The sequence below is a fragment of the Pituophis catenifer genome, unplaced genomic scaffold, assembly GCF_029215685.1.
Source record: "Pituophis catenifer annectens isolate HBS135680 unplaced genomic scaffold, rPitCat1.0.hap2 SCAF_2, whole genome shotgun sequence".
In the NCBI taxonomy this organism is placed as follows: domain Eukaryota; kingdom Metazoa; phylum Chordata; class Lepidosauria; order Squamata; family Colubridae; genus Pituophis; species Pituophis catenifer.
The window spans coordinates 156,692,360-156,827,351 of record NW_027256882.1 but is presented as its reverse complement, the minus strand read 5'-3'; the positions used below and the strand labels follow the sequence as shown (position 1 = coordinate 156,827,351).

The 134,992-nt window shown below is 42.1% G+C and overlaps 2 protein-coding genes and 1 long non-coding RNA gene across 10 annotated transcripts; all 3 read right to left on the bottom strand.

Annotated features, from left to right (window-relative positions):
* Positions 1-31,554: 31,554 nt before the first annotated feature.
* Positions 31,555-87,371, bottom strand: STAT2 (signal transducer and activator of transcription 2). 7 transcript variants are annotated; one of them, XM_070937836.1, is made up of 26 exons: positions 87,324-87,371; positions 85,765-85,875; positions 67,018-67,177; positions 64,967-65,126; positions 64,003-64,101; positions 62,062-62,154; positions 54,754-54,832; positions 52,741-52,829; positions 50,223-50,371; positions 49,094-49,252; positions 48,897-48,989; positions 46,339-46,398; positions 45,574-45,594; positions 44,556-44,649; positions 42,296-42,352; positions 41,174-41,257; positions 40,303-40,401; positions 39,369-39,504; positions 38,953-39,002; positions 38,741-38,847; positions 37,457-37,596; positions 35,204-35,392; positions 34,320-34,374; positions 33,228-33,463; positions 32,530-32,705; positions 31,555-31,838 (listed from the first exon to the last, which is right to left on the bottom strand). In XM_070937836.1, the coding sequence occupies exons 2-26, from the start codon at positions 85,868-85,870 to the stop codon at positions 31,833-31,835; spliced, it is 2,697 nt and encodes an 898-aa protein (XP_070793937.1). In that variant the 5' UTR covers positions 85,871-85,875; positions 87,324-87,371; the 3' UTR covers positions 31,555-31,832. The 7 variants fall into 7 exon arrangements, with proteins under 7 accessions (XP_070793937.1, XP_070793938.1, XP_070793933.1 ...); XM_070937837.1 differs by having other exon boundaries at positions 32,536-32,705; XM_070937832.1 differs by lacking the exon at positions 31,555-31,838 and adding an exon at positions 31,845-32,324.
* Positions 87,372-102,304: 14,933 nt separating this feature from the next.
* Positions 102,305-109,894, bottom strand: LOC139310670 (uncharacterized). Of its 2 annotated transcripts, XR_011599898.1 has the most exons (4): positions 109,836-109,894; positions 105,052-105,402; positions 104,037-104,102; positions 102,305-102,620 (listed from the first exon to the last, which is right to left on the bottom strand). It is a non-coding gene; the product is annotated as an uncharacterized lncRNA (long non-coding RNA). The 2 variants fall into 2 exon arrangements; XR_011599897.1 differs by lacking the exon at positions 102,305-102,620 and having other exon boundaries at positions 104,000-104,102.
* Positions 109,895-122,512: 12,618 nt separating this feature from the next.
* Positions 122,513-126,585, bottom strand: LOC139310669 (apolipoprotein F-like). The gene is made up of 2 exons (XM_070934871.1): positions 126,548-126,585; positions 122,513-123,954 (listed from the first exon to the last, which is right to left on the bottom strand). The coding sequence occupies exon 2, from the start codon at positions 123,932-123,934 to the stop codon at positions 122,852-122,854; it is 1,083 nt and encodes a 360-aa protein (XP_070790972.1). The 5' UTR covers positions 123,935-123,954; positions 126,548-126,585; the 3' UTR covers positions 122,513-122,851.
* Between the last annotated feature and the right edge of the window lie 8,407 nt (positions 126,586-134,992).

Genomic DNA, 134,992 nt, shown 5'->3' with positions numbered 1-134,992 from the left:
GCGGCAAATATAATGGGAAATTCCTGCCTAAACTATTCTAAATTGCAGCCTGGGAAAAGAGTGTAGATTTCCTTATTTTGGGCTGTTTATGAACCATAAATATCATGATAAGTTGTCAGATATATGAAAAGAAGGGCTAATATTTTTGATGTTGAATCATAGCACCTAGTGTTGCTCCCTGGTTTTATATTCATTGGTAAAAAATAATATTTGGTAACTATTGTCAAAATACAGACTGTACAACTTTGTATTATAGATCAATGGCTATAGCAGAGGTAGGATTGAGATAACACTGCGCTATTTGATTCTTCGTGCTATACAGTTATTCATTCAATTATTCTATTTTTTCATATTGTTCTTTCCTCAGTTATGTGATTTATGTTTATGTGTTCATTTTCTGGGAATCTACACTTTAGACATATAATAAAACCAGGAGTGAAATTCACTTATCTTCCCTACTGGTTCACAAAAGGACGTGTGTCAGGCTCATGCTTGCTTCGCTCGCACGCACCATCGTCCATGCATGCGAAAAAGCCTCTGCATGCGCAAAACCTTCTGCGCATGCACAGAGGCTTAAAAAAAGCGACATCATGACGTCCGTGCGGGTGGGCGGAGCCTCCCGCAGCCACCGCTACCGGTTTGCCCGAGCCGGATAGAACCGGCTGAATTTCACCCCTGAATAAAACCCATACAAAAAGAAAGGTTACATTTTCCCACTTGGAATACTTCTCACAGAATATAAGAATCCAAGTTATCTCCAACAGTAGTCATGACATTTCCTAAACTGTATAGATATACTGGAGTAACTTCCAGGTATACAGTTAAAGTGAGTGCCACAAATTTACATGATTAATCTTACTTCAAGTATTTGGAAACCAGTTTTAAAATTTCTCAGGATATTAAAAAGAAAAGCATTTACTGACTAATGTTGTAAGTTCGTAAGTTAGTTTTCCACTTAGTAAATGATCACAATCTTTTGTGCAAGACAGGCAGAATGATGGAGTGGAAAAATGATGCAACAAAGGGAAATTAAAATGTTTATCATAGATAACCTTTGGGCAGCATAAACCCAAAATAGAAAGTTTTAAATATTATTTCAAGGATGGAAACTGAACTGAAGCTAGTCCAGAAATCAGTGATACTCTTTATTGAATCCATAACACTATTGTTGCAGTTGTTACCTGTTGGATTCTACGTGCAATTCAAGGTGCTGGTTGTCAGCTTTCAATCTTTTATGATACAGGGTTGGGATATCTGCAGGACTGGAACTCTTACGGTAACATCTACAGCTCATAAGAATAAACATGCTTCCCTCTGCATTCCCATTACCAGGACCATGGGAACATGTTTTCTCTATCCTCCACATTGTGATAAGAGCCATGGTGGCACAGTGATTAGAATGCAGTATTGCAGGCTAATTCTGCCAACTGCCAGCAGTTCGATCCTGACCTGCTCACGGTTGACTCAGCCTTCCATCCTTCCAAGGTGGGTAAAATGAGGACCCAGATTGGTGGGGGCAATAGGCTGACTCTGTAAACCACTTAGAGAGGGCTGTAAAAGCACTGTGAAGCAGTATACAGTATAAGTGCTATTGATAAGTGCTATTTCCTCTGGACATTTGAATGGCATTTTGGAATTTTCTTAAGACCTACCTATTTAAACATTTCTGTGGTCTGGATTTTGGAAGATTTGTTTTTCTTTCTAGCAACTGAAAGTTGTTAAAATGCTTTGCTAGCTGTGGTTTGTTCTCAGTTTCTTATGTAGGTAATTTCTTTTGTTATTTTGCATGGGACACACACACACACACACACACACACACACACACACACACACACACATTCTACAATCCATGATAAAAAAGTACAAGCATAATAAACAATACTGTGATTCACAATTTAAAGAACTATTTGTAGAAGGAGGGTTTTCAATAGGATTATTCCTTACCAACTATCTTTATTAGCTTCTTCCTTGCTTATCTACTACATTGAAACATTGATAAAATATATAGCTGTGCTGTGAACCAGGTTGAAAATGGACACATTATTTCAGTACCAATTGCTCTTATTTGAACAATTGCAAAAGAAAAAAAAAACATGTTACAAAAGCAAAAGGGGGCTGGATGGTATTGTATTTTAATGCTCCCATCAGACAAATAAAAACGGAGCGCCAATTTGGTCTAGTGGTTAAGGCAATAGGCTAGAAACAGGGAGACTCTGAGTTCTAGTCCCACCTTAGCCATGAAAGCCAGCTGGGTGACTTGGGGCCAGTTACTGTCTTTTAGCCCAACCTACCTCACAGGGTTGTTGCTGGAAGGAAAATAGGAGGAGGAAGGTTTGTTGGATAGGTTCGCCACCTTGAGTCATTTGTAGAAATAATAAAGGCAAATAAAAACAAAACAAAACAAACAAGCAAACAAACAAATGAGAAAGTTAATACAAAGAGTCAAAAGAGCTACTGTGGAAATGACAATGGGAACTGTATACCAGAGAGCTGATGAAAATGGAATCCAGGGAAACTGCAGAAATAGAAACCAAATTATTGAGGGAAGGGGGGGGGGGAAAGCGGGGACAAATCAACTTTTAAGTATCGTTCTTCAGAACTAAGGAAAACAGAAGACCTCACTTCCTGATTGATCTAAGATAGTTGATGACATGCAAAGGGAACGTGCTACTCTCAGATCTTGCAGTTTATAGATAGATAACAGCTTTAAAAATGCTGCAAAAAACCTCCATGATCGAGGGCTTGAGGAGTCTTCAATATTGTGTCATTCAGATAGATCCAGCCCAATGATAATGAAATGGAACTGGGGCTTCTTGAAGTTGGATTGCTAAACTGTACTTTTTTATTAAAAGGCCCTACCAATTCAATGAACCTCTGCTTTCCCCAGCTTGTCAACAGCAATTCTAAGCTTAGAAATGAGAAATACAAATCACTCAGTGGTCCTGTTTGCATGATGTATACTTGAGGAGGATAGGCACAGATTATTTGGGATTATGGAAATTCTAAAATCAGATAATTGACTCAGCCAATTATAAGGTGTTATTTTAGCCCCTCCAAAATCCCAAAGTGCTTTAGGATTAAACTAACTTCCCCACTGCACTCAACTATTCTGCCATGTCATGTGACTTCCTGTGGGTCAAGTGTCCCATCTTCTGTCCATCACTGAGAGGACACCACAACTGGATCTCTCTAGGTAGCGTCTGTGGTTGTTTTGATGTTCACATCTCTCACCCTTCACCACCATAGTCATAGGAGAAGGGGCAGAAAACAGGATAGATAGCTGTGTCTTTGGCTCTGCCCACAGTGGCTACAAACCATGATTACAGTGCAATTTTCCTTCCTGCTCCTGAGGACTGAAAAAAATGGTTGTTCTTCAGCTGAATGGAATCATCCATGATGATGTGCCTTGCTTGGAAGTCAACTGGATCACTGGATCAGCTTCATTCTGTGTTCAGAACCAGAACAAAGGTTATCAACTAGCTATTTTTTAAGAAGGTTGAGGCTGTTTCAGGAGATCTGCCTATCTCAAACAATTGTGAGTGAGTCTCCAATTTCACCAGCAATAGATAATGTGCATCATCAATACATGACTGCTCTGCAATATATGGTATTCTTGCCTTTCTCAGGGGAATAAAACATTTTCTACATAGGACTATAGTACCAGGGGTGAAATGCTACTGGTTTGCTCTGGTTCGGGCAAACCAGTAGTGATAAAATCTACCGGTTTGGGCGAACTGGTAGTTAAAAAAGGCTACCGGTTCATCCAAACCGGTATTTCCGATGATCAGCTGTGCAGGGGGGGGGTTTAACTTTGCTAGAAAGCAGGAAATCCTACTTTCTAGCAAAGCTAAATCGCGTGCCACAGCTGATCCCCCCTCGCCGTTCTATTTACCTTCCCAATCCTTCTTTTGGCGTGTACTGTGCATGTGCGCGTGTGCACCACGTGCCAAAAGGAGGTTTGGGAAGGTAAGTAGAACAGTGGGTGAGGATCAGCTGTGCAGCGCAGTTTAGCTTTGCTAGAAAGCAGAAAATCCTGCTTTCTAGCGAAGCTAAATCGCACGCCACAGCTGATCCCCCCCTTGCTACTACTTACCTTCCCAAGTCTCCTTTTGGCACTTACTGCGCATGCGTGTGTGTGTGCAGAGCGCTCTGCACATGCACACGCAGCACGCATTGCGCGCATGCGCCACCAGTGAACCGGTAGCAAACCGGTTTGGATTTCACCACTGTTTTCCAATTTCTGAATTAGAAAACCCTGGACAACTATTAGAGAGGAAATGTAGAAAACCATGAGCCGTGGTGGTACAGTACTTAGAATGCAGTACTGCAGGCTACTTCTGCTGACTGCCAGCTGACTGCAATTTGGCAGTTCGAATCCCTCCGGCTCAAGGTTGACTCAGCCTTCCATCCTTCTGAGGTCGGTAAAATGGCCTTATCTTAGGCCAAGGAGTCAGGCTAATGTCAATAAAACAATAAGCAAAACTAAACTCACTTCTTCCTAACAGAATTCACCTGAAACTCAGGACAAAACGGAGATCACTCATTATGTGCAGCACTTAAAGAATGTTTTTCCAGACTTTAAAAAAAACAGGCTTAACATTTATTTCATGTTTCATATTTCATTTCCATGCTTTATTATCTAGCCATTGATAAAATAAATCCCGTATCAAGTAATATTGTTTGTCTTCCTGTTCTCTAATTTCAAAATAATTTTGATATGGGATTTATTTTATCAATGGCTAGATAATAAAGCATGGAAATGAAATATGAAACATTAAATAAATGTAATAATAAAATATATGAAGTGGTTTTTTACGGGAGATAAGCCACTGTTAAATAATTGGTAAATGAGAATAATAATATAAAGGGATATAATAAATTGTCAAATCAGAGAATTTTGGATATGGGATTTTTTTTTTTAATTTGATTTATATGCCTCCCTTCTCTGGAGACTCAGGGCGGCTTACAATGTGCTCAGCAATAGCCTTCATCCTTTTGTATATTTATACAAAGTCAGCTTATTGCCCCCACAACTGGGTCCTCAATTTTACCTACCTTAGAAGGATGGAAGGCTGAGTCAACCTTGAGCCTTGGCGAGATTCGAACCTGCAGTAATTACAGGCAGCTGGTCTTAATAACCAGCTTAATAACAGGGTGCCTTAGACCACTGTACTACCAAGGTTCTTAATGTGCTTGGATTAAGCACAAAAGATTTGTAACCGATTGACACACTTTCTGTAATTGTAATGGATGCTGGTTGTTTTATGTTTTGTTTAAAAATAAAAAACAAATTTCAAAAAAAAAAACCCCAAAACAGGCTTAACCATTCATCCCATTAAATGCAATCTAGGTTATTCTGAACTGCTTTATTTGGGTTTCGTTATTGATTAACAAGAAGTTAAGCCAGAAGAGAAGATTTAAGCTACTCAACACAGGAAACTATCAGGAAGATCAAAGCAAATCCCAGGAATTGTATGGTACCATAGAGAGTTTATATTTCATCTTTTCTCCAAAAGCAAGAGCTCTTACAGACTTAACAAGAAAGAATTAATGTACCAAGGTTTGATTGGATTCCTGCATGCCAAAAAGCCTTTCAAGAATCAACAACTGCTTTCTGTAGCCACTCTGCATTAAAAGGACTAGATAACAGTCTTCCATTTGTTTTACATGTTGATAGATCTGATTTGAGATTGGGAATAATCCTAACCCAACAATCTGAGGATGGGGAACATCCAATTCTTTGTCTTCAGAAAAGTTACTATCTAAAAAAGGGTATGCACTATCATACAAAGTAAGATATTCTCTGGGGAAAAAATGGAAAATTTCAAGGTTATCCATGTAATTCTGAATTCACTATAGTCAAAAGCCACAAACTACTAGTTTGTTTGAAAAAGAAACAAAGACTAATAGGAGACTCAGCTGTTGATGTCTGACAGCATACAAGTTTGTATAGTAGTTTATGGCTACTCAGAGAAACATAATCAAGTGGCTGGTTTTCCCTCTAGTTTTGGAACTGACCCAGAGATTGCTATCTGCAAAACTGATCTCAGTGAGTCCAGCGGAAATCTTGAGGAACATCCCCCGTTCACTAAAATGGGAGGGAAGGGATATGACAGAATGGAGAAGGTAGACCTGGCCTGCCATCCTGTCATGTGACTTCCCAGACATGTAAACCACTTGCAATTGATAATCTGTGTCTGGGAAAAAAGCTGAGAGAATCATCAGATATCTTTTTTCACACTCGCCTAGAATCTCTTACCAGGGGGAGGAGGAATTGAAATGAACTAAGGCCTCCTAAGTCATTTGAGACACCAAAAATGAATGTGGTGTGGTGTGGGAAATCTACCTGGTGCAGATTTCTAGAGGGAGTGTAGAAAGTCAGCACCCATGCACCATCCTAGAGAATGAAAGCGCGTGCACAAAGAGAACCAGTAGTAAAGCCGGTTAGAACCCACCACTGCCCCCAAGGTCCCTTCCAGTTCTATTCTGATCGATTGATCTAATGGGATGGATAGAAGTGATAAGGCAGAACTGAATTCAGAAGTAACCTAGTCCCATGCCACAAATGGCTTTATAGATGGCCATTGGCCCTTTGAGTTGTGCCAGAAACATACTGGTGATCAATATGTCAGCGTTCCAAACTATGATTTCTCCAGCGCTGACATGAATGAGTGGGAAAGAGCGTGTCAGAAATAGTAGCTTGACTTTTCACCCAATTCTTCCCCCCCCCCCGGCAGATAACGTCACCTAGGTGATGAGAGGAGGGGGAATTCCTGTGACTTGGAGTAACTGAAATGAAAGATGGACTTGGAAGATGGCCAATGAGACACTGAGATTTGAGGAATGGAAAGGGAAGGGTTTGGGATCGGAGGATCAATTTCGGCTGCAAATGAGTTCAGGACTGGATCGTTATTCTTCAATAAATAAGAGATTTCATCAAAGACTTTGTGTTTAAGAATGAAATTTATTTGAGATAACATCGGAACCTGACACAATAGCTATTATAGCTTGTAATGACTTAATATTGATATTAAAGCCACTAGGAGAGGTTATCTAAAGATTGTGTGGATACTATGCTGGTTTATACTGCATTTTTCTAAGATAGTAATGAAGTTAAGGATGTGCTGGTTCAGGACTCAAAGATATGGTAGTAATGGACTGGATGGAAGTAACAATAAAGACCATTTTTAATCTGGCTGAGTAAAAGTTTAAACAGTTTGTGGGAAGCCATGCTTTCTCTTGCAAAATATCAGCTTTTCAATTGGAAATGCTGGTTGATCCAGTATTGGTCACAGATAATTTCTAGGATTTGCTGTCCCTTTGATTAGTAATACTCCAGCTAGGATTTTACTTGAATGTAAGTGTAGAGGTATATCTGGAAATGGTCTTGAAAAAGGAATGCAACCACCATTGTAATAATACCAGCATAGTCCAGAAAAACAGCAGGAGTTGAGGAAAAAAGTCAAGATTGCCCCACCTTGTTTCTCATTGGTATATGAGGGAGGGAGAAAGAAATTCCACCAGGCTTTCAAGATTCCATTATTATAACAACAAAGCCGAGTTATAGTAGTTCTTGTAGTGTCATTTCAGTGGTGAAATCCAAATTTTTTTACTACCGGTTCTGTGGGTGTGGCTTGATGGGCGGGGCTTGGTGGGCGGGGGAGGGGAAGGATACTGCAAAATCTCCATTCCCACCCCACTCCAGGGGAAGGATACTGCAAAATTCCCATTCCCATTCCACTCTGGGGCCAGCCAGAGGTAGTATTTGCAGGTTCTCCAAACTGCTCAATATTTCTGCTACCGGTTCTCCAGAACCTGTCAGAACCTGCTGGATTTCACCCCTGGTCTGTTTCCTGACCTGGCTTTTTTCAAAGGGTTGACAAGAATTAAGCGATCTTGTCTTCCATTGCTCAGATTTTGGAGTCTCTGATTTAGACTGTTGCAATGCATTGTTCTGTCTCTGTCTCTCTTTTCCTCCCTCCCTCCTCCCTTCCCCCCTCTCTCCCTCCTTTCCTCCTCCCTCTCTCCCTCCCTCTCTCTTTCTCTTTTTTCAGAAAACTTCCCTGATGGGTTTTTTGTCTTTATTGAACCGAGTTCAACCAAAGTTGAAAACTTTTAAACATTTTTAAAACTTTTAAAATTTTTAAATTTTAAATTTGTCTTATGAATTTGGGGTGTTTTAAATTTCATTTTCTGGGCCAATTATTTAATTGTATTTAATGGTTTTTTAATATTTGTATTATATGTATTTTATTTGGCTGTTCACTGCCCTGAGTCCTTCGGGAGTAGGGCGGTATACAAATTCAATAAATAATAATAATAATAATAATAATAATAATAATAATAATAATAATAATAATAATAATAATAAAAAGTAGTCAGTGGGACTTCCTGGATAAAAAATAGGGTTAAGTGTCTAAGTAGATCCTTGGCCAAATCATTCATTTCTTTCATTATTATCTGATCTTTCATTCAGAATCTCAAGGTGGCATAGACAGAGTTCACTCCTATTTTATTCCAAAGCAACAATCTTGTGAGGCAGATAGCAGAATGACTGGCCAAAGTCACCGAGGAGCTTCTGTGGCTGAAGATGAACTAGAATCTGAATCTCCCTGCTTTTATCCAACACCTTCACTACTATATACCACAGTTGTGTAATTCATCTCATACATGCCTCAGACACATTTTTTAAGACGTTGGGCAGGTTTTAATCTCTTCTCTGCAAAATAGCATGGATTCTGGTTGATCCTCTCTCACCCTCCCAGTTTATCAGGGGTGCTAGCTTTTAAAAGGAAAAATAAGACTCTTGACTTTGATTTCCTCTACCCGCTGGGCTTGATAGATAATCAGAACCTCCTTTCTTCCCCAGGCTTTCTTTTTTATATTTAGTTTTTTCTTCACCAACACAATGAGGTGAAGCTCACATGGAGCCAAATCTGGAAAGTGAAGAAGGCATATAGATCTATGGAGCTTCCCTTCACAGGTGCTTCCCTCCTGCCCTGCCATATGTTTGAAGAAGGAAGCAGAAAGCAAAGGATAATAAATGCTAATATTATTTTAAGATCTGTTGCACTGCAGCTTTCCAGACACATTATGTGCCAACATTTTAATGATTGTCCTAGAACAACACTTTCCTAACTCTTACCCTTGAAGTCTTTACTGAAGAATCATTGATGACATTCTCATCCTCCAGTCCCATGGAAATGAGTGTATCATCAAATTCATTCATAACTTCAACAAATTCCATCCCACCATAAACCTCAGCTTGAACCTATCTACAGAACAGGTCTTATTTCCTTGATGTCACTGTAAACTTACAGAATGGAAATTATTCTTGTTGTTATTGGTTATACACTCAGCCAGAAGTTTATTGTTATATAAAATGTGAAATTACAGCTACCAGTTTTTTGATTGGTATAAGGCTTCATACGCATCAAGTTCTTCCCAAGAATCTAGGATGTTATAAGGTATCAGCATCATTTTATTTATTCATTTATTCTCACTTCAAGGTGACTATATATGCGGATCCAAGCAGTGTGGCCTTTTGCAATTGACTGATAGAAATTTTGTCAATATTGTCAATGTGCAGATTTTCTAAATGCTGTCCAAGATTTTTGGGCATGGCACTCAGTGGGGCCACCATCATTGGTTTATGTTATAATCTTTCAACTTTGATTTTCAGATCTTCTCCAATTCTTTGTCTTCTGTGTATGAACAGGTTACATTTTGAGAAGCTGTTGGTAAGTCTGTTTTATTTGCGAGTCTACACTAGTGTAAAAAACATGTGCAGTAGACTTCTGACCTTACATAAGTGGCAGCAGTGCCACAATACCTGACAGCAATGGCATTGGTTAATCCTCTGGAGTTGATATGGCACATTTCTCCACCTTCCTGAAGAAGCAGTACAATAGTGGCCAAAATTGTGGAAACATTTTGGGAAAAGTGTATTTTTGAGGTTTGATGGCTAATAACACTACTTTTTTTTTTTTTTTGGAGTTTCAAGATAATCATATTCTACTGCTGAAATAGCCCAGATCTTAACCCAATTGAAAATCTATGGAGCTGACTAAAGAAACCTGTTAGTCAGAACTCAGAAGGGACCCAGCAATAAAACCCAGTTAATAGAAGCAAACATTCAATCTTGGTTTCCCATTATAACAGCTGTAGAACTAAAAGACTTGGTTCACTCCACGGGAAGATGTTGTAAGGCCATAATTCATGCTAAAGGTTACCCAACTAAGTATTAATTGATATGATAATTTTTGTATATCTCATTTTTTCTATGGTGATAATTTTTGTATATCTCATTTTTTTTACGTGTTTCACTTTTCTTCTTTATACTGTAACTGCTATTCTAATAGCAAATCCTTCATAAAAGTTATTGCATTACATTCTTGATTAAATTATCTTTCCATTGATATATAATTTAATGGTACTTCTCAAAAAAAAGTGGTGTTATTAGCTAGTTTTAGAAAATACACTTTTCCTAAAAGATTTCCACAATTTTGGCCACTACTGTACATTGAACTTTGGGTGATAGCCCTTCCTCTTATCTATGACAAAAATGGATTGCATCATGGACAGTTGCAGACACTTTGGGGAGGTCCTCTGTCATGAACATTGACAATGCTTTCTCAGTCAAGCTGAACCCCTACAGACATATCTAAACCCATTCAAGTTCACAGGGATAACCAGGTTGTATTGATGCAAAGACAGCCTTGTAGATGTTGTAGGACTTCCATAAATAGCACAAGGTCATCTGTGAGTCTGCTTCAGTTGCCAGAACTAAATGTATGATAAGGATAATATTTTTTCAAGATTGCTATTGCCCCATGGTCCGTAGGATGCAGGAGGGAGGTGGCGTTTGGAGACAGATATATGACCGTCACATTTGGATTGAAATTGTTCTGGCAAGGTGGGTGACCCAGGACATTATCCAAAACTGGCAAAATCTTGAACTTGATATTTTTGTCCCAGGAATACCTCTCCACTTCTGGGATGAAATGATGGAAGAATCTTTCTTCAACATTGAGAAGGACAACCAAAGCATTCTTATTAGCTTTCCACACAACATGAAGTGAGCTCTTTGAGACATTCTTAAGAGCTCACAAGTCTTGGAGTGGTAGACTAGTAACTCTTTTAGGTCAAATCACCAGAAGGGTTGCCACCTAGTATACTTCACAGCTTTGAAGCTTATCATCATCTTCTCTTCCTTGTTTATGTAGGTAGTCTCTGGGATTTTCTTCCAGTAAAGACCCTTGTCATCCACACTGAATATTTGCTGGGGTGAATAACCATCTTTCTCAAAAAAATCTCCTTGAGGGTTTCCAGAAACTCCTCGGCTGCATCCTTCTGTTCACCACTCTTCTGTTACAAATGATAAAATAAGCTCCTGGATCAACATTAAGCTAAACGGCACATATCGCTGATGCTGAATAGCATCTCAATTTTTTTTCCACATCCTCTTGCTTATTTTCAGGGATTGCATAGGCATTGAACTTTTCACCCGTTCCATGATTGTGTCTTTGTTCTTAATTATTGTTCCAATTGTGGAATGATTTATGCCAAAGGAATGTACTACTTTCATCTTCTCTCTCTCTCCCTCCCTCCAATATAGTCACTTTTGTCTACTCAGGGGTGGGGAACTATTGCTCTTTTATGATCTGCGGACTTCAACTGCCAGAATTCTTGAGCCAGCATGGTTGGCTCAGGAATTCTGGGAGCTGAAGTCCACAAGTTATAAAGGGGCCATAGTTCCCCACTTCTGCTCTAGATCATGATGGATTGACACTTCTTTGTGCTGCCTTCTCCTCATTATCATTCTGGTACTTCATTGCAGACATTTAAGGAGAAGACAAGAGAAGGCAGCAGAAGATGGGAAACATTTACTGGTAATTTCTGGTGTGCTGCTTATGTATGTAGCATTCCAGAAACTAAACCTTTCCCACTTTTTCCTGACTTCCAGGACCTTCTAGGAAGGACTTGTGGACCAGTTATTTATATGGGTGAAAGTTTGCAACTCAAAGTTTTGTAAGTAGAGTAATATCTGTATTCTACTATCTCTTGGTATTGCCACATCAATTATACACACTTTCTCTTTTTCAACCACTTTCTTGTTATGTGTTTAGACTTTATATTAGTATTTGGAAATCCCACAATATTTTAACCTGCTCATTTTTTACTACTTTTTCAACTGTCATATATTCCCAGCAATTTTTCAGTATTGGCACATGAAATTTTTTACAGATGTTCCAGTGAATCATTTTGGGAACTGTGTTATGTCATTTTTTAATAATCAGTTTATATGATCTTGCGTGAGCTTGAGTACTGTATATGATCTATTGTTCCTTCTACTTCTTTGCAAAATCTGTACTTTGAATCATTTAATGATTTTTCAATTTTGGCCGTGATTGTATTAATTCAAATAGCTTGCTCTTGAGCAACCAAAAATAGGCCTTTAGTTCCCTTTTTATTGTCCCAGTTGTAGGCCATTGGTATGCTTGATCTTTACCTGGTTTCCTCTCAGTCTTTTGCAGAAATTGACCATGACATGCTTTTCCTTGCCAGCATTCTATTATTGCTTTTATTACATCATTTGATATTCATGTTTTGTTTTCTGTAAATTCAGTAAGTTCCAGTTTTTAACTTGCATCGGTGCTTGTTTTGGGTTATCTTTTACATAATCAGCCAATGCATGGTTTTCTTCTTCAACAATTTGTTTGACTTGAACTAAATCTCTGCCTGCATTTCTGCAGGGGAGGTATAATCTATCACTATCGTTACAGGAATGGAATGCATAGATAGATATGAAGTGTATGTGAGTGAATGTAAATATGAATATGAGTAAATGTGTATTTAGCTGGGCACCCTCTTACTCAGGAGAGACTTGTGAATGGAGAGAAGTGAGTTGGGCCATAGCTTGTCGGCTAGTGAGAGGAGCTGGTTAAGGTGATGCTGTTGGATGGGGTGGCATTAGTGGCTAAGCACCATGGGGGCTCATCACTATCTCTGCCCTGAGTAGGGAGGTGACTGAGGCTCTGAAGAAGATCATGCCTATCACGTCCAATATTCCTCATGACTGACAGAGGAGTTGAGGGAGTTGAAAAGGGTCAAAAGATGTCTAGAGCACCGCTGGAGGAAGAGGAAGGATGAATCCAATCAACCATGAATTAAAGCCACTATTAAGATACTAACTTGTGGTAATATTTCTCCGCTTTTGTTACATCTGCAGAGAACCACCTGGCAGCCCTGCTGTTTAGAATTACCTACATCTACTGGATAAGAGGAACTCAGAGGTTTACCTTCAGAGGAATTTTTGGTGCACCTGGTGGATAAAATTGCTTGGATCTGTTCTCAGTTGGAGACCAAACATGGTGCAGATCCTTTGTAGATGCCCAGGGAACTCACTTACCTAGTTATTTGGGAACATTTTGATCCCCTTGGAGCTGAGGAACTGGACAGGGTCCTTGGGACTGTAAGTATAGCCATCTGTAAATTAGACCCATCCCCTCCTGGTTGGTCAACATTACTCAGAAGGTGACATGTGGATGGGTCCTAGCAATGGTTAATTTAGCCTTGAGGGAGGGAATGTTCCTGGTAGCATGTAAAGCAGTGGTGGGTTTCAAATTTTTTTACTACTGGTTCTGTGGGCGTGGCATGGTGGGTGTGGCAGCGGAAGGATACTGTAAAATCTCCATTCCCTCCCCACTCCAGGGGAAGGTTACGGCAAAATCCCCATTTCCTCCTGATCATCTGGGACTCGGGAGGCAGAGAATAGATGGGGGCAGGGCCAGTCAGAATTTTTACTACCGGTACTCCAGAACTGGTCAGAACCTGCTGAAACCCACCTCTGATGTAAAGAGGCATTGGTATATCTTCTTCCCAAGATGTTGTCACTGGACTTTATTGCTCTGGAGAATTTAGCACTTTTTAAAAATTTTATACTGTGATATTTTACTTGATTCTGCTTTTTATGGTTATTTATTGCTGTAGTGTATGACCTAAAGAAACAAAAAAAACATAAGTAGTATACAAAAGGACAGCATAAACGACAGACAGAGAATAAGGCAGATAGTACAGTCAATTAAAATGGGTATCTATTGAGTACACGTGGGATCAAGTCAATTTTTATTCTGATTATTTCCATCCTGCTTTGAATGTTCTCCAGCAATCTCATCAATACAAACAGCAAAGACAGGAACTAAAATAGATTTTTCAGGGAAAAGAAGGAGGCGGTTAAGCCACAACAGGATAATTTAAAAATAATTAGCCTGCTGTGTTATGCAACTGACATGCAATCATCACACATTAGTTCCTTTGTTCTTTTGAAATCGGGAGTGAAGCAATAGGAACAGAAGCCAAGTCCCAAATGTGCCTCAGGTTACTCATTACATGCTTTTTTCCCCCTTCCTACCTTACCCTCCCAAACACACGTTTTCAAGCAAAGAGGTATGGAAAAGAAGGATGTTGTAATGAGTTCAGGAAGGTCAAATGTGTCATGTGAATTTCATAGCTGCATGCAGTATCTTTCTATGCAATTCTGGATCATTAGGAAAACAGGAAGGGGATATTTCCTAATGGGTTTAGGTTTCACTTGACAACATTTGGAATCTCCATCAAACTAGCCATGTGCTTTCCTAGCCAGAACTTGCCGTGACATCCACTGACAGGATGGCTGGATTCAGCCCTGGGTCAGGAGGGGAATCCAAGAACATGAAAGATTCTTCCTGGCTGTAATGGAAAGAGAAACAGGAGGCAGAGCTGCAACCAAGCCAATGGCCAGATAAAAGAAATCTGAGTCCGGGCCAGAACTGTACTTTGAAAAAGTGCCTCATATGGGACCCTCCCTAATTTTCATAAAGATAAAGGGAGGGAGCGAGGATAAGCACATCAGACTTGCAAGCTTCTGTTACAGCACGTGCGTCAAAGTCATGGCGTCACATTGCCGTCATGTGATGTTTTGGGACGCTTTCCCCTGCGGTGGGCATGGCCTGCGCGTGATACATCCAGCCCGCGGACCACCAGTTTGACAACCCTGTGTTACAATAACCTTATTTTAAAATTAGTATACTTTTGTGTGTCTTTGGTTTCCAAGTTTGGTTTGGAAAGTCTTGGACAACTGGTAGTGGCTAATTTCACATAGTCTTGGAGGACTGATAGTGGCTAATTCTACATAGGCAATTTGCCATGAATCAAAATAAATATGAAAATGACACCCCCATTTTCCCATTTGTGTGAATTACAGGTTTGCTTTCCTGGGCTGCTCCCTCTCCCTTCCTTCCTTCCTTCCTTCCTTTCCTTCCTTCCTTCCTTCCTTCCTCCCTCCCTCCCTCCCTCCCTCCCTCCCTCTCCTTCCTTCCTTCCTTCCTTCCTTCCTTCCTTCCTTCCTTCCTTCCTTCCTTCCTCCCTCCCTCCCTCCCTTCCTTCCTTCCTTTCCTGCACAATTTGCTTGCTTATTTTAAAATTCCATCCTGCTTTTCTTCTGCTTGGTTAAGACAACTGGGCATGACCATTCAGTGCTGATATAATGGGGCAGCATCAAGCTGACCTTAAATGACCTTAGAAAAAAGCTAAGCAAGGTTGGAGCTGCTGAGTTCTTGGACAGCATCCGGAACAGCTGTGCATTCAAACAGCCCTGCCTGCTAGTTTCCCCTTTAAAAAAATAAAGAAAGAAAGAAAAATATAAATGCATTGTATTTATACTTTTTTATGCACTTTAAACTGACTTTACAAATAAATGTTTGTAGAAATGAAAATTTCTCCTAATGTCATTGTATATCAGAATTTATGGATGTGAATCATAGCAGTTGTTCAGTTAGTAACACGGATTTATGTGATTACAGTTGTCCCAAAACCTTTAGTGCAAAATAGCCTTCCTTCCCTCCCTCCCTCCCTCCCTCCTTCTGTTATGAATAAGCTCACAATTATAAGCATAAGGTGTTCTTTCTTCATATCACTGTTATGCCAAGTTGGAGCATGTGAATTCTATAGGAATATAATGTTGGGAAACTGCCCTAGAAATTTGCCCTCCTCTGGCTATTTATTAAAGTTTGCTACAATGGCATGGCAGATTTTAAAACTGAAAAATTTGAAGGAAGAATAAGCAAAATGATGCCCAGTGGCATTTCCCCTGGTGCCACTTGGATTGCCTACCCCACTTGACTTAATTTTTTTTAAGATTCTTTAAATGAATCTAAATAAATGGGAAGCTGTATTGTAGTTGTGCTACAAAATCAAACACCAGCATTCCATATTCTATTTTTGTAGAAGAATGCATCTCTATCACACATGGTGGTCCTGAAAGTTTTCTTTCCCATGTTATTGTTTGAACTTCCCCAGAAAAATCTTCTCCCAAGTGATCATTCTGACTTTAACAGGAGGAGCCTGAAAGTAGTTGACAACTTGCATGGTTCCATTAGGTCCACTGCAGAATTGTCCTGTCCTATCCGAGCACAGAGCTTTGTGCTGCGGTGGCCATGTCTACTGCAGTTGCTGGAGGCAAAATAACTTCCCGTCAGCTCACATTTTGTGTGTGTGTGAGCTGTGAAGAGATCCTAAGTGGTTAGAAGGCCAATGGAAAATAACTTGACTACTGGTCCCTCCAGTTTCTCAATCAGGATTTTATTAATATCAGAATAGAATAGAATAGAATAGAATAGAATAGAATAGAATAGAATAGAATAGAATAGAATAGAATAGAATAGAATAGAAAGTATTTGTCACGTTAAATGTACACTAATCAGCATGCATTAAAATGAAATTTCATTGCATTCAGCTCTCAAAAGATAACTGTTATGCATATACCCACATACACACACATATATGACACAGAGAAACATCACAGTCTAATTCGAATGTATAGATATACATGGCGAAAAAAAAGAATCCTGTGAATTTACAAGATGGCATAAAGAGCAAAGCTGTTACAGAATCTAGTAGTCCTGTTATAAATACTTCAAAACCACCTCCCAGAGGGGAGAAACAGAAACGGACCGTGAAGTGGGGTGTGTGAGGGTCTCTAACAATACTTCGAGCTCTAATCACATGGCGCTTATAAATAGTATCGTGAATAACGGGAAGCGAGCTTCCTATAATCTTCTCAGCTGTCCTTACCACTCTCTGTATGGACCTTCTATCTGAGGCACTGCTACCACCAAACCTAACACTGATGCAGTTTGTTAAAACGCTCTCAGTTGGGTCTCTGTAAAAAGTCACCAGGAAAGAAGGAGAAAGATGTGGTCTCATCATCTGATGCAGGAAATACAAACACTAGTTTGCACGCTACCCTTAAGATAATGTATAAAGAGACCAAGTCACATTGTTAGTTACCTGCAGCCCCAGAAACGAAATACTGTTGACCACTCCAGTAGGAGGGCTGATGTTAAGCCCACTCTTGACATCAATTGAGTGACATACAAAATGTTCTCAGACTGCAAAGATAGTAAAACACTGTTTATGTGAGGGTCTATCATTTGAGTTGTCCAAAGTTCAGGAAAGAAAATAAATTAAAGCCAACTGAGAAGTGAGGGAAATATACTTAACAAACATCATCATATCAGGGGTGAAATGCTCCCGGTTCGGACCGGATCGCCCGATCCGGTAGCAATGGCGGTGGGTGGTTCAGAGAACCAGTAGCAAAAATCCCTGCACTGCCCCCTCCCATGCCCAGCTGAGCCAGACAATCATCAGAGGCTTTTTTTTTTTTTTTACTTTTAAAAGCATTTTTTCTACAACCTCTTCTGCAGAAAAAATGATTTTAAAAGTAAAAAAAAAAGCCTCTGATAATCGCACGGCTCAGCTGGGATCGTCAGAGGCTTTTAAAAGCATTTTTTTACAACCTCTTCAGCAGAAGAGGTTGTAGAAAAAATGGTTTTAAAAGTTTAAAATAAAAAAAAGTGGCCACGGCCACCCAGTCACATTACCCCCCACCAAGCCACGCCCACAGAACCAGTAGTAACAAATTTTACATTTCACCACTGCATCATATATTCCATAAAATTAGAGTTGAACACAGTTCTATCAAGTGGTGAGAATGTTTGTTTGTTTCTTGCTGCTTTTTTTTCCTCCAGTATAGTCAAGTTTTCTTTTAAAGCACAATCCAGGTCTATCTGGCCAACAATCTTCTATCTAATATTTTCTATTGATATTTCCATGCATTTCAAGGAGATATATAAAGGCACTTAATTATAGGAGAATATAAAAGTAATTAATTTTGTGCTTTTATAATTGATTAGTATCATAGTACTTAGCGAACAAAGACTGAACATGAAAAAGCTAAGTAGGGTTGAACCTGGTTAATACTTGGATGGGAGATCACCAGGCAATTCCAGAGCCATAGGTAAAAAAAAAATTCTAAAGAAGGCAATGGGGATCTATTTCCATATTGTTGTTGTCAAAAATATGTCCACGAAGTAACAAAGAGTTGAGGTTCCTCCTTAATATAGATATAACATGTGATCCTTTTGATGGCAGTCCCTACTGATGCAATTTCATGAAACAGTTTAATTGTTTGTTTTTTTTCAATTATACTAATACTGTTATGTTAGCAAATCATAGGTCACCTGTGTTTTGCCCTTGGATTTCCCAGAATTTGTATTCTGAGATCTGAAAAAACTGTAACACAAAAGTGGTAATCAGTAAGGGTTGTGATTAAATTGAGGCTCCCCCCCCCTCCTGAGGAAATTAATCAGTGTGATTAGTATTTGTGGGATTTGGCAGCCTCAAAGTAGAAAAATAAGGTATACATGTACATATAAATATACATGTATACATACATACAATATACATATACAGGTGTGGGGGGGAGAATGTGGGGGGGAGAGAGAGGCAAACATGTTTCTCAACCTTGGCAACTTTAAGATACCCATGTTTTCCCGAAAATAAAACTGGGTCTTATTTTCTTTTGGGCCCCAAAATAAGCACTATGGCTTATTTTCGGGAGGTATCTAATTTTTTCCCCATGTACGGGAGACCCACTTCTTCTGCTTTCTCACGATGAGACAGGAGGCCTTGCGGCATGGCAGTGCCACCACTGCGAAGTGGGGGCGGGGCGGAGCTGCAGCCTGCACTGCCTTACCTCAGAGCCCCCACAGCCAGGCCATACATGTCCCAACACCTGCCTCACCTCATGGCGGCGGCTCCAGCAGCCCCATCCAGCAGGACCTTATGTGGCCACTGGCCCACTTCTTCTGTTTGCTTGCTGCTGCAATGGAGCAGGAGGCTGAGCGATGCACCGGTGCTGCGGCCATTAGGTGAGGTTGGGGGGTGGAGCTGCCCCACGTGCCCTGCACCAGCTTACCTCAGGGCGACTGCAGCCAGGCCTCCTGCTCCATTGTGCCCGCGAGCAAGCAGAAGAAGTGGGCCAGTGGCCACGTGGGCTCCTGCTGCACATGGCTGTTGGTGCTGCTGCCACAAGGCAGGGGTTGGGGCGTGGATGGCCTGGCTGCGGGTGCCCTCAGGTAAGCTGGTGCGGGGTGCATTGGGCAACTCCACCCCTGCCTCACCTTGTTGCTGCAGCACCATGAGTAACCAGATGGAATGAGCAGCCAGCCGGCTGCACAGGCTCTTAAGTAGGGCTTATATTAGGCACATGCATAAAAACATGCTAGGGCTTATTTTTTGGGATAGGTCTTATTTTCAGGGAAACAGGGTATATAGACTTCAACTCCCAGAATTCCCCAACTAGGTTGAGAATCACTAAGAGAGAGGAGGTGAGTGGGTTTGGGAAGCAACACAAAACACTGAATATGCAAGACTGACAATCAAAGTGCCTGGATTCCCTCTCTTGTGTGGAGTTTTAAACCAGTTATTCCCAAACTGGCAAAATACACCGGTGCATTGCAAAACATTGGCCACTCTGCCGTGATAATAATTAAATGTTGCATACTGTGAAAGTGAAGCATCTGTTGACGGTACCATTGCCTGCTGTTTCTCTGCATGATGTCTTTTTCTATCCTTGCCTTCTTCCAACCAGCTGTGTGGTAGTAAAGAATTCTCTGCCTTGAGTTAGACTGCCTTGCTGCACAGATCAGGAGAGGAAGCTGCTGTTTTTCTGCAGGCCTTACAATACACTGGCCTTGTTGTGAATACATTAGGAAGTTCAAAACAAGGACTCACGCAGAGTCACAGGGAGCTGGACTCATAATAAGGGGGTCAAGTCATACTATGCCATTTGTTAGGCCTTCGTTGTATCAGAAGTTTTAAATCGGACAACTCAGCGCTTTGATCTTTCTTGTCTGCCGCCATTCTAATCATGCTCTATCTCTATGGTCTGCTGCCTTCCTCCAGCAAAGCAGATAAAACAAAACGAAAAGAAACGAAAACCTCAGAGAAATCCAGCAATAATCATATAATGGGGGCACAAAATAAGAAGAATGCCATTCATCAGCTAGTCAGAAAAAAAAAAAACCCCAGAGGTTGGACAGGAACTGACAGTGGGCCATCAAAGGTCACCCCAGTATGGTTTTTGTGGTGACTCAATGGGAAAGATCCTACGACGGGGAAAAGTGGAATAAATGAATGGTTTGGAGGCCGAAGAAGTTTGGTCCTCACAAGACTCCATTCTCAGAAGAGGTTTCCTTTAGGACAGGGGTGGGCAACTGTGGCCCTTTTACAACCTGTTGACTTCAACTCCCAGAATTCCTGAGACAGCTTGGGAGTTGAAGTCCACAGGTTGTAAAAGGGCCACAGTTGCCCACCCCTGCTTTAGGAGACTTTAGGAGGCTTAGATGAGGCTAATCCAAGTACAACCAAATACCAGTACAGGTAGTCCTCAATTTACAACAGTTCATTTAGTAACTGTTCAAAGTTACAGCCGTACTGAAAAAAGTGACTCATGACCCTTTTTCATATTTACGACTGTTGCAGCATCCCCATGGTCACATGATCAAAATTCAGACATTTGGCCATTGGTTCATATTTATGACGGCGGCAGTGTCCCGGGACCATGGGATCATTGTTTGTGACCTTCTGACAAGCAAAGTCAATGGGGAAGCCAAATTCATTTAACCATCCTGTTCAGTAGTGGGTTTCAATTTTTTTTACTACCAGTTCTGTGGGCGTGGCTTGGTGGGCATGGCATGGCTTGGTGGGCGTGGCAGGGGAAGGATACTGTAAAATCTCCATTCCCACCCCACTCCAGGGGAAGGTTAGTGCAAAATCCCTATTTCCTCCTGATCAGCTGAGACTTGGGAGGCAGAGAATAGATGGGGACGGGGCCAGTCAGAATTTTTACTACCGGTTCTCCGAACTATTCAAAACTTCCACTACCGGTTCTCCAGAACTGGTCAGAACCTGCTGAAACCCACCTCTGATCCTGTTACTAATGCTAATTAGTAACAACTGCAATGATTCACTTAACAATTGTGGCAAGAAAGGTCGTAAAATGGGACAAAACTCACTTAACAACTGTCTCACTCGGCAACAGAATTTTTGGGCTCGACTGTGGCCGTATGTTGACAACTACTTGTACACTAGACAACAAAGAAGAGCTACCATCCACTGAGAGAAACTAGATCTTTATTTTTCTAAAAAAAATCTTTAATAAAAAGTATATAGATGAGAGAAATTTGAATTTTGATGAGGAAAATTTGATTTTCCTTCTGTTTTCCTTTCACAATTTTGTACTTCCAATTAGGCTGCCTTGGAGGTCTCATTTCATCAGCTACTTTTTCTGAACCAATCCTAGCTTTATTTATGCCCAGCTAAGAAGAGTTCTGCTGGCTAGATCCCATAGACATTGTAAGCAGGACAAAGGAAAGAGCTCTCTTCTAGCCACCTCAGTAGATTTAAAGGCCACTTTGGCCACTGCTGTCCTGTCAATACTGAGCCAATACTGGCATGACATTTATTGACCCCTATCCTGCCTCTTGTGCCTCAGTTTCCTTTTTGTCTCTGGCACCAGCTACCTGATTTCCCCTCCCAAAGGAATGGGGTACAAAGCCTAAGGGATTTTATATATCTTCAGAGAGGCTTCACATCATGCCAGAATAAGGATAGAGGCTGGATGCAGGAATGTTTCTGACATTTGCCTGCAGCCCATGCCTCATGAATTCTTCACATAGGCTGACCAGATTCACAGATCTCCTTAATATCTCTTGTTTGCTTTTGTCTTAATGTGATGTATAAATCCAACTTTTCTGATTTACAAGTGATAGTTTTTTATGGACAAGATATGAACAAGGCTACTATGGTTTATTTAATCTCTAGATGTGATGGGTGGCACATAAATCTAATAAACAAACAAACACACAATGTTAACATTGTTTAAAGAGCCAGAGATTAAGCCATCGGGCTAAAAACCAAGAGACTGTGAGTTCTAGTCTCACCTTAGTCTGAAAACCAACTGGGTAACTTTGGGTCAGTCACTCTCTCTCAGCCCAGCCCACCTCACAGGGTTGTTATGAGGAAAACAGAAGGAGCATTAGGTATGTTTGCTGCTTTGAGTTCTTTATAAAAATAACAAAGGCAGGATGAAAATAAATATTCTAAACAGGGATCTTTTCAAGCGCCTTCTCTTTTTGAGACAGGATTCTTTAAAAATAGTGACTATAATTTTTGGAAATAATTATGAAATTTTCCTGGAAAAGAGATAGCAGATTCATTCTAATAACCTCTTTAAAAAAAGAGATGAAACAAACAAATAAACAACAAAAAAAAGGTGACCATTGTGCCTTTTTTGCTTGGCTATATTTATGAACTATCATATATTTATGAGTTATAAGATGGATCCTGATTTTTTGGACGCTGTGAATTTATTTTTGAGAAGAACTGTTAGATTCTTCTCTGTCTAGTGTTCTGGATACTCTAGAAATTCTCTGCAGACACTCACTATATGTTTATATATTTTCTTAACTCAGATTGCTAAATTTTATTCTGTTTTTGAACAGAGCAAATGCATAAACATTAATAATGTAACTTAGGGTGGGTAGAAAATCATTTGATTCCCCAAGGAGAAGCAAAAGATCTTCTGAGTTAATGTCAGTCGGAGGACAGCAGATTAGATTCTTGTTTTCCTCTCCCACAATCATTTTCTAATTCTGATAAAGATATTAGCTGGGATCACAAAAATACTATGGGGTTTTTCTCTGTGTTTATGTTTACAGGTAGGGAGAGAAATGGGGATTTATGATTTGCCCAAAGGCATCATTAGGCAAATGAGCTGATCTCTGAGGTTACTGATCTTTGGAGAGCCCAAAAACGGGTATCACTTCTGCTTTTCTGGTGGACTCAGTTCTGTCACCCTAATTGTTGGCCATATCAGGTCACACTGATCCCTGACATCAGTGCACTTGCAATACCACCCCCACCTGTCTCCCCAGGAGTGGAATTCCCCGCTATATGCCTGAGTCACCTATAGCAGCAAGATAAATATGATCCTGGTTCCTCTGACTCCCAGTATCAAAAAAGGTCCTCCAGCATCACTTCAAGTTCAGTCTTAAAATCTTCAGAGATGATGCTCAACACAGGGCATCCCTTGCAGAGCAGCCTTCTTTATCTCCTCCTCCTATTTGCTGCTTCCAGAGGAATGAGGCTGCCCCGGGAAACTGATATAGATTGGCAGGGTTGCAAAACTGCCTCGCAAGAGATCCTCAAGCACCTGCAGAAGCTGAAAGTGACTAAAGTGGTGAGTAGGAGAACGCTTTGACTTCTTCACAGAATGCAGTGGGACCAAATTCCAGATAGGAAATCTGGGCAGAGAAAAAGGATACAGTGGTAGGGAGAACCTCATCATGACTATAATTATGTAGGTTGTTCTTATACCTTTTGGCAAATTGAAATGTTTGTTTGGGTTTAGGTAGTTGGAAATGACCGAGCTTTCCTCCCCATTGAGTGATCTGTATGGGACTACAGTTTGGGTGGGGGGCGGGGGGGGGGCAGCATCACGGTTGAGAGCTTCCAAATCAAGGTGAGACACTAAACTGAAAATCTCGGATGCATCCCTGTAGTTTTTGCAAGCTGTGGTTTATGATTTACCATGCTGTGCCAAGCCAGTTAGTTGTATTTTTTTGAATAAACTCTGGTTGAGCAAAGAAATGACTTCGAGAACTGCAAAAAGATGGCCATAACAGTTATAAGAATGGGGTTGGGATTTGGATGAGGAAAATTCTGATCCAAATGCCAATCCCATTCATATTGCATCCGAATATTTTCCACTGGGAATTTTCTTTCCTGCAATGCAAATAGTAGTCATATGAAAACAGGTGCCTGATTTTATTTAAGAGCTTGAAAGGTGTGTGTGAAGGTTAAATATATCTTTTCCTGATCTGAAGATCGTGCTTGGCCTCATTTTCTGGAAGAGTTTTCCTTAGCCTAAGGCTGGGGTGTGTGGCATCTTCCTGATCAGGAGACATACAAGAGTAAAAGCCTCCAAATTGAATTTTTTCCCCCTTGGGTGAAGTCAGGTCAGAAGCAACATGTTATTTGATTTAATGTACTTGTACATTCCTAGCACCAAATATAGCTAACATGATTAATTTGGATTTCCTGTTTAATAATGTTAAGAGTTGTCAATTATTGGAAAGTTCAGCTGCCTGTGAGCCTGGGCTATTTGTGCATCCCTTCACTAAGGAAAGGAGCAAGATAAAGGGAAGGCAACTTCCAATTGAGTTATTGATAGAAGAGAATATTTGTAGCTCATGGCTGAATTGTGGGGTTCTTGGTGCTCTCTGAGCTTGGTACTTTTCGTGCAGACAAGGACCCCACAACTGAATTTTTTTCTTTTTGTTTAAGGACAAGGATTTAGCTGAAGTAGGAGGTTTGTTTTCAGGGTTTTAACAGAAGAAAGTATTGAAAAAGGGGCATTTCATGGGAAAACTGACAAGATTTGAGAGCAGACTTCATCCTAGTATGAAGAAAATCAGGCAAGAATTGGGAATGTCTTAAAATCACATTTGCCATGAATTGGCTCCAGATAAGGGCTACTCCTCATAGCCTCCGAACCCCAACATAAAGATGCCCTTCTAGTTGTTAAAAGATTCCTTATGCCCTCTTTATATACTGTAGTCAGTGTTAAAATACCATTGTTATGTTTCTCCCAGCATGTGTCCTTCCATAGAAAATAATTACACAATGAAGCTGAGGATGGGATTGGCAGCCCTATTGGCAATTTTAGGCTGCTAGGCAGACATTTTTCTTCATTGTCTCTCTCTCTCTTGCTCCCTCTTCCTCTCTCTCATTCATCCATCCATCCATCCATCCATCCATCCATCCATCCATCCATCCATTCATTCATTCATTTTCCCTGGTTATTTTAACTTGGACTGCAGGAAAGAAAACCTAATTCCCATACAACTAACTTTCAAATATCCACACAAGCCCCTCTGTCACCTAAGCTAGAATAAGTTGGGGGTGCTACTATGAAAATATGATTCTGGTTGTCTTCCAGGAACTGAAAAGACACATGGTTAAGAATAGGAGCCCCCCTCCACTCTTCTGCTAGCCCCCTCAAATGGTTGATAGTCATGGAGTAATAGTATATTCCCTTTCTTTCTGTCTGTCTCTTCCTTTCCTGATCTACTGTCCTTCCAATCTGGTAACTCAGTAACAGGTTTTGACAGATACAGGCAGTCTTTGGGACCAGAATTTCTGTTGCTAAGCGAGGTAGTTGTTAAGTGAGACGCACTCAATTTTAAGACCATTTTTGCCAAAATTGTTAACTCAATCACTGAAGTCGTTATAAATGAATCATCTGGTCGTTAAGCAAATCCGACTTCCCCCATTGTTTATGGTTGTCAGAAGATGGCTGGGAAGGTCGCAAATGGCGATCACATGACCCTGGGATGCTGCAAATGCCTTAAATACATGAACAACCGCTAAATGCCCAAATTTTGATCACATGACCACGGGGCAGTTGCAATAGTCGTAAGTGTGAGGACTAGTTCTAAGTTACTTTTTCACTGGTGTTGTCGTTTTGAATGGTCCCTAAAAAAATGGTCCTAAATTTAGAACTACCTGTTATCCTTCAGGAAGATAGTTGATGCAGGTGATGTTAGGGGAATCTACCAAACACTTCCCTTAATTTTTCCCACATTAAATGGGAAAGGTCATCATCACACAACCATCTTACCTAATACCCATGAACCAATGTAACCAAGAGTGAATACAGACTAGAATTCCCAATATTGTACATCCATCAGCACATCTGATGAAGAAAGTGAAACAAAATCCAAAATCTGACAGCAAATGTTGAAAAAAGCCGTTCTGAAATATTTTCACGTAAAACGGTTTACTGAAAATCTCAACCACTTTTGCTCTTATCTGGAACATTCTCATCCCCTATAAAACAAATCTGATTCTGATATTTTTAAGATAACTCTCCCCACCTGTAACTTAATATATTTTTTAAAAGTTTCATATTCGATCTTATTGCTTTTCATTTTGAAACCACATGCTCTGATGCAACTGCTGCTTTTTCCCTACTTGTTACTCTAGTATTGCGGCATGGTTAGCCCCTGTGTTCACATGACTAAAGGGGAAAAACATCCTTTTCCCAATGCTTAGCCACACTGATGTAGCATAACTGTAAATATTTAGGCCCCATGAATCTGAGATAAAATGATTTTTAGGTGCCCGAGGTTCATCTGTAGCTAAGGCTCTGCTAAATGAGTTCCAGCTAATTAACCTAAATCAAGAATGCTTCATGTGTACGACATCTTGCTGGATATTATTTCTTTTTCTGGTGGATAATTATGGTTGGTTGCACAGTCAGCCAGATGTTTACACTGGATTTGGCATTTTTGCCATTTTTAGTCCTTCCTAAGGGATAGGGATGGATTCCCCAGCCAGCTCTGCTTCTGGGAGTTGAAGTCCACACATCGTCCAGCGGCCAAGGTTGAGAAACACTGGGTGAGGCAGATGCTGTTGTTTGGTATTATTATTTATCATTAATTATTTCATTAATATAGTTGAATTAAAATTACAGGTTTAAAAGATTAATTTAATTAATTATACATATAATTAAATATTAATTTGTCAATTACAAAAGAGCACAGTGTTTGGATCTACATCTATACCATGGCTGTCAAAGTCCCGGCCCGTGGGCCAGATGCATCACACACTGGCCACACCCATGCCTGGTTTAGCGAAGGGGAAAAAAGTCCTGATACATCATGTGATGCCACCATGATGCCACGAGTTTGACACCCCTGGTGTATACTATACCAATACATTATGAGATCCTAGGTTCTTGGGAAGGGCTTGAAGTGAATGAGGGTTAACATCAGCTAAAGAACTGGTAGCTGTGATTTCATATTGCTGTGTATATCATCATCATCACCGTCTGCCTATCTAGGTCTATAAGCAGATAAAAACGCCAACTCCAATCTAAACATGTGTCTGACTTTGCAACAAACCATAATATATTAAACTTCTATGCCAGCGACTCTTAACGACTCTCAGTGGCTCATAACAAACCAAGAAATTACAATAAAGCATAAAAAAATGAAGAAAAACATAGAAGTATGATATAATCAAGGTCTTCTCCCTTACCGAAGGTCTCGGTGAAGAGCAAATATTAACATACTATTAAGCTACTTGCCCTACTCATTTCCAAGACCAATTTGGATTCATCTTTGAGTTGTCATCTGAGACCCATTTTTTATTTTTTTTATCACTTGTATTCATACATCCACCTCTCTGTCTGTTAATTTGTCACTTGTGACTAGATTCAGAGGCAGATTAGGCTCCTATGAAAGACCACATTTTGCAGTTCAGTTTTTCTTAAACTGTCACAACCCACAGATGTGACAAGGCCCATTTCTTAGAACTGCTGAAATTAAAATATCTTGTTCACGTTTTCCATTTGATCTTTCTCAGTCTTATCATTTATTAAATTTTAGTCTGCCTTTTTTTCTTGAGAACTCAAGGAAGCTGTAATTTGAGGAAGGGTCTCTCCTCATTTTATGACCGTCACATTTGTGAAGTGGATTGGTCTGAAAGTGTGTTTGGCCCAAAGTTCTAGGATCATATGAGCTTCTGTCTCCCTTGTCCTACTTAAAAATTAAGATTAGAAATGTAGAACTTGGAAGGGATCATTTAATTTTGCACGTATCCAAATCCAAATGCTTGAAAAATGGCTGCAGTCTTTACTTGAATACAGAGAAGCAGGTGGAGGGGGATAGACAGACATTTTCTACTCAATATAATTTCAGAACAGAAAAAAAAAACCCAGGTGAACAAGATTAGAGATAAGATGTATGTGGTAGGGATGGATATATTCCAACATTTATTTTTGTTTGTATTTTGTTTCAAGTAAGCTCAATGTACATCTTTATATTTAGTGCCTCTTTTTTTTCCCCCCTAGGAAAAACCGTTAAATATTTCATTACCTCGGCGGATTGAATGCAACGATCACTGTGATCCAGATTCCTTGGGCAAGAATAGCACGGTAATTATGTCTATCCAAACCAAGCCATAAAATGAAAATACTTCATTTTACGGAACTGTGATTTCTGTAATCTTGGTGGTTTTTAACTAATCCAAGAACAGTTGCAAATCAATTAAGGGTATAACTGTTTATTTTTTTAAATACATTTAGATCATTTCTCCACTAGTGATGTAGAGTTTCTAAAATCATCCAGTTGTAACTGTACAAAAATAATAGTTATGCAGACTGGCTTTATATTTACTTAAGTAATGGCTGAATGGTACTATGAAGACATTGTAAATTATTATGGATTTAATTGTACAAAACAGAACAGTGCTTAAATTGTGTTCTAAGGAAAAATTATGATTATGATTGTTGCTTACATGTACACTGAGAGCTTATACACCAGAGACAAATTCCTTTTGTCCAATTACACTTGGCCAAGAAAGAATTCTGATCTGTTGTTCCGTTCATTCCATTCCATTCCATTCCATTCCATTCCATTCCATTCCATGTTATTAAATATATATGATGCCCCTCTCACTGATAAGGTGACTCTGGAGATTTCTTGCATAAAAATATATTAATGGGTATGCCAAATTTCCCTAAAAGGTGACTTGCCTAATACAGAAATACAAAGAGTCTTCCTGAGATGGCCTGAGAAATCTGGCTAAAACTAAATCCTTTGTGGCATACCTGCAGAATTGTCCTTTGAGCTGATGAATGTAAAGGCCGCTTTTATGGGAAGGGACAATGTTTATAGCTGGCAATCAAAGAAGAAAGGGGGCCAAGATGGAAGAGGTTTCCAACTTTGCATGAGAAGAGAAAAATTAGTACATATCTGATCTCATTTTCTTCAAAAAGCAGCCCCATTCAGACTTCATCATTCATATTTAGTGGAGGTCTCCAAACTTGACAACTTTTAAGACTTGTGGACTTCAGCTCCCAGAATTCTGGAAGTTGAAGTCCATGAACCTTAAACATTGCCACATTTGGAGACCCCCCCCCCCGATAGTTAGGAAAGCAGAACACCCATTCTAAAGGATATGTTTTAAAAGCAGCTTTGAGGCTGGTATTTTAAAAGTGGGGGGGGGTGTAGAGGAGGGAAACAATCACACAAGATCTGTTCTTACCAGAGTGTGAGAGCAGAATGGCTGTCCAGAAGACTGCCAGCATCTGTGCTGCTTTTGTCCTGTCTCTTTAAGCCCCCTCCTCACCTTAGCAAGGCAAGGTTGCCTATAAAAGCTGAGTGTGGGGAGGGGGAGGAGGAGGAGGAAGAGGGAGGGGTTTGGGGCAGCCCAAATAACTTGAATGGGATGTTTTTCTCTAGCAGTACTCACAAGGAGTACTAGTAGGAAAAGTAGCTGTGGAGAAGTGTTTAATGTTTAATAGTATTGAAGTGCTTCCGTGCGTTATCTAGAGACCTGTGTTGTTGGCTCTTTTGGGTCTTGAACCCACCGAATTGAGTAGAGTTAAAAGAACCCATGACACAGAGTTCCCCAACCAAGTAGGGAGGGCCATACAAGGAAGCCTGTAGCTTTGAACAAGTTTCCTCTATTGAAGGATCTCTATGTCTGGTTTGTGAATCGAATTAAAATGACCCCCAGCTTTTGTTCTCTGTCTTAGTTGTGTCTGATGAAGATTCGTTGGGGCCTTCACCGTTATCAGGAACTTCTGACACAGTATGCAAAGTCAGATACTACAACTGGGCTCCGAACTGCCATGACTAATTTGTTGCAGCTCCTTCGGAAAGTAAGTATGTTTATGAGGCAAAAGGAAGATTACAGGGACACTGCAACAATGCAAATGCAAAGACTGGTTGTCACTACTCAACTATTTCTCACAAAGGCATTAATAATGTTAGGAAAGGCTCTTATTTTTACAAGGAGTAAGGTTGCATCCCTTACACCCATACTGTTCTCATAGCCACTTTCACACTGTGAACACGAGGAAGTCAGGCAATTTCTCAAGAGGACCTATGGCTCCAAATGTCCCCCTTCAGCCCTGTTTAGTCACCGGCCCAATCCTGCCAAATGATTTTCTCTAACTCGAGCATCCAAATGCGTTGCTGGGATGAGCATTCACAAGGACTGATGCTTCGATAATTGGGTAAAATGCAGATCTGACTTATGTTCTTCTCTAACTACAGGATGAAAGCAGCAGCCCAGCCAAACCAATTCAAGAATGGGAGAAATCGCATGTAGTAGATGTCATCTTACAGCGCCTGCAGTTGTTTGCAATTTTGATGGCACGTGTCTTTTCCCACTGTGCCGCATTGAATAGGATGTAACTATCTGAGCTAGAACAATGCCGGGGCGGGAGAGAGAATATTCCATTATAAACCTTCACACACTTAACATACATGCAGATCCAGAATCCAGAAAATACAATTCATTCCCTGGGAATGCAAAAATCAACGAGACAGAGAAGTTGAGGGAGGGTATGTCCATTATTTGCTCTTATTTATTTAATATACTTATTTAATGTATTTATTTTTATTTATATGGCTCAATTCATGTCGTGCACCGCAGTGCTAGTGACCAAGAATGTATAGAAAAACTAAGTGCCAACTATTAATATCAAAAGTGGGGGGATGACTCAAGAATCTCACACTTTCATTTACAATGTAAAATGTATGTTCATCCTTTTTTGAGGGATAATGAGAAGTTTTTTTGCATGATTGACTGAAATAAAAAGCTATATTTGTGTAGTTGAAATGAATTCAGCAGTTTCATAAATGGAAAAAAAGAACATAGAGGTGAGAGCCTCTTCCCTCCCCTCCAGTATCCTACAGGGGCAGAGCAGAATGCTGCCTGAAATCATCCAGTGCTGCACTATGCAAAGTTAATGTAACTGAACTGCTTTCGCTGACATCTTTAATACAGTGCTGGGATGATTGGAACTATGGGGGCATATTTATCAAAAGCCTGGACTCCCACGACCCTTTCCTGGAACCTTCCCTTTTCCCAGTGGTGTCCCACATTAACACTTCTAGTTCAATGTTTTATAATAAATCAGAATTTGCCAAACTTTTAAAAAGTTTAAAAAATTGGAAGACATAATGTTGTGACAGGTGCGCTGCTCAAGTAGGCCAATGTCATCACCCCTACAATTTATTATCACAGACCTCTACATCTGTATCGACAGACCATGCCTCATGCTTGACAGGACAGAAACACCAAAACCAGGAATTTGACAATGATCTGAATGTTTTTTTATTATTAAAATAAAAGGAGTGAAAGATCCCAGAATTGCAGAGGATAGTAAAAAATTACACACATGTATTTGAGGAAAGCATTGGTGTGGATGCAGCTCGTATTTGCTCAATTTTACCAAAGTACAGTTTGATCTGGTTGGTCCTTGCCACTTCTCCATATGATAAGAAATTCCAGAACAGCTCGACTGGATCAGCTTCCCATAAAGAATGCAGACTGAAGGTTTATTTTGTAGCATCTGTTTATTTACAAATTTACAGCTGAGAGGCAAGGCAAACAGAAATGAAAGCTCAGTATTAGTCATTGATTACTGTCATGGTAACTCTAATTCTAGCAAGCAGCAACTGTGATATTTTTTTTTTAAACAAACACACCTGCTAATAAATTAGATGGTTGCTGAGCCATTAATTCAAAAAGTCTCTATCTTACCCAAATAATTGAATGAGCACATCATTTTTATATTTCTGGGGTGTCTTTTTTCTCACACTACTTTTCTAGATTCTAGTAAATTATATTCCCTTTTCCCAAACTTGCTTTTTGCAAACCCTGTAACTCAAAATGAAGAGCTATTTGACTTTTTCTTAACTTGATCCCAAGTATAATCAAGAGTCAGTCAACATGCAAGCCTTTTGGAAGTCAACAAATTTCAGCTTTCATGAATTCTATAAGGGTGTGCATGTGCATAGGAGGGAGTCCAACCCTTCATCCGTAGTTTTGCCCCAATCCAGGCATGATAGAAGAAATAGCTGTTAAGAAAGAACTTAAATGGTTAAATAGTGGCAATTTATGGGAGAAACTTTTGTCCAAAGATTTGTGGAGAGAAGCTAAGAGAAACCAGAATATATTTTCCTATATGTCAATGGCCTTGATTGTATATTATAGGCAAGAAAGAATGGGGGGAATAAAGGACATGTAGAGAATTGTGTGTGTGTCCTACACACATGAACCTACTTCTACCTTAGCATAAAGGTTCATTAAATCCTCAATTTCAATTCCAGGAGTATCATTGCTTATATTCTCAACGATGAGCAGGTTTTGGAAATCTGGGTCATCCACATGCAAGTGTGGCATATCAAATAGGATGGAAGGTTCCTGTTGCTCTTCGTTTGACTGGAAAAGAAAAGGATCTAAAAAAAAAGAGGAAGGGAGAGCAAATCAGCCAAACTAAACGCAGAAAGACAAATGAGAGAAATCCAAAAGAAAAGAGAAAATGGAAACAAACTAACAATTCTGCAACCATAGTCTCCAAACGTCTATGGAGATTCTCAGTCATCCAGGTCATGATTGTCCCAAAGGTGCTTTTTTCAAGAGGCAATTGGACTTACTTGGTTTTTCTTTGAAGACGTTTCGCTTCTCATCCAAGAAGCTTCTTCAGCTCTGACTGGATCGTGGGGAATGGAAGGATTTATACTCCTAGATGACAGCTGGTCATTTGCATTCTTTTAGACAGTCGTTAATGACCAGCTGTCTGCAGGGAATACAAATCCTTCCATTCCACACCATCCAGTCAGAGCTGAAGAAGTCTTCAAAGAAAAACAAGAAAGTCCAGTTGCCTCTGGAAAAAACAGCTCCTTTGGGGCATAGTCTCAAAAGGATTACTTCTGGGACAACAATTGCCCAATTTAAGAGGGCCCAGATACATTATTTACCTTCCTTGTCAAGCAGACAGTTCTCCACTTTATACTCAGGATTCTGCACTTCATCAGCTGCCAACTCATTGCTTATAGGGAGTAGTTCTTTTACATCTGGCGTCTGAGTCTCTCCTGGTTGCCCAAGCAGACAGTTCTCCACTTTATACTCAGGATTCTGCACTTCATCAGCTGCCAACTCATTGCTTATAGGGAGTAGTTCTTTTACATCTGGCATCTGAGTCTCTCCTGGTTGCCTAGATGGAGATGAATTAGAGGAAAAAGGAAAAAAAGAAGCATTCTACCACCTTCAGTAGCATCCATAATTGATATTGGGGGACGGACGGAATGTACAACAGCAGCATCTTCTCTTCTCTGCCATGACACCAAAGTTGTCATGGCAGAATTCTCTTGCTACAGAAGTTCAGTTGAAACTTCTTAAAATCTCTTTTAAGACTTAGACAATCAGCTTAGACTTTATTTCTCCCATTTTTTTAAACCTGTGTTCAGTGTCCCCCCCTGCCCCTGGTCAACTAATTTGCAGAAAAAGACTCTGAGACAGCACCTCCCTGAATGGAAGGCACAAGTGGCAATGGCCTGATGGGGAGCTACCTTTTCTATTCCAAAGGTGCCCAGCTAGCCGGCCTCTGGATTAAGGAGAGAGGGATTAAATCAGGTAAGAACACAACCTAAAGGCTGTGCAGGACACATAACCTCAGCAAGGAATTCCATAAACAAGATCACCTATTGGCTCTCTCAACTTCCCTTTCCTGGTCATTCTTTCCTCTAGTCAAATCTGTCTCAAAAGCTCGGGGGTGGGGGTATTAGAAGGGGGGCAAAGAAGAAAGGAGGCAACTCGATGAAAAGCACTGTCTGCTTGCTCTGGATCCAAGTCAAGGCCTTTGTAGAAGGCTTTTCATCCAGTGAGATGAAACAGGATTCCCACTTTAGCTCATCCTCTCATGTCTCTCATGAGGTACAGAGGACATAGGAGGTGGGATTGCAGTAGAATGTTGGATTCAGGTGAACTAAAGACAGTTTGGGAGTGATGCATGCAACATTTATAACCAACTACTTGAAGAAGCAAAGAAAGGAGAAGATGGCATTGCTCACGTAGAGACTCTGATCAGGCGACGGTTCAAGTATTTTCTTTTTTCCATCGTGCTTACTGGGAAAAAAAAGAAGAGGATGTGAAGGATGGAGAAGCAGCAACACTATCAATATTTTACAACCCTTGCACCAGATTTAACAGAGTTCCCTTCATAGTTTCCTTGGTAGAGAGCCAGTTTGGTGTAGTGGTTAAGGCATCAAGCTAAAAATAAGGAGACTGAAAGTTCAAGTCCTGCCTTAGCTATGAAAGCCAGCTGGGTGACTTTGGGTCAGTCAGTCTCTGTCTCAGCCCAATCCAATTCACAAGGTTGTTGTTGTGGGGGAAATAGGAGTGCTGGGTATGTTTGCTGCCTTGAGTTTTTTGTAAAAAAAATAAATAAAGGCAGGATACAAAGAAACAAACAAATAAATATTCTTACTATTGAGACAAATATTTGCACTATCATTTTATTCAGAATAGCATGAATATTTAAGAAGAACTCTGGTGGAAATGTCACATGGAAAGGGGAAGCCCTAATCTTTTGGCTCAATTGTTGAAATTTGGATGACAAAGAAAGGTCCAATGTTTACTCATTGAAGATTTCTTTCCCATGCCAAGAGCACCACTTGTATACCTGAGGCATCATCTGTCTTTGCCTCCTTTAAACTGTAAAAAGGAACAATTCAGGTTTGTATCATCATCATCATCCCTCTGATAAAATGTACTTTAAACCTTTCCTACCCAAACAACTACATTTGCTAGATGTCAACTTCCATAAACAGCAATTCTGGAAATATCAGAATACATATAAACTCGTCCATGGGAAAATGCAGTTCCGCTGAATCGCAGGGTATAAATAAGAGTCCCAGTGGAGAATGCCCAAGGAAAAACTGGCAGCCGCTAATACCTTCCCGGCGTTCTTTGTAGTAAGAACCAAAAGCGTCATCCCTTGGAGTGTCAGGATACAGGTAAAGGAGTGGATTCTCTGGAACGACTTCTTTAGCCAGGAGTTGGTAATCTCGGATGATATCAGGCAGTGAAAGGAACTCCAGCTCTTTCTTGGTGTAGGGCTCAACTGAATGGAATTCTGGAGTACCTGCACAAATAGGGTTCTCGGTGATTTAGAGAAATTTCTGCATCATCCTGAAATTTGAATCTGGGAGGGCAATGTGCTTGATGAGAAGAGGGGGGATTCAGAAGACAGAATAATAGAGTTGGAAGGGACTTTGAAGGTCTCCTAGTCCAACCTTCTGCTGAAGTAGAGATCCTACACCAGTGATGGCTAATCTTTTTGCCGTCGCGTGCCAAAAGTGGGGGGACCGCAGGGAGGTTGTGTGTGCGTGTGCTCACACCCATAATTCAATGCGCCACGCCCCCTGTGATGGCACGGTGGGCCCAGTAGGCCTGTTTTTCACTCTCTTGAGCCTCCCGAGGCTTTCTAGGAACCAGAGGAAGGTGAAAACGGTCTTCCCCACCCCTCTGGAGGCCCTCCGGAGGCCGGAAATGGCCCATTTCCCGACTTCTGGTGGGATCGGAAGGCCCTTTTTTTTTGCCCTCCCCAGCCTCCAGAGCCTTTCTAGAAACCTGAGGAGGGCGAAAACGGCCTTCCCCACCCACTGGAGGCCCTCTGGAGACTGGAAATATCCCATTTCCCAACTTCCGGTGGATCTGGAAGGCCTGAAAATCAGCTGGCCAGCGCACGCATGCTTGCTGGAGTTGAGCTAGAGCAATGCTTGCATGTCCAGATATGGCTCCGCGTGCCACCTGTGGCACACGTGCCATAGGTTCGCCATCACGGTCCTACACCATTCCCGACAAATAGCTGTCCAATCTCTTCTTAAAAACCTCCAGTGATGGGGAACCCACAACTTCTGAAAGCAAGCCGTTCCACTGATTAATTGTTCTCACCTTCAGGAAGTTTCTCCTTAGGTCTAAGTTGGACCTCTCTTTGATAAGTTTCCATCTGTTATTTCTTGTCCTGCCTTAAGGTTTGCTGCCCCCATCTAGTCTATTCCAGTACAAGGTCCTCTGTACTGATTTTTAAATGAGGCGTAGAATAGAAACCTCTCTTACATCTTCTTCTCAGCAGCTTAGTCTGACAGGGTATTTGCTAGGAGTTAAAGATGTCCCAGAGTGAGTGTGAATGATAAAGGAGTATGGAGTATTTAGAACAATGTTTCTCAACCTTGGCAACATTAAGATGCACGTACTTCAACTCCCAGAATTCCCCAGTCAGCAGAGAATTCTGGGAGTTGAAGTCCACATATCTTAAAGTTGCTGAAACTGAGAAACACTGATCTAGAGACTCCCTTATGAAAGTGTGGGTCTCAATCCACCACATCTCCAAGTGTGTTTACAAGCTTGCAAGAGCTTGGAGTCAAATATTATAGAAATTATCTAAACATAGATCTGAAAGTATTCTTTTAATGGTGGAGGATTTAAATATATTTTTCAGCATTTAATCAGAATGGGCATTTTATATTGAACTTGTTAACATTAATAATATACTTGTTATTTGTTGTACGCACACTTTTTATCATTGTTTTTTTGTTTGGTCTGCAGTTGATGCCTTCTTTTTCCTTTTTATTATGTATTTTAACTTCGGAGATCATTTTAAAATGATCTCTGAAGCCTGAGTGGCGCAGCAGACTAATGCTACTGTTAAAAGGTAGTATTTAGCTTCCAGCTGCCTGCAATTACTGCGAGTTCAATCCTCACCAGGCTCAAGGTTGACTCAGCCTTCCATCCTTTCTAAGGAAGGTAAAATGAAGACCCGGTTTGTGAGGGCAATAAGCTGACTTTGTATAAAATATACAAAAGTATGAAGGCTATTGCTTAACGCCTTGTAAGCCGCCCTGAGTCTCCGGAGAAGGGCGGCATATAAATCAAAATAAAATAAATAAAAATAAAATAAATAAAATAAAAAGAGACAAACTTCTAATGATAGAAAATTGGCTGCTTCTGAGTGAATTTAAAAAAAAAAAAAATTCCCTCAGTGTCTTACAGAACCCCATCAAGTTTTAAGAAACCCCACGGTTCTGAGTGCAGTTTGAAAAATCCTGGTCCATTATCATGCCAAAGCTTAATAAGATGAGATAAGCCATTTTCTAAGGCATCACTCAGGATGATTAAAAAGTAAGATAGGAATCCAAAAACTCACCATCATTGTTAAAGTCTACCCAGGTAAAGGTGATGCCACCATTGGAGGTACTCTCACTGAAACGTATCAGGAAGGTGCCAGCCATTTTCCTTTTCAGCAAACGCTTTTCATATTTGCGGCTCACAAATCCCATGATGAGACTAGTCAAATTTGGGAATGGGAAAGATATAGATCAGGAAAAGCTGCTCATTTTCCTTTGCTTTCCAACAGCTTTGGTTTCACCTCTTCCTCACTGTATCTTTTCAAACCCTGGTTCCTACATGCAGAGTCACGGGTTAGTAAACTGCTGTCCCAGGCAAAAACAAAAACAACAACAACAACAAAAAAAAAAAACCCTAAACTCTGTGCTCTTTTCCTGGCTTCTGCAATCTCAGTTAAGGCCTAGCACACTTATTACCTGATACCACTATCCTGCCGGAGCTGAAGAAGCTTCTTGGATGAGAAGTGAACCGTCTTCAAAAGAAAAAAGAAAAAACAAGAAAGTCCAGCTGTCTCCTGAAAAAGCACCTTTGGGACAACCATGACCTGGATGACTGAGAATCTCTACAGACTTTAAGGTCTAGGACAGGGTTTTTTAAATAAAAAATACTTGTCAACTTTAAAGTATGTGGACTTCAACTCCCACAAGTCTCAAGCCAGCATACTGCCTGGGGAATCTGGGAAATGGAATTCCCATGTCTTAAAGTTACCAAGATTGGAAAAAAAACAAACAAACCGTGGTGAAGGACAACATGGTGCTGAACGTATGAAAAAACGCTGCATCCCCAGCCTTCCAAGATAAGGTTATGAAATTCTCCCCAATCCGGGAAAGATGTTGCTGCTACCCCAATATTTGGGACTGTCTCCCTAACAAGAAATACAGGTAGTCCTCAACTGACAACCACAATTGAGCCCAACATTTCTGTTGCTGAGTGGAACAGTTATGTTTCATCCCATTTTAGGACCTTTTTTGCCACAGTTGTTAAGTGAATCTGGCTTCCCCATTGACTTTGCTTGTCAGAAGGTCTCAAAAGGGGATCACTTGGCCCTGGGACACTGCAACCATCATAAATATGAGTCACTTGCCAAGCATTTGAATTTTGATCCTGTGACCAAGGCGATAGCTGTAAGCGTGAAAAATGGTCACAAGTCACTTTTTTCAGTGCTGCTGTAACCTGGGACGGTCACTAAGCAAACTGTTGTAAATTGAAGACTACCTGTGCATGATCTGACACTTCCCCCAAAGGCTAGCAATAATCAAAAAGTCCTCATTTTTATCACTTTTCATTTCTCCCCAATCTTTACTTTTTCTTCCAGAGCTGCAGCAGATGCTCTTGAATCAGGAGTAGGATCCCATCAATCCAGGTCCAGAAGCTGAAATTATTGTCCCCTGGGGTGCTTGCAGTCGCTTCCTGGAGGAAGAAAAAAAAAACACACACCAGAGGACAGCTAAATGAGGATGCTGGCAGGTGGACAACAGAAACCTCGGAAGAGCTGTTTCGAGGACAGTTCCTTACCTTTGAAAACTGATCCCATGTGATGGTACTCTGTAAGTTCACGCCTGGCCCTTTGATGGGAAGAAAAAAGTAAGGAGAAACACCACATAACTGCCTTGATAAGGATATGTGAACCCAAGCAGAACCCTTATTTCTTTCAACAGGGCTATTCTTGTCTCACAAGGAGAGTGAGTGGAAAACTGCTGGGAAGCAGAATTGAAGAAATGAATCCCTCCAATGAATCAAATGCAGCTATTATCAATTCTGATTCTACATTCCTAGCTCCTAAAATCATTTATAAATGCCCAATTTTGCCTAAACGTCTCTGCTAAAGGGACAGGAGACAGAACATGCCTGGGCAGGACTTTAAATCCAGACCTGTCCATATCAATGGAATCCCTGCTTCATCTCCATAGGGACAAAACCTCCCATTTTACCACAGAGTTTTTCTCCCAGCATCTTGAGCTGATGGTTATCCAGGCCTCGTTCAGTAGCTGCTAAGAATTGACAGGACAATACACTGGAAAGCTGGGCCCAGGTGGCCTCTGGTGGTTGGGAGAAAAACAGTTGGTTCTAGGAAGGAGGAGGGAAAAAAAGGATTAATCAGGTACTTGATTTTATTTTAAATATGCCCCCCTCTCACGCAAAGGGAATATCTATGGGGAACAGTTTTAGAGACATAATTCATCCCCTTGGGCTGCCCAAGGAAAGAGGGACGACAGACTAGCTTGCTGCAACCTTTTCTTAAGAGTTTCCACTAGAAAGTTCTCTGTCCTCAGCCATGATGGGACCTTTCTCTTACATGCCTGGGGGAACATCATATTAGGGAGGGTTGCTTTAAATTCGAACTTTGGAGAGGTTAAATGTATCATTTATTGTGGGATAAGAGTAGATGTTACTTTCCATCCCCATAGTGATGGCATCCTGCCTTATATGTCTGGCAAAGTAGTTGGCTGCTAGAGGACAAGTGAATACCAACGAAGAACGTAACTTGCACTCAAGAACATCCTTCTTCTATTAGGCTGCCTACTGTCGTTTATATGATTCTAGAAACAGAGTTCCAGAGGTGAGGCGCTACTCAAAGAAAGTTTTCAGAAATGGAAGTTTAAGCAGAACTTTTTCAGACAATTTCAGTGTTGTTGGATTGCGTACAAGAGGGAGGCATGAGAGAAACGATTCCTTCAGAGAACTTAAGACTAGTGATCTATGGAAGCAGAATGAGAGGCCTTCCCCATCCAAAATAGAGGAAAGTTGGTTCCAGTGCAAGTGATAAGAAAACGATAATGGCCAATCTGGGTAGAAGAAATTTGGTCTACAGTAGAAAGATCATGCCCACTTCTGAGAAGCAGCTGTAAGAAAACAGGTTCTTACCTTAGTATCTCTGCTGAGCATAATAAACCATAAAATGGAAGCCCAAGCGCTGGAGAGCTGGTTGGCATTGGAAACAATCACCACTGGCAAGGTGGATGTCTGGTGATGAAAAAAGGTTACAAAAGGGGGAATTCAATACAAACACACCACAAAGGTATTCCAGGGCACTGTACGCTACAAAAGACTTATTGCTGTATTAGCAGGTTCATTCAGTGGCATGAAAACAAGATGTGCAGAGACAATTCCAACCGCAATGGTTTATAGCCATTCTAGATTCTCAGGTAGTTCTTGGGGAGGGAAAAGTGCAGCGGTGAAATGCACTTACCTTCGCTACCGGATCAGAAATGTAAGCGCGCATGCCCCTATTCTGCGCATGCGCAGAGGGTCAAAAACAGGACGTAATGACGTCCCGGCAGGTATGCGGAGCCTCCTGCTGCCAGCCCTACCAGCTCGCACAAGCCCGATAGATCCGGCTGGATTTCACTGCTGGAACAGTGTAGTGGCAATGCAGATGATAGTTATTTCGAGAGTTAGTAACATATTTTGATTTCTTCATATTAAGAAATGTCTAGAAATTTAGACTCGTATAGAAAATAGGTGATAATGTTTGTTTATACATCAATTCTATATAGCTGCCCATCTCATAAGAAGCAACAAATGTTGAGTCTTTTGGTTTTATAACCACCGAGAGAAGGGATGCTTCTTATGCCACCATTGACCAGAAACAGTTGAGAGGAGACTCTGGTTAACCAAGATCTCCCCAAATTCAGTCTAAGTTCCCCCCGTGCCATAATAATGCCCACATGAATAATAATAATAATACAGCTGCCTTCCCCTCCTAAATTTAATGGAATCAGGAAGATTCTCTTACCTGTAGCTGGCACTTGATACCTCGATAGCAGTAATCCAGGGTGAAAGTGATAATGTGCAATTCTTCGGTGACAGACAACGATCCCTATCGCCCAAAGAGAAAATGAACAGAGGCTGATCAGAGCTCCTGAGACTATTGTGTGCCATGCTTTCACTGCAGCACTAGCTTACGTACAAGAGCCCCCTCTGTAAGAAATATATTCTCTTTAGCAGGTGACACGTTGGTTTTCTTCAGACATTCGAAGAAAGAAAGAAATCGGTTCAGGGGATTCCTCACCTTACAATGGCAATCCCTGCAATTCTGGTCCCAGCAATCCTGGTTGCTGTCCTATTGTTAAGTAAGGCAGTTCCTTGCTGGTTTCCCACAACCAAAGTACCGTAAGTGGGGAAGTTAGTTAAGAAGTTCTGTGTCCCAGGCCTGCAGGCCGGTAAAATGGCTGCTGCCGGATGTGGGGAGGAAGTGAGGCAGCGTGCAAGAGATGCTGCATGGGTCCGGGAGGAATGGGTTGGCTGCCCAAGGAGATGTGTGAGGAGCAAATGGCTGACCAAATGGCCATGCTGTAAGTCTACCTATATACACAAATGTACACATCACCTAACTCCAGAACCCCTACAGTTATAGTAAATAAAATCTCCTGCAGCAAATCAGAGCCCCATAAAAACAACGAAAGAAGCTGGGATAGACTTGGTTTATATCTGGATAAGGGTCTTCCAGGGCTTAGGATACACTGGGAAGTTGACAATCAACCTGGAAGAAGGCAATGCCTCTTCTGAGAAAACTGCATGAACATATCCATGAGGACACCAGGAGTAGAGCCTGACTTGAAGGAAACTTTACTTTAGTGAAAAATTATACACACGTGAAAGTAAGTAAACAGATGTGTAAGCAACGGGGACCAAAGATCAGGGAAGCACTGTTACTCCTCATTTTTAATTTGAGACATATTTCCCAATTTTTAAACATGTTCTACCACCCTAAGAAGCACATTCTTAACATTTGCTGGGAATGAGATAATACAGCCTCCAGGTATTGATTATTAAGTCCAAACCTGTGGTCAGGCCCACAAGTAATATAGGGCATCTTTACACTAAACAATCACCTCTTATTTAACTGAAATCTCACCTCACTAATCCCTTTGTTGCCTTTCCCTGCACCCGAGATTTTCTGCTCTTTCAGTGACTTCATCAGAGAGAAGAGAAGAGAAAAATTTTATTAATCAGGCCAAAAGGGAACAAAGATCAGTTCAGATCAAACCAAATCATTGTATTGTTGAAAGTTTTCTCCAACCTATTGCCTTCCAAATACATCACTTCAGCAGATTATCTTTTCAAAGAAATACTTATCATCCTATTCAGTTGTACAAACAAAAGAGCCTATAATAAAAAAAAAACCTTGTTTTTATGACTGTGACCCCTTAGAAAATAGTTCTGAAAAATTATTGCATATGTTTTGCAAGCACAGCGCCTCTCTGTTGTTCATTAAAGCATGTTCATCTTTTTAGTCTTCCAAGAAAGCTTGAAAAAAACCATGCAGCTGCTTTAAAATAAACAGATCATTGATGCTGGACATTTTTAATGCAACTTTTAAAGAAATGGGGTCTTTCTTACAGACCAACATAAATGTCTGGAAAAAGAGGCCTGTACTTTAATGAATAGCAGAAAGCTGATGTGAGATCAGAAGCATGTCTTCCAAATCTTTTTTTTTTCACCAATTTCAGCTTCTCCTCAACTTCTTCTCTTGCATATTGAATGTTCAAGTTGGTTTTAAAAAATTATTTAAATAAAAGGCTGAAGCATAGCGCCACTAATTTATGCAATTGAGAAAACAAATATTTTATGCTCCTGACTCACAACAATTGTATCATAACATTCATTATCTTAAGATCTTTAAGAAGAGGGGATTATTATGCAGATTATTTGGGGCTTTGATGTACAATGCCACTTAGCTGCGACAGTACCAAATATTGGAACAATGTACTTCCTGAAATACGTTAAAACACTAGATTTTTAATGACTAAAAAATAGGTCAAAATTTTAGCCACCTGAACTCCCTAATACATTTTGTGTGTCTGGCAAGGGGGCCGAAGCAGTGGATGCAAGACAGGTGGTTGCCTTGGGGCTTGGAGGGACAGGTCACAAAGGATTCCTCCTCACCCAATACTTTTTTTCCTTTAAAAATAAACAAACCTGGATGGGAGCCTGACAGGACCTGAATTAGAAAATCAGCACAAGAGGGAGGGAATAGCTACTGTGTTACCACCTCCTCCCAAACTGCAGCTCCCAAGTCAGCCATTGACTCAGTCCCTTTGTTATGACCTAGTTCAGTGGTTCTCAACCTGTGAGCTGCGGATCCCTCGGGACCATGATGTCATCACAGGGAGTCCACGAAGGCTTGAAGAAATGTTATGATTTAAATCTTGACTTAAGCCTTGGGACTCTCTGGCAATGGTCCGTGGCTACAAAAGATACAAGTAGTCCTCGGCTTACAACAGTTCATTTAGTGACCACTTGAAGTTACAATGGCATTGAAAAAAGTGACTTGTGACCATTGCAGATTCCCTATGATCATGTGATCAAAATTCAGATGCTTGGCAACCGGCATATATTTATGACAATTGCAATGTCCAGGGGTCATGTGATCACCTTTTGCAATGTTCTGATAAACAAAGTCAATGGGGAAACCAGACTCACTTAACAACCGGGTTACTCACTTAGCAGCAGAAATGTTGGGGTCAATTGTGGTTGTAAGTCAAAAGGACTACCTGTATTTAAGGGGGATCTAAAAAGATTCAGAACCACTGACCTACACGGTTAAAAGTGACCCTCATGGGTCTGAGATCAACTGCGGCAGGAGCCAATTCCTCCTTTGTTTCCGCTCAGCTTCAATTGCTACAGCCTTAGCACCTGAGCTCCCACTGCCCTTTTCACCCAATAAAGCTGTCACAGAAGGCATTAAAAAAAGTACAAGTAAACAGAATCTAATTTTCACCACACTTTTGTCTCCCCCCCAACTTCCCTGATTAAAACGCAACTATGAAAAAATTAAAAACTGCATGAGTAACATGGAAGGGAAAGAATAAAAAGGAGAAATATGGTGATATTTTAGGAATGTGAAATAAAAAAAAAAGCATCCCAAATAGAGAACCACTGAATATAGAGTACAAGAAATATAGACCAAATTTCTTATCTGTTGTCAAAATTTAGTAGAATAGGATGGCAAAAAAATAAATAAATTGGTTTCTATGTTGGCAATGGCTAGGTTTCCCCTTTGTGGGGGAATGTTGTACCCCCATTCTACCATTTAAATGGAACATCTTGCTCCAACTATCCTATCTCCTTCTCATATATCTAAAGGTTCAAATCATCAGCCAATATTTCCATACAATGTACTTAAAATCACAAACGAGTCCTTTCTTTTGGGGATCATCCATCATCAAGGTTTTGGTGCTGGATGTCAAAATATTGAACTTCCGGAACCTTCAGAATAGAAAACAGATTAAAATACAAGGATCAGTCACAACATGTGCCATTTTCTGGTGGCCGGAGATAGATATATTTATATTTATATAAAACATGATCATGGTATCTCCCCTGCCAGGCAAGTATGTATTTAAATATGCCGTAACACATTCATAAACTTTTTGAACAGTTGGCAAATTTGGAATTATGAAAGTAGGTTGTGAATGCTCTCTCAAAGTGGCTGTAATGACCATTCACAAAACAGCTGCCATGATGTGACTATGTCACAAATACTAATTTTCCAGGAGTCAAACTGGGGAAGCTCCTTACCATTCCAAGGAACCTTTCTTCCTTGTTGACTGGGCACACTCTCAAACAAAACGCTGAACTGTAGATACGCATCTTTTTATGTGCAAAAACTGCCCATAGAGTTTATGAAGGATCTAGGGACATTCTTGGGCATCACAATTGCCCCGGAGACAGGCTGTTTGATTTATAACATCTCATTTAGTACTGTGCAATTTTTAAAATATACAAAACAGAAATCAGACTGGGAACTTGATGGGAACCAAGATGAGTTTCTAGATAACAGCTTATCTACTTCTGGTTTACTCAAATTATAGGGCAGGCATACTACTGCCTTCTCCCCTCCCTCCTCTGTATCCACCACAGTTTTCCAATCTCAGTTTCTTTTCAATTCTGCTAGGTGGGTGATTTTGGAGATGGGCCTGAGGGCTGAAGGAAATTCTTCAAATCTCACATCTATCAATAACTCATTTATCTCTTTCTAAGAAGGTAATTGAAGGGCCCCACTATGAACTTCTCCTCCACTAACCAGATAAGTAAAGCTTTACAATCTCCAGATTAAGAATCATGGTCCACTACCTTCCCAGATAGGAAAGGCTCATTATTCCCCATTGCTTTTATTCAGTGAATACTTACCCGGTCAAATTAGTAGCATCCCTGAAAAAGGTAAGAACAAGGAAAATCAATCAATGGTGATTCCCCCATGTCTAGTCTGCTTCCATCACAACGCTACAAGCTCCATTAGTAAAAGTAAGATCTATAAAGCCTAGAACATGGGTGTCCAACCCAGCTTGCATGGGCCACATATAAGTCACAAAATAATGATAGAAGTTTACAATCTTGTGGGGCCGCATTACATAATGGTCCAGGGCCATATGAGGCCCATGGGCCACAGCTTGGACACACATGGCCTATAGAGGTTTATTTTTTTAAAAAAACTTGTTATTAAAGAGTTTTAATAATAAGGGAAACAGAAATTAGGAAAAAAAGAAAAGAATAGAAAGAAAAGATATACAAAATGTAAAAGAAAAAAGAAGAGCAAAAACAAAAACCCCAAATAGAAAAAAGAATATTTAAAGAAGCAACACCAAATCTTCCTTGCAACAAGTACAAGCAAATTAATATTTTCCCACTTCTATGATATTTATTTATTAAATTTATATGCCACCGAGTTCTCCAAGAAGGCAACTCTGGGCAGCTTATATTACACATATAGCTCATTTTTTCCCATAACCTCACCCTACCCTTGGATCTTTTCACAAATCCAAAAATTGTTGTCATTTCTGACCAAGTATGGCAAAAAGTTCATTTAGGGTTTCTAGAATTTTATAAAAAATATTTCTCATTTTAACCCTGACTAAACAAGTCATTTTTATAAAAGGCTACAGTAGAATAACATACCGGTCAATGTCAATCGACACCACCAATGAGTTGTTTTCATCCCGAAGTTTTACCAGTAGTCTGAATCATGGAAATAGCAACCAATTAAAATCCATGCGGTAAAAAAAAAAAAGGGGGGGGGCAAGTATTTATAGTTTCAAAATGAATTGCTTTCCTACTAGTCAAAAGTATTTCTGCAACATCCTGTTTATTAATACTGTCTTGAGATGTTTTTGCATTATTTTCCCCAAATAATCAAATAATAAAGCAGTCTTAGCTCAAGTGGAAAAACTACTCTTTTCCTTGATCTTGGCACTAAGGTTTATGGAGCAGAGCAAATTCATTTTGTTTTACTGTCTAAATCTGCAATTAGATTGTCTCAATCAAAAAATTGTGATCGTAAGGGCATTTGAGAGCTGGAATCCCTGCCCCCCCCATTCCCCAGCTGAGCCGTGCGATCATCAGAGGCTTTTTTTTTACTTTTAAAAGCATTTTTTCAGCCAAAGAGGTTGTAGAAAAAAATGCTTTTAAAAATTAAAAAAAAGCCTCTGATGATTGCGCGGCTCAGCTGGGGAATGGGGGGGGCAGGGATTTTTGCTATGAACCACCCGCCTCCATCGCTACTGGATCGGGCAATCAGGTCCGAACCGGGAGCATTTCACCCCTGATTCATTCCAAGGTTGACTCAGCCTTCCATCCTTCCGTGGGGGGTAAAATGAGGACCCAAATTGTTGGGGGCAATATGCTGACTCTATAAACTGCTTAAGAGAGGGCTGTAAAGCACTGTAAAGCAATATAGAAGTCTAAGTGCTATTGCTATTCCCACCTCAGATATTTGGAAGCTTCAACTGGTTCAAAATCCAGCACACAGGCAGTTAGTTATGCATACCACATAATTTGAACATGTTACATATTTTGTCCATGAGCTGCAAAGGCTGCCAGTTTGATTTCCGGTTCAATTCAAGGTGCTAGTAATGACCTATAAAGCCTACATGACATGGAACTAGCTTATTTGAGACTACCTCTCCCAAGCTACATCTACACATCCCATCAGATCCAGCAGGAGACACATGTTGTGAGTCTTGTCCATTAAGGAGTGCCACCTGATGAAGCCTTGGAAAACATACTTTCCTGTCATGGGGTCTGCCCCTTAGAACATCCTGTACCTGGAGACTAGAATGGACCTGAGCCTGCTGGCCTTTCCAAAGACCTTGAAAACATGGATTTGCCAATGGGCATGAGGACCAGGAAACATGGCAGAGTTGGCACAATGTTGCATTGGTGCGATCATTAGATACAATTACCTCAGCTATACATTTTAGGAATTTACTATGAGGGGATGTTTTATGTGCTTTTATATATATATATTTTAAGTTGTTATACTCACTATACCAGTGATAGCTAACCTTCTTGCCATCGCGTGCCAAAAGCAGGGGTTGCGCAGGGGGAGGGGTGTCGCGCACATGCCCACACCCATAATTCAATGCAACATCCCCCCATGTGCGCGCAACCCACTCCCCCCCGCGGTCCCCCTGCTTTTAGTACACAATGGGCCAGTGGGCCCGGTAGGCCCATCTTTTGCCCTCCCCAGGCTCCAGAGGCTTTCTAGGACCCTGTGGAGGGCGAAAATGGCCTTCCCCACCCCCTCTGGATGCTCTCCAGAGGCCTGGAAACAGCCCGTTTCCCGACTTCTAGTGGGCCCCGAAGGCCTGAAAAGCACTTGGGCAGTGCGCATGTGTGTGCTGGAGCTGAACTAGGGCAACGCTTACGTGCCCAAAGATATGGCTCTGCGTGCCACCTGTGGCACCCGTGCCATAGGTTCGCCATCATAGCACTATACTATATTCTACTCTACTCTACTCTACTCTACTCTACTCTACTCTACTCTACTCTATACTCTACTCTACTCTACTCTACTCTACTCTACTCTACTCTACACTACACTACACTACACTACACTACACTACACTACACTATACTATGGTGCTGGAGAAGACTCCTGCGAGTCTCTTGGACTGCAAGGCAATCAAACCAGTCAGTCCTAGAGGAGATCAACCCTGACTGCTCTTTAGAAGGCCAGATCCTGAAGATGAAACTCAAAATACTTTGGCCATCTAATGAGAAGGAAGGACTCACTGGAGAAGAGCCGAATGCTGGGAACGATTGAGGGCAAAAGAAGAATGGGACGACAGAGAACGAGGTGGCTGGATGGAATCACTGAAGCAGCAGGCATGATCTTAAATGTACTCCAGATGATGGTAGAAGAGAGGAAGGCCTGGAGGAACGTTGTCCATGGGATCGCGATGACTCACCTTTTTGAGACTGGTGGTTATATAAACCTGAATCATAAATACGTACTAAATAACCTAGCTCTGTTCTGAGAAAAAGCTACTTTTTCTGAGCACAGATGAACTGGCTCCCGTGTGCAGTAATTCCCTAAGATGATAATAACACTAACAACACCTATACTATAAATATATGGGACCCACGTCCTTTGATCTGGCCCCTTCTAAAATGTTCAGTTTCCTGCCCAAAACAGTCTCCAGGAATGGCCACTGTTAGAATAAAGATTTCCTCACCTGGCCCGGACGGAGAACTTGTGGTTGGTTCTTAGCACCAATGGACGTTGATTGGGAACTTGCATCTTAGGCTGTACCTCCACCACAAAAGCACTGGCAAGAACAGAGCAACGTTAAGTCTTCTACAACCCATCCATTCTTGCCCACCTCCCTGTAACATTTCCTTACTGGCAGAATCCTTCCCCTCCCTTGTTCACCTTTTCAAGAGGCAGATTATTTGCTCCTGAAGCCGCCTGACCAGAAGGGGCAACTGGCTCTTGAGGGGATCTGTCTGGTAAGTCACCTTGTCGTACATCCCAGTCAGCATCTTTAATAGGTGCAGCAAGTGGAAGAGGATCTCAGCCTTCTTAGTAAACCTGCAATTCAGGAGGAAGATCAGTGGATAACAGGACTCTCCATGAACAAGCTGTGAACAGGGGCACAGAGATCTACAAGTCAAAACAAACAAATAAAAAACCTAACTCGAAGTCCTGAACAGGGAAGCCTGAAATTAAATAGACTGCAATTCCTTTCAACGGCTTCGATAGGGAATTCAGGGAAGAAAGTGAGTTGTAGCCCATTTTGTGACGTGTTGCTAAGCGAATCACTCGCAGTTGTTAAGCGATCTTGGCTTCCCCCCCAATGATGTTACTTGTCAGAAGCCAACTGGGAAAGTTACAAACGGTGATGATTACCTGACCCCAAGACAGTGCAATGTCATAAATACATGCCTGTTGTTGAGTACCCGAATATTGTTCATGTGACCATGGGGATGTTACAACAGAGGTAAATGGGAAAACCAGTCACAAGTCACTTTTTTCAATGCTCTTGTAACTTTAGACAGTCGCCGAACGAATGGTAGTATGCCGAGGATTTACCATAATGCAGGGGTGTCAAACTCGATTTCATTAGGGTTGTGTTTGACCTCAAGGGGGTAAGGGGAGGGCATAGCCAGGATGGGGAGGGCCAGCTTGACATCACTTGTGTCGGGGGCGCCTGTGGCGGCCTGAGTGCGCTGCCAGTGAAAACAGGACTCCCGAACTTCGTTTTCAGCTGCAATGGCCTCCTGCAACCCTCTGCCAATGAAAACGGAGCTCGGGAGGGCTGCACACGGCCCTCCCGAGCTCTGTTTTCGCTGGCAGAGGCACCGTGGACCGGATCTAAGACTGTTTCTAAGGGCAGCCCTGTGGGCCAGATCTAAGCACTCTGTGGGCCGGATCAGGCCCCCGGGCCTCAAGTTTGACACCCCTGCTGTAATCCATTTCTTCAAAGGGATCGTTGTATAGAAATGTCTCATTAAAAACAAGTAACTGGCCCGTATGGATCATTGCCATCATTACCACTTACCATTCTTCCAGATGCCATAAGCTGGTATCACATTTCTCTCCAATGCAAGCTAACCGCTGACGATTTTGCCATGCTGATACCTCCTCCAGAAGTAAATCTCTTAAAGTATCAGAGCGTCCGAGAAGTTCATGGATTTGGCTCAGTATCTCCTGATTTTAAAAACAACAACAAGCTGAATGTGTTAATTAATTTTATTTTATTTATCAATTTTTAAAACAGCTTACCTCCCTCACAGAGCAACTCTGGGCAGTGTACAGATATAATACGAAAACGTGAAAACAGTATATAAAAATGAAAAAAAAAAAAGGCAATGATGAATTAATATGTTATCATAAATAATTTTGTTATCAATAGTTAACAGGTAATCGGCAATTTACAACTGTAATTAAGCCTCTCACAGGTTCTGTTACATGTGCCCAGGTCAGTGGGCTCCAAAACCCCCAAGAATCAACCCAAACACACCTGGCATCTAGGCAACACGCACTCAAGCACTCAAAGGCTAATAATACTCACTCAAGCACTACCACTTCCCCAATTCTACTACAACTCCTGTTCCTCCACTACTTCTCTTTGTGAGTTCTACTTCTGGAGAACTATAACTGTAACTATTTCCTTTGGGCTTCTTCAGACTGTTTTATTTTCCCAAACATACACAAGCCATCTTCTCTCTCGCTCCTATATCAACACTACAACATCCGGCTGCCTCTCTGCTCAGCTTTTATACCACATATTACAAGTAGGCCTCGACTTACAACAGTTCCTTTAGTGACCGTACAAGGTTACAACAGCACTGAAAAAAGTGACTTATGACATGCTTTCACAGGTATGACCTTTGAAGCATTCCCATGATCATGTGATCATTCACACCCTTGGCAAATGATTCATATTTATGATGGCGGCAGTATCACGGGATCCCCTTTTGCAACCTTCTGACAAGCAAAGTCAATGGGGAAGCCAGATTCACTTAACAATCAGGTTACTAACTTCTAAACTACAGTGATTCCCATAAGGACTTGTGGCCAGATAGGTCAAAAAAATGAGGCAAAACTCACTTAATAAATGCCTCACTTAGAAACAGAAATTTTGGGCTCAATTGTGGTCAAGTTGAGGTCTACCTGTACTGGGATGGCTAGGGAGAAATCTTAAAAGGGACAAAGATACCAGCAGCTCAGGTTCTGGCTATGTTGCAGGCAACCTGTCCTCTCACACCTGGCAAATACAGTTGTAAGTTGTGACAGTCATTGTTCTGCCCCAACTACGGACACCAAAGAACGCAGCACACACAAAGTCTGTACAACCTTAGTTTACTAAATTAAATCAGTCTTTTTCAAATAAAGGCTGTTAATTAACTTTCTTAACAGCCTACAAGAATCCAAAGAATAAATCATCGTAATCTTACTATGGTTGGCAGAAAGCCCAGAAGCAATTTGCAGGAAACTGATAAGAGAACTAAGATCAGGATGCGAAGGAGAGTGAAAGAAGTTGTTCCCTGCAAATTGCCTCAGTCGTCGTCCTCCCTTAAATAGGCTAAGGGAGTGGCCAATTAGCCCCAAGCCTTACTCTCGAGGAGACCTCCTCCTGAGGAACCACTCCTGCCTTTTGGCAGCTCTGTGCGCCCGTGCATCGAGAAAAGGCTCCTCCTCTTCTTCCTCTTCACTTATGGGAGCTTCTGGAGGTTCTGAAGGCCCTGGCTGAATCCCCGCCTCTGGCACCACATCTTCTCCAGCCTACTCATTGTCTGACTCAAGTGCCAGCTGCACCACACCAGCCTCCTCACTGTCAGAATCAGCTACTAGCTGCACAGGCTGCTGACAGGCCACAACAGTCATAAAGCGGGTGACAGGACCAGACTTGATTTATGACCATTTTTTGCAGTGGTTGTTAAGTCCTTAAGCAAAGCTATTGTTAGTTATGGGGCAGTTTTTGCCAGAAACCAGAACTAAATGACAGTTTCTAGCAAAACTGTAATAAATCACAGTCATGTGTCCTCCGGGCACTGCAAACTGAGCTGGTTGGTTGTTGAGCACCCAGGTCATGTGACTGTATGGGACAGGCGAGGGTGACATTGGGACTTCAAAACCAAGTCGTAAGTAGCTTTTGGGGGGGGACGGCACCTGTCATAACTTTGAATAATAGTTAAGTCATAATGAAGGACTACCTGTGCATTTCCATGTATGGTTTTGATTTAAAAAAATGTAATTGCATCTTTTAAGACAGAGGTCTTCAAACTTGGCAGCTTTAAGACTTGTGGACTCCAACTCCTAGAATTCTCCAGCCAGCTATGCTATGCCAGCTATTAGGGAGAATTCTGGGAGTTGAAATCCACAAGTCTTAAAGCTGCCAAGTTTGGGGACCCCTGTTTTAAGACATGCAGTATGTTTTTGCATTAGTAAGTTCAAATCCCCTGCTTTTGCAGCATTTGAAATTTACTGAAATTATAACTTCATTAAAAAAAAAAAAAAGCTATGAAAGAAGAGGGAAAAATCATGCTACTGTACCGGCCAGCACTCATACTCACCTGGCGGAAGTGGTTCAACTTATTTAACATGCTTTGTAACTTCTCAATCATTTTGGCCCGAATAGGTTCACTAGCGGGAGTGGTGCTTTCTGCAAGAAAAGAGGGTGCTTTAGAGAAGGACGGACGCTGAACCTGTTCTCCTATTGATTGCCAAGAGTGCTGGATCTCCAAAGCTGTCAATGGTTTTGAGGGAGCCATTGAGTCCCTCTGAACTTTCTAACTGAAAAGAACGGACAGGAAGCAGGATTCATCTTTAATAAGGAGCTGTTTAGGATGGGTGACTCCCTAAGCCGACTGCAGTACAACAGGATCTGCAGTAGGGCCCAAGGATGACATCCTCTAGCAAATTTCAAACATCTGGATTGGGGTGAAGCGGCATCTTTCTCTACCACCAAGTTTATGTACCCTGTTTCCCCGAAAATAAGACCTATCCTGAAAATAAACCCTAGCATGGTTTTTTTTTTAAAAAATGTGCCTAATATAAGCCCTACGCCCAAAATAAGCCCTACTTATGAGCCTGCCGGCCATCCATTCCGTCTGGTTGCTCATAGTGCCATAGCCACAAAGTGAGGCTGGGGTGGAGCTGCCCCACGTGTCCTGCACCAGCCTACCTTAGAGCCCCTGCAGCCAGGCCATCCATGTCCCGACACCTGCCTTGCGGCGGTAGCAGCACTCGCAGCCATGTGCCAACAGGAGCCCACATGGCTGCCGGCCCATTTTTGCTTGCGGCCGTAACGGAACAGGAGGCCGAGGGGCATGCTGATGCCATGGCTGCGAGACAGGTGTCGGGGTGTTGATTGCCTGGCTGTGGAGGTGTTGAGGTAAGTTGGTGCGGGGCGCATGGGGCAGCTACACCCCCCCCTCCACCTCGTGGCTGCGGAACCAGTACATCACTCAGCCTCCTGCTCCTTTGTGGCCGTGAGCAAACAGAACTAGTGGGCCTCCCCTACATGGAATAAGACACCCCCAAAAAATAAACTCATTTTGGGGCCCAAAAGAAAATAAAACCTGGTCTTATTTTTGGGCAAACACGGGTAAATAATCCAAATATCTGTAATCTGATTCATTTCAAAATTACTCAATATTCCAATTCATATATTGGCACCGTGCTGGCCATGAACTCCCTCTAAGCCCATAGATCAGAGCAGTGAGTGTGTAGTATTGTTTAACACCAGTTCTGCAAAGTTTAATGTTGGCAAGCAAGCCTCCTCCTCAATCCAAAAGAGTTGCCCCATTTGTCCCTTTCCAAACACCAACATGGGTCTGGTACAAATATTTATTGAAAGAAACCATTAAGATGGTTGGACTCTCATTAGTTACACACCGCAGAACTAATGGTAAAGCATAATGGGAACTAATGTCCAATAGATCAATAATTTTTCCACTTGTAAAACAAAAGTTTGGGTGTCCTTGATAAGTGTCTGATCAAAAAAAATGAGCTACCCATTCTTCCTAAATCAGGTCTGGATAATAGATATAAGCATATTGTCCAGCCAGCTTGGAGTCGTGGCTGCGCTGCAGGACCTGAAGTCTCAAACTGGCTGACACATACATAAATGGAGGGAGGAGTGAAGGTTCATTCTCCAAGCTTGTGGATTGGTTTCCAAACATTTCCTTACCAGGCTAGATAATCCCCTAAACTCTGCTGAAGATGTTACCTAGCCTGCTAACAAAATGTTCTGAAACCAACCCGCATGCTCGAAGAACAAACTTTCACCCTTATCCTACAACCGAGCTACAGATATTCACCACTATTGCAAATACATAAATAGCTTTAGCTATTTTCAGGTGATTTTCAAGGGAGAAGTGTACCATTAAAAAGCTGTATCCTTGGATGACATTATTCAATATTTTGCAGAGCTCTTTAAGTGACTTGTCTGGACAATGAGTCCCTCAAGACTCTTGAGCAATTTCTTTGGAAAGACTTGATCATCCATCATCAACGAACAAAAAACCCTGTCCTTTTCCCATCATGGTTTCCAAATAAAGGAGCTTCTCGTTAAGTTTCCTCACCTAAATGTTTATGTGTCCGAAAAGAAAAATCAAAATTATCCTGTAGATCGTCGTGTTGCTCAATTGAACATTTCAGACCCTGTGGAATACAGACAGATGTCAAAGTACAGACTAAGCAAGGATTTTTGAACAAGTATAACAATTAGTAGGACACACTGAAAAGACAAGACCTCAGGATGAATCTCCATTCTGTGATGCACAGCTAGAACCAACAGCAGGGATACAATCAGTACGAACGGACGTTGCTTACCTGAATGTCCCTTCTAGGCGTGCTGCTGGAGAATCCAAAGCGTGGGATTATTCTCAGAGCATTATTCAGAGACTGAGTGTATGTTCCTTTAAATTTTGTCTTCGTTCCGCTTCCTCTGCTCGGCTGATGTCAGTTTTGTTCATGAAGAGAGAATGAGGAGCCCAAACGGTAAACCAGCAATCGGAGCCAACCGGACCTGAAGGACAGACTGAACAGGGTGGGTTGGATTCTCCAGCAGCGCGTCTAGAAGGGACATTCAGGTAAGCAACGTCCTTACTCCAGCGCGCTGTTTGGAGAATCCAAAGCGTGGGATATACCCAAGCAAGTTTCATTAGGGGGGGGGACAACAGAAAGGTCCGGGGCAGTTTCCGAAGCAGTAACGGATTGCAACACCCTGTGACCAAAGGAAGCTTCAGCCGAAGCAAAGGAGTCAATTTTATAGTGTCTGATGAATGGAGATAAGGTCGTCCATGTGGCTGCTCTGCAGATTTCAGAAACGGAGGCTTGAGTCACCCATGCTGCGGTTGTAGATGCACTTCTCGTAGAGTGCGGTAGGATCTTTCCCGGGAGGGGTTTGCCTTTCAGGGTGTAAGCCTTACAAATGCAGGCCTTCAGCCATCTCCCTATGGTAGTAGAGGAAACTTTCTTGCCCAGTGACGCCGGAAGGAACGAGACAAATAGGGCTTCGGAACGGCGAAATGGCGCAGTTCGTTTGATGTACCGATGGAGGGCCCTCCTAACGTCCAAGGTATGCAACTGGTCTTCTAACGGATGTCTCGGGTTGGGGCAGAAATCCGGGAGGACCAGTTCTTGCACACGATGGAATAGCGAGTTGACCTTGGGCAGAAAGGAGGGGCCCATCCGGAGAACGACCCTATTAGAATGGAAGACACACAGATCATCTCTCACTGACAGGGCCGCTAACTCCGAAATCCAGCACGCAGACATTATCGCAACCAGGAAGACAACTTTGAGCATTAGGAGACGGAGCCTGATGGATCCCAATGGTTCGAAGGGAAAGGAGGTAAGGGTCTGGAGCACAAGCGGAAGATCCCAGGTAGGGTAACGGTGAACCACGGGAGGGCGAAGGTTGGAAGCACCGCTCAGGAAGGACCGAATCCGCGGGTTGCGAGAAAGGGAGCTCTCATAGCCGTTGGAGAGTACTATGTCCAGGGCTGCCACATGTCTGCGGAGCGTGCTTGGTGCAAGGCCCTTATCGAAGCAGCATGCAGGAACTCCAACACATCAGAGACAGAGGCAGTAGTTGGATCAGTGTGCTTGGTTGCGCACCAGGAACAGAAGGAACGCCAGGTAGCGTTGTATATCCTTGTCGTAGAAGGCCGCCTGGAGGCTTGGATGATAGAGATCACGCTCCCTGAAAGGTTGTCCTTAGTCCGGAGGATCCTCTCAAGTCCCAGATGGTCAACTGCAGCCATTGGGGCTCTGGATACAGTATGACCCCCTGGCTGAGAGAAATCCTGTCTTCTGGAATCCGCCAGGGAGGGGCGACCGAGAGGCTCACCAGGTCCGCAAACCATGACCTGCGCGGCCAGTGCGGAGCGGCAAGGACGTCCGCCTTTTCCAGAAGGATCTTTCGAATCACCCTCGGCAGGAGCGGGAAGGGAGGGAAGGCATAAAGCAGGCCCTGAGGCCAGGGACAGCGAAAGGCGTCGACGTCTTCTGCCGTGGGACACTGGAACCGGGAGAAAAACCTCGGCAGTTGTGCGTTGTTTGGATGCGCAAATAGGTCGAGGACTGGGCGACCGAAACTGTTCGACAGCTCGCGGAAGAGGGACGGGTGGAGGCACCATTCCGCGTGATCGATCTGCTGCCTGTTGAGCCAGTCCGCCTGAAGACTGTCGGTCCCGGAGATATGCTCCTCTGTCAACGACAGCGTGTGCTGTTCCGCCCAGGCGAGTAGTCTGGTTGCCTCTTGCATCAGGGGCACGGACTGCGTTCCTCCCTCATGACTGACATGCGCCTTCGCCGTCACATTGTCCATGAGTATCCGGACATGTTGACCCTCCACGAGGGGTTGGAAACGAAGGAGGGCGAGCCTGGCCACACGGAGCTTGAGCCAATTTATGTCATTGGCTAGCTCCACAGGGGACCAGCGGCCCTGTGCAATGTGGGACTGAAGATGGGCGCCCCCCCCCAGCAAGCATCTGTGGTGATTGTCACTCGAGGCGGGCCCCGGAACAGGCATCCATTGAGCATGGTCGGGGAGGTCCACCAATGAAGGGAATGACGCACTTTTGACGGCAACCGAACTCGTGATCTGGAGTTGCTGCAGCGTGTTTTCTGAAAGGGCAGGAGGTACCATTGCAGTAGCCGGGAATGGAATCTGATCCACGGGATGATAGATATACATGATATCATTTTTCCCAGCAGTGTTGACAGAAGAATGATGGCACCCTCAGGAGCGGTAATACCCGAGACACCAAGGCGCGAATGTTGAGCCGACGGTCCTCGGATAGGCAAACCATGCCCCGCTGTGAGTCCACAACCACCCCCAGGTGTAATATGCGAGTGGTCAGGTGAAGATGACTCTTGTCGAGGTTCAGTGCGAAGCCATGTAACTGCAGGGAGGTGGTCACTGCTTCTAGATCCCGCACTGCCTGGCTGGGTGATGACTAAAGAATGAGGATGTCGTCCAGGTAACAGTAGAGTCATATGGGGATCTGCCGGAGGGAGGCAGCCACGGTGGCTAGCATCTTCGTCAATGTCCGGGGTGCCGATGAAAGGCTGAATGGCATTGCCCGGTACTGGAAATGCCGGTTGGCATAGGTGAATCGAAGGAAGCGCCGGTGTGCTGCATGGATGGGAATGTGCAGGTAGGCCTCCTTCAGGTCTATGGAAGTCATTAGATCTCCCGGTCAAATGCAATCCAATATTAACTGTAGAGTTTGCATCTTGAACTGATGGTAATTTATAAACTTGTTGAGCTCCTTTAGATTCAGGATCCCCCTCCAACCCCTGGAACTCTTGGTTACCAGGAAAAAGACAGAATAGCAGCCGGTCCCTTGGTGTTCTATAGGAACCGGCTCTATGGCTTGAATGTCCAGGAGGTGCTGGATTTCCACCTCCATCAATTTCCTCTTTTCTGGGTTAATTGAAACGGGGCACTGGATGAACCTGGGCGGAGGGTTCGAGCAGAATTCCAAGGTAAGTCCAAGATGTACGGTCTGCAGGACCCAGGCATGCGTAGTAGTTAACTCCCATTGGTCCCTGAAAAGATAAAGTCAACCGCCAATGGGAGCCAAGGGGGGATAGTCACTTTCCTCTCCGGAAGGGACGGTTGCCCGTTCCTCAGAAAGGCTTCTTCTAAGAAGGTTGTCTGCGGCCTCTGTCCCAAAAGTTGGATCTGTCAGACGGTCTGTAGTACTCCTGGTTGGAAGAACGGTACTGATAGGACCCGCTGGGTCCAGAATCAGTCTGAAAGGGCAGTCGCTGAAGATACGGGGAATAACGTCGGTCTGCCCGCCTATATGAAGATGGCATCACCTTGCACTTATCCTTATCCTCAACTAGGATGGGAGTAAGCGCATCACCAAACAGATTAGTTCCTTTGAACGGGACCGAAGCCAGCTGCCACTTTGACTTGGTGTCCGCCCTCCACTGACATAGCCACAAAAGGCGGCGGGAAGCGACGGTGGCAGTGAGGGACCTGGAGGCGAACTTGGCCACGTCCAAGGACTCATTGGCTGAATATTCCGCGGCCGCCACCAATTTGTTAATGTCTTGGTGCAGCCGTTTATCGTCCGGAGGTAGGCGGTCCTGCAACTGGCGAAACCAGATGAGGGAGGCACGGTTGAAAAATGATGCCGAGGTGGCCGCCCTGATTGCCCACGCGGCTGCTTGGTGAGTCTTGTGCAAGAGGAGTTCCGTCTTCCTGTCCTCAGTTCGCAGACCGTCAGCAACGTCGTTAGTGAAAACCGACGACGATGTCAATTGGGCTACGGGGGCATCTACAGAAGGCAACTGTAACATGTCCTGAAGATTAGGAGCTGAGCAGTACAGCCTCTTGTCCAGACTACTTGGAGCGGCCAAGGAACCTGGAAGGCCCCAAGGCCTCTGTATGACTTCCGAGAACAGTTGAGGACAAGGTATAAAGTCTTGTGTTGCTGTTTGAACATTGAATAGACCCTCAGAAGTGAGGGAAGAAGTAGAGGCGGCCTGTTAGTCAGGAGGAACTGTCAAATTAGTTGAGACCTTGGCTTTATGCAGAAGAGATTTAAAGAGGGACGGACGGAAAATCCTGATAAGTGTTGGCTGGTCCGGCAAGAGACCCTCGTCCTCAGAGAAGTCTGACTCTCTATGATCTTTGTTGTCCCAATTGGAATCCTCACTGTGGATTGAGTGCTGATAACAGTCATAGTCTTGGTAGTGGCCAAAAGGGGCTGTGACCTGAGGCTGAGGTGAAGGTTGCAACACCAGAGCAGAAGGGGCTGCTACTTGGGGCTGAGGTGGAGGTTGCGACCCCAGAGCAGAGGCAGGAGGTAGGGAGCCTGCCGCAAAGAGGCTGGATATCGTTGATGCCACAATCGATTGGACATTGAGGGTCAGATCAGAATGTAAATTCCCCACTTGACGGAGACCTGTGGCAGTGGGGGTAAAGGTCGCCTCAGGAGCGGATTGGACAGCAGACTGTGATGGAAACCCTGTCTGAGGCTGAGGGGGCAATGCCGCTGAAACAACCTGATTTCTCTTGGGCAAATCAAGTCAGGTAACCCTCGCACCAGTGTCAGGATGATGATCCGCCTCCAAGACCTTCTTCTGAGCCAGGCCAAATTGGCGTTCCAACGCCCGATGCCTGCGTTGTTCGTCCCAAGTTTTTGATGAACAGCGTTTGGCGGGGCAGGAGGCAGATGATGGCGGAGCTGAAGCTGCCCGCATAGTTCAGGGGGGTGGGGTCGGATCCGAAAGTTCCAACAGGGAGCCTTAACATTCCGGATCAATTGCGCTAGCAAGGCACTAAGGCTTCAAGCTTAACGGTATTTACAATATGACAGAGTATGCTCCAGCCAGTAGCAGGGACTCTGAGGCCGCCAATCAGGTCAGCAATGAAATGTAGAAATGATGGTGGTGGCGGTTGTACCGGCAAGCCGGGGAACCGACTCACTCACCAGTGGCAGAAACAAACAGAGATGGCCCAGCCGGGACAGAGCTCCGAACAGGTGCCTGACCTGTCAATTAGGGTCTTGGAAAGTCAGACCCGAGGGCCCTGGGTTGACTCACCGCCCTTAACACGATCAAACAGTCCAGAATCTCTTAGTAGAAAGAAATCAGTCCAAAAAAAAAAGTCCAAATCCAAAGCGTTGGGAAGCAATAATTCTATTCTCCAAAGCAAGCCACAAAACCAGTCTCTTCAGCTCGACTGAGTGAATAAAACTGACATCAGCCGAGCAGAGGAGGCAGAACCAAGACAAAATTTAAAGGAACATACACTCAGTCTCTGACTAATTCTCTGAGAATAATCCCACGCTTTGGATTCTCCAAGCAGCGCGCTGGAGAAGGAGGCCAATCAGGAACAGCATTGCACTCCATTTGGAGCATCCAAAAACAAGTTTGTGCCAATAAAATTAAGTTTTTTGGGTTTGTTTGTTTTTTGCTTCCTATTCAAAATGAAATGTCTGTTTCCATTTCCACTCTTCGTAACCCCCAAAGAAACTCTGAACTAATTTTGACCCTCTTCCTGGTATATGTTTCAAGATGCAAATGAGAGATATCTGGGAGACAAATTCCTCCTGTCTTTACCCTTAAGCCCCTCATTCCTCAAGGGTTTGATTAGTAATGAACACAAACTAAACAATAGGAATATCCTTCTAATACAGCCATCCTCAATCTTAGTGGCCTGACGGCCTAGCTTGGAGTGGGGGGGAAGCCGTTCCAGGCTGTTCGAGCAGCGGTCTTGTGCACATGTGCAAGCACACCAGCTTGACTACAAGGTTGTAGCCTATTTGGGCTGTGAAAGAGGCAGGCCGGCACACGTACACATGCAACTCCACTTGTGTGTGCGCCAACCCGCTGCTCGTACGAGTGGAGCTGCCTGCATGCATGTGCATCGGCCTGCCTCTTGCCTGGCCCGGTAGTGGGCTGCGGACCAAGGGTTGGGGACACTAATATATAATTTGAATAGGTGCAAAATTAATTTCACCTTCCTGTATCTGTTATATAAATGAAGTACGAATACAGGAATAGAATCATAATAAAATAAAAATGAATGTTGTTTGGTTTAAACAGCACACACATTTCCATGTTTTGTTTTAATCACGCTTAGTTGAAAAGCCAGTGGTCTAATGCATATTACGCTAAGTTATAACATTTGCAGATTACTATGGTTGTGAATCCAGCTCGTGTAGTTTGCAAACCTTGATTTAGGGTTTAGAATTGCATTAACTCAGCCAGTGTTAGCTCAAGCACAATTCAAGCAGACCATGGCTTAGTACCAGTGTTTCCCCGAAAAGAAGACCCTGTCTTATATTTTTTTGCCATCAAAAAAAGGCACCAAGTTTTATTTTCAGGGGGGATGTTGTTCGTGGACTCAGCTCACTGGCACATGTCACTCCCAGCCTCTTTTCGCTGTCAGAGGCCTTCAGGAACTTCTGTGGTTGGCAAGGCTTTCCTGAAGGCCTCTGCAGCCAATAACAGAGCTCTGGATTGATCCAGAGCTCTGTTATTGGCTACAGAGGCCTTCAGGAAAGCCTTGCTGGATGCAGAAGAAATGGGCCAGCAAGGCAGGTGTTGGGGTGTATGAGGCCTGGCTGCAACTGTCCGAAGGTAAGTAGTAGGGCCACTCCACCCCACCATCCCCTCTCTAGCTTAATTTTACCCGTGCACCCTGGAGTGGGCGGGGTCTTAATTAGGGCTTATTTGGGGGGTAGGGCTTATATTGGGCACACGTGTAAAAAATCAAGCTAGGACTTACTTTTGGGGTAGGTTGCATTTTCGGAAAAACACGGTATAAAGTGGCTTGCCTCAACCTGAAATTATGTATCTAGCAACCTTGAATTTTGCAGGAAAGAGTTAAAAAGCACTGCCAGGCCTCCCATTCTCACGTGAATTGTCTTTTGCATCTCCATTAGCCGCTCCTCAATCTTATGCTGATGGCTGGCAAGCACAGGGGAATCAGATGGAGGATCCACACTTGCCTGAAGAGAGAGGAAGAGAAAACACACAAACATTGCTAGCTCATTTGTATGGATCATCACTGAAGGGGCTTCCCCCCACCCCAGTTCCTGTTGTTAAGAGACACCCTGTATCTTGCTCAAATCCTCAGATCTTTCCCCCTACCTTTACAGCACTGCTATTTTATATCAATCTTTTATTCCTATTTTTCCCTATCACAGTACAACAACAACAACATTTTCTCCTGTCTCTGGATTTCCCTTTCCAATTCAGTGTTGAATTGCCCAGTGAAAATGTTCATCCAAAACAAATGTAAAATTAAAAGCTTGGGATGCATTTTGCTTTGGTGCAGATCTCGGGAGAGGAGAATGTACTAAAATTATTGCTGGAAGTATGATGCTGGTGGATTAGAAAATATAGCATTAGTGTTTGCAAATTACTCCTATCCTAAGTCCACCTTCCCAGGAAAAGCAAACTCTTTCCACAATCACAGAAACATTTGGCCATAATAAATACGGATTAAAACACTAGAAGTCAGAGCACCCAGCAAAATAACACATCAGTTCCAAGAAGATAGCCCTTGATTAATTCAAAAAGCTATTGTCTTTGTAATGCTAAGTCTCATGACCTCATCATTCCATCCTCACTGAACACATGACCAGTCAAATACACTGCTGTAAGCGATCTAATTTTATTGAATTCATCGTATGTATATCTTAATTTGCATAAGTCTGCATACAGAGGGGGATGCCTAACCATTTCCAGGTTTAGCAACAGCTGCCTTCACCACAATAATAATTCATACTTCAGGAGAATTATAGGTTGGTTACTGATTTAAAACAAACTCTTGGGGAAATTATCACCTTGCGTCATCTTGGAGGAGAGATGAGTGGCATAGAAATGTAATAAATAAATTGGGAGATTTTTTCCCTGATGGGATGGGCATTTATTCCAGGTAGTCCTCGACTTACAAACAAAATTGAACAAAATTTCTGTTGCTAAGTGAGACATTTGTTCAGTGAGTTTTGTCCCGATTTATGACCTTTCTTGTCACAGTTGTTAAGTGAATCACTGCAGTTGATTAGTTAGTAACCCGGTTGTTACGTGAATCTGGCTTCCTCATTGACTTTGCTTGTCAGAAGGCTGCAAAAGGGGAACCCGTGACCTTGAGACACAGCAATGGTCAAAAGTACGAACCAGTTGCCAAGCGCCTGAATTTCGTGATCACGTGACCATGGGGATGCTGCAAAGTTCGTAACGATGAAAGACGGTTTTTCAGTGCCGTAGTAACTTTGAACAGTCACTAAATGAACTGTTGTAAGTCGAGGACTAAATTTTATAAACCAATTCATACTGCAGTTGGCTATGGGTTGGTTATTGGTTTAAAACAAACTCTTGGGGAAATTGTCACCTTCTGACAATTTGTCATCAAGAACCAACCCTGTAGGGGAGAATGAGCAGCACGGAAATTTAATAAATAAAATAAAATAAAATAAAATAAAATAAAATAATAAAATAAAATAAAATAAAATAAAAAAATAAAATAAAATAAAATAAAATAATAAAATAAAATAAAATAAAATAATAAAATAAAATAATAAAATAAAATAAAAATAATAATAAAATAAAATAATAAAAAGATAAAATAAAAATAAAATAATTAAAGTAAATTAAAAAATTAAATTAAATTAAATTAAATTGAATTAAATTAAATTAAACAAATAAACAAATAAACAAAATAAACTGGGAGAGAATTTTTTTCCTTCGCTGGGATGAGATTGACATAAATCAAGGCTGACCAAGTATTGCTAGATGGAAAAAACTCTGTTTTGTGCAGGCAGAAGAAGACCAAACAGGTTTTTGTTTTTTACCTGAGAGGTAGAAAAGGCTTCGGACAGAATTGCTCTCTCCTGTCTCAATAGAGCATCAATGGCAATGGCTAATTCCTGGGGACGTTCTTGATACTTGCTCTGGAAGGCAAGGCACAGCAAGATAGAAAAGTGTAAAGCTATACCCAAATAAAAACTTTTTATATCATCTACTGCCAAGAACACCAGACCTTTTTGGAATCACTACTTGCAGGTCATCTGGATAGCTCTAGTGGAAAAACAAGATATAATCTAAGCAGATCTCCACTGTCATTAACTAGGTTCTTTTTCCTACCTGAGGTATGAAATCTCACCAGGATAGCAATAGTATTTAGACTTACATACCACTTCACAGTGCTTTACAGCCCTCTCTAAGCAGTTTACAGAGTCAGCAGATTGCCTCCAACAATCTGGGTCCTCATTTTACCGACATCGAAAGGATGGAAGGCTGAGTCAACTTTGAGACTGGTGAGATTCGATCTGCCAAATTGCAGGCAGCCAGCAGGCAGAAGTAGCCTGCAATACTGCATTCTAACCACTGTGCCACTGTGGTCCTCCTCATGGCCATCATATGAATGTAGGAAAGGCCCACATGGCAACTAAGAGTTCCCAATAAATGCACACATTTTGTCTCTCTTGGTCAGCAAGGATAAGGGTCTAAACTACATAGTCAGTGTAGAAACATAGGTCAGTGTTTCTCAACCTTGGCTCCTTTAAGATGTGTGGACTTCAGCTCCCTGAATTCCCCAGGCAGCATGATTGGCTGGAGAATTCTGGGAGTTGAAGTCCACACATCTTAAAGTGGCCATGGTTAAGTAACATTGACATAGATGGTTGCACTTAAAAAATGTCAAGCTCTTTTATCCTTTAGTTTTTCCTCTTGTTTTGTATCTTGAAGGGAAGCTCCCATCTCATTCTGATCCTTTCCCGCTGTGCAGGAACACACACATGTGTGTTCTATGCATACCCATAGTTGCAGTTTGGCACGGCGCAAGTTGTGCTTGAGTAACATGTTAGCATTGTTCTCTTCGCCCAACGCCAGACGTCCGATCTGATCATCCAGTGAAGACAACATGGTATGGAAAAGACAGCAGGCTAATGAGGGGTCCAGTTCTACTGCTTGGCTCCTAAAAGCAGATAATGGAGAGAATGCAAAGCAAGACTCAGGCGGCCTTGGCTGAGATAAAGAGAAAGTCATTGCCAAAACAAGGCATCCCATGTAGTTTTGGAGGGCGGGGGGAAGGAAGGAAATTGTTTGTAGTCAGAAAATGGAACCAAGCAAACCAAGTCTTACCATATTTTTTGGACTATAAGATGCACCGGAGTATAAGATGCACCAAGATTTTGAAAAGGAAAATAAGAAAAAAAAAAAAGATTTTGCCCTCCCTGGCCCCCAGGAGAACTCTGCAGGCCTCCCAAATCCACTGCGTGTCCCGTTTTTCGCAAAAACGGGCCCATTTTCACAAAAAACAGGCCCGTTTTTTACCTCCCAAACCCCCATGTTGCATTTTTGCCTTCCCCAGCCCCCAGGAGCACTCTGCAGGTCTCCCAAACCCTCTGCGCACCCCGTTTTTGCGGAAAAACGGGCCTGTTTTTGGCAAAAATGGGATACGCAGGGTGAGGTTTTAGGAGGTCAAAAATGGCTGTATTCAGTGTATAAGTTGCACCAACATTTCCACCCTCTTTTTTTGGGGGGGGGAGTGTGTCTTCTACTCTGAAAAGTATGGAATCACAATTGGGTCATAATTTAGGTATTATAAGGCCCTGAGAAAAAAATTGGCATCATGGTTAAGGCACTGAATTAGAAATTGGGAGTTTATGAGGCCTAGTCTTACCTTAATCACAAAGCCAACTGGATGACCCTGGGCCAATCCCTCTTTCTCAACTCTGGGAAGGAGGCAAGGGGAAACCACTTCTGAAAACTTGCCATGAAAACCGTAGGGACTAGTCAAAGCAATTACCAGGAGGCAAGGTTTGAGTCGTCAAACCCCTAATTTGGGTATATTTTAATGAAGTTCCTAAACTTATAGCTAAGGCAAGAAAGCGCCACAGACCTGCTTACTTAAATGAAGCATAATAATCTTATAATTTTTATCATATCTTTGCTCTTTCTGACAATGGTGAAGAGACTGTAACCTACCAGATTTTTAGATTAATAAATGTTCTTAGATCTTTAAATCCTCATTTTTAAGGATCTATCTATCTGACAGAACTTTTGGATAGGCTTCTCAATTTACTATTGTGATTCTTTGAGATGACTGAATAAATATGTAGTCGTTACTACGTCTGGGTAGCGCATTGTGTTTAAACCAGGGAAATACTTCCTTTACAGTTCTATTAGTGCAGTAAAACCAATCAGTCGACTTCATACTTTTATTCAAGTGTACAATCTTCAGAATACAAGGTTCAGCGTGCCATTCATTTGTATAGGTAGTACTTGACTTATGATCACAACTGAGCTCAAAATTTCTGTTGCTACGTGAGACATTTATTAAGTGAGCTTTGCCACATTTTACGACCTTTCTTGCCATAGTTGTTAAAATGAAATATGGCAGTTGTTAAGTTAGTGACATGGTTGTTAAGTAAATCTGGCTTCCCCACTGACTTTGCTAGTCAGAAAGTTACAAAAGAGGGATCGCATGACCGCAGGACACTGCAACCGTCATAAATATGAATCATTTGCCAAGGATCTGAATTTTGATCATGTAACCATGGGGATGCTGCAACTGTTGTGTGAAAAATGATCTTAAGTCACTTTTTTTCAGTGCTGCTGTAACTCTGAACAGTCAGTAAATGAACTGTTGTAAATCAAGGACTATTTGTACTTTATTTAGGATCTATCAAAGTTAGCTGACACCACATGATGTATGTCAGAAAGACTTTCATTCATAGCTGGGGTGGGGGGAACCCATTGTATAGAAAGAGATATACACAATAATAAATAATAAAAACCAGCAGATCAAAGACGAATTACAAAGACAAATTCAATGAAATGACTAGGATAGAAATAAGCATTACCAGTTTTGTTCCTCAATCCAGTAAGCTAAATACTGACGCACTTCCATGGGTAAGGTGTCATCTGAGTAGAGAAAATCTATCTGGTCCATGTGAACCTTGTCCAGCATTTGAATTTGTTGCCATTGGGACATGTTGGAATGTGCTGCTGAACCTCGCACACCTAAGCAAGGAAAGACATCAGGAACCCTTTGTAAGAACATTGAGCAACTGAGAAAGGTAATTCTTTTGTATCACACATGTCCTCTTTCAAAAGAATGTCTACATTAAGTACAAAATAAAAAACACGTTTTTGCACAAGGTTGTCATGTATGATGGCTTGTACGTGGCATAAATATGAAAAAGATGAAGAAATACAAAGGAGATACTAAATTAAAGCTCCCTGGAAAAAAAGAGGAGAAAATAACAGAAATGAGACCATGGTTTTTCCTTCCTTTGGTGTGAAGGGAGGCAGTAAAATATTGTAAACGCCAGTGTGGAACATGAGGTTAATTTCTGTAATTAGGGTGGGTTAGAGTCCCATTAGTAGGAAAAATGTAGAGATGCTGAGGCAGCCAAAGGAAGGTCATCCTGTAGTGTTATGACATTCTGGATGTAAAGTCATAGTATGATTTAATTTGCTTTATCATTCCTATGTAACCTTTCTGAAGGAATATAATAGCAACAGTAGTCCCAAAGGTCCTTTTTCAAGAGGCAGCTGGACTTTCTGGTTTTTCCTTGAAGACGTTTCGCTTCTCATGCAAGAAGATGAAGAAGCTTCTTGGATGAGAAGTGAAATGTCTTCAAAGAAAAACCAGGAAGTCCAGTTGCCTCTTGAAAAAGGACCTTTGGGACAACCATGACCTGGATGACTGAGAATCTTCGTAGACAATAGCAATAGTACTTACAGTACATTCAGAAAGTATTCAGATCCCTTCACGTTTGTCAATTTTGTTATGCTGCAGCCTGATTCTACAGTTGTTGAAATTCATTTTTTTTCTCATTAATCTACATTCAGTACTCCATAATGAAAAAGTAATTTTAGAAATGTGTGTAGAATTTATTAAAAAGAAAAAAAACTGAAATATCACATTGGCATAACTATTCAGACCAGTGGTGGGATTCAGCCAGTTCGCACCACTTCAGGAGAACCGGTTATTAACTTTCTGAGCAGTTGGTGAGCTGGTTGTTGGAAGAAATCATTAGGGCAGAGAACCAGTTGTTAAATTATTTCAATCCCACCATTGATTCAGACCCTTTACAACAGGGCTGTCAAACTCGTGGCTTGAGGGCTGGATGCGTCATGCACTGGCCACGCCCATGCCGAGTTTAGCGAAGGGGAAAAAAATCCCAACACATCACATGACGCTGCAAGTTTGACACCCCTGCTTTACAACATGTGAAATTTAGCTCAGGTGCGTCCCATTTCTCTTGATCGTGGCTGACATGTTTCTACACCTTGAATGGAATCAACATGTGGTAAATTAAATTGATTGAACATGAATTGGAAAGGCACACATCTCTCTACAGAAGGCCTCACAGCTGACAATGCATACTGTAGCAGAGCAAAAGTCATGAGGGCAAAGAAACTGCCAGCAGAGCTCAGAGACAGGATTATTGCAAGGCACAGATCTGGGGAAGGCTGCAATAAAATTTCTGCTGAACTGAAGGTTCCTAAGAGCACAGTGGCCTCCATAATTCTCAAATAGAATAAGTTTGGTGCAACCAGGGCTCTTCCAAGAGCTGGTTGCCCAATCAATTTAATTTACCACAGGTTGACTCCATTCAAGGTGTAGAAACATATCAGCAATAATCAAGAGAAAAAGAAGGCACTAGAGCTAAATTTCACGTGTTGTTGTAAAGAGTCTAAATACTTATGCCAACGTGATATTTCAGTTTTTTTCTTTTTAATAAATTTACAGACATTTCTAAAAATCCATTTTCACTTTGTCATTATGGAGTACTGAATGTAGATCAATGAGAAAAAAGTTTCAACAACTGTAGAATCAGGCTGCAGCATAACAAAATTGACAAAACTGAAGGGATCTGAATACTTTCTGAATGCACTGTAGTGCTTGATAGTGCTTTAAAGCCTGCTCTAAGCGGTTTACAGAGTCAGCATATTGCCCCAACAATCTGGGCTCTCATTTTGCCAACCTCGGAAGTTGGAAAACTTGAGTCAACCTTGAGCCAGTGAGATTTGAACTGCTGGCAGTTAGCAGAATTAGCCTGCAATACTGCATTCTAACCACTGTGCCACCATGGCTATATAACCCATAACCTTCCTTAGTTCAGGGCTCTTTTGCATTCTTTTGGGCCAGTGCCCAGTTCATACTGTAGCTGTGCATGCCAGTAAAAGTTATTTTGCTCCATCTGTAAGTTTTGGTTCCTTATTGTAGTGGGCATTTCTCCTACAAGAATTTCTTACCAGGTATTTATAAAGTGTTTGTGGATGTGTGTTTCTCTCTGTATGCTTGTGTGTATGTGTGTGTGCGTGCATGTAATCAGTTGCCAGGTTTCAGTAAGGAGTTCCTTGCTGCAACTGATAAAAGCTAATCTGTACATACAGAACTTAAACAAGTTCTCATATAATGGGGCCAGTCAGAAGCCTGCCCAAGGATCATAAGGAAGGTATCCCACTGCAATCGAGACTGTACTCATTTTTAAATACATGCTAAGAAGCATGCCTAACTATGAAAGGGCATATGATTTAAGCCACAATATTCCCTTGACATCAGTAGCTTTTCCTTTTTGATTTCAGGAAGCTCTTTATTGCCATCTCTGTGCAAAAGAAAGCAAAGAAAATCAAATAACAAAAAGATTAAAGAGAGCAATGCAAATCAAATGAAAGCCTCGTGAATGTAGAAAATATGAGTTTTGCTCTGTTTCCAAATTCTGTCAGCAGAACAACTACAGTATGAGTTTCGTAGCTGAATGAAAGCAAAGGGGATGTGAAACAAAGGAAAAAATATGTCAGAATGAGTCAAATGTTGTAAACAAACGAAGCCCGGAAATATCTGTAGAATTTTAAAAACCATGAAGTCTTGACAGCATTACTCTGCTCAGTCCAAAAAGTAATGAAAAGCAGAAAGCATATGCACAAATACAGGAGAGATCCTTCGTGTGGTTGAACTACCCAGGATTTAGATTTTATGAAGGAATTCCCATTTTCCTTGGTTATTTTAAGGGGCTAATCCTATAGGAATATTGCATAGGGGCTGTTGGAAACTGCAAACCTCCTTAGTACAGTAAATAGAAAGAAAATATAAAAATACTACTTCTGGAATGCAATAGGCTTTCCAAAGTTTCTAATAGCCAAATAGCAAAAGAAATCCAGGTAAGCCTCAATTTATGACCACAGTTGAGGCCAAAATTTATGTTACTAAGTGAGACAGTTAAGTAAATTTTGCCCCGTTTTACAACCTTTCTTGCCAGTTGTTAAATGAATCAGTGTACTTGTGAAGTTAGTAACGTGGTTGTTAAGTGAATTCGGTTTCCCCATTGACTTTGTCAGGTCTCAAAAAATGATCACATGACTCCGGGACACTGCAACCATCAGAAATATGAACCAGTTGCCAAGTGTCTGAATTTTGAACACATGATCGTGGAGACGCTACAATGGTTGTAAGTGTGAAAAACGGTCGTAAGTCACTTTTTTCAGTGCCATTGTAACTGTGAACGGTCATTAAATGAACTGTTGTAAGTCGAGGACTACCTGTAGATCTGGAAAATTCTGTTTGTTCTTCCCTCCCTCCCTCATCCAATTCAGGATTGCACATCTCTTGATCTGAGCTTCTTCCAAGTTGGCAAAATCCACCATTGCTGCTGCAGGTGCACATTCTATCACCCTGGGCGATTTGGGCCAGTCACTCTTTCTCCACCCAGCCAACTTTATAGGGTTGTTGTTGTGGGACATAAAAGGAGGTGGAGTTACCTTAACGTTCTATAGCAAATGAGGATACAAATCAAAACACGAAAACAAACAAACAAATAAGGAGAGCTAGTGTGGTGTAATGGTTAAGGCTAGAAACCAGGAGATCATGAGTTCTAGTCCCGTTTTAGGCACAAAAATCAGCTGGGTGAGTCCTTGGGCCGTGCCCCTCTTTTAGTTCTAGGATGAAGCCAAGGGCGGACCGCTTCCTAAATCTTGCCAAGAACAACTGAATGGAGCCCAGACAGTTGTCAGGTGTTTGATTTGAACAACCTGAATCACAAATTGTCCTATTTCCCCCTAGGCTGTAATGTAAACATTGTTAACAGAAGTGCTAAGTTTATAGACAAGACAGTTCAGTTAAGAATCTGTTATACTGAAGAGACTGAGGTACCATGTAAAAGCAATGCAATTTATCTAAACAATTCTTTTTTTATTTAGCAGGTATGTATTTTTGTTATTGTATTTCCTTTTATCTATTTTATAGACCTTTATTTTATTGCTTTTGATATGGCATGGCTGTGAGACTAATCAATAAGAAACCAAAATTGACTCAAAGGTAAACCACACACAAAAATTAAATTAGTAGATGTCGGACAGAGAACAAGCAGAGAATGGGAAGACTGGTGAATGGAATTGCAGCTCAGTGTTTTCTTTTTGAAAATTAAACCCGAAAGCCAGGAAAATTCTTTTAAGGTTGGATTAACTGGCTCAACACAGTCTGATGTAGTTTGCCTGCTCTGCCCAACTTCTTGAAAATGAAACCTAATTTTGCCACACCCCCAGCTAAACTTTCGGGCTTAGCTAAAATTAATTTCCACAATCTTGTGCTCCCCCGCAGAAGGTGCACGACCAACTTGGTTTTGCAAGCCGGATTTCTGAAGCCCCTTTTTTCTTACTTTGTATTTGCTGCTTCCCTCCAAACGGACACGCCTTCCTACACATTCACCGGGTTTAAAACACTCCAGAGTGGCCACAGATCTCTCAGCCTACAAGATTACCACCCCCCCCATCTCCTCTCGACCCCGAAGCCGCTACCTGCCGAAAGAAGCCGCCGCTCCACCTCCAGGGAATGTTATTGTAAACTGTGCAATTCAAGCTCTTTGCAAAAAAATTGGCCCCGCCCGCGCAGCCCAGACGGAGGGCAGCCCCGCCCATCTTTTCCGTGATTGGACTAAAGTCTGAGCTTTCGTCTAGAAGCGGAGGGAGTAGGTGCTGTCAGAAGAAGAGCCGCCTTTGGCCGCTTGGCGATTTCGATTTCCCAGGGATGATGTCAGCAATGGAGGCGGGGACCTTGAAAGGATTATGTAAATACAGTGCACGCTGGCTATTGGCTGACGGAGTTGCAAGCGTGTGTTGACCGTCCCGGTTTGAGTTTGCGTGGTTGATGGTCGGGCTGTGCTGGGCTAGAAATCTATCGAATTCCCTGTCTTGAAATGACTTAAATGCGCATTTCAGCTCTCTTCCCTCGTGTGAGCGTTTAATGGCAGCGCAGGATTCCTTGCCATTGCATAGGTTATATAATGCCGCCCTGAGTCTTCAGAGAGGGGCGGCATACAAATTGAATTAATAAAATAATAAATAATAAAATAAAATATCACAGTTATAAACGTGTTAGTTTTACATTCCTTCAGCCACTCCTTACCCTCGTGGACAGCCTTTCAATCGTGTAATCGGAACCATTTATTTATCAGATTTTTTTTTTATCCAGCCCATATTATTTTATAAGTAACTGTAGGCGGTGAACACAAACACATACTGCCTTAGGCATCAGACTAGAAACCAGGAGACCATGAATTCAAGTTCTGCCTTAGCTAAGGAAGCCAGCTGGGGGACTTTGGACCAGTCACTGTCTCTCAGCCAAATCTTCCAATCCTCACAGGGTTGTTGTTAGGGGGCAAATAGGAGCGGTAACAAGCATTGGGTGTGTTCACCACTGTGAGTTATTTATAAAAATAATAAAGGCAGGATGCCAATAAATATATAAATAAGTAATCCTTGTTCCTCCTATTTTCCCTACAACTCTAAACCTGTGAGGAAGGTTGGCCTGAGAAAATGACTCGCCTTAAAATATCAAAATAAATGAAATTTAATTTGTGGGATTCTTACAGGTGAGAATCTAAACCAGAAAACCTAAGGGAATATCTAATCTGAATCTGCACTACCTTTAAGAGGAATAAAGGTGTAGAAAGTTAGCACCCACCCCTCTCCTGGAAGAATGAAATATTCTGAGAAATATTAAAAAGGCAGAATATTATATTTCCCTGGGTGATAAAAGAAACATGTTTTAAAGACAGAGAGCAGCTCCCTGCCCCCAGCAGATATTTGGTGCTCATTGAGAAGGACTGGGCCAACCTATCTGCAAAACAAAAGACCTCCAGCTCCAGGGTGATGGGATTAAGACATGACCCTCCAGGACATAATAGGATTAACTCGTCAATTAAAACATTTAAAAAATTTAAAAATTTCTTCCTAAGGCAGCCCGGCTTGCTGGAAAAAGTGGGTTTTAAGGGCACAGAGGAAGGCACTGAGGTCTTGGATTCTCCTTATCTCTGGGGGCAACAGATTCCAGAGGGTAGGTGCCCCCACAGAGAAGGCTCTCCCCCTGGGGGTCACCAGCCTATGGTGTTCGAAGCACTGACATTGGTAGTGTCAATGCATTTGATTTTCCTTTCGAAAATCAAAAAGTAGAGCCTCCACACCTTTTATGAACACTGGTTTCACTGCCATAGCAACATTCATGTCTACAACATCTGGATTTACAGTGGAATGAGGGGACTGTCAACCATTCTGATGTCTTAATCCTCTACCAGACAACCTGAAATTTAGAAGACTTTTATTGCTTTAATTAGAGTAACTCTATTTTAATAAATTAACACCAGAGAGAGACACTACTCAGACTGTGGCAGTTCGGTTTACTGATTTATGTGGAGGTCAGCTACAAAAATGAAAGTCCCTGAACTCCCAGGAAACTGAAGGGACCCCAAATTAAACAACTGTCTATAGTTTTTGTTTCATGTGAGGTGTAAGGGTAAGGTGACCAGACGTCCCGCTTTTGAGCAATTTGTCCCGCGTCCCGCGTCGTTTTAAAAAAGTCCCGATTTTTCATTCTGCCTCCTGGTTCCCGGCTGCCTCCTGAATCCCCGCTGATGGCTAGAGGGAAAAAACCTGTTTAAACTCTTGCCGTGGGGCTTCAAAGGGCCGCCCTACGTTAATTAGCTCGGCTTCCCCCTCTCAGCTGATTTGCACAGGGCTCTGCTCTTGCTAAATTGCTCAGTTTTTTTTTCCTCTTTGTGCAAACCACGCTCAAAACGAAACTGAAAGTAAAACAGGCTGTTGGCTTTGCGGTTTGCTTGCAACGTTGGAAAATTAGGCAGCAGATTTATTTTCCTTTTCCTCACCAAAAAAGGTAAGTGCAAACAATGGAAAATTATTTAGGGCAAAAGAGGAGAGTTCAAGATTTTAAAACACAAAAGAAAAAAAAGCTCTTTTTAACTAGGGAATTGTAATAATTGAGATATTATTAATTGTATACTGTGTTGAAAGCAGAAATGGTTAAGTTGTGGTTTGGAGGAATATATGGGGGAAATTATTTGGTTTATTATTATTGGTAAGTATAATTAATTGATTTGTAAGAAATTGGATTGCATGGAAATAATTGGAATATTCATGTTCATATTGATTAATATACAAAAAAGATAGTTATATAACTAATTGATTTATATTAAAATGGTGAATTTGTATTAAACAACTGTATTACATAATTACATAATTAACCAATGTGAGGATGGATATAAAAATAGATGACAATGGGAAGGGGTATAAAATAGAATAGAAGGGAAAAATTGAATTTGATTAAGATTAGAGATGAGGATGAAGGGTAATATTGTTTTTTTAAAAAAATAGATGAGGAATAAATATGGCAAAAAGGAAATATAGAAATTGTAAATTTAATTGAAATGACTAAACACTGTTTAAATTTGTGAACCAGCCAAATATTCTGTTCAAAGAAAATACATTGTATGTATGTGTGTTTCTAATTATTGCTATTTATTCATATTTGTTCTCTTTTATTCTTTAAAGTTTAACAATTCATTCTTTATCTTAATATCTTTATATTTGTTTGGGGTTGGCTTTCTTCCCTTTCATCTTTTTTATTGTACAGCAATCTTTCTCCTCAAACCTACCACCTCTCTTTTCTTTCCTTCTTACTTTCTCTTCCCCCCCCTCTTCTTCTCCTCCCTACTTCCTCTTCCTTTCTCCTTCTCCTCCTCTCTTCCTCCCTCTCTTAACCATCACTCCTACTCTAATTTCCCTTCCCTTCCTTCATCCCTCTCAATTACTGTATCCTTTTATGCATATGGACTACTCAGAGGGCTGAAAAAGTTATTTTTGACTGGTCCTCGCACTTTTGACCAGTCCTCGAACTTATGACTGTCCTCACATTTTACATTTTTGCCCTATCTTGTCATCATGGTGAAGAGAAGCAGTTGTGAAATGAGTGACATGGTTGTTAAGAATGCTGCACGGGCATAAATGTGAGGATGGTCATAAGTGTGAGGACCAGTCAAAAGTGTGAGGACCTGTCAGAAATGACTTTTTTCAGCCCTCTGGTTAGTCCTTTTGTGCATATGGACTACTCAGAGGGCTGAAAAAGTTATTTTTGACTGGTCCTCGCATTTTTGACCAGTCCTCGAACTTACGACTGTCCTCACATTTTACGTTTTTGCCCTATCTTGTCACCATGGTGAAGAGAAGCAGTTGTGAAATGAGTGACATGGTTGTTAAGAATGCTGCACGGGCATAAATGTGAGGATGGTCATAAGTGTGAGGACCAGTCAAAAGTGTGAGGACCTGTCAGAAATGACTTTCCAGCCCTCTGAGTAGTCCCTATACACATAGCCATGGCCACCCGGTCACATGACCAGCTAGCCACGCCCACCCAGTCACATGGCCTCCAAGCCACGCCCACACAATAAACCACGCCCACAATGGTGTCCCTCTTACCAATGTTAAAATCTGTTCACCTTACCCTATACACATAGCCATGGCCACCCGGTCACATGACCAGCTAGCCACGCCAACCCAGTCACATGACCAGCTAGCCACGCCCACAAAATAAGCCACGCCCACAATGTCTCTCTTTACCAATGTTAAAATCTGGTCACCTTATGTAAGGGTCTCAGAGTTAGCTTCGCTCCACAGAAAAAGAAGCATGGGATAGAGGGCATTGGATGGGGTGAGTGAGGAAGAGTTTCTTAGCTGCGGTGACAATGACAGCATGCCTGCTAATTCATAATTGCCTTGCCAGTTTTACTGAGAGGAGCTAACTGAACTAGGGATAAAACAAATCCAATTTAAGGAACGTAAGTGGGCTTAGAAAAAGGCATAATGACAGCAATTGTCTCCTCATACTTGTTCCTTAAGTAGGAAGTAAAGCTCACAATAGCAATGAGGACAAACCGCCCCCCCCCCACACACAGTTTGAGCCTGAAAATACTATGAATTACTACAATCACCCTGTTTCTATTAAAAGCAAAACAGAAATATCAGTAGGATAATCCTTTACAAGATTCCCCATATCTAACAAGCTCTCAGATCTTCTGGCTGTTTTAAGTACTCATTCAGGACAAAGGCAGAGAAATCTCATATTTTATACTTTATTTTTTAGAATCAATCAATGTTCTTTTTTTAAAAAAATATCAAAAGTACAACAAAGACATCCACAAATATCCACAATTGTTATACATCATCCTGCTGGCACTGGGCAGATTTCAGAAGAATCCAATGTAAGAAGAACTCCTACCAAAGGAGGCAAGGCAAAAATATCAGAGATGCATACAATTACATCTTTAATATCTCTTGTATCACCATCCCATCACTGCTGTATTTTTAGCAAGGCTTGCTGATGGCCTACTTCCAGTTCTTTTTTCCCCCCCTTGAGAATGAATTTCACGAACACACACAAAAAAAGCAGATAAACAGCAGAAACCAATATTGATGTGTTCAGGTAATTAAGGCAAAATGTGACATACCATAAATGCTCATGGTATCTTAGCTAAACCGGAGATACAAGAAGCAGATCCACAAACAAGCCAAACACAGTGAAAAGCCAGTTTGTCACTTTTTTGTTTGACAATCTAGGTGGTAAGGGTGATTCATAGTGACTCTAAGCAAACAATACCAAGGAAGGCCAGGTAAGCAAGGGCAGGCAGGCAGGCAGGCAACAACATTTATATACAAACCTGGAGCAGTTTAAAAGCCGATTGTCACAACAGCATTAACAACAATTGTAGCTAATCATAGAGTAGAAGTTTATCAGCTCTTCTCTTATTCTACTCCCTCCACATTGGTGATCATACAGATTTTTAATTATTATATATAGGTTCAATTTCTGTATTCTTTCCCTAATATTCTCTGTTGTGCACTAGTCTTATTGACATGCTAAGAGAGATATTTTTCATTTCTTCAACCCTCATTTTCCTCAATTCGCAGGCACTTCCTCTTACTGGAGGGACATGGTCTATCCTCATCACTGGAATCTGTAGTGCCAAAGCCAAATGTGAAAATAAGGATAGATAAAAAGTGGTGCTGGGAATACTTGCTGTCACTTGTTCATATATTCCAATATCATAAAGCTTATTGAAGGTAAGATGAAGGTAAGAACTCAAAGTCTCCTGGTTTCTGGGCCAACATTTTAACCACTGTGCTAAACTAGTATTTTTGTTAAGTTTTAGTTGTGTTATCTTTTATTTTGGAGAGCCATTGTGGAAGACATTTAAACACAGCCTTAAAATATCGAAATAAATGATATTAATTCCACTAGAATTGAACAATTAATTTTAAAACAAGAAAAGCAAGGCAGTATCCATTTTGTGAGGATTAATTGATTAATTGTCAGTCTTCATATTACAGTGAGGACTCTGGGAATATTATAGTAAACCTATATACACTTTATCCTCCCCTCCTCCCCCATTTTTTTTCGAAGATGGGAGACCTATAATTCATTCTGAATATTCTGAATAAAGGTTTGTAGTACAAAAATCCAACTTGTCTAATCCATTCCACCTCCCTCAATTATTTGTTCCCTCAACAGCCAGCATTTCACAGTTGAGCCTTATAGCTGTGGTTTTGTTTTGGAAACCTTGCAATCCCCCTCCCCCAGGTTTACTGAACCTATTATTAATATTAAAAGAAATGTTTCTTGAGAAAACATTCCCATTCACTACTGTTCTGTCATGAGTGGCCTTTGTTTATATATCTTTGAAATGCTGAAAATAGGAGTAACAGTGCTGTCATTTTCCAGCCATAATTAGAAACTAGCACAGGACAACAGAATTCTGATAACAATTCACAGATGGGTTCAAACAATTTTGGACAAAAACCGGGAAAGTTAATAGATTATAAATAGTACCTGTCAGTTCTAAGCAGCTTTACTGTGTAATGTTACATTACATAATAAATAAATCTTCATTTATGAATATTGTAAATACAACTGATAGATAAAATGAGAGGAGGAGAAGCAAGTTAGTAAAGAAGACTTGGATACAAGAAGGAACCAGCAGATCAAAGATGACAAAAAATATTCGATTCTACAAAATTCTGCTTGGGTGTTCATTATATCCCTCTGAGGATTCTCTGGACCATCCAACTACAAAATTTAAAACCTCTATGCCCAGCTGTATTTGAGACAGTGTTTTCTTTAAAATCATCCTATAAAAACCACTGATTTGGAAAAAGAAAATAGCAAAGCATTAGTAATTTTCTGTCACTTAAGCACCAGCATATATATTTAAAATATTGATATAATTTGTAATAGTTTCAATTGAGAGTTCTCAAACTTTGGGTTGTGACATCTCCACTTTGGGAGGCTGGGGAAAAAATGTGATGAAAAGTGTCAGGTTTTTCTTTTTAAAAAACTGTCCAGATTTGGATAAGCAAAGTTTTAGGGGTGTCAAAATTCAGATTTCAATCTTTGGTCCCTGCTCTGGCCCTCGGTTAATTGCCTGAACGTATCAAGTTTAAGAATCATGGTAATTATATAGATTAAAATTTAATTATTTTAGATATATATTTATTTCTTCCTCAGAAATAAATTATGTTGATTCAACCTAATCAAATCAGAAATTTTATTGGATGCGTTGTACATACTCTTTTATTATTTTAGGTGATTGTACCAGTGCAAAGTTTACGAATGCTTTGATCAAAACTTTGAGCAAATTTTTGTTGTTTGAAGCACTGACAATGGTAGGGACTGGAGACGGTGGTTGCTCTTCCTTTTGAAAATCAGAAATTAGAGCCTCCACACCTTTTATGAACACCTGTTTCTCTGCCATAGCAACCCCCATCCTAAAGGGAGTCCCAGCCCCCCAAGTGAGAGCAACCAAGGCATCAAAACCCAGATCTACGGCCCCCTCTTGAGCACGCTCCTTGGCCAAGTCAATGCAGTCTTGAGCATAATAATATATGCTGGTTGCGAAGTTATATAGAATCCTGACTCCAGGTACGAGGCACACAATTTTGTGTACCCTTTGATCCATTACATTTACACAATCTAGTGATGAACGTCGCATGCGTGCCTGCATGTGGCACTGATGAAGCCAGGAATGAGAACCTTGCTGTGGCCAGAAGTAGCTACCATTTCTAAGCACCACTTGGAAGGAACTGCTGCCATTGCTGATAACTCCTCCACAAACATTCCCCAAACGGTGACAGGCGTCAGCAGCTGTTGAAAACCACTTATATTCACGGTACACCTGGCCACGCAGGAGAGCTCTATCGACCTGTATCAGGCCTCGGCAGTGCGAGGTTTGTTTCTGGGCTAGCTGGTCCAAATTGAACTGTAGGGCAGCAAAGCTTGTATTTTCACCTGTAGGTTTAGCTGTGTCCAGGATCTTTATCATTGTCAACAGGAGGCCACTTGCATCTTTCTGCCCCAGTTCCTGGTAAAGCCCTAGGCCAAGGGTTTCGGCATGGTGGCTGCAGCCTGCATTTTGCAAGGCAAGCACCAGGGTGGCTTGAATCATAATCTGGGCTGGTCGAGGAACACTGTCAAAATGTTCGAGGGTATCAGGCATTAAGTCGCTGCAAGAAACCTTCCTTTCAGGCAACTGGGTGGAATTAGAAGAGATGGAAGTGAGCAAAGTGCGGAGAGAAGCAAGGCTGGAATCCGAGATGGAATTTTCAACGTGGTTTCTTGACTCAGTTGTAGTCACTGGTTGCCCTCCCAATCCATGATGTGGTAGGAGGCCAAGGAAAGTCACGAGCATTAGAAATAGTGATAAGTACATGTCAGCTTCTCTGGCCACTGCTACAATGGGAAGAAATTGATTTATTGATTTATTTAAATAATATAGAAAGCCATCCACGCTTGGGCAACATGCAAACATTTTAAAAAAACAGTGGCTAAAAACAATAACCTGATCCTTGAGTTAAATAATACATTCCAATGCTAAAATCCTATCTACAATACAAACGACCAGATCTTCAGAGCCTAATGAAAGACTAATAGGCTTGTGGCCATCCAAGCACAGAAGGCAAAATTCCTGAGTCCAACAAGATGACATCATTTATGACATCATAATGGTTGGCTCCTTCTCCAATTTTGCACCATCAAATTTCTAAGATTACTCCTTTTTTCCCTTGGCCTTGCTCTACTAACTATGAAGGATAATTTTCAGTCTGCCTGAAAAAGACAATTTGCGTCATCTCCCTATTATTGCATAAATACCAGGGTGCACAGCAGTGGTGAAATGCAAATTTTTTTACTACCAGTTCCATGTGCGTGGCTTGGTGGGCGTGATGTAGCTTGGTGGGCATGGCAGGGGAAGGATACTGCAAAATCCCCATTCCCTCCCCACTCGAGGGGAAGGATATTGCAAAATCTCTATTCCCACCCTACTCTGGGGCCAGCCAGAGGTAGCATTTCCTGGTTCTCCGAACTACTCAAAATTTCCGCTACCGGTTCTCCAGAACCTGTCAGAACCTGCTGGATTTCACCCCTGGCGCACAGAATAATTTTACTCCTCTCCTGCTTTCAGGTATCAACCCTTCTACAACATATGTTGCCCAGTTCTACACAGCAATATTTAAAATCTATCAGAAAATGACCTGTGCAATAAAGCGGTCTTAATGAACAGTTAGTTTACCATTCTAGAGTACTCTATATTGTGATAGATCTGGTTTTCCATTCTCCTTTACATTAATTTACTACTACTACCCCTTCTTTTAAATTGTTTTGGTAGATATTTTTAGCTTTTTATATGTACTTTTACCTATACCACCCCTACCTTCTCTGCTCTTACCTGGACGGGAGGGAAGAGCTTACAGGGCAGATAGTCTGTTCCTGCCCACTCCTCTCTCTCAAGAAAAACAGTAACAATGCTCCAGAAGACAACCCCTCAGAAAACCCTCACCAAAAGCCTCTTTTAAAAAAGGACAGAAGTCCAACTCTGTATGGATAGTAATTCTCCAAACACTGAGGGAGGTCCTGGAAGCCCTTGTAAATTAGAGGTTAGTGAGCTCTTAGGACAGCTTGCTAAAATGGACAAAACTACCAGTAGCAAAAAAGGTGAAGATGACAAAATGGCCTCTATTGCATGTGGGCAATCCACCGGACTCGGGTCAGTCTAAGTGGAACTTGGCTTGATATAGTCAAGTTGCTGGCTAGCCACAGTAAAATGCAAATTCAATGGTATGATTTTATAAGCTAAATCCAGTTTAAGGGCAGATTTGCCCACTCAAAAGAGAGTAAGATATCTATCTTCATTTAGTTGGCTGAGAACATATCCTTCCAGTGGTTAAGGTCATCAGGATAGAAGGCGGGAGACCATGAGTTCAAGTTCCGCTTTAGCCATGAAAGCCAGCTGGGTGACTTTGGGCCTGTCACTGTCTCTGAAGCCAACCCAGCTCATAGGATTATTGTTGTTGAGGGGAAAATAGGAGAAAGGAGGTGTGTTGGATCTGTTCACTGCCTTATTTGTAAAAATAGTAAAGGCGGGATATAACTAGATCTCTCTCTCTCTCTCTCACACACACACACATACACACGCTAGAAGTCTAGGACTACATTTTCCAAAAAAAGGAACTATATTCCTCATGCTCAAATAATGAACAGGGAGCAACCTTTGACAAAAACAAGATTGTTAATCTACCAACTTGTTCCATAATTCAAACAGAAGATGACTAAGTTAGTGCGGCAAGAAGCAACTTCTTGGTTTGTGTGAAGTGGTCTGCATTAATTCACAAACATTTAAGCCATTTTCTTGCCAGTACCAGCTATGTTAATGTGCCAGTATGGTTCTTCCCTGGATGCCGATCTCCCAGAAATGAAACACAAGCTTGACAGCGGGACACATTATTCTCACTCTCAAATTAACCTATTTCTTTGCTCATATTGACAGCTATTGCATGCCTTCTCTCTCCCACTCCCTCCCCTGGGAAAGAGAAACTTACCTGATTTAGATGACAACACAAACACAAATGGCTCCAGAGTGAACTGAGCACTGATTAAAGTTGGTCTTTATATACCCTTATCTCTGGCAATCAGTCTTATCTGCAAACCTCATTGCAACACTGTGCCCCTGGAAAGTTCTGACCTTTTTCTTAATCTGCCAAACCCCCCAGGGTTACTTCTCTGATTAACCACTATGTTTCATGCAGTTTTCCTTTGTTTTATGGTAAAGGGGGTAGGAATTCCTGAGTGGTCCACAGATAGAATCATAACAAGAGGGAGAAACAGGAAGTGCTGAGTAATGCTTTAAGGGAAGACAAGGAGGAACAGCATATCTATCAGTTGCTTTGTTTGTATAGAAGAAACATTCATGTCTACAACATCTGGACTTACAGTGAAATGAGGGGACTGTCAACCATTCTGATGTCTTAATCCGCTACCAGACAACCTGAAATCTAGAAGACTTTTGTTGCGTTAATTAGAGTTACTCTGTTTTAATACATTAACACCAGAGACAGACACTACTCAAACTGTGGCAGTTTGGTTTAGTGATTTATGTGGAGCTCAGCTACAAAAATGAACGTCCCTGAACTCCCAGGAAACTGAAGGGACCCCAAATTAAACAACGTTTATGTTTCATGTGAGGTGTAAAGGTCTCAGAGGTAGCTTCGCTCCACAGAAAAAGAAGCATGGGATAGAGGGCACTGGATGGGGCGAGTGAGGAATAGTTTCTTAGCTGCAGGGAAAATGACAGCATGCCTGCTAACTCATAATTGCCAGTTTTACTGAGAGGAGCTAACTGAACTGGGGATAAAACAAATCCAATTTAAGGAACATAAATGGGCTTAGAAAAAGGCATAATGACAGCAATTGTCTCCTCATACTTGTTCTTTAAGTAGGAAGTAAAGCTCACAATTGCAATGAGGACAATCCCCCCACACACACAGCTTTAGCCTGAAAATACTAGGAATTACTACAATCACTCTGTTTCTATTGAAAGCAAAACAGAAATATCAGTAGGGTAATCCTTTACAAGATTCCCCATATCTAACAAGCTCTCAGAGCTGGCTGTTTTAAGTAGTCACGCAGGACAAAGGCAGAGAAATCTCATATTTTATACTTTATTGTTTAGAATCAATCAATGTTCTTTTTAAAAAAAATATATCAAAAGTACAACAAAGACATCCACAAATATCCACAATTGTTATACATCATCCTGCTGACACTGGGCAGATTTCAGAAGGATCCAATGTAAGAAGAACTCCTACCAAAGGAGGTAAGGCAAAAATATCAGAGATGCATATACAATTACATCTTTAATATCTCTTGTATCATCATCCCATCACTGCTGTATTTTTAGCAAGGCTTGCTGATGGCCTACTTCCAGTTCCTTTTTTCCCCCCTTGAGAATGAATTTCACGAACAGAAAAAAAAAAAGCAGATAAACAGCAGACGTGTTCAGGTAATTAAGGCAAAATGTGACATACCGTATATGCTCGTGGTATCTTAGCTAAACTGGAGATACAAGAGGCAGATCCACAAACAAGCCAAATACAGTGAAAAGCCAGTATGTCACTTTCTTGTTTGACAATCTAAGTAGTAAGGGTGATTCTTAATGACTCTTAAGCAAACGATACCGAGGAAGGACAGGTAAGCAAGAGCAGACAGGCAGGCTGCAGCATAACAAAATTGACAAAAGTGAAGGGATCTGAATACTTTCTGAATGCACTGTATGTGTACCGCTTGATAGTGCTTTAAAGCCTGCTCTAAGCGGTTTACAGAGTCAGCATATTGCCCCAACAATCTGGGCTCTCATTTTGCCAACCTCGGAAGATGGAAAGCTGAGTCAACCTTGAGCCAGTGAGATTTGAACTGCTGGCAGTTAGCAGAATTAGCCTGCAATACTGCATTCTAACCACTGTACCACCACGGCTATATAACCCATAACCTTCCTTAGTTCAGGGCTCTTTTGCATTCTTTTGGGCCAGTGCCCAGTTCATACTGTAGCTGTGCATGCCAATAAAAGTTACTTTGCTCCATCTGTAAGTTTTGGTTCCTTATTGAAGTGGGCATTTCTCCTACAAGAATTTCTTACCAGTATTTATAGTGTGTTTGTAGATTAGTGTTTCTCTCTGTATGCTTGTGTGTATGTGTGTGTGCGTGCATGTAATCAGTTGCCAGGTTTCAGTGAGGAGTTCCTTGCTGCAACTGATAAAAGCTAATTTCTACATTCAGAATTTAAACAAGTTCTCATATAATGGGGCCAGTCAGAAGCCTGCCCAAGGATCATAAGGAAGGTATCCCACTGCAATCGAGACTGTACTCATTTTTAAATACATGCTAAGAGGCATGCCTAACTATGAAAGGGCGTATGATTTAAGCCACAATATTCCCTTGACATCAGTAGGATTTCGTTTTTGATTTCAGGAAGCTCTTTATTGCCATCTCTGTGCAAAAGAGAGCAAAGAAAATCAAATAACAAAAAGATTAAAGAGAGCAATGTAAATCAAATGAAAGCCTCGTGAATGTAGAAAATATGAGTTTTGCTCTGTTTCCAAATTCTGTCAGCAGAACTACTACCGTATGAGTTTCGTAGCTGAATGAAAGCAAAGGGGATGTGAAACAAAGGAAAAAATATGTCAGAATGAGTCAAATGTTGTAAACAAACGAAGCCTGGAAATATCTGTAGAATTTTAGAAACCATGAAGTCTTGACAGCATTACTCTGCTCAGTCCAAAAAGTAATGAAAAGCAGAAAGCATATGCACAAATACAGGAGAGATCCTTTGTGTGGTTGAACTACCCAGGATTTAGATTTTATGAAGGAATTCCCATTTTCCTTGGTTATTTTAAGGGGCTAATCCTATAGGAATATTGCATAGGGGCTGTTGGAAACTGCAAACCTCCTTAGTACAGTAAATAGAAAGAAAATCTAATTAAAAATACTACTTCTGGAATGCAATAGGCTTTCCAAAGTTTCTAATAGCCAAATAGCAAAAGAAATCCAGGTGAGCCTCAACTTATGACCACAATTGAGGCCAAAATTTATGTTGCTAAGTGAGACAGTTAAGTAAATTTTGCCCCGTTTTAGACCTTCCTTGCCAGTTGTTAAATGAATCAGTGTACTTGTGAAGTTAGTAATGTGGTTAAGTGAATTTGGTTTCCCCATTGACTTTGTTTGTCAGAAGGACTCAAAAAATGATCACATGACTCCGGGACACTGCAACCATCAGAAATATGAACCAGTTGTCAAGTGTCTGAATTTTGAACTCATGATCATGGAGATACTACAATGGTTGTAAGTGTGAAAAACGGTTGTAAGTCACTTTTTTCAGTGCCATTTTAACTGTGAACGGTCATTAAATGAACTGTTGTAAGTCGAGGACTACCTGTATATCTGGAAAATTCTGTTTGTTCTTCCCCCCTCTCCTTCATCCAATTCAGGATTGCACATCTCTTGATCTGAGCTTCTTCCAAGTTGGAAAAATCCACCATTGCTGCTGCAGGTGCACAGTTCAGTTAAGAATTTGTTATACTGAAGAGACTGAGGTACCATGTAAAAGCAATGCAATTTATTTAAACAATTCTTTTTTATTTAGCAGGTATGTATTTTTGTTATTGTATTTCCTTTTATCTATTTTATAGACCTTTATTTTATTGCTTTTGATATGGCATGGCTGTGAGACTAATCAATAAGAAACCAAAATTGACTCAAAGGTAAACCACACACAAAAATTAAATTAGTAGATGTCAGACAGAGAACAAGCAGAGAATGGGAAGACTGGTGAATGGAATTGCAGCTCAGTGTTTTCTTTTTGAAAATTAAACCCAAAAGCCAGGAAAAGTCTTTTACGGTTGGATTAACTGGCTCAACACAGTCTGATGTAGTTTGCCTGCTCTGCCCAACTGCTTGAAAATGAAACTTAATTTCGTCACACCCCCAACTCCTAGCTAAAAAAATTCTTTGATTAACCTATGCCCAAGCAGAAATTTAAGCTTGGAGTAACTGGCTCACCAGAGTCTGATGTAGTTTGCCTGCTCTGCCCAACTTCTTGAAAATGAAACCTAATTTTGCCACACCCCCAGTTCCTAGCTGAAACAATTCGTTGATCAACCTATCCCCAAGCAGGAATATCAATGAAACGAAACCTAATCTTTTTTTGTTGAGTTTCACAACCCAAACTCTTGTCTGACTCCCATCAGCCAGTCCTTGGGATGAAAGCAAGCTTTTGCAGTCCTGCCTTTACCCCCCTCCCACATCCACAGAAGCTCTATGCAGCATCCTACAACCATGGTTAGAGCAGTTGGCTGAAAACAAGCCCAGCATCACCTTTTCCAGCATCGCAGCCAGCCGTTTTGACTGAACTAGAAGGGAGAGGGGTGCCCCCCCCAACCCCTGGTTTTCCCCCCTTCCAAATTTCTGCTTTATTGCGTCCCACTCGGCAACAAGTCAAAGCAGAAGCATCCAAGGTGTCGTGGAACTGTGGGTGCAGGACGTGGGAAAAGAAATGGAAAAGTAACGAAGCCATAGCGAAGTGGAACCGATCCGCTCGATCAAATAAGGAAGCCAGGGGTTGGCGGTAGATATTCAGGGAGAAGCCAGCCACACACACACCCCAACAACTTCGAAAGGAAAGATAGGGCAGTTTTCTTCAGCAAATGCCCTCCATTTACCGCTTTTCTGGAGAATTTTGCAAAGGCTTTCGGGCTTAGCTAAGATTAATTTCCACAATCTTGTGCTCCCCCGCAGAAGGTGCACGACCAACTTGGTTTTGCAAGCCGGATTTCCGAAGCCCCTTTTTTCTTACTTTATATTTGCTGCTTCCCTCCAAACGGACACGCCTTCCTACACATTCACCGGGTTTAAAACACTCCAGAGTGGCCACAGATCTCTCAGCCCTACAAGATTACCCCCCACCCCATCTCCCCTCGGCCCCGAAGCCGCTACCTGCCGAAAGAAGCCGCCGCTCCACCTCCAGGGAATGTTATTGTAAACTGTGCAATTCAAGCTCTTTGCAAAAAAATTGGCCCCGTCTGCGCAGGCCAGACGGAGGGCAGCCCCGCCCATCCTTTCCGTGATTGGACGAAAGTCTGAGCTTTCGTCTAGAAGCGGAGGGGGTAGGTGCTGTCAGAAGAAGAGCCGCCTTTGGCCCCTTGGCGATTTCGATTTCCCAGGAATGATGTCAGCAATGGAGGCGGGGACCTTGAAAGGATTATGTAAATACAGTGCACGCTGGCTATTGGCTGACGGAGTTGCAAGCGTGTGTTGACCGTCCCGGTTTGAGTTTGCGTGGTTGATGGTCGGGCTGTGCTGGGCTAGAAATCTATCGAATTCCCTGTCTTGAAATGACTTAAATGCGCATTTCAGCTCTCTTCCCTCGTGTGAGCGTTTAATGGCAGCGCAGGATTCCTTGCCATTGCATAGGTTATATAATGCCGCCCTGAGTCTTCCGAGAGGGGCGGCATACAAATTGAATTAATAAAATAATAAATAATAAAATAAAATATCAGAGTTATAAACGTGTTAGTTTTACATTCCTTCAGCCACTCCTTACCCTCGTGGACAGCCTTTCAATCGTGTAATCGGAACCATTTATTTATCAGATTTTTTTTTTATCCTGCCCATATTATTTTATAAGTAACTGTAGGCGGTGAACACACACACACACTGGCTTAGGCATCAGACTAGAAACCAGGAGACCATGAATTCAAGTTCTGCCTTAGCTAAGGAAGCCAGCTGGGGGACTTTGGACCAGTCACTGTCTCTCAGCCAAATCTTCCAATCCTCACAGGGTTGTTGTTAGGGGGCAAATAGGAGCGGTAACAAGTATTGGGCGTGTTCACCACTGTGAGTTATTTATAAAAATAATAAAGGCAGGATGCCAATAAATACATAAATAAGTAATCCTTGTTCCTCCTATTTTTCCTACAACTCTAAACCTGTGAGGAAGGTTGGGCTGAGAGAAAATGACTGGCCCAAGATCACCCAACTGGTTTTCATGCCTAAAGCAGGACTACAACTCACAGGCTCCTGGTTTCTAGGCCAGCACCTTAACCACTGTGCTAAACTAGTATTTTTGTTAAGTTTTAGTTGTGTTTTATTTTGGACAGTCATTTTGGAAGCTATTTTAAGACCGCCTTAAAATATCAAAATAAATGAAATTTAATTTGTGGGATTCTTACAGGTGAGAATCTAAACCAGAAAACCTAAGGGAATATCTAATCTGAATCTGCACTACCTTTAAGAGGAATAAAGGTGTAGAAAGTTAGCACCCATCCCTCTCCTGGAAGAATGAAATATTCTTAGAAATATTAAAAAGGCAGAATATTATATTTCCCTGGGTAATAAAAGAAACATGTTTTAAAGACAGAGAGCAGCTCCCTGCCCCCAGCAGATATTTGGTGCTCATTGAGAAGGACTGGGCCAACCTATCTGCAAAACAAAAGACCTCCAGCTCCAGGGTGATGGGATTAAGACATGACCCTCCAGGACATAATAGGATTAACTCATCTAGCTGCAGAATTCACAAGAATATGAAACAATCACTGGGGACATTGCATCACCCAGCAAGCTTCAACCAAGCCTGGGACTCAGACAGCCTACAGAGTTAGCTGTGACCCCTACAACAGCCAATGGAATATATATCCTTGCACAGGAACAGGAAGTTCAAATGCAAAGCCCAAGAGAAGGTATAAGTACCCCCCTCTCTCTCTCTCTCAACTCCATGTGGTCAACTGTACCAGGACCATGTGCTTGATGGTACTGCTTCATTAAACCATCTTTCCAATCAGCCTCCATGTTTCCAGTATCTTTTTCCCTGCTTGGAACTGAGCCAGATGAATATTTCTTCCAACAAAGGCATGGAGGAAAAGGTTAGAACATAATCAAATCAGAAATTTTATTGGATGGGTTATACATATTCATTTATTATTTTAGGTGATTATAGCAGTGCAAAGTTAAGAATGTTTGGATTAGGTTTTGATTTATTTTATTTATTTTATTTTATTTTTCAATTTATATACCGCCCTTCTCCCTGAGGACTCAGGGCGGTGCACAGCCAGAATTAAGAACATGAAATACAAATATTAAAAACAATTAAAATATATATAAATTTGGCCCAAAAATTTAAAAATCACAAACCAATTAAAACATTTAAAAAATTTAAAAATTTCTTCCTAAGGCAGCCCGGCTTGCTGGAAAAAGTGGGTTTTAAGGGCACGGCGGAAGGCACTGAGGTCTTGGATTCTCCTTATCTCTGGGGGCAACAGATTCCAGAGGGTAGGTGCCCCCACAGAGAAGGGTCTCCCCCTGGGGGTCACCAGCCTATGGTGTTCAAAATACTGACATTGGTAGTGTCAGTGCATTTGATTTTTCTTTCGAAAATCAAAAAGTAGAGCCTCCACACCTTTTGTGAACACTGGTTTCACTGCCATAGCAATCCCCATCCTTAAGGGAGTCGCAGCCCCCCCAGTGAGAGCAACCAAGGTATCAAAACCCAGATCTATGGCCCCCTCTTTAGCACGCTCCTTGGCCAAGTCAGTGCAGTCTTGAGCATAGTAATATATGCTGGTTGCGAAGTTATATAGAGTGCTGACTCCAGGTACAAAGCCCACAATGTTGTGTACCCTTTCATCCGTTACATTTACACAGTCTGGTGATGAACGTCGCATGCGTGCCTGCGTGTGGCACTGATGAAGCCAGGAATGAGGGCCATGCTGTGGCCAGAAGTAGCTACCATTTCTAAGCACTACGTGGAAGGAACTGCTGCCATTGCTGATAACTCCTCCACAAACGTTTCCCAAACGGTGACAGGCGTCAGCAGCTGTTGAAAACCACTTATATTCACGGTACACCTGGCCATGCAAGAGAGCTCTATCGACCTGTATCAGACCTCGGCAGTGCGAAGTTTGTTTCTGGGCTAGCTGGTCCAAATTGAACTGTAGGGCAGCAAAGTTTGTATTTTCACCTGTAGGTTTAGCTGTGTCCAGGATCTTTATCATTGTCAACAGGAGGCCACTTGCATATTTCTGCCCCAGTTCCTGGTACAGCACTAGGCCAAGGGTTTCGGCATGGTGGCTGCAACCTGCATTTTGCAAGGCAAGCACCAGGGTGGCTTGAATCATAATCTGGGCTGGTCGAGGCACACTGTCAAAATGTTCGAGGGTATCAGGCATTAAGTCGCTGCAAGAAACCTTCTTTTCAGGCAACTGGGTGGAATTAGAAGAGATGGAAGTGAGCAAAGTGCGGAGAGAAGCAAGACTGGAATCCGAGATGGAATTTTCAATGTGGTTTCTTGACTCAGTTGTAGTCACTGGTTGCCCTCCCAATCCATGATGTGGCAGGAGGCCAAGAAAAGTCACGAGCATTAGAGACAGTGATAAGTACATGTCAGCTTCTCTGGCCACTGCTACAATGGGAAGAAATTGATTTATTGATTTATTTAAATAATATAGAAAGCCATCCAGGCATGGGCAACATGCAAACATTTAAAAAAAACAGTGGCTAAAAACAATAACCTGATCTTTGAGTTAAATAATACATTCCAATGCTAAAATCCTATCTACAATACAAATGACCAGATCTTCAGAGCCTAATGAAAGACTAATAGGCTTGTGGCCATCCAAGCACAGAAGGCAAAATTCCTGAGTCCAACAAGATGACATCATTTAATGGAAGGACCTGGCACCTGCGCCATCTGCTAGATTGATGGGACAAGCAGAAACAATGGGAAAATGGTGGTCCTGCAGGACTCTGTTCCTATGCCGTGGACTGGCAGATTGATAGATAAAGACCAGCACCTTGGATTGTACCTAAAAGCCTCCAAATCACAACCACTCAGCTTGGCAGGGTTGAATCATGTTGTCCCCTAAGTAGACCATCACAGCATCCCGGTTTTGGAAAGCACTTTGAGAGCATCACTTGATTGGGGTGGAGATGTACAACTTGGTATCTCCAGACACTGATGATCCTGCATCCCATGCAGATGAATGACCTGACCCAATGCTATACTGCAGATATTAAAAGGAGTGGTGAGAGATTCTCTTATCCTTAATATCCTCAAGACAAGAGGTGATCACTACCACAAGAGGCCAATAGGACAATTTCTCTATTGGCAATAATGGTTGGTTCCTTCTCCAATTTTGCACCATTCAGGCCAAATTTCTAAGATTACTCCTTTTTTCCCTTGGCCTTGCTCTACTAACTATGAAGGATAATTTTCAGTCTGCCTGGAAAAAGATAATTTGCGTCATCTCCCTATTATTGCATAAATACCAGGGTGCACAGCAGTGGTGAAATGCAAATTTTTTTACTACCAGTTCCATGTGCGTGGCTTGGTGGGCGTGATGTAGCTTGGTGGGCATGGCAGGGGAAGGATACTGCAAAATCCCCATTCCGTCCCCACTCGAGGGGAAGGATACTGCAAAATCTCTATTCCTACCCTACTCTGGGGCCAGCCAGAGGTGGCATTTCCCGATTCTCCAAACTACTCAAAATTTCTGCTACTGGTTCTCCAGAACCTGTCAGAACCTGCTGGATTTCACATCTGGTGCACAGAATAATTTTACTCCTCTCCTGCTTTCAGGTACCAACCCTTCTACAACATATGTTGCCCAGTTCTACACAGCAATATTTAAAATCTATCAGAAAATGACCTGTGCAATAAAGCGGTTTTAATGAACAGTTAGTTCACCATTCTAGAGTACTCTATATTGTGATAGATCTGGTTTTCCATTCTCCTTTACATTAATTTACTACCACTACCCCTTCTTTTAAATTGTTTTGGTAGATATTTTTAGCTTTTTATATGTACTTTTACCTATACCACCCCTACCTTCTCTGCTCTTACCTGGACGGGAGGGAAGAGCTTACAGGGCAGATAGTCTGTTCCTGCCCACTCCTCTCTCTCAAGAAAAACAGTAACAATGCTCCAAAACACAATTCCTCAGAAAACGCTCACCAAAAGCCTCTTTTAAAAAAGGACAGAAGTCCAACTCTGTATGGATAGTAATTCTCCAAACACTGAGGGAGGTCCTGGAAGCCCTTGTAAATAAGAGGTTAGTGAGCTCTCAGGACAGCTTGCTAAGATGGACAAAACTATCAGTAGCAAAAAAGGTGAAGATGACAAAATGGCTTCTATTGCATGTGGGCAATCCACCGGACTCGCGTCAATCTAAGTGGAACTTGGCTTGATATAGTCAAGTTGCTGGCTAGCCACAGTGAAAATGCAAATTCAATGGTATGATTTTATAAGCTAAATCCAGTTTGAGGGCAGATTTCCCCACTCAAAAGAGAATAAGATATCTATCTTTATTTAGTTGGCTGAGAACATATCCTTCCAGTGGTTAAGGTCATCAGGCTAGAAGGCGGGAGACCATGAGTTCAAGTTCCGCTTTAGCCATGAAAGCCAGCTGGGTGACTTTGGGCCTGTCACTGTCTCTGAAGCCAACCCAGCTCATAGGATTATTGTTGTTGAGGGGAAAATAGGAGAAAGGAGGTGTGTTGGATCTGTTCACTGCCTTATTTGTATAAATAGTAAAGGCGGGATATAACTAGATCTCTCTCTGTCTCTTTCTCTCTCTCACACACACACACGCTAGAAGTCTAGGACTACATTTTCCAAAATAAGGAACCATATTCCTCATGCTCAAATAATGAACAGGGAGCAACCTTTGACAAAAACAAGATTGTTAATCTACCAACTTGTTCCATAATTCAAACAGAAGATGACTAAGTTAGTGCGGCAAGAAGCAACTTCTTGGTTTGTGTGAAGTGGTCTGCATTAATTCACAAACATTTAAGCCGTTTTCTTGCCAGTACCAGCTATGTTAATGTGCCAGTATGGTTCTTCCTTGGATGCTGATCTCCCAGAAATGAAACACAAGCTTGACAGTTTGACACATTATTCTCACTCTCAAATTAACCTATTTCTTTGCTCATATTGACAGCTATTGCATGCTTTCCCTCTCCCACTCCCTCCTCTGGGAAATAGAAACTTACCGGACTTAGCAGCCAACACAAACACAAATGGCTCCAGAGTGAACTGAGCACTGATTAAAGTTGGTCTTTATATACCCTTATCTCTGGCAATCACTCTTATCTGCAAACCTCATTGCAACACTCTGTGCTCCTGGAAAAATTCTGACCTTTTTCTTAATCTGCGAAACCCCCCAGAGTTACTTGTTTGAAGAGGGAGAAACAGGCAGTGCTGAGTAATGCGTTAAGGGAAGACAAGGAGGAACAGCATACCTATCAGTTGCTTTGTTTGTATAGAACAAACATTCATGTCTACAACATCTGGATTTACAGTGGAATGAGGGGACTGTCAACCATTCTGATGTCTTAATCCTCTACCAGACAACCTGAAATTTAGAAGACTTTTGTTGTTTTAATTAGAGTAACTCTATTTTAATAAATTAACATCAGAGAGAGACACTACTCAGACTGTGGCAGTTCGGTTTACTGGAGGTCAGCTACAAAAATGAACGTCCCTGAACTCCCAGGAAACTGAAGGGACCCCAAATTAAACAACTGTCTATAGTTTTTGTTTCATGTGAGGTGTAAGGGTCTCAGAGTTAGCTTCGCTCCACAGAAAAAGAAGCATGGGATAGAGGGCATTGGATGGGGTGAGTGAGGAAGAGTTTCTTAGCTGCGGTGACAATGACAGCATGCCTGCTAACTCATAATTGCCTTGCCAGTTTTACTGAGAGGAACTAACTGAACTAGGGATAAAACAAATCCAATTTAAGGAACATAAGTGGGCTTAGAAAAAGGCATAATGACAGCAATTGTCTCCTCATACTTGTTCCTTAAGTAGGAAGTAAAGGTCACAATAGCAATGAGGACAAACCGCCCCCCCCACACACAGTTTGAGCCTGAAAATACTATGAATTACTACAATCACCCTGTTTCTATTAAAAGCAAAACAGAAATATCAGTAGGATAATCCTTTACAAGATTCCCCATATCTAGCAAGGTCTCAGATCTTCTGGCTGTTTTAAGTACTCATTCAGGACAAAGGCAGAGAAATCTCATATTTTATACTTTATTTTTTAGAATCAATCAATGTTCTTTTTTAAAAAAAAATATCAAAAGTACAACAAAGACATCCACAAATATCCACAATTGTTAATACATCATCCTGCTGACAGTGGGCAGATTTCAGAAGGATCCAATGTAAGAAGAACTCCTACCAAAGGAGGCAAGGCAAAAATATCAGAGATGCATACAATTACATCTTTAGTATCTCTTGTATCACCATCCCATCACTGCTGTATTTTTAGCAAGGCTTGCTGATGGCCTACTTCCAGTTCTTTTTTCCCCCCCTTGAGAATGAATTTCACGAACAGAAAAAAAAAAGCAGATAAACAGCAGAAACCAATATTGATGTGTTCAGGTAATTAAGGCAAAATGTGACATACCATATATGCTCATGGTATCTTAGCTAAACTGGAGATACAAGAGGCAGATCCACAAACAAGCCAAACACAGTGAAAAGCCAGTTTGTCACTTTTTTGTTTGACAATCTAGGTGGTAAGGGTGATTCATAGTGACTCTAAGCAAACGATACCAAGGAAGGCCAGGTAAGCAAGGGCAGGCAGGCAGGCAGGCAACAACATTTATATACAAACCTGGAGCAGTTTAAAAGCCGATTGTCACAACAGCATTAACAACAATTGTAGTTAATCATAGAGCAGAAGTTTATCAGCTCTTCTCTTATTCTACTCCCTCAACATTGGTGATCATACAGATTTTTAATTATTATATATAGGTTCAATTTCTGTATTCTTTCCCTAATATTCTCTGTTGTGCACTAGTCTTATTGACATGCTAAGAGAGATATTTTTCATTTCTTCAACCCTCATTTTCCTCAATTCGCAGGCACTTCCTCTTACTGGAGGGACATGGTCTATCCTCATCACTGGAATCTGTAGTGCCAAAGCCAAATGTGAAAATAAGGATAGATAAAAAGTGGTGCTGGGAATACTTGCTGCCACTTGTTCATATATTCCAATATCATAAAGCTTATTGAAGGTAAAATGAAGGTAAGAACTCAAAGTCTCCTGGTTTCTAGACCAACATTTTAACCACTGTATTTTTGTTAAGTTTTAGTTGTGTTATCTTTTATTTTGGAGAGCCATTTTGGAAGACATTTAAACACAGCCTTAAAATATCGAAATAAATGATATTAATTCCACTAGAATTGAACAATTAATTTTAAAACAAGAAAAGCAAGGCAGTATCCATTTTGAGAGGATTAATTGATTAATTGTCAGTCTACATATTACAGTGAGGACTCTGGGAATATTATAGTAAACCTATATACACATTATCCTCCCCTCCTCCCCCATTTTTTTCAAAGATGGGAGACCTATAATTCATTCTGAATATTCTGAATAAAGGTTTGTAGTACAGAAATCCAACTTGTCTAATCCATTCCACCTCCCTCAATTATTTGTTCCCTCGACAGCCAGCATTTCACAGTTGAGCCTTATAGCTGTTGTTTTGCTTTGGAAACCTTGCAATCCCCCTCCCCCAGGTTTACTGAACCTATTATTAATATTAAAAGAAATGTTTCTTGAGAAAACATTCCCATTCACTACTGTTCTGTCATGAGTGGCCTTTGTTTATATATCTTTGAAATGGTGAAAATATGAGTAACAGTGCTGTCCTTTTCCAGCCATAATTAGATGTTAGAAACTGGATCTAGCCCAATAACTCAAAGACAGACTCCAATTCTTTTCTGTAGTTTTATTGTTGATCTGTTGGTACTGGAGGTCACTGACCTTGTACCTTTCTCTTTCAGGTATACATCTGGAATCAACTGTGGAACATGTGGTTGGACCTTTTGTACCCAGGAGGAGGGGCTAAGAGGTAAGGAGTGGTTATAGGGATTATGGGATATGTGGTTAGTTAACCCTTGAAGGTCCGGGTGGTCAGGGAGATGTAGTAGTTAGGCATTTATTATGACAAAACCCCCTCTAAATGCCTAACTGGGTACCTGGGGCAATGTTTGCATACATACAGGAAATACACAAATACAGGCATGAATTACAAGCAAACGCGCATTTTTGACATGAGGTAAGCATGTTGTTTATGTGGTAGGGGTTTAGTGAGAATATCTGCTGTTTGCTCCTCCGTGTCACAGTGTACTGCTCCAATGAAGCCTATCTCTGAAAACTGCCTGACGTGTTTGTATTTAATGTCAATGTGCCTAGAACGCTGACCTATGGCATCGGCCCTAGAGATCTCTATTGCTGCTTTGTTGTCTTCGTGGATAACTATTGGATATGAGGGTTCAGCCCAGATGTCGCAGAGCAGGTCATCGAACCATACTAAATTGTTTGCGGCCTTTGATAGGCAGACAAATTCTGCTTCCGTAGTTGATGTGGCCACCAGTTTTTGCTTTCCAGTGTACCAATGGATGGGGCAATTGTTGAGTAGTAGCACGTAGCCAGAGGTGCTTTTTCTGCACCCTATGTCCCCAGCCCAGTCAGCGTCAGCATAGCAGGTTAGCTTTGGTTTCTCGGATGTTTCTGGTTCTAGGCAGAGTAGGGCATCCGCACTGAATTTTAGGTATCTGAGTAGTCTTTTTATGGCGTTCCAGTGTGTTAACGTGGGCTTGCTTACATGCCTGGACAGTAGATTGACGGCTAAGGCGATGTCGGGCCTGGTCCAGTTGGATATGTACAGCAGTGACCCTATCGTTGATCTATACAATTTGTTGTCTGTGAAAGGTTCAGATTCCTCATACATGGTCTTCAGGAACTCAGGCTGCATGGGGGTCTCGCTGGGTTTTGCTTCGGACATGTTGCATTTGGACAGCAGCTCGATGATCTTTTCTCTCTGGGAGAGGCGGAAGCCCTTGTTGGTTTTCATCACTTGGACCCCTAGGTATCTGTCAATCTTTCCAAGTGACTTTAGGGAGAAGTGGCTACCCAGGTCAGTGGCGAACTTGTCACATCTGTCCTTGTGTTTGCTGATGTACAAGATGTCGTCCACGTAAACGAGCACACCCTCGAATGTGTTGTTTTCTCTCCTCGTAAAGAAGCATTTGTCGGCTGAGGTGGCCTCGAAGCCCATGGATCTGAGTGCCTTGGCCAGGCAGTCATACCACCTTTTGCCTGACTGCTTGAGCCCGTACAGGCTTTTGTTCAGCAGCCAGGTTTGGTCCTCGCCTTTGTTGTACCCAGGCGGCGCTTTGACGTATATTTCTTTATCCAGCTCGGCGTGTAAGTACGCTGTTTGTACGTCGAACTGGAAGACCTCCAAGCCCAGGATGGTGGCCACCACCAGGGCGCTTTTGACGCTTTCCGCCCTGACGGTTGGCGAGTAGGTGTCTGTATAGTCTTCGGGGTATCTTTGGGCGAAACCCTGCGCGACTAGTCTTGCCTTGTATAGGACCTTGTTGTCCTCTAATGTCTTAACCCTGAACACCCATTTGGTTCCTATTGGTTTTTTGTCCTTTGGAACTTGGGCAGGTGAGTATACCTGGAGATTCCTTAGGCTTTCCATCTCCTTCTCCATGGCAGACATCCATTTTTCTTTTTCTTCCTGGGGGAGCCCGAGGATGTCTTCATATGAGCTGGGCGTGAAATGGGTGTCGTGGATGGTCATGACGTAGTCCTCTAACTTCTTTGGTAGCTTGTTTCTGGTTCCTCTGACTGGCCTGCTGGGGGTTGGCTCGGTTTCCTGCATGTTGTCTGCCTCATTGTCCGTCAGGTCATCTATCTTCAGTGAGGGGTGCCCTTCTTTCCAACCTTTGACGCTTGCCTTGCGATGGTTGGCTTTGTGCCCTGTGACCTCTCTGATCTCCCTTTCCCCTTGGTCATGCTCGAACGTGACCCTATTGGTTGGGATGTCATTGGAGTGTACCCTCGACCAGTTTGCGTTTTCGTGGAAACTGGCTGATCTGGAAACCACAAAACGGTTATTGTTGTCGACAAATCTGTAGCCCTTTGTGCCCGGTTCGTAACCCACGAACCTTAACCTTTTTGATAATTTCTCCCCCTTTCTTCTTAGCTGCCTGGGAATGTGGACGTCCGCTGGGGCGCCAAATATGTGTAAGTGAGCAATGTTGGGCTTTCTGTTGTATAGCATCTCGTATGGCGTCTTATTGATAGAGCTTGACCACAGTCTATTCAGGGTGTAATTGGCGTAGTGTAATGCCTCTGACCAGAAATGCTGCCCCATCCCAGCATCCTCCAGGGCGCACCTCATCATGGTTTGCAACATCCCATTTTTTCTCTCTGAGACTCCATTTTGGAATGGGGAGAAAGGTGAAGAGGTGTAATGCGCTATGCCCTGCTCCCTCAGCCACCTTGTGAATTCTTTGGCCATGAACTCTGAGCCCCTATCAGTCATTATCTGCCTTATTCTCATGTTGTGTTGCATATCTACTCTCCTGTGGAATTCTTTAAACCTTTGGAATACTTCATTTTTGTATCTGAGGGAGTAGACGTACCCGTATCTGGTGTAGTCATCTACAATCGTGAGGAAGAATCGCTTCCTATGTCCTACAGAGGGTTTCATTGGCCCTACCAAGTCCATATGCACCAATTGGAAGGGGTATTCCGTGGTTCGTTTGGATCCCCTGGGGATGGCCTTAACCTTGATCTTAGAACGCTTACAAACTGAACACTCCAAGTAGTTTTCGCAGTTCTTTACTTTGAGACCCTCGGTACATTCCGTCATTTTCTTTACAATGGGGAAGCTTATGTGTCCCAGTCTCCTGTGGAGGAGGTGGGCGCAGTTATCATGTAATGGCTTGCCGATAGATACAGACTTGTTTGTCTTCTCATGGCTACATCCTGCCTCCTGCTGCACCCCCTCTGTTTCTGGATACTTATCTACCCTGTGGTTTGTGCTAGTATCAATGCTTTCTTCCTCCCTTGCGTTGGGTGTGAAGTAGGGAAGCCCCTCGTGTATGGTTACCTTTCCTATCTCTTTCCCTTGCTTGATCAAGTGTGCCTTTCCATCTTTAAATTTTATTTCTATATTTGTGTCTCTTGTTAGCCTTGTGATGGCTAGCACATTGTGGGGAATCTCTGGTATGTACAGTACTTCTTTTAAGTCCCCTACCTGTGTGATGTGTACGTTTCCTTTCCCCACTACTTTGACCTTGCTTTGGTTTGCCACCTTTATTTCTGAGTCTATTTCTGTGAGTGAGTCTAGCAGCTCTGGGTTACAGGTAGTGTGACTTGTGGCCCCTGAATCTAGAAGCCATGAGTTTCTCTCTATCTTATGTTTGTCATTTGGGTCATCGTGCCTGATCCCGTACATGGAGCCAGAGCTACTCTTCCTGGAGTGGTCTCTGCGCTCGTGGTGTTTCCTGGGGTTGGGTGACCACCCTCGCCCCCTTTCCTTTGGGTACCTGCGTTCAGGTGACCTTCCCCCTCTACTGTCGTGCTGTCCCCTATCCCTATGGTTCCTGGGGCAATCCTTCTTTAAGTGGTTCCTCGATCCACAAGAATAACATTCTGAGGTATCCCTGGCCCTATCCTGGAAATCCACCCTCTTTGTGGGTCTAGGGTCCCCTTTGGCTAGTTGGCGTTCCCTCCTCAGAGTGTCCTCTGCAACGAGCTGACTGGTCAGTGAGCCTAGTGTGAGGTATTGCAAGCTGAGGCTATTTAGTTGGGTCATAAAGATGTCCCAGCTGCTATCAAGAGAGTTTATGATTATGCTTATCATGCTCTCTTCAGTGATGATTTCCCCCCTCTGCATGAGTTCTGTCCTTGCAGCATTCATCTTTAAGATGTGCTCACTCATGGGGACCCCTGCCTTATGCTTGGTGGAGTGGAACTCCCTAGATAGTCTAGTGGTGGTGGCTCTGCTTTGGCTATAAAACAGGTTACATAGTTTTTGCATAATATCATAAACAGTTAGATTGTCCTCAATAGATGGATACATAGCAGATGGAATGGAGGTTAACATGATGCAAAATGCCCTGTGATGAATGCAGTCAATTTCCAGTGACCAGGGCTTTTGGGGAGGTTTGTTAGCTAGGAACAGTGCATTCTCTCTCATGAGAGCAACCCTTAATTGTTGGCTCCATTCTATAATATTACCCCCATCTAACTGCAGTTTTGGCAAATTGGCATAATTTGCCCCAGAAATGTTAGTAAGGTTACTTACTGGGGGGAGCTGTCCATGGTCCAAGTTGTGATTAAACTCACAATAAGGCTTTGGGATGTCTGTGGCCATTCTGTACTTGCTTGGATCTATGTAACTTGCTTCTCTTATTACAGGCAGGTACTGGGCATGCGCGAAGCTCATTCCGCGCTGGAGTCCATCGGGTGAGGTTCCTGTTGCTGGAGCTCCCAGGCCTAGGCCTAGGCCTGTCGGTGGGAGGCTGGACCCGCCCCCGGTGGGTCCGAAGATTCCTCCTGAAGGTGGACACCACTGCTGGATGGCCGGATCCCCGGCGAAGAAGGGCAGAAGGTGAGGGGGCGACGCGGTCGCAAGTCGAGGACTTTCGCGGGTCGGCGGCGCGGCAGCAGCGGAGGTCGTAGGTCGAGGATTCCCTGCACCCAGCGGCTCGGCGGTAATGGCGGCGGCGGCGGCTGATCCTCCCTCGTGGTCGCTGGTCCCTGGTCGCGTGGACTGGCCCGATGGGTGTCGTGGCGTTGGTGAGTAGCCGGTTCTTCTCTTCTGCCTCGGGCCTCGCGTTGCCGGTGTAGCGGGTGGTGAGTTCGAGTTCTGCGGTTGATTTTTCCTGCAGGTGGGCGGTCTTTTGTGCCGGTTGTTGGCGCGCGCGGTGTTTTTAGTTGGCTGTGACTCGGCTGCCTGGTCTCTGTTGGTTGTCCTGGCCTTCTTGTGCCCTCCAGGATTTTTCTTTGGTTTATTGAGTGCCGCAGGAGGCTCGAAAGCGGAGCCTAGGGCAGCGGTGATGGTCTCGATTGCCTTTTGCAATTCGAGATCGGTAGGCGTTTTTCTTTTTGTTATTGCGATCTCTTCGTGGTCGCTTTCAGAGCTGGGCTCTTCGTAGTCACTTTCTGAGCCCCCCTCGTCTGTTTCGGGGTTCGGGCATTTTCGCGCCAAGGGATTCAAATCCTGGCTTCCCATTGGCTGGTGCTCGTCCCAAGATGGCCGCCGGGAAGGGGGCGCGGAAATGGATTCTGCCGGCTCAGGATCATCGGGTTGGGGTGGCTTACCCTTTTTTGCTGGCTTTTCTTTCTCGGTGGTCTTTGGGGCCTCAATCGCTGCTTCTTGTTGCTCGAAGAGGCTTTGAAGGTCCGCGATGAGGTTTTCTTTGTCGCTGTTTCCCTCCATCAGTTTCAGGATGGAGAGTTTGAATTTTTTCATTTTCTGTGCTGTTTCTTCTTCCGGGGCGGTGATTTCCTTGGATGGCCCCTCTTCATCTGATTGTGAGTCCAGGCTGGAGTCCTGTTCGCTTCCAGCTTCTGTCTCCTCCATGGCTGTGGCTTTGGTTGCAAGCTTCTCAGCCATCTTCTTGGTGAGAGCTCTGGTCTGTGCTCTGTTTGCTTCTTCAGGGTAGGTGTTGGGTTCAGTCATTGTCTGGAGTTATGGGCAACCGACCTCTGCTACCATTTTGTTAGAAACTGGATCTAGCCCAATAACTCAAAGACAGACTCCAATTCTTTTCTGTAGTTTTATTGTTGATCTGTTGGTACTGGAGGTCACTGACCTTGTACCTTTCTCTTTCAGGTATACATCTGGAATCAACTGTGGAACATGTGGTTGGACCTTTTGTACCCAGGAGGAGGGGCTAAGAGGTAAGGAGTGGTTATAGGGATTATGGGATATGTGGTTAGTTAACCCTTGAAGGTCCGGGTGGTCAGGGAGATGTAGTAGTTAGGCATTTATTATGACATTAGAAACTAGCACAGGACAACAGAATTCTGATAACAATTCACAGATGGGTTCAAACCATTTTGGACAAAAACCGGGAAAGTTAATAAATTATAAATAGTACCTGTCAGTTCTAAGCAGCTTTACTGTGTAATGTTACATTACATAATAAATAAATCTTCATTTATGAATATTGTAAATACAACTGATAGATAAAATGAGAGGAGGAGAAGCAAGTTAGTAAAGAAGACTTGGATACAAGAAGGAACCAGCAGATCAAAGATGACAAAAAATATTCGATTCTACAAAATTCTGCTTGGGTGTTCATTATATCCCTCTGAGGATTCTCTGGACCATCCAACTACAAAATGTAAAACCTCTATGTCCAGCTGTGTTTGAGACAGTGTTTTCTTTAAAATCATCCTATAAAAGCCACTGATTTGGAAAAAGAAAATAGCAAAGCATTAGTAATTTTCTGTCTCTTTAGCACCAGCATATATATTTAAAATATTGATATAATTTGTAATAGTTTCAATCGAGAGTTCTCAAACTTTGGTTTGTGACATCTCCACTTTGGGAGGCTGGGGAAAAAATGTGATGAAAAGTGTCAGGTTTTTCTTTTAAAAAAAACTGTTCAGAGTTGGATAAGCAAAGTTTTAGGGGTGTCAAAATTCAGAAATCTACCTTTGGTCCCTGCTCTGGCCCTCGGTTAATTGCCTGAACCTATCAAGTTTAAGAATCACAGTAATTATATAGATTAAAATTTAATTATTTTAGATATATATTTATTTCTTGCTCAGAAATAAATTATGTTGATTCAACCTAATCAAATCAGAAATTTTATTGGATGCGTTGTACATACTCTTTTATTATTTTAGGTGATTGTACCAGTGCAAAGTTTACGAATGCTTTGATCAAAACTTTCAGCAAAGTTTTGTTGTTTGAAGCACTGACAATGGTAGGGACTGGAGACGTTGGTTGCTCTTCCTTTTGAAAATCAGAAATTAGAGCCTCCACACCTTTTATGAACACCTGTTTCTCTGCCATAGCAACCCCCATCCTTAAGGGAGTCGCAGCCCCCCCCAGTGAGAAAAACCAAGGGATTAAAACCCAGATCTATGGCCCCCTCTTGAGCACGCTCCTTGGCCAAGTCAATGCAGTCTTGAGCATAGTAATATATGCTGGTTGCAAAGTTATATAGAGTGCTGACAAAAGGTACGAAGCCCACAATGTTGTGTACCCTTTCATCCATTACACAGTCTTGTGATGAACGTCGCATGCGTGCCTGCGTGTGGCACTGATGAAGCCAGGAATTAGAACCTTGCTGTGGCCAGAAGTAGCTGCCATTTCTAAGCACTACTTGGAAGGAACTGCTGCCATTGCTGATAACTCCTCCACAAACGTTCCCCAAACGGTGACAGGCGTCAGCAGCTGTTGAAAACCACTTATATTCACGGTACACCTGGCCATGCAGGAGAGCTCTATCGACCTGTATCAGACCTCGGCAGTGCGAGGTTTGTTTCTGGGCTAGCTGGTCCAAATTGAACTGTAGGGCAGCAAAGCTTGTATTTTCACCTGTAGGTTTAGCTGTGTCCAGGATCTTTATCATTGTCAACAGGAGGCCACTTGCATCTTTCTGCCCCAGTTCCTGGTAAAGCCCTAGGCCAAGGGTTTCGGCATGGTGGCTGCAGCCTGCATTTTGCAAGGCAAGCACCAGGGTGGCTTGAATCATAATCTGGGCTGGTCGAGGCTGTCATGAATAAATGCCTTGCCTCTGATCCAGAACTAGAGGCAGGAGGGCTGGGCAAGCCAGCCTCCAAGGTCCACCCTAACCCAATAACCCCTCCTTACCTTAGCCACGCCCTGGGGGTACTTAAGGGTCAGCCATGCGGTCCTGCTTCACTTCCAGACTTGTACCTGTAACGATAAGATGTATATTTAATAAATAGTAATTGATCTAATGAGAACCTGTCTATGGAGTTATTGGGCACGATCCTTGAACACATTTAACAATATGGTAGCAGAGGATGGTTGGATAGCCCAATTCTAAAACTCCACAGCATGCAAAGGACCACAACAGACAAGGTGAATACCAGAGCATTCACCAAGAAGATGGCAGAACGATCTGCCCAACCCGAAACCACGCAAGGAGAGGCACCCGAGATGAGCGGCCTACTCCACCACCCATCCACCCCGGCCAGAAGCAACGAGGGGTGGACGAAACACGAAACCTCAAAAGAAGAGATGCACGACCTAAAAGGAAAACTCATGGAGCTGATAGATTTGTCACAAAGCAACACCGACCTCATCGCGGAACTTCGAAGCCTGATCAAAGGCTGCGAAGCAGCGAGTGAGGAAGATGAAGACGAATCCGATTACAGCGACGAAGACCCGGTAAGGGAAGATTTCCCCCACAAAAAACCTACCGCAAAGGCCGAAGGAGACTTCGCGCCCTTTTTACGGTGGCCATCTTGGGAGGCGGCGTCATCAAAGATGGCCGACCATCCACCAATAGACTCCCGAGATTTAAATCCCACGGCGGGAATCGGGGCCTACTCAAAAACGACCGAACAAAAATACTACAAAAAACACAAAAGCCCAAAACTCAAACCTACAGACTCGCCTACCGAGCCCGAGGTCAATAAAGCCATCGAACTAATCGCCGCGGCCCTAGGGGACAAGGTGAAAATACCGACCATACACCCCGGTGCCAGGCCAAAAAGCAAAGGGGACCCCAGCGCGAGGAGGGCCGGCACCGACGCCCACCCTGGGAAGCTAGCCACCATCGCATGGACCCAGGGCCACCCAGAGCCCCTAAGGAACCTACCCACAAAAACGGGACACCAAGGGCGATGGGATTACTCACCGGACCGACGACCGGGACCAGATCCGTGGATCACGAGGCCATCCGCAGGCAGGGGACGTCCATCGGCGGGCAGGGGGCTCGGCCCGACATCCACAGGCGACATCCGCACGAGACCGGGCCATCCGGGACCATTCGCGGCCCCAGCGGGACTCCCAGCGTCTACCGGCGATCCGCACCGCTTTCCGAGGCTCCAGTCGACGATCCGCGACAATCCCGAACAAGTAAGGCTGACCGGAGAGGAACTGAAGGCCCATCCAGAAGATTGGGGCCTTCACCCGGGAGCGGCATGGACGAGCTCCTCACTCCACGGCGACTGGGGAGAAATGAACCTCACGCATGCGCAGCACGCCCCTGCAAGAGAAACGGAACAGGACATAGAGCTACACCGATGCAGACACATAGAGACAAGTCAGTTCAGACTTGCCACAGTCGTCCCTCTGCCTTATTGCGAGTATCCTTATGTGAGAAACCATGGACAGCGACATAATGTAAGTAATTTAACTTACAATTCAGGGACTTTGCCCAGTGACTTTCCCAAACTAAGGCTAGATGGGGAGAATTTCCTGGACTGGAATCAACAACTCCAGGCCACCCTACTAAAGGAAGATCTATTGTCTATGGTTACAGACCCCCCAGAAAAACCCTGGACTTTTGAATTGGATTGCATTCACCACAAGGCATATTGTATTGTCATTGCCAGTATTGCCCCCAGTATTTACCCCAGCATTAGCCACCACCTAACTGCTCTAGAAATAATACAGAGAATGCACAAACTATTTTATTGCCAAAGCGTTGCCAGCACCACCAGGTTGTCAAGAGAATTTTATGCCACAAAACTCAAGGCAGGGACTCCAATGAGCGAGCATTTACTATCATTAAACAACACCAGGGCCCAGCTGACACAAAGTGGGGAGGTCATAAGCGAGAGGACCATGATAAGTATCATAGTAAATTCCCTAGACCCCAGTTGGGACACCTTCATTACGCAGATAGACAACCTAGGGACAGGGAGGCTCTCACTGGACTTACTGACTAGCAAACTAATATCCGAAGATAGCATCAGAAAGGATCGCTCCCTAAGCCGCAGGGAGCAAAGGCCCAGCAGGAAGGTTGAGCCACAAGGTAGAAACCACAGCAACACAGAGTGTTATATATGTGGGTCAAGAAACCATTACAAAAGGGACTGCCCTAAAAATACAGGGGACAGGATACATAGGAGAGATAGGCCAGAACAAAGGGCAAGACATACCAGCGGACGCTCACCAGAGGTCAGAGACAGGCGTAGGGATTCCCCTAGCCCTAGGGACAGGAGAGACCACAGGGACAGTTCCAGGGAGAGCCACACCGGATCATTGTATGGCATAGGGGATCAAGAACGACACATAGGCCAGGACAAGGAGGAAGGCACATGGCTACTGGACTCAGGAGCCACAAACCACACCACACATGACCGCAATCTACTAACCTCCTTTACAGCAGAAAGTTTTGTAGTAAAAGTGGCTAACCAGAACAACGTACAAGTAACAGGCAAAGGTAACTCATACGTGCCAGGAATAGGTGTAGTACAGGGAGTACTTTTAGTGCCAAATATACCATATAATATCCTTGCCACCCTAAAACTGAGCAAGGATAACAATGTCGAGGTGACTTTCAAAGAAGGAAAGGCACAGGTAACTAGAGGGGGTAAAAGGATAGGGAAAGTAGTAGTCAGTGGGGAACTACCATTCTTCCACCCAACCAAGGACAAACAGCCAGAAGTAAACAATCACCGAGGGGTTAGACCCAACAGCCCAGACAACACAAGTAGGGAAGTAGAGGGGGTTAGGCACGCACACACCACCGATGATCTCAGTGAGCAGGGGGCACCCAGGAAGGAGAAACCAGCGATAGGGAAATTGATGCATGACAACTGTGCCCACCTATTACACAGAAAACTAGGACACATTAGCTTTCCCGTGGTGCAGAAAATGTTGGAATGCTCTGAAGGTATAAAAATAAAGGATTGTGAGAACTATCTCGAGTGTTCTATTTGTAAGGGCTCCAAATTAAAAACCAAACCTAGACCCAAGAAGTCAGTACGCACAACTAATTCAATCTTCCAACTCGTACATATGGACCTAGTGGGACCACTAAGGCCCTCCATCAAGTACAGGAAAAGGTATTTCCTGACCATAGTGGATGATTTCAGTCGCTATGGCTTCGTGTACACCCTAAAACACAAGAATGAGGTATTCCAAAAATTTAAGGAATTCTATGCGAGGGTGGAGACACAGCACAACACCAAAATTAGGCAAATAATGACAGACCGGGGGTCTGAATTTTTATCAAGCGACTTCTCGCGATGGTTAAAGGCACGCGGGATGATCCATTACACAACTTCTCCTTTTTCCGCCTTTCAAAATGGCGTGGCAGAACGAAAAAACGGAACGCTACAGACCATGATGAGGTGCGCGCTAGAGGATGCCGGCCTAGGGCAGCATTTCTGGTCCGAAGCACTCATTTATTCAAATTATACTTTAAACAGGCTATGGTCAAGCGTACTGAATAAAACTTCATACGAGTTAATGTACCAAAGGAAGCCACAGGTGTCACACTTACACATATTCGGGGTCACAGCAGATGTGCACATCCCCAAACAACTCAGACGCAAGGGAGACAGGGTATCCAGGAGACTGAGGTTCATGGGCTATGAGCCAGGGACGAAGGGATACAGGTTCATAGACAACAGCAACAATTTCGTGATATCACGAACAGCTGTCTTTCACGAAAACTCTAACTGGTCCAAAATACATCTCAACGAGGTGTCCCTTAACAAGGATGGACCAGGGGATGATCAAAAGGAAATAAAGCAACAAGCAGGAAGGGACACTGAACAGGGAAAGAATAAACGCAAAGGGCAGGAAATACCAGTGAAGGGATGGAAGGAAAACCACCCACACATCAAAGTGGACTCACTCACCGAGAGAGAAGCTAGGTACATGCATGACACAGAGACACCTCCCGATAGACCAGTCAGGGCAAACAGGGGCAAAAGGCCAGAAAGGTTAGGGGACTACGTATTATCCCTACACACTAACCAACTAACCCCCAACACATATGAAGACGTATTGAGGTTACCGGATGAGGAGAAAGAAAAGTGGGAACAGGCCATGGAAAGGGAAATGGACAGCCTGAGGGAACTAAACGTATACACTCCCTCTAAAGTCCCAATAGGAAAAACGACCATAGGCACTAGGTGGGTCTACAAAGTTAAAACACTGGAGGGAAACAAAGCACTCTACAAAGCTAGACTGGTGGCACAGGGGTTCGCCCAGAAATACCCTGATGACTACACGGAAACGTACTCCCCCACAGTCAGGGCTGAGAGCGTGAAGTGTGCGCTGGTAATCGCATCACTGCTAGGGTTAGAAGTGCATCAATTCGACGTGCAAACCGCTTACCTGCACACTGAGCTCGACAAAGAGATATACGTGAGAGCGCCACCTAGCCAAAACACCAAGAAGGGAGAAACCTGGATCCTAAACCGAAGCTTGTATGGACTCAAACAATCGGGGAAACGTTGGTATGAGTGTCTATCCAGGACATTGAAATCCATGGGATTCTCAGCCACCTCAGCCGACAACTGCTTCTTCACCAAGAAGTCAGACAGCTCCCCCGAATATGTTTTGATATACGTAGACGATATATTGTATATCGGTGATCAAGCTAGCAAATGTAATAACTTCGCCAATGAGCTGGGGAAACACTTTACACTAAAAATATTGGGTAAGGTAGATAAATACTTGGGGGTGCAAATCACAAAGACAGGCAAGGGTTTCCAACTGTCACAGAAAGATAAAATTTTGGAACTAATACATAAATGCAATATGACAAACGCCAAGGGGTGTGAAACACCAATGCAACCAGATTTTTTGAAGGACATGTATAATGAGGCTGAGGCGTTCAAAGACAACACATTATACAGATCTACCATAGGCTCCCTACTATACATCGCGAACTGGACCAGGCCAGACATCGCCCTACCAGTTAACTTGCTGTCAAGGCATGTGGGTAAGCCTACTGTGTACCATTGGGAAGCCATCAAAAGGGTATTAAGGTACCTAAAACAAACCTCTGAGGCTTGCCTATCATTAGAGCCTGAGAACACCAAAACACCCACACTCACGTGCTATGCAGACGCTGACTGGGCTGGGGACGTGAAATGCAGAAAGAGCACTTCGGGTTACGTATTCTTTTTAAACAACAGCCCAGTTCATTGGTATACAGGCAAGCAAGACTTGGTAGCTACATCCACCACCGAAGCCGAGTATATCTGTTTGTCCAAAGCCGCCAACAACCTGGTCTGGTTTGATGACCTACTCGCTGACATATGGGCCGAACCGAACTACCCCATCATCATGCATGAGGACAATAAAGCAGCCATGGAAATATCTAAGGCTGAAGCAGTGGGTCAAAGGTCGAGGCATATCGATATAAAGTACAAGCACGTTAGACAGTTTGCGAATATAGGATTCGTAAAAGTTATACATTGTGATACGGAAGAACAAACAGCAGACATCCTAACAAAGCCATTGCAAAACAAGCAACACACGTACCTCACATCAAAATTAAGCGTCCTCTTGAAAAGGACACCTCAGGTACATACCACACAAAGATATCTCGGCCAGGCATTTAGAGGGGGTTTTGTCATGAATAAATGCCTTGCCTCTGATCCAGAACTAGAGGCAGGGGGGCCGGGCAAGCCAGCCTCCAAGGTCCACCCTAACCCAATAACCCCTCCTTACCTTAGCCACGCCCTGGGGGTACTTAAGGGTCAGCCATGCGGTCCTGCTTCACTTCCAGACTTGTACCTGTAACGATAAGATGTATATTTAATAAATAGTAATTGATCTAATGAGAACCTGTCTATGGAGTTATTGGGCACGATCCTCGAACACATTTAACAGAGGCACGCTGTCAAAATGTTCGAGGGTATCAGGCATTAAGTCGCTGCAAGAAACCTTCTTTTCAGGCAACTGGGTGGAATTAGAAGAGATGGAAGTGAGCAAAGTGCGGAGAGAAGCAAGGCTGGAATCCGAGATGGAATTTTCAACGTGGTTTCTTGACTCAGTTGTAGTCACTGGTTGCCCTCCCAATCCATGATGTGGTAGGAGGCCAAGGAAAGTCACGAGCATTAGAAACAGTGATAAGTACAAGTCAGCTTCTCTGGCCACTGCTACAATGGGAAGAAATTGATTTATTGATTTATTTAAATAATATAGAAAGCCATCCACGCTTGGGCAACATGCAAACATTTAAAAAAAACAGTGGCTAAAAACAATAACCTGATCCTTGAGTTAAATAATACATTCCAATGCTAAAATCCTATCTACAATACAAACGACCAGATCTTCAGAGCCTAATGAAAGACTAATAGGCTTGTGGCCATCGAAGCACAGAAGGCAAAATTCCTGAGTCCAACAAGATGACATCATTTAATGGAAGGACCTGGCACCTGCGCCATCTGCTAGATTGATGGGACAAGCAGAAACAATGGGAAAATGGTGGTCCTGCAAGGACTCTGTTCCTATGCCGTGGAGCGGCAGATTGATAGATAATGACCAGAACCTTGGATTGTACCAAAGAGCCTCCAAATCACAACCACTCAGCTTGGCAGGGTTGAATCATGTTGTCCCCTAAGTAGACTATCACAGCATCCCGGTTTTGGAAAGCACTTTGAGAGCATCACTTGATTGGGGTGGAGATGTACAACTTGGTATCTCCGGACACTGATGACCCTGCACCCCATGCAGATGAATGACCTGACCCAACGCTATACTGCAGATATTAATAGGAGTGGTGAGAGATTCTCTTATCCGTAACATCCTCAAGACAAGAGGTGATCATCACTACCACAAGAGGCCAATAGGACAATTTCTCTATTGGCAATAATGGTTGGCTCCTTCTCCAATTTTGCACCATTCAGGCCAAATTTCTAAGGTTACTCCTTTTTTCCCCTTGGCCTTGCTCTACTAACTATGAAGGATAATTTTCAGTCTGCCTGGAAAAAGACAATTTGCGTCATCTCCCTATTATCGCATAAATACCAGGGTGCACAGCAGTGGTGAAATGCAAATTTTTTTACTACCAGTTCCGTGGCCGTGGCTTGGTGGGCGTGATGTAGCTTGGTGGGCATGGCAGGGGAAGGATACTGCAAAATCCCCATTCCCTCCTCACTCGAGGGGAAGGATACTGCAAAATCTCCATTCCCACCCTACTCTGGGGCCAGCCAGAGGTGGCATTTCCCGGTTCTCCGAACTACTCCAAATTTCCGCTACCGGTTCTCCAGAACCTGTCAGAACATGCTGGATTTCACCCCTGGCGCACAGAATAATTTTACTCCTCTTCTGCTTTCAGGTATCAACCCTTCTACAACATATGTTGCCCAGTTCTACACAGCAATATTTAAAATCTATCAGAAAATGACCTGTGGGACTTCCTGTTGGTGTCGCTGTCGTCGCTAGACGGTCTCAGACCGCCAGCCCCGCCGCCCGTAAAGAGCCGCCTCTACAGCTGAGAGGCGGCTTGAAAAACTCTGTGTTCCTGAGGAAACGTGAGGAGAGCCGGCGAGACCAGGTAGAGCCCCCTGCGAAGCCCCCAGACTGTCTTTTTTGCTTCTGGGGAGGAAGCAGGGTAAGGCTCCCTATCCAGCTCGCCGAGGCTCCGGACTCCGGGGACAACTCTGCATCCAGCAGAGCCAGACGACGCGACCAGCATAACTAGCGAAATCCAAGAGAATTATTAAAAATAAACAGGGTGCAATCTGGACTTGAAACTCAAAACTGCAAGTATTTGTATTAGCCCTGTGATTGAATTTAAGAACGGAGAAAAAGTGAAAGTTTGCTAAAATGGCGTCCGGCTTCAGCGGTAGGGAAAAAAGCTGAAAGCGAAAGTGGATTTGCCTGAGTGTTTCAATACGCTACAAAGTATTTAAAGCAACAGCGCTGGCTAGAAGAAAAGGGAAAAAAAAATTTTAAAAGTGATTTTGATCTGTTCCTTCTCCCTTAGAGACTTGATTAAAGCTGGGGAAATTTCTGAGAGGATTCTGTGGTGAAAAGGGAGGGAAGACTTCCTTCTTAGAAAGAATCAGATTGCATGGCAGAATGGCTTCAAAGCAGACAAAGCCAGCCACTAAAGCTGCAGGGGGGTTTTTCCCCCACTCATAAATCACAAGAGCAGCTATTAAGTTTGCAGACTCAGAGCCAAGCACAGGAGACTGGTTTTAAAGATTTGAAGGAATTTATTGCTGCGGCTCTGATGAATCAAAATGAAGTTTTGGACCAGAAATTTGAAAAATCTCAACAGGAAATTAAGGAGGTGGTTCAAGAAAAGTATGACAAGATGAAGCATGACATACTGACAGTTGTGACTGGCTTGTCAGAAGTAGTTGTCCAGATTGATAAAAAAAGTGGGAGAACTTAGTTCAGAAGTAGAATCTAAAATGAAGGAAGCTGATTATAAAATTTCTAATGTTGACAATAAAACGCAAAGGATTGAAAATGAAGTGACAATGATGCAATTTAGATTCATGGAGTTTGCTATAAGACTGAGAGGAATAAAAGAAAATAACAGAGAGGATTTGAGAAGGGTTTGTGCTAATGCCCTGGCTGTGATGCTAAAGGTTAACCCTGAGGAGATTTTGTGTAAGATGGACAAGATTTACAGAGTGAATTCTTGGGTGGCAAGGGAAAGGCAATTGCCTAGAGATGTGGTGATCTACTTTTTACAGATAGAAGAATAAGAAATGATATCTTGCAAAAGTCTTTTGTTTCTACTATTCAAGTGGATGGAAGGGAGATTGAGATTTACAAAGAGTTGCCGCCTAAGATGCTAATAGATAGAAAGGATTTTGGATTTTTGGTGACTGAATTAAAGAAACAACAAATTCCATTCAGATGGGATGCTCCAGTTGGCATAATATTGAGGTATCAAGGAGAGAGATATCGATTAAATACTGTTGAAAAAGCGGAAGAATTTTACTTCAATGTTTTTAAAACTGGCGCAACATCTCCACGTACATCCTCAGTGTTAGGTATAGAGGAGGGCGATAAAGAGAAGCAATTTGAACAAGAGCTTGAAGAGCAGCGGAAACAGATGGAGGTGGAGGCAATGGAAACTCAAGGAGCAACAGGGTTTTTTTTGGATGAACCATTGCTGGATCTTCCTTTAGAGGCTATAGGTGGACCACCCAAAAATACAAGAGAAGTGGCAGTGGATCTCGAGTTGATGTCGTATAAAGCTAAAGATCAGCGTATAACTTGAGCAGCTTATAAACAAATTCTAGCGAAACAACAACAGCAGAGGTCTAAGCCACCACAAGATAAGAAGGGAGCCAATGGTAAAACACAAAAATCTGAAGCTATGGGAGGAGCTAAGCCGAAGACTACCAGCCTGGAACAGAAACTTCAGCAAATGCTCTTAACGCTTCAGGAGACTACAAATGACAATTAAGTTTTTATCCTGGAATGTGAATGGATTGAACTCACCTCAGAAAAGAAGGAAAATATTTCATTATCTGAGACAATTTAATAATGATGTTATTTCTTTACAAGAAACTCATATTAGAATACAAGATCAAAAATATTTGATAAATTCTAGATTAGGAGCACAGTTTATAGCCTCAAATCCGGAGAAAAAGAATGGTGTAGTGATATATATAAATAAAAGATTGCCAGCTAAAATTATAGAAGCAGATGATTGTGGAAGATATATAGCAATTGAACTTTATACATATAATGGTCCAATTTTGGTGATTGGAATTTACGCTCCTAATCAGCAACAAGAAAATTTTTACAAAATATTCTACTCTAAAATATTACAATGGGACTATAGATCTATTTTACTTATGGGAGATTGGAATGGAGTAATAGATCCCAAAAAAAGATAAAAAGAGTTTGGCAAAGTCATGTGTTAAATTACCACAGATCTTTTTTGATATGAAAGAAGATTTGGAATTGAAAGATATATGGAGAGTGCATAACCCAAAAGAACTGGACTTTACTTTTTTCTCAGATAGACATAGATCCTTCTCTAGGATTGATTTTATTCTACTTACGGCTGATTTACTTCTAAAAACAAAGAAAACAAAGATATTTCCGAGGACTTTAACTGACCATAGCCCGGTATGGATAGAAATAGAAATGGGAAAGAATGAGAGAAGATCGTGGAGAGTAAATGAAAATTTGTTTAGATATGAAAAGAATGTAAATGAACTCAAAAAACAAATGAAGGAATTTTTTGAAATGAATTTGAATAAGGGTACCCCTATTGAAATTGTTTGGGATGCGAGCAAGGCGTATATGCGGGGGGTACTGATCTACATGAATTCTAAACATAAATCAAATCGACAAAGAAAAAGATTAGAATTGGAAGGAGAGATAAAGAAAAAAGAACAGTTACTCATAAAAAATCCAACAGATGAAAAACTACAAGGAATTATAAAACTTTTGAAAGATCAATTTCAAATGCTCACAGCGGAACAAGCAGCAACTAATTTACAATTTGCGAAACATAATACATTTTGCAACGCTAATAAGCCGGGCAGGTGGTTGGCTTACACACTGAGGAAGCAGCAGAGTACTCGGACTATTGGCAGTATTGAGTATGGAGGGAAGGAAGTTTTTCAACAAAGACTAATCAAAGAAGCCTTCTTAGATTATTATACCAAACTATATGCCAAAGATGATATACAGAATGAACTTATAAATAAATATCTAGAAGAAAGGAGAGTTATGAAAATTTCTAGTGATCAAAAGGAAAGGGCGAGTCAACCAATAACAGCTGAGGAGATTGTCGTTGCTATTAAACAACTGAAAACAGCTAAAGCTCCAGGGACGGATGGTTTAACTGCGGTGTATTATAAAACTTTACAAGTAGAAATGATTGAACATCTTAAAGACTTATTTTGTAGCATACAACAAGGGGGTAAAATACCCCCTTCATGGAAAGCAGCTTTTGTTTCATTGATACCGAAAGAGGAAGCAGGTTCTATAAAACTGGAAAATTTTAGACCAATATCTCTCCTGAATACGGATTACAAAATTTTTGCAAAAGTATTAGCCAACAGATTAATGCCAATTATCCAAGAGGTGATTCATCATGATCAAGCAGGATTTATAGAAGGCAGATACATGAAGGATAATGTGAGGCAAATTATAGATTTATTGGAATATCTTGAGAAGAATAAACAGATCTCTGCAGTGCTGGTGTTTTTGGATGCGGAGAAGGCCTTTGATCGAGTTAATTGGAACTTTCTGTTAAAGACTTTAAGAAAGATGGATTTTGGGGATCAGTTTGTGCAGGCGGTTTCAGCAATTTATCAAGAGCAAACAGCAGAAATTATCATTAATGGAAACTTAACTACAAACTTCAGTATAGAAAAAGGTACAAGACAAGGTTGTCCGTTATCCCCATTGTTGTTTATCTTAATTTTAGAAGTCTTGTTGAACACAATACGGGACTCGAGTATTTTGAATGGAATAGTTATAAGGCAAGAGGATTACAGAACAAGGGCATTTGCAGACGATCTGGTTGTTACCCTAACACGGCCGATGGAATCAATAATCCAGATGAAAGACATTATAGAAGAATATGGTATGGTATCAGGATTTAGACTGAATCAGAAAAAAACCAAGATGATAGTTAAAAACATGACAGAAGATCAAAAGAAGGAACTTGAAAGGAAGGCAGGCTTTGAAATAGTACCAAAGGTGAGATATCTAGGAGTCCAAGTTGCAGATTCAAATATAAAACTGTTCCAAAATAATTATGAGGTGTTGTGGCGAAAGGATATGGAAACCTGGAAAAAACTGCAGCTGTCCTTACTTGGAAGAATAGCAGCAGTTAAAATGAATGTTCTACCTAGATTTTTATTTTTGTTTCAAATGATTCCGGTGCTTAAAAGTGATAAACTGCTGATGGAATGGCAAAAAGGAGTAAATAAGTTTGTTTGGAATGAGAAAAAGCCGAGAGTTAAACTGAAAATTATGCAAGATGTTCGTGAAAGGGGTGGCCTTAAACTTCCAAACCTACGACTGTATTATGAAGCAGCAGCGTTGACACAAGCAAGTGATTGGTTTGGAAGGACAAAGACTGGAATACTGAATATAGAAAGTCATGACCTTGAATTTGGTTGGCATGCATATTTATTCTATGAAAATAAAGTGGATAAAGTATTCAACAGCCATATATTTAGAAACTCCTTGATGAGAGTATGGAAGAAGCACCGGTTCAAATGGGATTATAAAATACCATTGTGGTTGGATCTTGGTCATATTATACGGAATACAAACATAAAGTCACTCGGGGGGGTTTTATACAAAGAAGTACTTTTTAATGATGGGGGCAGATGGCAACTAAAGACATTAAATACACTGTTGGAAGAAGGGATTAATTTAACTTGGTTACAGTATAATCAACTTCAATTGAGATGGAGAGAAGATCAAAAAACTGGTTTAATGTTGCATGAAGAAGAATTGGTAAGACAGATAAAAGAGAAAGGCCCAATGCATATCAAGAGGGTTTATAACGTTTTGTTAGAAAGAGATTCAGAAAATGAATTGGTTAAAGATTGTATGATAAAATGGGCGCAAAATTTTGCAGAACCAGTTATGATGGAAACGTGGGAAAAAATATGGGTTCAGAATGTTAAATTTACGCAGTCACAGAATTTGAGGGAAAATTTTTACAAAATGTTTTATAGGTGGCATCTAGATCCTAAGAAATTGTCGTGCATGTATCCTAATGTTCAACCAAAATGTTGGAGATGTGATTGTTTAGATGCTACATATTATCATATATGGTGGACTTGCAAGAAAGTGAAGGCTTTCTGGATAAAAATTTGGTGCATAAAAATTTATGCAAAATGTTCTGAAGAAAAAATTCCAATTTTCTCCTCAATTGTTTTTATTGGGCATAGTTAAGGACTTTTCAATGGGTGAAACAAAATTGATATTGTATATGGTGACAGCAGCTAGGTTACTGATTGGTCAATATTGGAAAAGGGATGTTATGCCTACTATTGAAGAATGGACTTTGAAGGTGGCCAGTTTTGCAGAAATGGCGAAGATATCAGCATACTTAAAAGACCGGACTCAAGAGACCTATGCATGGGAGTGGAAGAAATGGATAGATTATGTGCAGAATGAATATCAAACTAGGAAGTACCAGATAGCTTTTAGTTGAATGTTGTGTAGAAATGTATAGTATACAGGGGGTAGAATAGTTCAATGTCATGTAGAAATGTATAGTACACAGGGGGTAGAATACATGTGCGGTAAAGTATGATGATACAATATGATTTGGATTTGGATTTCACCTTGGGGAAGTCATGGGAGGAGGGGAGGGCTAGGGAGAGTTAGGGAGGGGAAGGGGGGGAATGGGAAAATTTGTACTTGTAAAACTTTTTCAATAAAAAAAAGAAAGGAAAAAGAAAATGACCTGTGCCATAAAGCGGTTTTAATGAACAGTTAGTTCACCATTCTAGAGAACTCTATATTGTGATAGATCTGGTTTTCCATTCTCCTTTACATTAATTTACTACTACTACCCCTTCTTTTAAATTGTTTTGGTAGATATTTTTAGCTTTTTATATGTACTTTTACCTATACCACCCCTACCTTCTCTGCTCTTAGCTGGACGGGAGGGAAGAGCTTACAGGGCAGATAGTCTGTTCCTGCCCACTCCTCTCTCTCAAGAAAAACAGTAACCATGCTCCAGAACACAATTCCTCAGAAAACCCTCACCAAAAGCCTCCTTTAAAAAAGGACAGAAGTCCAACTCTGTATGGATACTAATTCTCCAAACACTGAAGGGAAACAATAATAAGGATATAATAAATAATGCTAGGATATGATATACTGGTATACTAGATTCTGTAACCATTAGGTTCTTGTATAAGGTGACCAGAAGTCCCACTTTTGGCGGGACAGTCCCGATTTTTAGCAATTTGTCCCACATCCCGCGGCATTTTAAAAAAGTCCTGATTTTTCATTCTGCCTCCTGAGTCCCAGCTGATGGCAAGAGGAAAAAAAACTGTTTAAACTCTTGCCGCGGGACTTCAAAGGGCCGACCTACAGCTGATCAGTGTTAAAAAAAACCAAATGAGTAGACCCATGCCCGCAAAAATAGAAAAAACAGCCCCTTACAGCTTCCGTGTAGGTTAATTAGCACGTTGATTAGCTCGGCTTCCCCACTCTCAGCTGATTTGCTCTCAGCTGTTTTGGCAGGGCTCTTCTACTTGCTAAATTGCTCGAGCAGATTTTTTTTTCTCCTTGTGCAAACCAAGCTCAAAATGAAACTGAAAGTGAAACAGGCTGTTGGCTTGTTTGGTGCAACTGTTGGAAAATTAGGCAGCAGATTTCTTTTCTTTTTCCTCACCAAAAAAGGTAGGTACAAACAATGGGAAATTTAGGGCAAAAGAGGAGAGTTCAAGATTTTAAAATACAAAAGAAAAAAAGCTCTATTTAACTAGGGAATTGTAATAATTGAGATACTATTAATTGTATACTGTGTTGAAAGCAGAAATGGTTAAGTTGTGGTTTGGAGGAATATATGGGGGAAATTATTTGGTTTATTATTATTGGTAAATATAATTAATTGATTTGTAAGAAATTGGATTGCATGGAAATAATTGGAATATTCATGTTCATATTGATTAATATACAAAAAAGATAATTATATAACTAATTGATTTATATTAAAATGTTGAATTTGTATTAAACAACTGTATTACATAATTACATAATTAACCAATGTGAGGATGGATATAAAAATAGATGACAATGGGAAGGGGTATAATATAGAATAGAAGGGAAAAATTGAATTTGATTAAGATTAGAGATGAGGATGAAGGCTAATATTGTTTTTTTTTTAAAAATAGATGAGGAATAAATATGGCAAAAAGGAAATATAGAAATTGTAAATTTAATTGAAATGACTAAACACTGTTTAAATTTGTGAACCAGCCAAATATTCTGTTCAAAGAAAATACATTGTATGTTTGTATGTGTTTCTAATTATTGCTATTTATTCATATTTGTTCCCTTTTATTCTTTAAAGTTTAACAATTCATTCTTTATCTTAATATCTTTATATTTGTTTGGGGTTGGCTTTCTTCTCTTTCATCTTTTTTATTGTACAGTAATCTTTCTCCTCAAACCTACCACCTCTCTCTTTTCTTTCCTTCTTACTTTCTCTTCCTCCCCTTCTTCTTCTCCTCCCTACTTCCTCTTCCTTTCTCCTTCTCCTCCTCTCTTCCTCCCTCTCTTACCCTCACTCCTACTCTAATTTCCCTTCCCTTCCTTCATCCCTCTCTATTGCTGTATCCTTTTATGCATATGGATTACTCAGAGGGCTGAAAAAGTTATTTTTGACTGGTCCTCGCACTTTTGACCAGTCCTCAAACTTACGACCGTCCTCACATTTTACGTTTTTTGCCCTATTTTTGTCACCATGGTGAAGAGAAGCAGTTGTGAAATGAGTGACATGGTTGTTAAGAATGCTGCACGGGCATAAATATGAGGATGGTCATAAGTGTGAGGACCAGTCAAAAGTGCGAGGACCTGTCAGAAATGACTTTTTTCAGCCCTCTGGTTAGTCCTTTTGTGCATATGGACTACTCAGAGGGCTGAAAAAGTTATTTTTGACTGGTCCTCGCACTTTTGACCAGTCCTCAAACTTACGACTGTCCTCACATTTTACGTTTTTTGCCCTATCTTGTCACCATGGTGAAGAGAAGCAGTTGTGAAATGAGTGACATGGTTGTTAAGAATGCTGCACGGGCATAAATATGAGGATGGTCATAAGTGTGAGGACCAGTCAAAAGTGCGAGGACCTGTCAGAAATGACTTTTTTCAGCCCTCTGGTTAGTCCTTTTGTGCATATGGATTACTCAGAGGGCTGAAAAAGTTATTTTTGACTGGTCCTCGCACTTTTGAACAGTCCTCGAACTTACGACCGTCCTCACATTTTACGTTTTTTGCCCTATCTTGTCACCATGGTGAAGAGAAGCAGTTGTGAAATGAGTGACATGGTTGTTGAGAATGCTGCACAGGCATAAATGTGAGGATGGTCATAAGTGTGAGGACCAGTCAAAAGTGCGAGGACCTGTCAGAAATGACTTTTTTCAGCCCTCTGGTTAGTCCTTTTGTGCATATGGACTACTCAGAGGGCTGAAAAAGTTATTTTTGACTGGTCCTCGCACTTTTGACCAGTCCTCAAACTTACAACCGTCCTCACATTTTACGTTTTTTTCCCTATCTTATCACCATGGTGAAGAGAAGCAGTTGTGAAATGAGTGACATGGTTGTTAAGAATGCTGCACGGGCATAAATGTGAGGATGGTCATAAGTGTGAGGACCAGTCAAAAGTGCGAGGACCTGTCAGAAATGACTTTTTTCAGCCCTCTGAGTAGTCCCTATACACATAGCCATGGCCACCCGGTCACATGACCAGCTAGCCATGCCCACCCAGTCACATGACCTCCAACCACGCCCACAAAATAAGCCACACCCACAATGGTGTCCCTCTTTACCAATGTTAAAATCTGGTCACCTTATTCTTGTAATACATACATGCCTTTGTATTTGTATCACATATATTATGCCTTTATATTTGTATCTCCTGTAACAAACATATTCTGTTATTAGGCCTGTAATGTATCTGGTATTTGTCAAACATATGTCCCTGCCATTTGACCTGAACCCATATTAATCTTCTCCCTGTTTTTTTCTTGTGCCATCTAAGAGCATGGTACTATCTCAGTCTTAATTTATGTTGATCTGGATAGACTCCTACTTTCCAGGGCCAGGGGGCCTAAGTGGCCAATTGAGTAAACAAAGAAATGCTCAAGATGACTAATTGGGAAGTTTCTATTCCCCCTTGCAGGGCAACAAGGAATGCACGGGCCTGGATTGGGAGGCCAGAGTTGGGTACTAAGCTGACGTCTCTGAGGGTATAAAAGGACGCCATACCTTCCCCAAGGGGTGGCTATCTCCTCGCATGCATTGTATCTGTATGTTCTGGATATAGTTCCACCCAGTATTTTGTTTTTGGCCATAAATAAAATCTGTTTTTTTTTTTGCAAGCCTCGTCTTGAGTCTCTCTCTTTGGCATTCTGGTGACTCAAGTGTATTTTGGGATCCTAACACCATGAATTCAAGTTCTGCCTTAACTAAGAAAGCCAGCTGGGGGACTTTGGACCAGTCACTGTCTCTCAGCCAAATCTTCCAATCCTCACAGGGTTGTTGTTAGGGGGCAAATAGGAGCGGTAACAAGCATTGGGCGTGTTCACCACTGTGAGTTATTTATAAAAATAATAAAGGCAGGATGCCAATAAATACATAAATAAGTAATCCTTGTTCCTCCTATTTTCCCTACAACTCTAAACCTGTGAGGAAGGTTGGGCTGAGAGAAAATGACTGGCCCAAGATCACCCAACTGGTTTTCATGCCTAAAGCAGGACTACAACTCACAGGCTCCTGGTTTCTAGGCCAGCAACTTATCCACTGTGCTAAACTAGTATTTTTGTTAAGTTTTAGTTGTGTTTTATTTTGGAGAGTCATTTTGGAAGCTATTTTAAGACCGCCTTAAAATATCAAAATAAATGAAATTTAATTTGTGGGATTCTTACAGGTGAGAATCTAAACCAGAAAAGCTAAGGGAATATCTAATCTGAATCTGCACTACCCTTAAGAGGAATAAAGGTGTAGAAAGTTAGCACCCACCCCTCTCCTGGAAGAATGAAATATTCTGAGAAATATTAAAAAGGCAGAATATTATATTTCCCTGGGTGATAAAAGAAACATGTTTTAAAGACAGAGAGCAGCTCCCTGCCCCCAGCAGATATTTGGTGCTCATTGAGAAGGACTGGGCCAACCTATCTGCAAAACAAAAGACCTCCAGCTCCAGGGTGATGGGATTAAGACATGACCCTCCAGGACATAATAGGATTAACTCATCTAGCTGCAGAATTCACAAGAATATGAAACAATCACTGGGGACATTGCATCACCCAGCAAGCTTCAACCAAGCCTGGGACTCAGACAGCCTACAGAGTTAGCTGTGACCCCTACAACAGCCAATGGAATATATATCCTTGCACAGGAACAGGAAGTTCAAATGCAAAGCCCAAGAGAAGGTATAAGTACCCCTCTCTCTCTCTCTCAACTCCATGTGGTCAACTGTACCAGGACCATGCGCTTGATGGTACTGCTTCATTAAACCATCTTTCCAATCAGCCTCCATGTTTCCAGTATCTTTCTCCCTGCTTGGAACTGAACCAGATGGATATTTCTTCCAACAAAGGCATGGAGGAAAAGGTTAGAACATAATCAAATCAGAAATTTTATTGGATGGGTTGTACATACTCATTTATTATTTTAGGTGATTATAGCAGTGCAAAGTTAAGAATGTTTGGATTAGGTTTTGATTTATTTTATTTATTTTATTTTATTTTTCAATTTATATACCGCCTTTCTCCCTGAGGACTCAGGGCGGTGCACAGCCAGAATTAAGAACATGAAATACAAATCTTAAAAACAATTAAAATATATATAAATTTGGCGCAAAAATTTAAAAATCACAAACCAATTAAAACATTTAAAAAATTTAAAAATTTCTTTCCAAGGCAGCCCGGCTTGCTGGAAAAAGTGGGTTTTAAGGGCACAGCGGAAGGCACTGAGGTCTTGGATTCTCCTTATTTCTGGGGGCAACAGATTCCAGAGGGTAGGTGCCCCCACAGAGAAGGCTCTCCCCCTGGGGGTCACCAGCCTATGGTGGTAGTGGTAGTTGGTAGTGGTAGGACATGGTAGGACCTTACTAATGTCAGTGCATGATTTTCATTTTGAAAATCAGAAATTAGAACCTCCGCACCTTTTTTGAACACTGGTTTCACTGCCATAGCAACCCCCATCCTTAAGGGAGTCCCAACCCCCCCAGAGAGAGCAACCAAGGCATCAAAACCCAGATCTATGGCCCCCTCTTGAACACGCTCCTTGGCCAAGTCAGTGCAGTCTTGAGCATAGTAATATATGCTGGTTGCAAAGTTATATAGAGTGCTGACAAAAGGTACGAAGCCCACAATGTTGTGTACCCTTTCATCCATTACACAGTCTTGTGATGAACGTCGCATGCGTGCCTGCGTGTGGCACTGATGAAGCCAGGAATTAGAACCTTGCTGTGGCCAGAAGTAGCTGCCATTTCTAAGCACTACTTGGAAGGAACTGCTGCCATTGCTGATAACTCCTCCACAAACGTTCCCCAAACGGTGACAGGCGTCAGCAGCTGTTGAAAACCACTTATATTCACGGTACACCTGGCCATGCAAGAGAGCTCTATCGACCTGTATCAGACCTCGGCAGTGCGAAGTTTGTTTCTGGGCTAGCTGATCCAAATTGAACTGTAGGGCAGCAAAGTTTGTATTTTCACCTGTAGGTTTAGCTGTGTCCAGGATCTTTATCATTGTCAACAGGAGGCCACTTGCATCTTTCTGCCCCAGTTCCTGGTAAAGCCCTAGGCCAAGGGTTTCGGCATGGTGGCTGCAACCTGCATTTTGCAAGGCAAGCACCAGGGTGGCTTGAATCATAATCTGGGCTGGTCGAGGCACGCTGTCAAAATGTTCGAGGGTATCAGGCATTAAGTCGCTGCAAGAAACCTTTTCAGGCAACTGGGTGGAATTAGAAGAGATGGAAGTGAGCAAAGTGCGGAGAGAAGCAAGGCTGGAATCCGAGATGGAATTTTCAACGTGGTTTCTTGACTCAGTTGTAGTCACTGGTTGCCCTCCCAATCCATGATGTGGTAGGAGGCCAAGGAAAGTCACGAGCATTAGAAACAGTGATAAGTACATGTCAGCTTCTCTGGCCACTGCTACAATGGGAAGAAATTGATTTATTGATTTATTTAAATAATATAGAAAGCCATCCACGCTTGGGCAACATGCAAACATTTTAAAAAAACAGTGGCTAAAAACAATAACCTGATCCTTGAGTTAAATAATACATTCCAATGCTAAAATCCTATCTACAATACAAACGACCAGATCTTCAGAGCCTAAAGAAAGACTAATAGGCTTGTGGCCATCCAAGCACAGAAGGCAAAATTCCTGAGTCCAACAAGATGACATCATTTAATGGAAGGACCTGGCACCTACGCCATCTGCTAGATTGATGGGACAAGCAGAAACAATGGGAAAATGGTGGTTCTGTAGGACTCTGTTCCTATGCCGTGGACTGGCAGATTGATAGATAAAGACCAGCACCTTGGATTGTACCTAAAAGCCTCCAAATCACAACCACTCAGCTTGGCAGGGTTGAATCATGTTGTCCCCTAAGTAGACCATCACAGCATCCCGGTTTTGGAAAGCACTTTGAGAGCATCACTTGATTGGGGTGGAGATGTACAACTTGGTATGTCCGGACACTGATGATCCTGTACCCCATGCAGATGAATGACCTGACCCAATGCTATACTGCAGATATTAAAAGGAGTGGTGAGAGATTCTCTTATCCTTAACATCCTCAAGACAAGAGGTGGTCACTACCACAAGAGGCCAATAGGACAATTTCTCTATGGTGCCCAGATTGGCAATAATGGTTGGTTCCTTCTCCAATTTTGCACCATTCAGGCCAAATTTCTAAGATTACTCCTTTTTTCCCTTGGCCTTGCTCTACTAACTATGAAGGATAATTTTCAGTCCGCCTGGAAAAAGACAATTTGCGTCATCTCCCTATTATTGCATAAATACCAGGGTACACAGCAGTGGTGAAATGCAAATTTTTTTACTACCAGTTCCGTGGCCGTGGCTTGGTGGGCGTGATGTAGCTTGGTGGGCATGGCAGGGGAAGGATACTGCAAAATCCCCATTCCGTCCCCACTCGAGGGGAAGGATACTGCAAAATCTCTATTCCTACCCTACTCTGGGGCCAGCCAGAGGTGGCATTTCCCGATTCTCCAAACTACTCAAAATTTCTGCTACTGGTTCTCCAGAACCTGTCAGAACCTGCTGGATATCATCCCTGGTGCACAGAATAATTTTACTCCTCTCCTGCTTTCAGGTACCAACCCTTCTACAACATATGTTGCCCAGTTCTACGCAGCAATATTTAAAATCTATCAGAAAATGACCTGTGCCATAAAGCGGTTTTAATGAACAGTGAATTCACCATTCTAGAGTACTCTATATTGTGATAGATCTGGTTTTCCATTCTCCTTTACATTAATTTACTACTACTATCCCTTCTTTTAAATTGTTTTGGTAGATATTTTTAGCTTTTTATATGTACTTTTACCTATACCACCCCTACCTTCTCTGCTCTTACCTGGACGGGAGGGAAGAGCTTACAGGGCAGATAGTCTGTTCCTGCCCACTCCTCTCTCTCAAGAAAAATAGTAACAATGCTCCAGAAGACAACCCCTCAGAAAACCCTCACCAAAAGCCTCTTTTAAAAAAGGACAGAAGTCCAACTCTGTATGGATACTAATTCTCCAAACACTGAGGGAGGTCTTGGAAGCCCTTGTAAATTAGAGGTTAGTGAGCTCTCAGGACAGCTTGCTAAGATGGACAAAACTACCAGTAGCAAAAAAGGTGAAGATGACAAAATGGCCTCTATTGCATGTGGGCAATCCACTGGACTCGCGTCAATCTAAGTGGAACTTGGCTTGATATAGTCAAGTTGCTGGCTAGCCACAGTAAAATGCAAATTCAATGGTTCGATTTGATAAGCTAAATCCAGTTTGAGGGCAGATTTCCCCACTCAAAAGAGAATAAGATATCTATCTTTATTTAGTTGGCTGAGAACATATCCTTCCAGTGGTTAAGGTCATCAGGCTAGAAGGCGGGAGACCATGAGTTCAAATTCCGCTTTAGCCATGAAAGCCAGCTGGGTGACTTTGGGTCTGTCACTGTCTCTGAAGCCAACCCAGCTCATAGGATTATTGTTGTTGAGGGGAAAATAGGAGAAAGGAGGTGTGTTGGATCTGTTCACTGCCTTATTTGTACAAATATTAAAGGCGGGATATAACTAGATCTCTCTCTTTCTCTCTCTCTCTCTCTAGAAGTCGCTAGACGCTAGAAGTCTAGGAGTACATTTTCCAAAATAAGGAACCATATTCCTCATGCTCAAATAATGAACAGAGAGCAAACTTTGACAAAAACAAGGTTGTTAATCTACCAACTTGTTCCATAATTCAAACAGAAGATGACTAAGTTAGTGCGGCAAGAAGCAACTTCTTGGTTTGTGTGAAGTGGTCTGCATTAATTCACAAACATTTAAGTCATTGTCTTGCCACTACCAGCTATGTTAATGTGCCACTATGGTTCTTCCCTGGATGCTGATCTCCCAGAAGCTTGACAGTGTGACACATTATTCTCACTCTCAAATTAACCTATTTCTTTGCTCATATTGAGAGCTATTGCATGCCTTCCCTCTCCCACTCCCTCCCCTGGGAAAGAGAAACTTACCTGATTTAGCAGGCAACACAAACACAAAATGCTCTAGAGTGAACTGAGCATTGATTAAAGTTGGTCTTTTATACCCTTATCTCTGGCAATCACTCTTATCTGCAAACTTCATTGCAACACTTCAGTTGGTGCCTCAGGAAAGTTCAGTCCTCTTTGTTAATTTTCTGCCAAAGTCCCCAGAGTTACTTGTCTGATTAACCCCTATGTTTCATGCAGTTTTCCTTTGTTTTATGGTGAAGGGGGTAGGAATTCCTGAGTGGTCCACAGATAGAATCATAACAAGAGGAAGAAACAGGCAGTGCTGAGTAATGCTTTAAGGGAAGACAAGGAAGAACAGCATATCTATCAGTTGCTTTGTTTGTATAGAACAATCATTCATGTCTACAACATCTGGACTTACAGTGGAATGAGGGGACTGTCAACCATTCTGATGTCTTAATCTGCTACCAGACAACCTGAAATTTAGAAGACTTTTGTTGTTTTAATTAGAGTAACTCTATTTTAATAAATTAACCTCAGAGAGAGACACTACTCAGACTGTGGCAGTTCGGTTTACTGATTTATGTGGAGGTCAGCTACAAAAATGAACGTCCCTGAACTCCCAGGAAACTGAAGGGACCCCAAATTAAACAACTGTCTATAGTTTTTGTTTCATGTGAGGTGTAAGGGTCTCAGAGTTAGCTTCGCTCCACAGAAAAAGAAGCATGGGATAGAGGGCATTGGATGGGGTGAGTGAGGAAGAGTTTCTTAGCTGCGGTGACAATGACAGCATGCCTGCTAATTCATAATTGCCTTGCCAGTTTTACTGAGAGGAGCTAACTGAACTAGGGATAAAACAAATCCAATTTAAGGAACATAAGTGGGCTTAGAAAAAGGCATAATGACAGCAATTGTCTCCTCATACTTGTTCCTTAAGTAGGAAGTAAAGCTCATAATAGCAATGAGGACAAATCACCCCCCCCCCAGTTTGAGCCTGAAAATACTATGAATTACTACAATCACCCTGTTTCTATTGAAAGCAAAACAGAAATATCAGTAGGATAATCCTTTACAAGATTCCCCATATCTAGCAAGCTCTCAGATCTTCTGGCTGTTTTAAGTACTCATTCAGGACAAAGGCAGAGAAATCTCATATTTTATACTTTATTGTTTAGAATCAATCAATGTTCTTTTTTAAAAAAAAAAATATCAAAAGTACAACAAAGACATCCACAAATATCCACAATTGTTATACATCATCCTGCTGACACTGGGCAGATTTCAGAAGGATCCAATGTAAGAAGAACTCCTACCAAAGGAGGCAAGGCAAAAATATCAGAGATGCATACAATTACATCTTTAATATCTCTTGTATCACCATCCCATCACTGCTGTATTTTTAGCAAGGCTTGCTGATGGCCTACTTCCAGTTCTTTTTCCCCCCCCTTGAGAATGAATTTCACGAACACAAAAAAAAAAAGCAGATAAACAGCAGAAACCAATATTGATGTGTTCAGGTAATTAAGGCAAAATGTGACATACCATAAATGCTCATGGTATCTTAGCTAAACCGGAGATACAAGAGGCAGATCCACAAACAAGCCAAACACAGTGAAAAGCCAGTTTGTCACTTTTTTGTTTGACAATCTAGGTGGTAAAGGTGATTCTTAGTGACTCTAAGCAAACAATACCAAGGAAGGCCAGGTAAGCAAGGGCAGGCAGGCAACAACATTTATATACAAACCTGGAGCAGTTTAAAAGCCGACTGTCACAATAGCATTAACAACAATTGTAGCTAATCATAGAGCAGAAGTTTATCAGCTCTTCTCTTATTCTACTCCCTCCACATTGGTGATCATACAGATTTTTAATTATTATATATAAATTCAGTTTCTGTATTCTTTCCCTAATATTCTCTGTTGTGCACTAGTCTTATTGACATGCTAAGAGAGATATTTTTCATTTCTTCAACCCTCATTTTCCACAATTCACAGGCACTTCCTCTTACTGGAGGGACGTGGTCCATCCTCATCACTGGAATCTGTAGTGCCAAAGCCAAATGTGAAAATAAGGATAGATAAAAAGTGGTGCTGGGAATACTTGCTGCCACTTGTTCATATATTCCAATATCATAAAGCTTATTGAAGGTAAGATGAAGGTAAGAACTCAAAGTCTCCTGGTTTCTGGGCCAACATTTTAACCACTGTGCTAAACTAATATTTTTGTTAAGTTTTAGTTGTGTTATCTTTTATTTTGGAGAGCCATTGTGGAAGACATTTAAACACAGCCTTAAAATATCAAAATAAATGATATTAATTCCACTAGAATTGAACAATTAATTTTAAAACAAGAAAAGCAAGGCAGTATCTATTTTGAGAGGATTAATTGATTAATTGTCAGTCTTCACATATTACAGTGAGGACTCTGGGAATATTATAGTAAACCTATATACACTTTATCCTCCCCTCCTCCCCCATTTTTTTCAAAGATGGGAGACCTATAATTCATTCTGAATATTCTGAATAAAGGTTTGTAGTACAAAAATCCAACTTGTCTAATCCATTCCACCTCCCCCAATTATTTGTTCCCTCAACAGCCAGCATTTCACAGTTGAGCCTTATAGCTGTGGTTTTGTTTTGGAAACCTTGCAATCCCCCTCCCCCAGGTTTACTGAACCTATTATTAATATTAAAGGAAATGTTTCTTGAGAAAACATTCCCATTCACTACTGTTCTGTCATGAGTGGCCTTTGTTTATATATCTTTGAAATGCTGAAAATAGGAGTAACAGTGCTGTCATTTTCCAGCCATAATTAGAAACTAGCACAGGACAACAGAATTCTGACAACAATTCACAGATGGGTTCAAAGAGTTTTGGACAAAAACCGGGAAAGTTAATAGATTATAAATAGTACCTGTCAGTTCTAAGCAGCTTTACTGTGTAATGTTACATTACAAAATAAATAAATCTTCATTTATGAATATTGTAAATACAACTGATAGATAAAATGAGAGGAGGAGAAGCAAGTTAGTAAAGAAGACTTGGATACAAGAAGGAACCAGCAGATCAAAGATGACAAAAAATATTCGATTCTACAAAATTCTGCTTGGGTGTTCATTATATCCCTCTGAGGATTCTCTGGACCATCCAACTACAAAATTTAAAACCTCTATGCCCAGCTGTGTTTGAGACAGTGTTTTCTTTCAAATCATCCTATAAAAACCACTGATTTGGAAAAAGAAAATAGCAAAGCATTAGTAATTTTCTGTCACTTAAGCACCAGCATATATATTTAAAATATTGATATAATTTGTAATAGTTTCAATCGAGAGTTCTCAAACTTTGGGTTGTGACATCTCCACTTTGGGAGGCTGGGGAAAAAATGTGATGAAAAGTGTCAGGTTTTTCTTTTTAAAAAACTGTGCAGATTTGGATAAGCAAAGTTTTAGGGATGTCAAAATTCAGATTTCAATCTTTGGTCCCTGCTCTGGCCCTCGGTTAATTGCCTGAACGTATCAAGTTTAAGAATCATGGTAATTATATAGATTAAAATTTAATTATTTTAGATATATATTTATTTCTTCCTCAGAAATAAATTATGTTGATTCAACATAATCAAATCAGAAATTTTATTGGATGGGTTGTATATACTCATTTATTATTTTAGGTGATTGTACCAGAGCAAAGTTTAGGAATGCTTGGATTAGGTTTTGATGTTTGAAGCACAGACGTTGGTGGGGACTGGACATAGTGGTTGCTCTTCCTTTTGAAAATCAAAAATTATAGCCTCCATACCTTTTCTGTAGACTTGTTTCAATGCCATCACAACCCCCATCCTAAGGGGAGTCCCAGCCCCCCCAGAGAGAGCAACCAAGGCATCAAAACCCAGGTCAATGGCCCCCTGTTGAGCACGCTTCTTGGCCAAGTCAATGCAGTCTTGAGCATAGTAGTATATGCTGGTTGCGAAGTTATATAGAGTGCTGACTCCAGGTATGAACCTCATAAGCTTGTGTACCCTTTGTTCTGGTAAATTTACACAGTTGTTTGGTGATGAGCGTCGCATGCGTGCCTGTGTGTGGCACTGATGAAGCCAGGAATGAGAACCTTGCTGTGGCCAGAAGTAGCTGCCATTTCTAAGCACCACTTGGAAGGAACTGCTCCCATTGGTGATAACTCCTCCACAAACATTCCCCAAACGGTGACAGGCATCAGCAGCTGTTGAAAACCATTTATATTCACGGTATACCTGGCCATGCAGGAGAGCTCTATCGACCTGTATCAGGCCTCGGCAGTGAGAGGTTTGTTTCTGGGCTAGCTGGTCCAAATTGAACTGTAGGGCAGCAAAGTTTGTATTTTCACCTGTAGGTTTAGCTGTGTCCAGGATCTTTATCATTGTCAACAGGAGGCCACTTGTATCTTTCTGCCCCAGTTCCTGGTACAGCCCTAGGCCAAGAGTTTCAGCATGGTGGCTACAGCCTGCATTTTGCAAGGCAAGCACCAGGGTGGCTTGAATCATAATCTGAGCTGGTCGAGGCACGCTGTCAAAATGTTCGAGGGTATCAGGCATTAAGTCGCTGCAGGAAACCTTATTTTCAGGCAACTGGGTGAAATTAGAAGAGATGGAAGTGAGCAAAGTGCGGAGAGAAGCAAGGCTGGAATCCGAGATGGAATTTTCAATGTTGTTTCTTGGATCTGTTGTAGTCACTGGTTGCCCTCCCAATCCATGATGCGGCAGGAGGCCAAGGAACGTCACGAGCATTAGAAATAGTGATAAGTACATGTCAGCTTCTCTGGCCACTGCTACAATGGGAAGAAATTGATTTATTGTTTTATTTAAATAATATAGAAAGCCATCCATGCTTGGGCAACATGCAAACATTAAAAAGAAATGTAGTTAATAAAAATAACTGGAATCTGAAGTGCCAAAGCCAAATGTGAACCAAAGGATAGATAAAAAGTGATGCTGGGAATACTTGCTGCCACTTATTCATATATTCCAATATCATAAAGCTTATTGAAGGTAAGATGAAAGTAAGAACTCAAAGTCTGGTTTCTAGGCTAACATCTTAACCACTGTGCTAAACTAGAATTTTTGTTAAGTTTTAGTTGTGTTATCTTTTATTTTGGAGAGCCATTTTGGAAAACATTTTAAGACAGCCTTAAAATATCAAAATAAATGATACTAATTCCACTGGAATTGAACAATTAATTTCATAGCAAGAAAAGCAAGGGAGTATTCCTTTTGAGAGGATTCCTGGTGAGATTCTTGATTAACTGTCAGTCTTCACATATAACAGTGAGGACTCTGGGAATATTATAGTAAACTATATACACATTATCCTCCCCCTCGCCATTTTTTTCAAAGATGGGAGACCTATAATAAAACATTCTGTATAAAGGATTGTAGTACAGAAATCCAGCTTGTCTAATCTATTCCACCTCTCCCAATTATTTGTTCCCTCAACAGCCAGCATTTCATTCGATCCTTATAGCTGTTTGTTGTTTTGAAACCTTGCAATCCCCTTCCCCCAAGTTTGCTGATACTAGTATTAAATATTAAAGGAAATATTTATTGAGGAAACATTCTCATTCACCATTGTTCTGTCATGAGTGGCCTTTGATTACATTTCTTTGAAATGGTGGAAATAGTAAAGGATAATAGAGTAATGGTGCTCTCCTTTTCTAGCCATAATTAGAAACTAACACAGGACAACAGAATTCTGACAATTCATAGATGGGTTCAAACAGTTTTGGACAAAGATCAGGGAAGCTAGTAGATTGTAAATAGTACCTGTCAGTTCTAAGCAGCTTTACTGTGTAACATTACAAAGGAAGGTATGAATTGTCTATAAAGATTTGCAAACCCCAGGAAACTTTGCAGTTGTTTACTTGTTCGTGGGGGTTGCCAGCCTAGCACAGCCCTCACCTTTTCCGGGTCCATTTCGATTCCTTGATTAGACACCCAGTAGCCCTGGTAGTCCAAGGACTCCTTGTGGAACTCACATTTCGACAGCTTCGTATAAAGTTTGGCTGCCAAGAGCTTTTTCAGTATTTGTCTGAACTAGCTTGATGTGTTCTTCCATATTTTCATTGAATATAAGAATGTCATCTAGGTAAACTAGAATTCCTTTATACAGGTGTTTATGTAGCACCTCATTGATCAGCTGCATGAATACTGCACGGGACCCTTGAAGCCCAAAAGGCATGACTCGGAATTGGAAGCTGCCCAGAAGGCAGTTAAAAGCCATTTTCCATTTGTCTCCCTTCTTCATGCAGACTCGGTAGTAGGCTTCCCTTAGATCTAGCTTGGTGAAGATCTTGCCTTTTGACAAGTGGTTCAGCAATTCTTTCATTAGGGGAAGGGGATAGGTATTTTTTATGCAAATTGTGTTAACACTTTGAAAATCAACACATATTCTCAGCCTCCCATCTTTCTTCTCTTTAAACAATACAGGGGCTGCCACTTTAGATTTTGCAGTCTCAATGAATCCTCTGGCTAAATTGATTTTGATGTACTTTCTCAACTCGATTATTTCCGCACGTGTCATGGAGTACATTCTGGGTTTTGGTAACTTGGCCCCAAATTCTAATTCGATGGCACAATCAGTGGCTCAATGTGAGGGAAGGATATTGCATTCCTTCTCACTAAATGCCTTGGCTAGGTCTTTATATTCCTTAGGGATCTGGGGCTCGCCTGGAGTTGAGTCTGAAGCGGCTGTTGCTGCTTCTGGCAGTTTGTCCCTATAGTTTGGCAGTCTCTTGGGTGGAGGGACTGGGGGCAGTGGGCCAACGCCAATTATGATCTTTTGGTATCCATCTTCCCATTTAATAGTAGGGGCCCATTTGTCGAGCCACGCAAGCCCTAATATGACGGATTCTGACATTTTTGCTGCTACTATAAATCATATAAGTTCACAATGCAACCCCATTTCTAATTTAACAAGTTCTGTAATTTGGGTGGCTGGAACCCCTCCAATTAACGTTCCATCCACCTGTTCAAATTTAATTGGGCATTTTAGGGCTGTAGTTTTTATTCTTAATTGTTCAACAATTGGACGCCCAATTAAACATCTGGTACACCCTGTATCTATTACTGCTGATACTTCTCCTTCGTCCCCAGTTTTAGGCACCACCAATTTCACTTTAATTGAAAAGGGGGTGGGGGTGGCTGCACTCACCATTGGGTCATCGTCGTTGATAGGCTTGTCGGGAGGGGCTCCTTTGGCCGGAGGTTCCTTGCTCCCTTCGGTGGGGAGGGGAACCTGTACGGCTTGTTGGGCAAATTGGCTGGTGTCTGAGAGCTTTCGTGACGCAGTTCTGCCTCTGGTGGCCATGGGAGGGTGTGGTTGTGGAACTGGCACAGGAGCCACACACTTGGAAGCTCGATGACCCGTTTGTCCACAATGGTAGCAGTTGCTGTTCCCTGTAAGTTGAGAAGGAGAGGTCTCAGCAGGTTTAGAAAGAGGATGTCTAGCCAAAGTCCTCTGGGGTGGCTTCTCTGCTGAGGGTTTGCGATGTGGGTTGATTTCTCTATCCAAAGCTATGGACATGGTATACCAGTCTTGCAGTCGCTCTAGCACCCCTCGGACACCATATGCTTTCCTGACTTCCTGATAAATGGCTTCTTTAAAATAGTATATACGTATGCAGTCCCCATGCCGGCTGCATCTGCTGTCTCCCCACTGCTGTTTGGCCCTGTTGTGCTGATCCGATCCCCTGATCCTCCCTGGCTGTGTGGAAAGTTACCGTGCCCCCCTAGTTCCGCTGGCAGGTCCTGGATCAGGAAAAGTAAACGTAGGCTGTGTTAAGCTCCATCTCACTTGAGGAGGTTGCGACCACAGGGCATAACTGTCTACTTCGAGCCCAAAATACTCCGGGAGCCCAGTCAGTGACTGGCTTTGAGATGGAGGCAAAAGGTTCCAGTCTCAGGAATTTCTGGACCCCAGTGCTGTCCCCTCTCTCCATTCTGGTCGTGGGGCGACTTCAGTGAGCTGGAGGTGGCATGATATTCAAGCGGTCTTTCTTTCATCCCCATTTCTGGAGTTGGATCAGACTTGCAACTTTTCCAGGAATCCGACTCCTTGAGCTGAGCATCTAGCCTTCAGGTCATCTCCGCAGCCTCAAGGGCTCACACCATTTCTTCAGAAGGGGAATAATGGGTCTCGATGAGTCCTTCGGCATCGATCCCCATGGTTCCCTCATCGATCTCTTCTTTCTCCTCCATCTTCTCTAAGTCTTTGCACCACCCAATGTTTAGGTCGGCACTGGGGCTCAGCATCCCAGACAGCCCCCTTTCGGGGTACTGCATTTGGTTTAGGGATTTGGGTTAATGTCAACGTTCCAGAATGACCCAACTCCAATTAAAAACTCAGAGACAAGCTTCATCTCAAAATCTTCATTTATTGGAATAGGTATACTGGCACATCTGGGAAAACCCGAATCTTAGAGTTCTGGGTTTTCCCTCAA

What these genes read in the sequence shown, in the direction of transcription:
- STAT2 (XM_070937832.1), bottom strand. Translation starts at nt 85,870, where the DNA reads ATGGTGGATTTTTCCAACTTGGAAGAAGCTCAGATCAAGAGATGTGCA. An exon ending in AGATGCAAAAGACAATTCAC is followed by an intron (nt 54,833 to 62,061) that starts GTGAGAATGGGA and finishes TGTATTCCACAG; the next exon opens with GGTCTGAAATGTTCAATTGA. An exon ending in TCGGACACATAAACATTTAG is followed by an intron (nt 52,830 to 54,753) that starts GTGAGGAAACTT and finishes CTTTTCTTGCAG; the next exon opens with AAAGCACCACTCCCGCTAGT.
- LOC139310669 (XM_070934871.1), bottom strand. Translation starts at nt 123,934, where the DNA reads ATGTACTTATCACTGTTTCTAATGCTCGTGACTTTCCTTGGCCTCCTA.